The sequence below is a fragment of the Pseudopodoces humilis genome, chromosome 10, assembly GCF_049639895.1.
Source record: "Pseudopodoces humilis isolate 2021_Gansu_Grassland_sample_001 chromosome 10, ASM4963989v1, whole genome shotgun sequence".
Taxonomy (NCBI): domain Eukaryota; kingdom Metazoa; phylum Chordata; class Aves; order Passeriformes; family Paridae; genus Pseudopodoces; species Pseudopodoces humilis.
This window is the reverse complement of record NC_142209.1, coordinates 15,055,767-15,165,334: the sequence shown is the minus strand read 5'-3', so window position 1 is coordinate 15,165,334 and position 109,568 is coordinate 15,055,767. Positions and strand designations below refer to the sequence as shown.

General features: G+C 37.0%; 5 protein-coding genes across 11 annotated transcripts; 4 read left to right on the top strand and 1 right to left on the bottom strand.

The window, feature by feature from the left end:
* Positions 1–17,298: 17,298 nt before the first annotated feature.
* MTF2 (metal response element binding transcription factor 2) lies at positions 17,299–42,616 on the top strand. Of its 3 annotated transcripts, none has more exons than XM_005520971.3 (15): positions 17,299–17,524; positions 27,540–27,738; positions 27,886–27,967; positions 29,491–29,586; positions 29,963–30,063; positions 30,393–30,541; positions 31,793–31,888; positions 32,780–32,848; positions 33,677–33,800; positions 36,999–37,066; positions 37,520–37,690; positions 38,326–38,434; positions 38,608–38,666; positions 38,808–38,912; positions 39,730–42,616. In XM_005520971.3, exons 1-15 carry the CDS (start codon positions 17,520–17,522, stop codon positions 40,082–40,084), a joined length of 1,788 nt encoding a protein of 595 aa, XP_005521028.1. In that variant the 5' UTR covers positions 17,299–17,519; the 3' UTR covers positions 40,085–42,616. The 3 variants fall into 3 exon arrangements, with proteins under 3 accessions (XP_005521028.1, XP_014106324.1, XP_087916734.1); XM_014250849.2 differs by having other exon boundaries at positions 39,727–42,616; XM_088060608.1 differs by lacking the exons at positions 17,299–17,524; positions 27,540–27,738; positions 27,886–27,967 and adding an exon at positions 28,797–29,091 and having other exon boundaries at positions 39,727–42,616.
* Positions 42,617–46,484: 3,868 nt separating this feature from the next.
* On the bottom strand, positions 46,485–55,165 carry TMED5 (transmembrane p24 trafficking protein 5). The gene is made up of 4 exons (XM_005520970.3): positions 54,919–55,165; positions 52,570–52,667; positions 51,695–51,878; positions 46,485–49,394 (listed from the first exon to the last, which is right to left on the bottom strand). The coding sequence occupies exons 1-4, from the start codon at positions 55,096–55,098 to the stop codon at positions 49,176–49,178; spliced, it is 681 nt and encodes a 226-aa protein (XP_005521027.1). The 5' UTR covers positions 55,099–55,165; the 3' UTR covers positions 46,485–49,175.
* A 128-nt stretch (positions 55,166–55,293) lies between these two features.
* On the top strand, positions 55,294–78,753 carry CCDC18 (coiled-coil domain containing 18). Of its 5 annotated transcripts, XM_014250631.2 has the most exons (24): positions 55,294–56,040; positions 56,218–56,368; positions 56,927–57,094; positions 58,016–58,125; positions 58,913–59,041; positions 60,600–60,696; positions 61,454–61,575; positions 62,400–62,709; positions 62,910–63,010; positions 63,120–63,280; positions 63,785–64,005; positions 64,751–64,861; positions 65,489–65,620; positions 66,341–66,475; positions 67,082–67,159; positions 68,643–68,759; positions 70,077–70,244; positions 70,689–70,831; positions 71,262–71,425; positions 72,191–72,404; positions 72,982–73,081; positions 74,102–74,218; positions 74,649–74,793; positions 77,635–78,753. In XM_014250631.2, exons 1-23 carry the CDS (start codon positions 55,901–55,903, stop codon positions 74,757–74,759), a joined length of 3,300 nt encoding a protein of 1,099 aa, XP_014106106.2. In that variant the 5' UTR covers positions 55,294–55,900; the 3' UTR covers positions 74,760–74,793; positions 77,635–78,753. The 5 variants fall into 5 exon arrangements, 4 of the variants coding, with proteins under 4 accessions (XP_014106106.2, XP_087916372.1, XP_087916373.1 ...); XM_088060246.1 differs by lacking the exon at positions 67,082–67,159; XM_088060247.1 differs by lacking the exon at positions 68,643–68,759.
* A 1,638-nt stretch (positions 78,754–80,391) lies between these two features.
* LOC102106861 (retinol dehydrogenase 8-like) lies at positions 80,392–87,843 on the top strand. The gene is made up of 6 exons (XM_088060545.1): positions 80,392–80,684; positions 81,799–81,964; positions 83,218–83,393; positions 84,461–84,554; positions 86,241–86,424; positions 87,326–87,843. The coding sequence occupies exons 1-6, from the start codon at positions 80,498–80,500 to the stop codon at positions 87,557–87,559; spliced, it is 1,041 nt and encodes a 346-aa protein (XP_087916671.1). The 5' UTR covers positions 80,392–80,497; the 3' UTR covers positions 87,560–87,843.
* Positions 87,844–89,930: 2,087 nt separating this feature from the next.
* DR1 (down-regulator of transcription 1) lies at positions 89,931–101,111 on the top strand. Its single transcript, XM_005520969.3, has 3 exons — positions 89,931–90,250; positions 95,619–95,782; positions 98,957–101,111. Exons 1-3 carry the CDS (start codon positions 90,031–90,033, stop codon positions 99,101–99,103), a joined length of 531 nt encoding a protein of 176 aa, XP_005521026.1. The 5' UTR covers positions 89,931–90,030; the 3' UTR covers positions 99,104–101,111.
* Positions 101,112–109,568: the final 8,457 nt, after the last annotated feature.

Here is a 109,568-nt window from a genome sequence, read left to right as displayed (position 1 = left end):
CAGAGGATCTCTCAGCCCTTCATGCATTGTGGGAAGCCTCAGTCTAATTGAAATGTGTGGGAATACTATTAAGTTCAAGTAAAATCATCCTTTCTTACGCAAGGTTTGGTTTTTGTCCAGCCTTCTTGTGTTCATAACTTGATTGTGACTTCTTTTAATGCAGTGTATTAGCAGAATCAAAGCCAGAACCTGGGGGTCTCCAGTCCTGATCCTTTTTGTCTATGGGACTTCGAGCACAAAGATTCTGCCAAGGTGTTGGGACGAAAATGAGACAAACATAGCATGTTATGGCTTTGGGTGTTCAGTGCACTTACCAAAGAATGCTGCTTTGATGAAAGACGAGTCACAAAATACTACTGTAAGGATAAGCTGACACTTTTTGGCAGAGCTTACTCGCAAGGAAAGATGTATATGTAGAAACCAAATGCTAGGAGCTCACAAAGAGTTTAGAGACTTGTGCTTGAAGATTCAAGAACAGTCTGTGACTGTTTTTTTAATAATATAATCACTGCCAGAGTCACCCTGAAGTATAAATCTGAAAATTAATTAGAAAGATTTGGCACTCCTGTAAAAGCAATCCTGGCTTTAGTAACAGCCAGTGACTCTTGCAGGGTTTTCTCCTCTTCTTATTCAGCAGGCCCAGATGGCTGTGCTTTCTGCATCACCTCCCTCTACACTTCAGTGGTTTGCACAAGTTTAGCTGGGTTATGGGCATGCAATAGAACAGCAACACAAGAGGAGGCCACAGAGCAAAACGTTTTAACATTTTGCTGAATAATCTCAAGCCCTTACTTCATTCAGTGCTCTCTGCCAACCCTTGGAATGACAGGCTGGGAGTAATTGTGAAATGTCGGTGTCCCATATGGCTGGCAAGGATCTAAATGTTTCATTCCTCTTACATCTAGATCCAAACAGTTCCTGGCATATGTTCATTAGGAGATATATTTTTCACTTAGTACTTGAGATCTTCATCATCTGTGAGAGCAGGTGCTTTATTCCAGCACTGAAATGTTTAGTTCTTCTTCAAGTACTCTTTGTACCCAGGCTTTGCTAAATGCTAAAAAAATAAGGTTGTTTCAGCCTTTTTCAGTTACCTGTTAAATTCCCAGTTAAGCCTCAGTAGAGGCAACTTCTACGAAAAGCTAAGCCACTGTCTCGGTTTGGAAGACAGGTGTCTGCTAGGGAGGGTAGGAGCCTCACTTGGAATGAAAATGTAGAGCCCCTCCCTCCGAATTATTATAATTTTGAAATCAAGGGCTCTCAGGCAGAGATCTGGGGATAGGAATAACAGTTCTTTACTAATATGTATAACCAGGCAAACAAACAACAATAACTACAGCATTAACAAGAAAACAGAACCAGGGACCCCGGAACAGCTTTCTCGGCTGAGACGGGATGGAGGAGAGGTTTTGTTTTCACAAACCCCCTCGGGCAGTCAGTCCCGGTGCTCCAGCAGGGCTCTGAGGAACAGTCGGCTGGAACAGCAGGGATGAGCTGAGATCCTGGGCCGGTGGCTGAGGTGTATCAGCAGCTCCGCGGCGGTGCCTGGCACTGCCACACGTCCCGGCAGGACAGGGGGTACGAGGCCACCAACGAAGAGGGAAGGAGAAGAAGCGGCAGCAGCAGCTCCGTCTGGGTGTTGGTGAATTCCCTTCTCCCAGGAGCAACAGCTCCCAGCAGAGTTCTGCTCTGAAGCTGAAGAAAACAGCCAGCCTCCAGCTGCCCCCACCCTCCCTTTTTCCTGCCCCCCTTCCCCCCTAGGCCCAGCCGAACTCTTTGTGTTTCTCAAGCACCCACTAAATACCAGCCGCCAGATTTCCCCACCACCGATGGGTAAAAATCCTATAGGTGAGCCAGAACAAAAGGAAGGACACCTAACCCCCAACAGTCACATAAGCCAGAACAGTAACAGGAATCATGTAACTGACTTGGTATTCCCAGGATGTGGAAACCCAAAGGAATATTCTAAAGACTTGAGGGCAGATGCAGAAAACCCACAAAAATAGAACATAAGTCATATTGATGTATTATTTACTGTACAGCCTTTCCGTTCACACATTTCCATTCTGCAGTTCACACATCATCCATTTTTGCAGGCCCACACCAAAGCTTTGGTATATCTTAATGTCCGAGCAGTAGAAGTTACGCTGATTTATTGCTACCTATTAATTCTTAAGTTCCCTATCCAGCTATAACAACACTACATGTTGTTATTCTAGTGATGCAGGGTTTTGTATATAAGAGAATTCGATGACTAGTTGTACAATGCAGTGCTTGTCACTCACAGTGTCAAAAGGTAAATGTGGTTTTATAATACCTTCTTACATTCACCTACAGTTCCATGACAATTTGGAGCTTATTACATATTAAGCATAACTCAGAAAAAAGAAAAAATGATTGCAAAGAACGAAGCATCCAGGAATTCTGGACATATAAGGAACGAATATATGAGAGAAATGAAAATACTGAAAAACTACAGAGAAGAATTTGAATTCTTCAAGACAGTGAGTGTTATGTGCACCTTTAAAATATAATAAATAATTTTATCCAATTTCTTTTGAAGGCAAGTCTCTGTAACTTGAGCAGGTAATAAGGTTTTAACATCACATGAAAGCTAAATATTAACTTATTGCAGTGGTGCTGGACTTGCTTCTTTCAGTTATTTGAAGCAGCTGCACCCACTCAAATGCTGTCATAAGAGACTCCATGGGAAGTCCTCAGGGTTCACACACTCTCCCCACCATTATATTATTATATGTAGGGAGCCTCTGGCTAATGTTAATAATCACAAGACTTCTCTTTCTCACAGCAGCTTTACCAGCTTCCATTCTGCCTAGCATGGCTTCCTAGATTAAAGCTCCTCTTCTCTGGATATGCCAAAGAAATATTCCGTGATCCTGAGCAGCTACCACAGTCTAAAAGCACTACAGCACCAGTAGAATGTAATGCCCTAGCATTTGCCATTGCCCAGGTTTGTAGCTACATTTATTAAGTGTATTTACACAATATATAATACAGTAATGATTTAAAATAAAATTACCCACTTTTCCTAAAATAAAGTCTAGAAAAATTTAGAGGTTTCTCTTGTTTTGTGCTACTCAGCTATCTACTTGCTCACATATCTGTCTAGGAGTCTGTTTTTATACAAACTCTACTTTCTTAGGCCTGTCTTGGTGGACGAGAATGAAGATCTGGGGAATCATCTAATCTTTAGATATAAACTTTCCCTCATGTTCCCTTCAGAGAGAGATACTGTTTCCTTCCCTTTTGTGAATTTCTGTTAACTCTGACTTAATCAGTGTGTTAGCTTTAATTTTATCCTAATATATTATTTCCTATTCAGATTCTTAGAAATGCTAATGCTTCTATTGCATGAGGAGGTGGAGCCATCTCTTACCCAGAAAGCAGACACAGCCTGTTAAGGATTCCCTTGTGGTTTAACTTGGTATAAACAAATCATTAATCTATTTGAGGAAACAGACTCTTCCAGCCAACAGGTTTCATTTCTAAGGCTCTATTTACATGGTCACTTTAATCTCACATAAATCCACCCTGCTGCTGAAGCAGATGGTGTCACCTTCTCTTGCTGTTGGTGCCTACCTTCTCCCTTGGGTTGGCACAAATATTTCTGTTGTTGAATAAAGAACTAGATCAATGATCTGAAGTAAAAACTAATCTTGTCTCTTTTTTCCTCTGAGATAGGTTAGAGGCACTCTGATTCCTTTCATCAGTGGCTTGGACTTACACAGGAGCAAAGGGGCTGTTTGTAACCACCGAAACCTTTATCTTATTTAAACATATATCCTTGTGAAAGATCACATTTTACCGTCAGATAAATTATATGTACGTGACTCATTTGTAGCTCTTGACTGAGATTAGATACAAACACTATTATTAAACATTCAGAGATACTGATTAATTTGACATACAAGTCTTTGCTTTGAGAGACCCAATGTTTACTCTTTTATTCTGGTATATTTTTAAAAATTCCAAATGTGCTAAGAAACATTACAGTAAATAGGTCTTAATAATATAACATATTTAGAGTAAATAGGTCTTCAAAAATATAGAATAGAAAGCTTTACGTATTACAATCCTGTATACATTAGAGGAATAAGAAAACTCCAGAAATATTGTGCTCACAAGATTCAAAGGTGGTAAACAACAGTTTGCATTTACGTTTGCATTGTTTCTAAGTTTACAAAGACAACACAGTTCAGATTCAATCAACCAATAAAATTAGGTTTCCTTTGTACATATTTGTGCTTTCAAGTCTACTTCCTCTATTAATTGCTGGAGTTACCAGGTTCAAAATTTTACCCAAGAATAATTGAGGTTATATGTTAAAATGCATGGTCAGAGTGCACTTGCTAGCATTAATCTATTTCTGGTTTGGAAAGCCTTTTATAATTTTCAGATAACTTATTTTCTACATAGTTATTTTACTTAATTATCCAGGCTCTTTCCTTCTTTGAATTAGAGGCAAAATAAAGTTATAATCTACTTTGGACTTCTGTTTGCACTACTTGAAGTAAAAGACTTCTTTGTTTTGTTACTTTATGCTTGTGGTAGTCATCTGTTAAAAACCACAAGCCTCTATATAATTGAAATGCTAGTCTTAATTCCTATTTATGGACTTTACAATAAACAGCCTAGTTGGCATTTTCTTCATGCCCTACTCCCATTTCCCAAAATTTTTTCCCCTGAATTAACACTTGCACCTTCCTGCTTACTTCATAAGGTAGGCTCAGAGAGCTAGGAAGTATCCAAGTCCTAGCCCACATTCTTTAAAAAATCTTCTTAGGTTGTAAATAGTAGATTCCAGTACTGAATCTGGTACATACTGATATGAGAAGGTCAAGATAAAAGGAGATGAGCAGAATTCAATTCAGAAAGAAGATGCTAATTTTTACCTCCTAAGGAAGTATATTGGAACAAATCACCGAGCAGCACAGTACATTTTTCAACACGTGGTGCACTTAGGAGAGCTCTGAGCTAAGTGCAAAGCAGAGAACAGCTGCAGTGGTTGAATGCATTGCTACCCCCAGCTGTCCTGCCATCCCCTCTGCCCGAGGACATTTCCACAACAGAACTCTTTCAGCTCACAGTTGAGCACATTTGCTTTAATTGCCTGAGAAGTCAGTTCATGCTAAAATGTTAGACTGTGAATCTCAGCTAGTGAGGTACAGCTCTGCCCTGCCTTCTGCCAGCTACGGTATAGAGGAGAAAAATTGAAAGAAGAGCAACTACAGATAGCAGAGCTGCTGTGTGAAGCCCTTTCCTTGCTCACCCTTTACTACTTCTACCTACTCTCATGCTGTTCTCTCACTTCTGCCATGCAGCTCTTGGTGTAGCTGAATGGTGAACTGTCTGATGAACTCAAATTAAAAATAACACAGAAAAAGAAAAAAGCCATATCAGTTCTCCATTTTGATTCTGCATGCCACTGCAGAGTGCCACATTCAGAAATACAGGAATAGCATGACATTTGGAAGAAGAGGCAGAAACAGGAACTACTTAAAATGGGATACGATGAAAAACACTTCAAGTCTGCCCTAAAACTGATGTCTCCCTATAATACATACTCCAACCCAGTGATTTGTTGGGCAGAATGAATGAAACATTGTGTTATGTAGGAATTTGAACTACTAATCATTGTGTCAGGCCTTAATTCATACACATATAAATCTGCTTCAGTTCACAGGCTTTAGTGAAGCTGGAAATCTGGTCTCCTAAGCAAGAATTAGTACAGTGTAGTTGCATGCCTTATCAAACAGTCTTGATGATATTGATAAAAATTAATCAAAGCATAACAGTTTGTCTTACTTTTTTTGGCTACATTCAAAACCTCTATACATAAAATTCAGAAATTTTGAACTGAATTGTTAGAGGATTCTGGCAGCACCCTCAAAAAAGCAGTAATGATTTGAGGAAATCTCTAGGAAATAAATATTTCCTTTTAGTAAACCTCTAATTGTAAGGTCTATCGAGTTTTTAGGTAAAAAAAAAAAAAAAGTATTTTTAGTAGTAGCTTATTGAAGTTAGTAATTTTGAGGTAATTTGTAATAGATAAACTTTCTTAAAAAGCTTATCACCACTTAAGAAGGCAGCATCTATATCACTAAAATTCCAAGGTCTTAATAAATATATGTACAGTTAATCTAAGTATTTATCATTGTGTATTGTTTCTCTTCCCTTTAAATAAACAAAACAACAGACAGTCATGTATATTCCTGCAGAGTAGGAGCAGATGCCTTTTTCATCCCTAGAGTAAGCAATGTATTGATTATATATTAATTAATTCCTGGAGCCTACTTAATGGAAAGTGCTGTGGGATTGTTGATCGAAAATGCCAGTGGGCATTAGGTAGTAATTGAATTATTTTAAATTTGTCAACATCTAAATTTCTATAGTACTTAACAGGAATTCCCACTGTAAATATAATTGCTAGAATTAAGTAAAACCATTTTATTCTTAGACTGATTTTTTAGAAGGGAAAATGCTGTTTTAAGCAAAGTAGGGAGCTGCTTTCACACACAAATTTTCTTACATCATTAAAAATACCCAGGCAGAATAAATGTGGTAATCTAAAATACATTCGTTGGGTTATTTTCTGTGTAATAGTACATATTTCTAAACAACAGATTTTTTTATCCATCTATACAACATAGTAAAAGAATGACAGCACAATAAATACCAGGTTACAGCATTTCTAAAAGTGTTTTCTTTTTCCTAAATGAATGACAAAAGGCAATTTGGAGCAGTGACAGTTTAAAATGCTATAAAATAAAATAAACAACCAAGCTTATGCTAAGATAGTATGCAGTATTATTTTTAGCTCTTTGCTTCATTAAACTTTGAGGTATTTGATTGACTATGCCATACCGATATGCTAAAAAAAATACCTTTTCAAATTAGACTTATGCCCAGTTCTTAGAAGGCTCTACAAGTGTGGTGTTGCAGTTCTCATTGATCAGTTCTGCTACATACTTTTACAGCAACACTGAAGTTCACAACAGAAGTTATTTTTGTACTGCCCCCTCATTTTATATCTGTATCACAGACGCACCATTCCACCCCTCCACCCAACATTATTCAATGGTTTTAATTAAAGGTTATTTTTAACCCAGATTATATCTATTATGAAATTTGCAGCACAGCTGAACAAAGTTTTTGCCTGCACTCAGGGTGTGTGGAGAGCACCCAAGAAGCAGATTGTGGTCAGAACCTATTAAAGCAGCCCAACTGTTAAAGAAAATGCATCATGGAACTAAAGTACCTGCAACTAAAGTAACTTTGTTATTTGACAATGTGGTATCTGTAAGAATATGTAAAAATTAATATAAAGATGTATTTTAAGATTGCCCTGTATGAATCTACATCAGAAACCATGCTATCTGATTCCTTGCCTTTTGTTTAAAAGAAACCAGAGCTGCATTTTATATACAATCAAGTGTATTAAAAATTGCTATAATGTCAAAATATACTCTTGCAGTTAATGAAATCTTTTATTATCTCATAAAAAACACACTGAACACATATCTTTTGTGCTAAACTGAATATATTCAGTGTCATTGTGGTGAACAGTGCAACTGTTGTGCCTGCCCTGAGTTCTCATTGTATATAGGTTCAGATCCCTCTTTCCAAACAGCTTTCAAATGACACCACCATCACTTCTCAGACAGAAGCTCTAGCAGATAAAGCATTTTCTTCTGATCGAGCAGGCAATCAGACCCTTTCTAGATCTTTTATACTACAGTGTAGCTGAACAAAAGGAAACGATTCGCAAACCCACATTTGCAACACAAAACACCAATTTTGGTTTGGGATTTTGGGAGTATATCTAAAACAATAAGTAGTGGGTGAGGTAAACTGAACTGTTTGAAGACACAGAGAGTCTTTGTTACACCTTTACACCTCTAAGAAGGGTTAAGTGGTAGCTGGTCAATGCAGTCATTGTAGTTGACACAAATAGTGTGATTTCTATGAAAATATTTCAAATTTCTACAGTTACTTATTTTCTGTTTTATCGAGATATGTATTAAATAATTTGTTATAGTTTAGGCTGACCTTGTGAGATTTGCAGTGTTTTCAACCAAGTTACTTTGTGACTTCCTCTTTATACACAAACAAACACACTTACTGTGTATTGACATCCCAGCTTTTACCTGTTTTATCCCAGCTTCTTGTTCTCATTGTGCAATTGTCCACATAAAAAACCCTTCTGCACAGTATTGTTTGAACCTGGACTCATCTACACTACTGAGGATATAGGTTTATATCTAGTTCTACTTCCAGTCAAACTCTAACCACAAATAAAATTTTCCATCAGGAATCAATGGTTACAATTTGTTTAAATTTAAAACCAGAACAGAGTGGTAACTATACAACTTTTCCATCTCTTTTTTTTCCCCCATCCATCTTCTCAGCCATCACGTGAGATTCAAAGTGCATTTTAAACAGAAGAAAATTACATTTTCAAGAAATTTGCTGTTTCTGATTAAAAAAAGGTTTTAAAATAAGACCTGGATTTATAGGTCTAGCAAGTAAGGGTGCCCTTTTCACCACAGCTATCTGTTGGTAATTAAATCACACCAGTAATCTGATACAGCATCAGATCTTTAGTAGCATGATAGCACTGTCACAGGCATTTTACATCCTAGAAACTGCAGTAAATTAAAAAGTCCTTGGAGACCATCACTACTTGACCTCTTGGTCTGCTGGATTCCAAGCAAGGCAGAAAAAAATCAGTTCTACTTTTAGCAACCTCCTGCATATTAGTGCAGTGTCTTATCAATGCTTGCCTACATATCCTCCTATCTTTGGCAAGTACAGCTCTAGAATTGATCCTACCTGAGAAATTTGAGACAGCTGGTAAAGTTCCTGGGAGACGCAAGCTGACAATGGTCTGTTGTAATTTGAAGGAGAATTAATCTATAGCAAACTGACTTCTGACTTATATAATCCTCACACATGCTTACTAGGCCTTCCCTTTTGTGCAGTGTCTTCCTTAATTTGTCTCAGCCTTTTTTTTAGGGTGTTTTCATATTGACAAGCCCTTTGAATGTCGTCTCTAATCCTGAAGTCGTCTTCACATCTGCTCATGGCAGGTCTGGGTATTCTCTTTTGCATCTCTCATGGTCAGGTGGAGGGACCTTGATTGGGTGTAATGGGGCACAGCAAAGCCATCAGTACCCCTCTGTGGCCATAGGTGCTGCTCAGTGAGGGAGGCACATGGCCCTCGACTCCAGTCAGGCTGAGCCCATCATATGGCACTTCTCAGCAGCAGTGAATTCACAGGGCCAGTGTGCCTGCTTGGCAGTCCTGCCTCGCAAACTTCTGCTTTCCTGACTCAGGAAGTAGCTTGTTTGTCCCATAATCAGAAATATTTCAATTGTTCACTTTGTAAGTGGCCCATGACCACAGAACATACATTTGGTATCTGAAAGAGATGGCAGCCCATGGGATCAAACTGAAGGTCAGCTTATATTTCCCTTTTGGCTTGTTGTAGGTGTTTCATCCTGTAACTTAAACACAGGAGGAAATAAACCTTTTCTCTCTGCATTTCCATTTTGATGTGAATATTTGTATCACCTCTTCTGCTACCTCAGTTCTGTACTCCCTCTTCAATATGTACCTGCTCTCAGCTCCCGGGCCCCTGAAGTCTGTAAGCTGACCTGTCTGCAAACAAACCTATTTTTACACATACGTGTATGTGTTATATACACATACATACATTGATGTTTTTCAGCAGGAGCAGTTCACTGAGCTGCCACCTCTGCATGGCTTCTGGCATAGGGGAGAGCCAGCATGTCCCTGAGCAGAAGTGAGTGCAACCTTAGATGGCAGCAGCTGTTGGACAAGTGTGGCTGAGTCAGGTAACTGTACCCTCAGCTACAACTGCAGAGAACAGACAGAATTAAAGCCCCTTGCTGGTGTTCTGCTCCCTAACCCCTTCTTCAGCCCAGGCCTCTGCTGCCTCTGGGAGGAGTAAGCTCAGGGGACTGAACCAGCAGAAAACATTTTAACCACTGTTGTGGTCTTAGTTCGTACTTCTGAGGATATGGAGCAGGTCAGAGGAGCACCCACATGGACTCGGTGGGAGCCATGGCAGCACACTGGGAGGGAAGCAGCAGAACTGCCAGATCTTGATGTGCTGCTTTGTAAAATTCACATTTCCACCTTGCTACAAAAGTTGGCAGAGGGGACAACTGATATTTAACTAATATTTAGAAACTCATCACAAAAGAACATAGCACAAGAGGAAAAAAAAAAAAAAGAAAAAAAAAAGAAAAACCTGTCTGTTGCAGCAGCCCCAAATTTGAGGGATTGAGTCAGGACTGTATAGATAGGGATGTGCCTCCATATCTATATGGTATGAAACAAGCCAAATTAGAAAATAAGTGACCAATGTAGTAAGAACTGATTTTGATCCTGTTTCTGTATACATTTTTTTTTAGCTGAATGCAGATAAGCAATGCTCTATTAGAACAAAATCTGGGCTTTCAGGCTGAGAGAACATGACATCAATGTGATCAAAATACGTGTGTGACAATAGCTTACATTTGGATTAGCTAAAACAATGACACTTAAATTGCACCTTTCAAGTAAGCATATCAAAGTTAACAAGTGTAACAGTGTCATTATTTCATAAGCATTGCAAGAATGAAGAATGAAGCATGTAACTGGTGACTTGGCTGGTGTGTCAGCCTGGAACCTCTTACGGTTTTTTCTGTGCAGCCCCCTGGGGCTGGCAGCAGAAGGGGCTACTGCTTTATCTTCAGCTCCCACAGCTGAATTTGCTGGGCTGCAAACAGCTCTTCAGCCCCTGCTAAGTGTTAGCAGGGTCTTGTCATGCTGCACTGTTCAAAAGTATTTTGTCTCTGGCTTCATAAATAAAGAGATGCTATCAGGTAGGAAAAAAAATAAAAAAGAAAAGAAGAGAAATGAGGGATTTTCCATCTGAGTGGGACTTGGCAGACCTGCTGAAAGCTTGTTTGAAAGCTCATACTGCATTCCAGGTAGTGGGAGAGCAGAAGGAATGCTGTACTAATTCTCCCTCCAGCCAGACTGATATCCAGAACAGATTTTTCACTGCAGATGAAATGGTAATATTCTGCCATGTAACTGTGTCCTGAGGGGCCATTAAGCATTTTTTAACTTCAGTTTAGAGTTAAGAGGTAAGTCTGATCTGTACTGCTACAAAATTTAACCACAAAAGAGCTGGAAATTCTGCTCTGGGAGACATTTTTACAGTCCACAAAGGAGCACACACGCTGATAGACAAAACCTTACCATAAAACAGTATCATGCTCCAGTCCTCAAGAAGTCATGATACAGCCCATCTTGATGTAAAATATTTAAGACTGCAATTACTTTTGCAAATCTGCAGAGCAGCACTGAAGTGAAAGAATAAAATGCTTGCTTAGGCTTTAGCTCTGAAATGCTGACTCTGCATTTTAACTTAAGTCACTAGCTAGAGCTTCAGTAACTGCTTTCAAATCTGTGTGTAGAGAGGAGGGGAAGGAATGCATCACACTGCTGCATGACTCAATTCTCAGGGAGTTTGAGAACCGGAATCTCTTTCTGATCCAAGCAATTAACCAAAATTTCAAGCCTTGGCAGCTGTTTGTTTTCTGAAAGGAGGCAATTATATGACCACAGCAGCAGAATGACAGTGCAGGCAGAGAGTAAACCTTTCTTAAATTCCACCTCTGAATAATGACCTCAGATTTTTAGAAACTGGTCTCACAAGAAAAAGGAGGAAAATATTACTTAGGACCACACTTGCATACCCTCACAAAATTCCCACTAGCTGGAATAGTAGTAAGTTGCAGTTCTCTCACAGTGATTTTGTGAAGCTAAAATACTGCTACATTTGCTCATAAGTCTTCAACTCAGAAAAAACAGTATTAGCAGTAAAAACATAGTAACTCATACATAAGCACTCTCAGCAAGGCCAAAACTAGTCAAACACTTATATTTTTTTCCTTCAGACTCACTCACTGTCTTCAGGTACAAAAAAGTGCTAGTATAACCATGATAAATGTGAGACAAAATCTGTTACAATAAAAGCCTTTTGTGCTCTTAACTAGCACACCCAAAGATGTTGTAAATAATGTAGAAACACTGTCTCAAGCTCTTACTATTTCTGTCGTTGAGTAACTCAGTCTACAACAAGGTTTTTTTTCTGCACTGTTACACATATGAGAACTGAGAGATTGTTTCTTGTTCAGCCACTTCCAGCAAACAGAATTCAGCCATGGCAGGGTATGGACTAGAAAATAGGAATAACTAAGGGCTTATAGCAGAATGATGTGAGCATTTAATATCTTGTAAGTGCTTTGAATTATTAACTGTAGAGCACTTGAAGGAATATCTATCCACCTATCAAGGATTACTCAGTCATACAAAATCTTGGCTTATGTTTTACAAAGAATTTCAGCAAGGTTACACACTGGAATAAAATTTTAAATGAATGAAGCATTAAGGACCTTTTAAGCATCAGCTTGTTTGACATTTTTCAGACATCTGAAGTGTCTGCTATTAGATGAAGAGCTAATAGGCAGAGTTGGTTGTTTTGTTTTTTTCTTAAAGTGTCTGTGGTGCTTTGAGTAATCGTGACAGAGAAAGATTTAAAGAATAATTATAACATTGCTAAATGTTAATTTTTCAAAGGTGAACAACCATCTAATGATTTTCAAGTCTAAATGTAGCTTAGTTCAAAGTCTAATATAAATTGTGATACAAAGAGATCATATACTAACCCACAAAGGGCTTTAGGGACTCAATAATAAAAAATAGGACTGCCATACTCATAATATTCTATCTTCAAAAGTTAGCGGAGTTTAAATATGAAGAATAAAAAAAATAATTGCTTAGAATTAGTGGGACAAATATATTATTTTTCTATGCATTGAACTTAACAGAAAAAAACTAGTATTTGACTGGCTAAATTGGTTCAACAGTGACGCTGAACACATTTAAGAGGGTATTTATAGTTTAAGATCTATCAGGCAAGATCATGACATTCACAAGAAGATGATGGAATACAGGGCAGTTTTTTTCAGGATTTTGTGATCCTTGAGAGGAAGAAATGGTGAAGTGCTTGTACTAGGAAAAACATGGATTTGTGTGAAGACCAACATAAAGGTACCTTACCACAGTAATGTTAATTTACTTTCCTCTCTATTGATGTTATGTGAGGATGAAAAAATATTAGTATTTTAGTCTATCTAGAAAAATATTTAAAGATATTTATTTTTAAATATTTTCAGTGCTATTTTTATATCTTTAGCATAAAGAGAGGAAAAAAACTACAATTGTTAGCTAGTTGTAACACAGTTAATACAAAATTCTTCATATCTTACCAGTTGCCTATTTTTTAAATTTTGAAATAGAAAATTATTTTCCGAGTTGAGCTCTAATAAATGCAGCATATGTGCTTTGTCTTACTAATTAGTATGTTTATGTAAAAGTGGATGTACCATATTTATCTTGATTTAAGATAGGAAGATCCCAGATGAGCTTCCTTGCTGTTTCTGTGCTTAAACAATGCAGAGAAAATGTCCTGGGATCTAATTTTCCCTCCTTGCTGAATTGTGGTCATGACAACCATCTGTACAAGGATAAGCTTCACAGTATTGTCTTGTTCAAGGGTATCATTTTGATGTTATATTGTGTGATACAATAAGGTAATGGCAAATAATCCTGTGCAGCAGTTGGTGCTCTCATCGACATACACTGCTGGCTTACACTTCTGGTTTTTGTGTGGTTTGGTTTGCTTGTTTAATATTTATGTGGACATTGGGGCAATATAAGTATAAAAACACTAACTTGCAAAAAAAATACATTAATGTTTGAGAGAAGGTCTAAGGGAAATGCCATTGTTCTGACTCTTCAAATTTATCCATCTCTACTGGGTACCAGGGAATTTACATGTTGCATATGAAATTCAGTTTCTCTCTGCTGTGCCAGCAAGGCAAGACATAATTTTTAAAATCCAACACTTTCACATGTCTTTATGGCAAGAGATTGCCTAGCAGTATATGGACAAATATAAACAGAGGTAAAGACAGTGCTAGGTTGTTATTATTTAGCTTCTTTCTGAAACACAGCTATTTATAAGATGATGTGGAATAAAGCTGAACACACCTATTATTAAGCAGAGTACGACAGATAATAAAAGTCTTTTTTTCTCCAAAACTTCTACACAAGAAAGCCCTTACTGACATTGCAGGTAAAGTAATTTAATTTGGCTTTGGTCACTCTGTGCCTCAAAGTAAAAACATAATATATGTGGAATTGAAAACACAAAAGGAAAGATTGCTTAAGCTGTACTTTGAAATACTTTTGAGATATTAGCAGAAGACAAAAAAGAAAGTAAGTCAAGAGAGTTCCTTCTAAAGGCATGACATACAGTCTTGCCAAATATGAACAGAAGAAATAACAGGTTATTTTACTTACTACTAGCACTGAATACAAAACAAAGATTCTAACTTGCTCCAAATCAGATTAATTATACACATCTCATAGTATAGTAATGGGAATGCTAGAAAAAGTTGTTTAAACATTCTAAATTCCTAAACCCAGCATTGTCAATTTTTTTTGCCCCACATATATCAGTCATTGACAAAAGTCCTCCTGCAAACGTAGGTTTGCCAGCTTGACCATTTTAAATTGAAAACCATTTGTAAAGGAGCATTTGCACATTTCCAGTAAGATTTCCACCTCTGTAATAATCTGATCAGGTTGTGCAGAGGAATAATCAATGTTACACTTTCTGTGCATATTTCTTGTCCTGGAATACAAGTTACTGAACTTAAGTCATCTGTGTCTATGTACCCCTCAGCCATTTGATTTACCTGCTCTAGCAGATGGGTTGGAGTCACACACCTTCTGCTTTGGAAAGGTGTCAGATGGAAATTCAGTGACTTGCTAAAGTGATCAAAAAGGATGTTATGAATTACTAAATTAGGTTGCTGGGGGATGAGGTGTCTATGTGAGAGGTATAGAGCTTGGAATCTTTCTAGCTACCAGTAATAGCTGAGTTTAGAGGAAACAGAATTTAATGTTTTGTATTGTTGGTTTTTTTTTGTTTGTTTGTTGGTTTTTTGGGTTTTTTTGTGTGTTTGGCTATGAGCTCATATTGTTTTTGGATATTACAGGAGAATTACATGGAATTGAGGTTGTGGTAAAATATGCAGTCTACTTTTTAGTAATAAAGCTGAAGGTAACAAGCTTTGGGGCTACATTCTGGTTATACATTCTAGTTATTTTTTATTTTATATCTAGTTATTTTATTCTGCCCTAACTGTTGCAATCCATGTAATAGCAAACAAATCAATTTATCAAATCCTAATTATTCTTACATAATGTAGGGATTCCTAGCTTGTTTTCGTGCTGCCCTCACATAATGCTATTTGAGCAGCAACACCTAGCTTTGTGACAGGTGATGTTTTATGGGTAGGATGGGGCCATGCAGCTCTGCAAATCTACAATGAAGTTCTCTGCAAACTCCTGCTGGAAACAATATTTTAAGGATGAGGAGCGTAGAGAAGGCACATGTCTTCCTTGTCACAAGATTTTGTGTTGAGCTTGTGGGGGTTTTGGAGCTGGTGGTGAAACAACTCCAAATTTACATTCCAGGCAAGTCATTCTACTTTGACAAATTTCGATTAAATTAATTTTAAAGATACAGCAGGACAACAGACTGGTAAGACCTTTCAAGTATGACACTAAAAAAGGAAGCTGTGATGTAGCCAATTATTGATGTTCATTCTGTTGCTGACTGGAAAGTTTGCTTTTTAACTTAGCTGAACACTGGTTCTCACACAGCCATTGTGATTGAAAAACAAGAATTTGTATGTGGATATACTTCAGATTGAGTCTAATTTTTTTTTCTCCTGCTGGTGACCCTTTGTCTTCGGCATCAGCAGTACCTGACTGCTGTTCACTGTACATGAAAATCTGTGAAGAGCAAGCAGGGCCCTTTGTGCTGTCCATCACTGTTTTTAGCAGACCATCACAACTCCTGAACTGCGTCTAGTTAGTGCATCCAAGGGAGAACTATCACCTCAAACTTGTATTTAAAACAGCTCTGAACAAGGGATTTCGTTTATAAATACTACTTTATTCTGATGTAACTAGGAACTGGCCAGACTAAGCTATGCTCCAGTGCTCTGCCCGGGCTTCCCTCCCTGTGCCCCTTTCCACAGATGGCAAACTGCTCCAGTACCTTAGTTTCAATGGCTTCTACCAAGAAGGAAGATGTTTTTGAGAATTTGGGCAGTTTGAGCAGGAGTCAGATTGACATCCTAAATTCACTGCCCGGTCTTCTGAGTTCAGCCATTCCTGCGCGTGACACCAGTTGGTGAAATCTGATCCACGGAGCACTTGCACACCAGTGTTGCACAGGACAGAGCTGCACACAGCAAAGGTCAGGACACGCTTTATAGTGTTTATTACTACGGTACTGGGCAATTGCCGTACTTAACCATACGAACCACAAAGACCAGATCAGTACTGGAGTCTGGACAACTGCAAAACACAATGATGGAAAACAAAAATATATTCCCGGAATCACAGAATGGTTAGCGTTGGACGGGAGCTCTGGAGATCATCTAGTCCCACCCCCCCTGCCAAGGCACAGTCACCTAGACAGGTAACACAGAAATGCGTCCAGGTGGGTTTTGACAATGAATCCTGAGGGAGACTCCATGGCCTCCCTGTTCAGCCTGTTCCATGAGCTTAGCTAACACAGCTGCTGCTAAAAACTGGAACTGAGATTCAGCTCATCTCCTAAAATGGCAGCATCCCGATGTCAGTGCAGAGGAGCACATTTTCCAGCCCGCTGCCCACGGGCCGGCTGCGGCAGCCTCCGGTACCTGGGCCGGGCCTCGCCTCGCCTCGTCTCGTCTCGTCTCACCAATCACCTGGGCAAGAAAGCAGACCCCCAGTCATTCCACATGGCAGGGCCGAGCCCACCAAGGCGGGGAGCTTCCCCCTGAGCTCGGGCAGGGGTCCCGCGGAGCAGCACAACCCGCGCCCTCCCGCATCCCCTCAGGTGCGGCGGGAACAATGAGCGCCACAGCCAAAACGAGCCCCGGCGGCGCGCACAGATCCGCGCTAGGCGCGCACGCCTAAAATAGTCCCCCTTTGTTCAGTAGCGGCGAAGGCTCCCCTTGGCCCGTGTCCCTCCGCCGCGGCGCCCCCGCGCCCGCCCCCGGCGCTGCCGGCGCAGGCGGGGCCGCCGGGGCGGGGCCGCGGCCCTTTGTGCTCCCAGAATGCACCAGCGCCTCCTCCGCGGGAAACAAAAATGGCGAGGGGCTGCGCCGGGGCCGGACTGCCCGTGAGGCGGGTCTGACCGTCCCCCGCCGCCTTCCGCCGCGGGTCCGCGTCTGGGGGGCCCGCTGCGCACCGAGCGCCCGGCCGCACCGCATCGTGCCGCGCCGCCGGGGGAGGCTCCCGAGCTCGCCGATTTCCCTGTATGAGGCGGTTGGCACCACTGGAGAGACCGAATGAGGTGAGGGGTGGGGGGAGGGAGGGGCGGCTGGGCCCGCGCGGTGGGGGGAGCGCGATCCCCGCAGCCCGGGCCGCCGGTGCCGCATCCCAGCGCCGCGGCGGGGAGCGCTGCGAGGGGCCCGCTCCGGAGCGGGGGCCCGAGGCCTTTGGGGGAGGGGGAGGGAGCTCCCTCCGAGCGGCCGCTGCCGGGCGAATGTGAGGGGTCAGTGGTGCTCCTCGGTGACCAAAACAAAGGGAGGGAGGCAGCGGGCCGGTCGGCTGGGCCGGGGGCTGCAGCGGTGAGGTGCCATCAGCCTCGCGCCAGCTGTATTTTCATCTTCTCCTTTAAGGATATTGTCCGAGTAGGCTGCGTTTGCTCGAGTGCGAAGAGAGCAGCACAAAGAGGTAGTGGTGCTCGTTGGTAACTTTGTTTTTGGGATTTTAAATTTTTTTTTATTTTTATTTGAATTTTTTTTGTGTGGCTTTGTTTTTTTTTGTTTTTTCTTTGTTTGTTTGTTTGTTTGCGATGCTTCACCTCTTAATTTCTGTCAGGCTTGACGATTTGAATGTGCACAGCAGGTTTTTAGTCCACTTAAATATGGGAACTGTTGCTGGGTGAAAGGATATTCTGTAATGCATTTTCTTTTTTTTTTTGTATTGAATTCTGTGGAAAGAATGGGCTGATACCTCTTTTACTGAAGAGAACAATATGGTTCTGTGCTGGATGCTCTGGACACTGATATTAGTGTTGAAATACGAGGGGTTGTTCATACATGAAGGATGAGGGTGCTATTAGAAGTAGAGGGTTTGCATAATTAAATGAAACAGGAAAGCAGTGTAGCATTGTGGTTGTTTCTGGAGTTTGTGATAGGCCCATCTTATCATAACTTTAAAAGGCCAAACGTAGTAATGGGTTACACCATTACATGGTTTTCTCCTGACTTAGTCTAAGGGAATGTGATCAATGATATAAACTCAAACTGCCAGAAGTGTGGGATAGTAACAAGAGAGTTTCCCTCTTGTTTTTTTTTCTTTTGATTTGCAGTCAGGTTGGTAAAAGTTAACCTGGTAATATTTGTCCCTTTTTTTGAGAGCTCAAATTACATTTAATTGAAAGCATTTGAGATTAAAAAAGGGGGCGAAAATGTTTCATTTCTGCATTATTAGAATACAGGTAATGAGTTCATAGCTTTTCATTTAAAGGAGAATAAGGGAAAACAAAGATTGAACGTATGAAAGGAAGTGCATAATATAGTGAAAATGAGAAGGGTCTTTGCAAGGAGCTACAAGCTGTGAAATGTGGATCTGTACTGAAAGTATAATGAAGTAATGTTTTCCACAGTTAACCCTTTTTTTTGTCAAGTACAGGTGTGTGGCTTCTTAACAAGTTGCCTTTTCTGTTTTGGAAAGAATTTAAAATCAGATGTAGATGATTCTCATATGACTTAAGATGGCTAGTCAGCAGGGTATATATATTTTTTTTAGTAGGTGAAAGAGACATATATTGGTAGTTAGTATGAAGTTATGTTTGTCCTTCCCTGCACCAGGAGATCAGGTAAAATTTATGAGAAGAGCAGCTGTCACAAATAAGTTCCAGTTAATTTCATAGTAGACAGTGGACTTTTGTATTCCCTGGAGACGGATGTGAATTAATGTAGAGGCACTAAAGCATATTTTGTGTTCCTCATGTGAGTTGTGGAGGAGGAAGCTTGGAGATGTGACTAGAAGCACATGTGACTAGAAGCCAGCATGAATCTTCTCTTAGTTTGAATTGACTGCATTTTTGATCCAACTGGCCACTGGCCTAGCTGCAGAGTTGGTTTCACCTTCTTCACAGGCCTTCCTTGCCGGAAATGGAGAGGAAGTGTGTCTTTGAGCAAAACACAACAGGAGAAGAATTATAAAGCCACAGTTATTGCTGGACAGATAATTTCCATGGAGGAGCGAAATCAAGATGCATCAGTTTCTTTGAGAGAAGGGGAGCTAATGATGAGAGCATTCCTAATGAGTCTGGACATACTTCATTCACTAAATATCTTCTAGGATAATACTACTTTACTTATGTTTCAGATCTATTTATTTTTTTAATTCTGTGGAATGCTTGTGGAGGTTGCTGTTCTTGCAGACTAACCTTAAGGAAGAAAAGTTAGCATTATGGGATTTTGGTCAGCACTGAAACCGTTTTTCTTCCCCTCTTCTCCTAGAGCAAGGTAGCACGTTGTCTGTTACTTTTTTCATTGCTGGGTTGTGTGCTCACACTCCCTTGGGTGTGTTGCTACATGTACTGGATTTGGATACTGTAGAAACCCAAAAGGCAGTTGGTGTGTTCACAGAGGTGCTGAAGATACAATTAAGGGGAATTTTGGTCTGAAAAGGTGTCTTGTGAAGCGGTACCATTGTTTTCTCCCTGTACCTTCTGCCTTTCACATGCAAACACATGATTGATCCCAAACAAATGGCTCTTGCAGTACATGACTGCCCTGTCCTACTTCCCTACATACTAAATATGTTATTCTGGAATGATTTTTTAAACTCTAATACTTTACCTATTCATATAAAATAGATTTAAGACACTTCTAGTTAGTTAAGATTCCTTGAGGGAGAATGTGAGCAAAAATAAAATTACAAGTGATTGTAGTATCATGAACATGGGAGTACACTTACCCTGGTGACCACCTCTTTTTAACAGTATGCATCAATCTTTGTAAGGACAGTCATATTTCACAGGGGCAGAGAGCAAAACCCCACAGTATTCTATCTAGATGCTATCTAACAAGTTTTTTGTTACAAACAGTTACTTCCCCTCAGTTCTCTGGCTAAGCTTCTTTCTGATATGCAGCAGATTCATAGACCTAACTGATAATCAGATTAATAGGTTGCAGGGCCTCAGTTTTCATTACCAGTTTCTTATTTCTGAGAAGCAGAATTTATTACTTTTGTCAGATAATGTGATGTATATACTTTTGAAAGCATGAATCTACTTAAAAACTCACTAATGAAAATATACTTTGTGATAACTAAACAGTTGCCTAAAGAGTCTAACCAGACAGAAAAAATCAGAGAAAAAAAATCATAGCCAAAATATAAGGTCCTTTGAAAGAACTAAAATCCTCACCAAAGCCAGTCACCCTACTGGGATCGTAATGTGTTATGCGAAATCACATTTGATCATCATGGGTACTATTAGGGTTGACTGAGTAAAGCTGAGAATAAGCAAGTTACAATTTCTCATCTTACTGACAAGGAGTGGTTTATACAGAATGGTTACCCTGAAATCATTGGTAGGACAAAGCTGTTCTGCCTTAAATGATATTTTAACTTCAATACATGGTGGATTTGTTAAGCTTTGCTTGAGTGGCCCATGAATTGGCTTGCTGCATGTTTGAACAAATGTGAACTTGACTCATGTAGGCCCATGGGACCAGACTGCTTTCAAGAGCACTAAGGAAATTTTGTAGGTATGTATGATGTTCTTGTAGGGCTCTTCCTCACTGTTACAGGTTGTGAAGAACAGGGCTAATCCATAATGATTAGAGAATTGCACGTGTTACACCCAACTTTGGAATGGGCTGTGAGCTAAACCCAGGGAACCACAGGCTGCTTAGATTCCATTGGTCATTAGGGAAATCATGAAGTCTTCCTGGAGGATGTTTCTGAATACATGGAAAGGTGATGGCTGGTCTTCCTGGAGGATATTTCTGAATACATGGAAAGGTGATGGCTGGTAACAGTCTTTAAAGATACAAATCATGGCCTGAACAACCTGACTGTCTCCGGTTAAAACCTGAACACTTTCTGTGTTAAAAATGGCAGAGTTTTTGAACATGGGGAGAACCTCATCCAACCTCAGTTTCAGCAAGGCTGAAGGAAGAGATTGAGCATGAACATCATGAAATTCAAGAGATAAGAAAGCAAAGTCCTGCATCTGAAGAAGGAACCCCAGGCAAAGATTTGCAAGATTGGCTGGGGATCTGACAGATAGAAAGCAGAATATGAGCCAGCACTGTGTCCTGTGAGCTAAGACAAGTGGTATCCTGTGCTGTAATGACAGTAGTAGAAGACTGAAGGGAGGTGGTTATTTCCTTCTACACAAAACTCATTAGACAGTATCTCAATAGAATGCTGTGTTTTGGTGCTACCACTGCAAGAGACTTCAAACTAGGAGAGTTTGGTGTAGGGCCACCAGGACAGCTAGGGATTGGAGCACTTGCTCTATGAGAGGAGCCTTAGGGAACCAGGTTCATTCAGCTTCAGGGAGACATAACTGCAGCCTTCCAGCTCCTATGAGAAAATTAGGGTGATGCAATTAGTCTCTTCACAACAGTGCATGGCAGGAGGAAAATAGCTAACATGCCTGTTTTGGAATAAGAGAGATTCTGATGGGAGAGGGAACATTCCCCCTCCTCAGGGTGGCAGCTCAGCAGTGAAACAGGGTCCCAGTGTGCTTGTGGGCCACCTGGTTTGGCCTCATGTTGAGCATGGCTAGAGAATTCCTGAGAACCTTTCTACCCTGAATTATTGTATTATCCTAAACAACACTTAAAAACTGAAAGTAATTTTGATAATGTATTTCTTATCCCCCACTCATTACTCTCTACTTTTGTAGACTTGAGGGATGCCTAGGTTAGAGTCCAGTTGCCCTTCTTTGGTACAGTTGGCCTTTGGTTGTACCAGCATACAAAATAGTGTAAAGATGAGGAGTTTCAAGTGTGTTTTGTAGATGTTGTTTGATTGGAAAAGCAATATTCATTTCAGTCTATGAAGTAGTGTAGAGGATAGACTATAATCTGGATTTGTATTTGATCCTTTGCTTGATAGAAGTAAATGGCAGTGTACTAATATAATAGCCAGTTAGTGTGTAATTGAAAAGTGACTATTGCAATAATGTTGGTATTATGGAAAGCAAAGTGTTTTTTTTCTTTTCTATTACCAGTTTTATCAACCTGAAGTTTGGACCTGGATTGGGGTGGAGGAAGTTAACTTAAGTTTGACTTGTCATCCTGTTAATTTTGACTGTCTTCTTGGCCCAGTGGAATCTTTTTTTTTGGGGGGAGGAAAGTATGTTTGCCACAGTGAACAGATAATGGTTGGTATGAGATCTCATAAATAGTGGAGAAGCTGAAAGGAAGAAATGTGGCCAGGATCCAACATCTCTTCAGCTGTTAACGTAGATACCAGATCCAAATCACAGGCAATGTTGGAAACATGGTTTTAGCTTGGTTATGTGGAGCTGGGTAAACAAAGTATGATTATTACTCTCAGAAAAGATCAATTTCCCTTTTCTGCTGTCTTCTAGCTGTGAGCACTTGTTGTTTACCTGGCTTGTTTAGTCACCAGATCTCTCTGTGAGGTACATTGTTTTAAATACCAGCCAGTAATTCCATATTAAGGGAAAGAAAACTGAATAGGAAGCTAATGGAGAAGCCAGCTTGTCATTCCAGAGCTGCTGGGAGGGGAGCAAGCGGCTGTATTGGATAAGCCATGTGTGAAACTGCCATGGTTTTTGTGTGTTCTGAGCCCTTGCTAGACCTCCACTCCCCTCATTCCATGTGAATGTTAACTCTCCTGTTTTAAGGAGAGAAGAACAGACTGCTAGTATTTGCAGTATCTTACAACTTCTTCATAGTTCAGCTTTCTCTAATAAAGTTTGCAACTTCAGACCAAAAAAAATTGTGATTAATCACCAGTAACATCATACTTCCAGAATCTGAAATTATTATCTCTAGTTATCCTAAGCTCTTTCACTATATTTTCCTTTCCTGTGGGATACCACACTTCAGGTTTTGAGATAGATCCTAAACCTCTGTGGGCTGTCTTCCTATAATGCTCTGTGTGTGATTGCTATCTGAATTCCCTTCTGATAAATCTTTAGAGTAAATATCCCTTCACTGTGATTTGTATTTACTAGGATTAAATGAGCTATTTGTCCCATTTTGGGTTTTCTCAGTGGATTAAAATTTTCTTTTCGTGTTTTTGGGCACTTTGTTGTTAAAACTTAGTATCTTTAATGCTTCCAAAAACTATCTGTGCTCATAGGGTAGCTATAATCTGTTTCTGGTGCAGCATTTGTGAATCAGGCAGCTCTTCTCGAAATTTCCTGAAATTGTGTGGATTGTCAGTGAACCTGACTAGTTCAGTCATGCAGTCTGGCAGTGCTAGCTGAGGTAGTTTGTGCCCCAAGTTGTTTGTTTGCATTTATTCAGTTGTGCTTACAAGCCATTCTGTGAAACAGATCAGTGAATTGAGATGGCTGGGCAAAAAAACAAAACAAAACAAAAAACAACCCATCAAGGGAGTTTTTCTTGACAGAAGTTTTTTCACAACAGTTGTTGAGACTGAAGTAGTACAGGAGTATAAATGATCTTAAGAAAAAGACACTTGTAAACAAGAATGCTCAGTCTTTTTAATCCTCAAGCCTCTTCATATCTTTTTCCCCAGCTGTCCCTTTTGTAGGATAGCTGTAGAGGAGTAGAGGCACCGAATGAACACCAAAAATTTCTGACTGCTGATTAAGAGGTTAGAGTTACTAGTGAGTCAAAACTAGCAAATGTAATTTTGGTATATGCAATGCTAGGCGTAGTAACTGCTTATGGTTCATAAATGAGACTGATTTAGGCAGTTGACTTTGTGAGGCAGTTTGCCATTCCTGTTGACAGTCTCCTGCTTTTCCAACATATAAACTAATTCATTAAGTAGATGAATAGAAGGTATCCTTCTGCTTGGCTTGCTTGAGAACCTGTGACTACGATCTAGACTCCAAGGTGAAAATCAGTGAGCATTTTCAGTACTTCATGACATCAACTTCTCAAGAAAAGGTGGAAGTGCATTTCTATTTTCAAAAGTGTATCAGTGTGCAGACACATTTTACTGACTGCCACCATGAACTTCTGAAAGATTGTATGGGTATATAAGTACTTTTTTTTTTTTTTTTTTTTTTTTTGCATTTTAAGTGCTAGAGTAAGAATTCAGCACAACATACTTAGCATTGAGTAATAGATGTAAAGCCATACATGCTTTATGACAAACAGTGTAGTTTGGTTATGGAAGTTAAATGATATAATGAAGATATTTATGTTGTATAGGATTTTTTGAAAAACAGTGCATTTGATGGCTATTGTGCAATTATAAGTTCTTGGAGAGAAATGTTTAAGATGGTGGGGAAATTGTTATTTGGAGGTGACTAGTTTTGTTGGTAACCATATTATTAAATGTTAGAAATGTGCTGTGAAGCTAAGGAAGACTGGAAAGCTAGTTGCTGGAAAATGTGGGACCTTTATTTTCTTGCCAATTTTGAAATTCAGTTTGCATTTTAACTTCTAACAAAAGTATTATTTTAATGGTAGGTGTGACTTTTTGGCATTCCACTACAACAGTTAGAGCTGTGACAAGACAGAAGGCAAACTAGTAATGTTTTATGCAGTGTAGCTTTTACACTGGTATTTACTGCATTTCTTGTGCAGAGGTTCCAGAAGATACTTCAGAGACACCTACTTTAAGTAACTTATGTCCTGTTCATTAAAGTCAACTTGTTAAAACAGTTGACTTCCTACTTAGTCGCAGTCAAAAACATTGAGGGAGTGTGTTTCCGTGGAGAGAAATTTCCTATCCATGTGGAAAGCAACTGTTAAGTTACTGTCAGCCTATTGTAATAAGTAACCCTATTTTCAGTCTCTGAGACAAACCATAAAGTGCCACAGCAGGAGATGCTTCATGAGCTGTTTAGTTGTCACTTCACCACTGCCATCACTCACAAAGAGAACAGTGTGGACAATGGAGAAGTATCTGGTTTATTGGCTCACATCTTCACTGTGTATCAAGCTTCTTCAGGGTCTGAAGCTGCTGTTGTGTATTTATGTTGTTGTTCAAGTGAATGTATGGGTTCATGTAAGTGTTTTGTGTCAGAAAATTATGCTCACTTGTTTTTGTTATGATTTCAGTGGTCTTGTGAGACAAAGTTTTGTACTTAAGAGAAAGCTTTTGAAGGCATTTTTTAAATAAAAAGTTCACAGTTGTTTCTTAAGTGACAATCTGTACTGTTTATGACCAATGAATTTGTCTTTGGTACAAGATCTTTCACACATTTTTTCAAGTACTGGAAAAGAAGAGCAAACATTCTTGCCTTGTAGCAGGAATAAGCTACCTATTTCTAGGCTAGCCTAGCTAGGCTAACCTATCTTTTTCTAGGGTCTTAAACTCCAGAAAAAAATTGGTAAGAAAATGTTTGAACCTCTGAGAGTAGTTCTGTCAAACCAGTTGTAAACCAGATGTTAGTGCCAAGAAAGTAAAAAATAAGTGTCCCGGACTACCATGCTTTTACTCTGTTATTGTAAACCTCTTTTGAATGCTGCATGTATCCTGTCTCATTTATCTGAGATTAGAGTAGAGCTGAGGAAGAGAAGCAGTAACTTGAATTAGCTTTTGTGTCAGAAGCAGCAGAATTGGTTAGTCCTTATGTGAGAAATCTGGTTGGGTGGTGGGTCTGAACATTGTTACTTGCATCATGAAGAGAGAAGATGGAAAATGACAGTTTAATTTTCTGATGCAGTAATGAAGGTTGTCAGATGAAGTGACAAGGTGTCAGCTGTGAAACAAGCCATAGGATTTTTTGTTCCTCTGGTCTTCCCTAGTCACCCATTTCAATATTTTTGTCTTTGGGATCAAGCAGGACTTAAATTGGTGACCCAGTTGTGCATGAGGATGCCAGAGGCTCATTATAGCTGCTCTTACTGTCATGTCATTGTTAAATGTCACATTAATTATAAATATGCTTACAGCAGCTGATTTTCTTGTACCTAACCTTCTTGGTTTAAACTGTTTAATATGATATTTTAAGCCATTACCTTTCCAGTTTTATTGTCATAATAAATGTGAGTAGTAAATTCAGAGAGAAGATTCCTTTCTCTTTGAAGCTGTAGAGCAACTTCTCAAATAACTGTATAGCAATTCTCAAACTGTATGGGACATTGATTAATTTACTGCTTTTGTTGGTGCTTTGAGATTAATTCAAATGTTTCTGGTGCTGGTAATGTACCTAAGATAATCTTGAGTGAGGTGAAACTGCTCTTCATTTGACTGTATCCTATTTAATTCCCTGATCACTACTTGTGTTTGCATCCTAGTTGCACATACATATATATTTTCTAGGGAAAAATACATTTGGATATACAAATGGTAGCTTTATTACATACTCTCAAATTCTGAGTATTACTTATGAAGTTCTTACTTGTGCAGTCTCTGTTCCTGTTTTATAATTTTCTGTATTTTACTGCTTTAATTGAAGTCTATTGTTTGACAGCTAGTCTGGCATAAAGGCATATCCACACTTAAATATGATTACACTATATATTGAGGAATATATGAGGAAAAATGCTTACTCATACAAATAACTTATAATTTTGGGTTTCACATGTGAAGAAAGGTTGCAAGATCTGTTGTTTTTTCTTCCTTATCATTTTCCACCCTTACTCTTAACAGAGAGGAAAAATTATTTTACATAAGAAATTCAACATGTAGATATTCTTCCTGTGCTGCAAAGCTCTACATTTATGCTTAGTGGCATTGCATTGGTTCTGTGTTGGAGGTATGTCAGTATTTACAGCCAGCATAATTCTCAACCTGTACTGTTCCAGCCAAGGTACTACAGTTAGAATTGGCTTAGGACCTTTTTAGCTTCCTTGGAGTTTTAGAAAACTGGCAGTGATTTGAGTTTTGCGTAAGTAATCCTGTATTGAATGTTTCTGGTGTGTTTTTCAATGGTTCTGGTGATTTTATGAAGAGTCTCTGAGCTGGGATGTTTGTGCATCCCCATCCTCATTTACATTAGTTGATTTCCTAGGACATTTTTATAAACTTGTCCCTTTCAGATTTTGTACACTTGTATAGTAGCAGAGGCACCACTACTAAAGATGTGTAAAGTCAGTAAAGATGAGCAGGTCTTTTGTTACCTGAAGTTCTGGAGTTGGTCGTGTTGGTATTTCCAGTCCATGTTTCCTTTAACCCAGTTCTGGTTCCCTGTTCTCTTCCTTGCCTTCCCACAGAGACTCCACAGCGGTGGGTAATTCACTGGTCCATAAGCGGTCTCCTTTACGTCGCAGCCATAAGAGCTCAGCATCTCTGGCCAAGCTGTCGTTACGTGATGGACAGAAAGCCAAAAAGCCAATTTGTAAATTTGAGGAAGGTCAGGATGTCCTAGCTAGATGGTCAGATGGCTTGTTTTATCTTGGAACTATCAAAAAGGTAATCACGTCTTTTAACTTCACTGGAATCTTAAAGTGTCGCATACTGTTGAAAATTGCAGCATTATTGTCTCACTTTTATGGTATTAAATACATTCTTCTGTTTGGTGCTTTTACTCATGGCTTCTGCTATATTTCTGTCTTTCAGATAAACAAACTGAAACAGAACTGCTTCATTATATTTGAAGACAGTTCCAAATCCTGGGTTCTCTGGAAGGACATACAAACAGGCAAGAACTTTCATGAAGTAGTCATTGTTTGGTATCTTGTATAGATTACTGTTATCTGTTAAAAAAGATGATTATAATATACTCTTTTTATACTAAAGAGTAATATTATTTAATGTGATCCAGGAATAAAAATTACACAAATAAGAAAAAAAATATTTTCAAACAACTGTCATTGAAGTAACTGTTTTGTTTTGGGCTTTTTTTTTTTGTTTTCCCATGTGTGAGGTGGAGAAGCCTTCTAAAAATAATTGTATTTGAGTTTGGGTGGGGGTAGATTATGTTCTCTGCTTCAACAGAAAATTCCAGGCCCTAATTTACACCAAGTTTATATTCTTGAACTGTTTTCAGTTGAAATGACATAACATAGGAGGAAACTAAAGCTTGGTGAATCTTATGTTCAAACATGAGTTTTGACATTTAAAAGCAACACCGTAACTGTTGCACATAAGAAACTGTTACAGATTTTGGAGTATTCATGTAATATAAAGAAATGTGTAGTTATCAAGTGAGGCACATATTGTGTAATACCTTTTTGGTTTTCAGACATTTTGATAGTAGTTTATATTTTTCTAACCTAATGCTAATGAAGCACGGATGGTAATTTCTTTTGAAAACAAGTTTCAATTTCCTCATTGTACAAAAGCAATGGAAATCTGCTCTCGCTCTTGTTGATTCTTGATGTTTAAGCTAAACACTGTCTACTTAAAGGAGAAGCTTTGTATTTATAATAGCAAAGAATCAACTGCTTAATTTCTTGAAGCTTATAAAAATGCCCTTCTGCTTCTGTATGCTACTAGTTTATGATCTCTGATTAATTTATGCAAATTATCAAAATTTAGTAAATGAGTATGAGAATTTCAAGTTGATGATCCTTATGGGTCCCTTCAAACTCAGAATATTCTGTAATTAAGAAACTTGTGTTTTAATCACCTGTTATATTGGTATGTGATATAAATGGAGCAAGATGTAGTTTTGTTTCCAGTTTGCAAACTTATTTTTTCTCCTTCCTCTACCGTAACTGTGTGCTTTTGTATGCTTGCAGATATGTATAAATAGTAATAACAGTGCTGATGTTGGAGTTTAAGGCAGCTTTGGCAGATCTGTCAAAAAGACATGCAAAGTGTGTATGTATTTACATGGAAAGAAACATTAAGTGATATAAATGCAAAAGATCTATTGGTTGCCCAGATAGTATTAATTTATAGGTATTTTTAACCTAAGTTTACGTTCTTTATTCAATTACTGAATTTTTATTTTTGATGTTGAGGAACCATGGACTGCATAGTCAGTAGGCAATATAAAGCCTGTAAATATCTGATAGCTTATCATAAGTGATATAAATATTTATAATACAGTCTATATAAAATGTCTGAATATGTTCTTATTAAGAAGTTTGGCACGTAACAATGTGTTTCTACAATGCATGCATCTGTAAGTGAAATTATGAAGAAGGCTATACATGTGGTAACTGTTCCAACTGCAGATTTAATCTGAAAAAAAATCACAATCTCATCTTTGTCTAGGAGCCACTGAGAGTGGGGAAATGGTCTGTACAATATGTCAGGAAGAGTATTCAGAAGCACCAAATGAAATGGTTATATGTGATAAATGTGGGCAAGGTAACTAGATTTTTTTTTTTCTATTTACTGCATTTTAAAAGTTGTTTTGATTTGTTTCACAAAGGAGGATATTTGCCCGGCTATGACTGACTGCTCAACTGATCTTAAATTTTGTAGCCCTTAGTGGCTATTAACAGCTCAGTGAAAGATGATAATCCATGTTAAAGTGACTAACACCTGTTCTGTAAGTCAAGATTATTTTTTTCTACTAAGAAAATTTAAAAGGCCATTTTGAATGTGTTACCAGTCTTTTTGTTCAGGTCATTGGCACTTAATGATGGGTAATGCCTTATAGTTGCATTAAAATTATGTATAGTTAATTCTGTGTAAGTTTTTGTCATTTAAATAACAGTTTGGCTGATCATTTTTCATACAGGTTACCATCAGCTGTGTCACACACCAAATATTGATTCCAGCGTGATTGATTCAGATGATAAATGGCTCTGTCGACAGTGTGTCTTTGCAACAACAACAAAGGTGTGTTTCTAGAAAAATAATGTTAATGCATTTCATATTGCATATGTCTTTATCTTTGAAATTGAAACAATAAAAATATGGCTTTTTTTTAGTGATTTCTTTTTTATCTTTGATCTGAATGCAAATTTTGTATGTTGAGAAGTAATGCTGTTTTTAGAAATAGATGATGTTTCACTTCTAAACAAACATGCTAGTATTAAAACATAAATGAACCTAAAAATATTTGACTTGAAAGTTATGAATAGTTTTCTACAATTAAATGAAAAGCTTTGAAAGTTTCAGAAATATGTTACTGTTTTTTGTAAAGTTATGTATCTGTTTTGGCTCAGAGAGGTGGTGCGCTTAAGAAAGGACCAAATGCCAAAGCACTGCAAGTCATGAAACAAACGTTACCATATAATGCAACAGACCTTGAGTGGGATGCAGGTCATAAAACCAATGTACAGCAGTGTTACTGCTATTGTGGAGGACCTGGAGAGTAAGTAATGGATAATATGTAAGAACTTTTCTACTGCAGCTATAAACTTGGACTCTTTTCTTGTAGAATTCCTTGTGAACTTGTTAGTTTCTGTTGTGTGTACATATCAGAGACTGGATGCAAAGTGGGATTTTGAATTCTCTATACGTTTTTGAAGTGTCTCACAGTAGGAAATACATTATTAATTTATTTTCTTCTCCCATGAAATATTTTGGTTTGCTTTAATTTTATCATGTGACCATCACAGATATCATCACAGTACATTTTGTAAAGAATGAGAAATCTTTTTTGTGTTGTTTTGTGTTTTTACTGTTGATGTGTTGAGTTTGGATGGAGTTGTTTGTTAATAATCTTGCAGTTCTAGGCAGAATTTTTCTGATGTTAACTCAGCTCTGTCATAAGTCACGAAAATAAATATACCTAGAGATTAATTTATTAAATTTTGTTGGGAATAGATAGCTGTCTGATTCTACCATAATGTCATATCCTGATTTTCAGTCACTGTGAGGGGAAAGATTTTTTTTTTTCCCCTCTTATGACATTTGAGTCCTCTGCTGGTTATTTTTTACAAGAAAGGCAAGAAGAGGACTTCTTAAGCAAGTAGAGATGAGTACTCTGGTGTCTACATGAATGAGTGAATGAATAAGATAGTGTTGAAGATCTGAGGTCAAGGCAAGTAGAGAGTCACACAAAAAAGCAAAGTTTTTGAGTGTATACACACAGGACAGCGCTCTGGTTTGAGACTTTTGAGACTTGAACAAACATGGTGTCAGTTTTGCATGGTTCCTTTTCTCAAGGGAGAAGCTGAAAAGGAAAAGGTGTAAACTGTGAGGTTTCTTTTGAGGATTCAAGTAGTTGGATCCTCAGAACAAATGTTTGTGACTTAATGCAGTTGGGTTGTGCTTTAGAAAATAACAAAGAAACTAATCTAGTATGTCAGAAGGAGCTTGTATGGAGTTCCTGAATTCTTACTGAGAATTAAAAGGTGGATGTTAGAGTAAATTAATTAGGTTTTTACCTTAATTTAGTAGCTTTATTCTTTTACTAGGCCATCTTTTTATTATTACTAGTCTGTCTTTTCTAGTAATTCATTATGGAGCTAAGTGTTACTGAAATATCTGTAGAGATGACTTTTATAAACTGAAAATCAGTTTGGGTCAAAAGATCTCTTCCTATTTAATTTAAACATAATGAAGAAACAATTTTCAGTAACTTTTTAAACACATCTTGTGTCTCTTTCTGTTGTTGAAGCTGGTATCTAAAGATGTTGCAGTGCTGCAAATGTAAACAGTGGTTTCACGAGGCTTGTGTGCAGTGCCTCCAAAAGCCAATGCTTTTTGGTGACAGGTAAGAAAATTAAGCTGTACTTTATGGTTGTATTTATTTTAAATGTGGAGGAAGTCTCACATATGAGCTTTTATTAAGGCATCCATAACACAGTGGTATTTTTCAAAAAGGAGTTGAGTTTTGGAGTAAAGTCTATACACAAGACAGTCTGTGTTTGGATGCCAGGAAAATGTAGCTCTTCATCTCAGTTGAATGGGGGATGCAGTGGTGGATGGTGGAGAGGTGACTAATGAAGAGTTGGATTCCACCTGTTACTGCCTTTACTTTGTGTGGAAATCCTTTATAAGATAGGTGCAACTCTACATCCTCTGTTCATGTGTGAGGAGTTAGGACAAAAAGAATCAAAAAAGAGTGCTGATCTGTGCTTTTATTTTAAGAGGAACTTGGAGTGCTTCCAGCAGATGAAAGGAAAACTAGATAAAAGGATCAAAGAGCATTTTATTCACTATTTATTATAATTTTATGTGGGAATTTTTCTGGAATGTATGTATGGAGGAACTGAGTTAGGACCCAGAAATGTATGGGTTCTTAAAATGCATATCTACATTGGTGCATGGGTTTTTGCATTTGAGAGATTATGCTGGGGACATTACTGAGCACCGTCACTGATACAGTCACAGGTTGAGGGACTTTCTCAGGCATAAAGAAACAGTGGTAGCAGGATGAAATTGAAGAAGTACCTTGTATCTGGCCCAGTAGGTATCAGCAGAGATTACAGAAGTTGCTAAAGTAAGATAAAGAATAAAGGGACTCACAAATACAATTTGGCCAAGTTTCTAGCTTGCTTAATTTCCTTTTTTTTTTATAATCAGGGTGTTAAAACACTGTGTGTGTGTGTATGGACACCCACAACCCAGACGTGTGTACATATACATATGTATATATTTTTAGGTTTTATACGTTCATTTGCTCAGTTTGCAGTTCTGGACCAGAATACCTCAAACGTTTACCCTTGAGATGGTAAGTATGATTTTTTTAAAAAAGGGCGAGTTGAATACATGCTCTACTTTTCTTTTTGGTGTTTTGGCTCTCCTTCCTAAAAAGGAAATCTACTTGTTACCTTGAGCTGTTTCCTGAGTCATTCTTGCTGTGTGTATGATCAGGGATAAATCTCTTTCAAAGCTTATCTTTGGGGTAGAGATATATTGTGATACCCTTATCAAAGGGTAGAGATATATTGTGATAGCATGCTCTTGGGATTCAATCCTGGGATCATTCAGTAAAGTAACAAGCAACTACTCACTTGTTGTGTATGTGAAGATTGAGATATCTAAGTTAAGTGGTTTTTGCAAGTTTAGGATCCTGCTGTATTATGTAAGCCAAACGTAGTGAGTACTAGAGCACACATCCTGATACATTTTATAATAGTTTCCTTGAATAGTTTTAATGGAACTAGTCTGTAATAGAAATTATATCCAGTTTAGTGGATATATTATGTAGTGCTAACAAATACATGGTGGCAATTGTCTTGTTAAATGTTAATTCACCAAAATACTTGCATGAATTCAGACTTGCTTACATATCCCATGGTCCAGACCAGTTTGGAGTTTAAAAAAATATCATGACAATGAGATGAGGCAGAAATAAGTGAGATGCAAAACAGAAGGAATCACTTGAAGAGAAATTGCAGGAGGCTTCATAGTGTTGTCTGGATTGAGTGTCTTAAGTTGGGCTTTGTGTTCCTCTACCTGTATAATGCTAATATCTTTTCTACTAAATTGTTTCAAAGGAAAGCAATTGGAAGAAAAATACTTGTTTTCTCTGTTTTTTTTTATTCAAATATTCTAGGGTAGATATAGCACATCTTTGCCTTTACAACCTAAGTGTTATTCATAAAAAGAAATATTTTGATTCGGAGCTTGAACTTATGGCCTACATTAATGAAAACTGGGATAGATTGCATCCTGGTGAGGTAAGTAAGTAGAATACCCTTTCTTGTTTTTAAATCACAGTGCATACGTATGTCCTGAAAGTTGACAACCTGTGAACTTTTCTACTCTGGATGTTAAATCCTTTAGTACCTTAAAATCTCATAATCCCAAATAGTTCTTGATTTCCTTGCAGAAATTAAATGCCTTTTAAATGGTGCATATTTTTCCAAACTGTAAAATTTCTTCAAGTTACCTAATTACTTGCATGGCAAATTTTCATTACTTAACTGTTTATTCTGTTGTGTATCTACGTTCTCTTTTAGTTTCATAATTCTTTTATTACTTTGATATTTTCATGTGCTGTGACCCGAAAATCTTAAGTGTAGAATTGAAGGCAGAGTGTACTGCATGTGAAGACCACATTCAGTGTCTCTAAGGTGTAACACATCCTTTATGTGTTAAATATTTTACTCAAAATTTTCTTCTTTTCATCCTAATACTTACAGTGGGGGTGGTCAGTTTGTGTCCAGTTTGTTTTTGATCCTTTTCCAGTCAGATTCAACTACTTGTCAAGACATTTCGATTTTAGCTCATTACTATACTAGTTATTTTCCCAGCTATTTGATTACTGAGCATTTATCATAGCATTAAAGGAAATCCATTTACTCAAGCAGATTGACTTCATATTTAGTGAAGAGGACCAGTGTTGACCAGGATCTTTGTTTCTGCATGTGAGGTTAGGTGCAAAAATTTATGACATAAGTTCAAAGTGGCATACTGTTAGTAGTATGCATGAAAATTCTTTAGGGTTTAGAAGGTTTTTTAATACATGGTATGTAATGGGTTGAAATTTTCTAACTGTCTGTATATCCTACTTTTATACTTCTCTTGAGTAAATTCATACAACTCTAGTCCATTTTTACTAGCACACACTATTTGAGAACCAACTGTATGTTCTTGGTTTAAATGAGTAACTGTTTTTCATAAATAATGGAAAATAGTCTAAACATATATATTTTAAACTATCAGTGTCAATAGTGTTTTAGAAAGTCAAGCAAACACTAAAGCATTACTAAAAGTTAGAGTAATGAATACAGATCTGGTTTACTTTGATACATATAGCATCTTTTACCTAAGTTACATAAAATAAATGTCTGTCATAACAAGTCTTGAGGTTTGATTGAAAAAAAAAAGGCTGTACAAAATGTAATTCTCACACCATTTTTTCAAAAGAATGAATCTTTTTTGCTGTTGTACTGTATAGCTTAACAAGTGTGTAAGCTGTATTTAATTTTGAATTTTGTTTTTCTTAGTCTTGAGGGAAATATGGAAGAAATTATGTTCATTTAACATAATATTCCTTATATTTAATGGAATTTCATGTCAGACTGGCTGGTCAGAGCAGTGGAAGAGGAGAGTGGAGCTGTCATTGATTAGGAGTACATAAGCCATTTTGAAGAAGTTGAAAAGCTACCGTCGTCTTTGTGCTCTTCCCCTTTCTGCTTCTAATCCATCCATGCTCAATCTGAGAAAAACACGTAACTAAAGGGGATGAAGGAAAGGGCAGATCCAAAATAAGTAAACTCACTTCTTTAATTAGTATTTTCAATTCTTCAATATTGCTACACCTTCAAGGAAACTACTAATTTGAAGTCTGAATGCTACTTTTTAAAGGGCTAGACTTTGAATAAATTCATACAAGCTTCATTGAGGATATTTCAATACTTATTCTAAAAAGATTTTAAATGTCTTTCATGAAATTGGCAAAAATTGGCTTGAAAAATCTGATTAACTTTAGTTAATTAGGGAGATGAGAGAAACAGAAATTAGTCACAGAAATAATCGATATGTACAATATAATGATTTTAGGGGTTTTATGGTCTACTTAAATTGCCACTGTTAAAAATGACACTTTCGTTTCCTTCTCTACCTATTTATATTTGAGTAAGAGGAAAAGGGTTTTAGCTGTAGGTGAGACAGTGGTAGTAAATGGTGGAGTTCCTAATCCAGTAATTTTTAACATGTTGTTATTTAGAAAGCAATAAATATGTGGCGGTTTTCTGTAGTTTAGTGTTGCAGAGTTGCAAGACCTCTAGATAGCAATGGATTGTATGGCATGTGTAGAGTGAAGATGGAAAACAAGTTGTTAATTTCTTTGGCTAAAACCACTTGAACACCTCCCTTAGCTTTGGTGGTCAGGTAGACGGTCAATCTTGCCCAAAATCATGTTAAAATGTTGGGGTTTATGAGTATATTTATTCACTTATTTTTAGGTGTTAGCACATATTCTTTGACCTTTTTTTTCTGTCTTGTTTGGTGAGAATTGTATTCTTTAGAAATTATCTGATCTTGAGTATTTTGTTGAGTTTCTTTGAGCTGCAAATGTTGTACAGTTTGCTCTTTAGTATTCATATTAATAGTGAAATTTATAAAGTGCTGTCAGCTGTATAGTTAAACATACAAATTTTGGTATGGCAACTGGAAAAAATGGTAGTTTTGCTAGAATTGAAAAGTAGATATATAAATATAAATGTAAATCATCTTATTTTGCATTGTGGTACATAAACGTTGTGTCCACATGGTGGTCACCACCATACTTTTTCTGCTTTTCTCTGTAATTCTTTATGCAATATTTCAGAGAGAAGATTTCATGCTTTGAAAGCTTCATAGGGACTAGTTATTTCAGGCTTTGGTGAAAGGAGGGAGGTTAGACTGGGACTTAGCTAAGGGGGCATGAAAATAGATCTACTGCTTTGGGGTTTTTTTTAATTCAAATAATTTTTTTTTTTTTTATCAAGTTGAGTAGTGTTAAAAAAATGTGAATTGTGTCCTATGGCAGGATTTTGCCATAATTATCATAAATAATTAGTTTTTTCTTTTGTCTATATAGTTATCCTCTGTTTGCAATCTCAATTAATTTGGGAGTACATACAGAAGATTTTTTGTTAAGTCTCAGGAGAGCAATCTAGTGTTCTTGTTCCCTCATTATACTAAATGTTTTTGAGATTTTTCTTGTACTTCTTAAAAGTGAAACTCATTCTATGGCCTGGGCTTGATCCTGGCATTAATTCTGTGGATTTAAATAACAAAATATGTGGGATTATGGTTAACATGTAACCACAGCTAATATTTTGTTAATGTAGTTCACATTTAAATCTGTAGTTATGATGACTCAGTAACTGGAATCTTTCTATTATTAAAGAATTTGAGAGGTTAAATGATTTCTTAATACTTTACAGCTGGCAGACACACCAAAATCTGAAAGATATGAGCATGTCCTGGAGGCATTAAATGATTACAAGACTATGTAAGTTATTGGTACTTTTTGTTTTAAATGTTTGCCTATTTAATTTGACTTAGGTTACAGTCTTCAGTCTATGTAATAACCTCTCTGGCTGTAGATAACATTTTAAAATTTAAATAATATTCCTAGTTATAATATATAATTTTATATATATAAAAATATATATATTATGTAATTTTTATATAATGTTCCTAGTGTTTAGTTTTTCAAACTATAACATGACATAAATATTTTGATTGTAGCCTATACCAGGAAGGAGAATTGTTTTAACTTCCATCCTCCTTCCACTTCACATTCTGTTTTTGAGAAGGAGGATTGTGATGGGGTAATGAGGGGAGTAAAGTAGCATTTGAATGAATATTCCCTTTGGCTAATTTTGTTCTGCATGTACCCTGCTATTTTAAAAGTTGTGTTCCCTGGGATCAGAATTTTAACAATTAGTTTAACATTATCTAGGTTTATGTCTGGAAAAGAAATAAAGAAAAAGAAGCATTTGTTTGGCTTGAGAATTCGAGTTCCTCCGGTGCCACCGAATGCTGCTTTAAAAGCTGATAAAGAACCAGAAGGAACTTCACATGAGTTCAAAATTAAAGGCAGAAAGTCATCTAAACCAATCCCTGATGTGAGGTAAAATAACCCAGTCCTTCTAGCAGTGTTGTGGTTAATTTGGGCTACTTTGGGTATTTTTTGGTGCCATCAAAAAAGGCCTTTTCTTTGTAGATTTTTTTAAAAAATAATTATAAAAGCAGATTATTTGTGAGAACAAGGTCTTAGAACAAATGTAGTTAACTGTCCATTAGGATTCTTCTAAAAAATCAACATGAAATACAGCAGTAAGAACAACAGAAAATATACCAACTTTGCTGTCATTTGGGAAACAAAACCTTTTTCCTTACTGGATCTCTTAGGCAATAATCTAACTAGAATCCTCAATAGGAAATATGTTGTGAAACAGTAACTTGTATTGGTTATGTGCCATCTTTTTCATTATGAGTGATCATATGAATAAATGATATTTAACACTTGTTCATTCCTCTTCAACATTTGGTAATCAGTAATGTCTCTAGAAATACATTGAATCTGTTCTGTTATTATAAAGACAAAACCGTGTAGTTTCATAAATTTTGATTTGACAGAATCACCTCATTTAATACAATGCTTTAGAGATAATGATCTAGTTGTATATTCATTGCCAAAGGAAAACATGTATTCAATGAAAATGATCATCAGTAATACAGAATAAAATACAAATTTTCTTCTAGGGAATTAAGTAATGGTATAGAAAGAAAGGGGAAAAAAAAATCAGTAGGTCGTCCACCTGGTCCCTATACAAGAAAAATGATTCACAAAACTCCAGAGTCATCTCCTCTGGTAAGGATATTTCTTCCCCCTTCCTCCCTTCCTTCCTTCCTTCTAATTGCATCATAAGTGTTGAAGGAAAACATAACAAGTTAATATGAATTTATATTCCCCCTCTTGCTCTCAAATAAAATCAAAAAAAGAATAAAGTTGACGTACTTTTTTTTTTTTTTTTTTCCCCTTAGGATAATGAACCAGTTCCAGTGATAGAGAACCCAGCCTTGGAATTACCCTGCACTGTTGGGTAAATTATAAAAAACCAAACAAACCCTCCCATAAAACATTGCAATGCCATGTAATTTATCTGTTTGCTTCTGAAATGTCAACTCAGTTTTCAGTATAAGATTATTTTTTTACATGGCAAACTTGTTATCTTGCAAAACAGGAAATCTGATGGAACTGCACATTCATCCAATACCTCAGATGTGGAATCCACAGGTGCTGCCAGTATGAAAGAAACTACCTCATCTAACATTTCCAGACATTATAGGTAACTACTCAGTTACTCTATCTGCTATAAAAATCAAGATTTGCAGTGTATTAATTTTTAACAATTTTTTATCAGAGTAGAGCTATAAATAGCATGGGGAAATACAAAGAAGTATGATAAGTGAAAATTTCTCTGTAGTAATTCTGCTTGCAACTCAGAGGGATTTTTTGGTGCTCATTAACCATTGTTTTTGATGTAAAATATGTGGCTAAGTGACATTTACTGAAAAGGATTAAACTGTGTAAACATTTGCTGAGCTTAGTTTTCTGCTAGTTGTCACAAAAGAACTGATGCACTCTGAATTAATTTTAGCAGCTTTTGTTTTTGTAGGTTTATGTATTCATGTTATGAAATACTAAGTATGCTGTGATTTTCTAAAGTCAATAGAGCATGAAAAGATTTTGGCACAGAGTTTATAAATAAATTATTAACTGCAGTCAACCTTCCTGCAAGCAAATTGTTACTTGAATGTTTCCTTCTTTCAAGTGCAGCAAAGAGAAATTTCTCTTTTACTAACACACGTGGATTCTACTGTTTTGTCTCCCCTTTCTGGCTCATGCTATTGAGTGCTTTCATGAGTCATTTTTGTATGCATTATTGATATAAATAGTCAGTTTTTAAAAAGCTTATGTTTAATTTAGAGTTCTGAAATTGTTACCTAAATGTCATACGTAGAGTTACCTATCTGTAGGCAAAAAGTATTTTTTGAGTGAAAACCAGCAAAAGTTATTACATGAGTGGCATGGAAAAAACTGATGATGCAGCATACATTATGAATTCCCTTGGAGTTAATGCTGTGGGGTTTTATTTTCAGTAGTTTATCTGACTCGAGAAAAAGGACTCGTACAGGAAGAACTTGGCCTGCTGCAATACCACATTTGAGGAGGAGAGGCCGCTTTCCACGAAAAGCACTCCAGACTCAAAATTCAGAAATTGTAAAAGATGATGAGAGCAAGGAAGATTACCAGTATGATGAACTCAATACAGAGATCCTTAACAACTTAGCAGATCAGGAGTTACAGCTCAATCATCTGAAGAACTCCATCACTAGTTATTTTGGTGCAGCAGGTAGAATAGCTTGTGGGGAAAAATACCGTGTGTTGGCTCGTCGGGTGACACTTGATGGAAAGGTGCAGTATCTGGTGGAGTGGGAAGGAGCAACTGCATCCTGACTGTAGGACTGAACATTATGTTCACTGCACTGTCATCTGTAAGTACAGTTCATAATGCAGAGCCACGAGAGAAATGGTCTTTAAATGTGTTTCTAAAAACAAAAAACAAAACCAATTTAGCCTTAACATGTAATTGTTATCATTACAGCTCTTGTGATAAAGACTTATCTTTTTAAAATCTGATCTGAGACTTAAATTTTTTAATCTGAACATTGTTAGATTGTTTTAGGTTGGGATACTTTGGGTTACAATTGCTTAAAAATGTGCATGGTGTTTAAAAAAAGATGACATTTTCTAGAGAACATTCCATGGATACAGTTATTGTGATTTAGAGAAAATATTATGTAGATAGCACAAATATTTGAAAAATCTTGGTTTGTTTTCTTACCCAAATGTTTGCAGAAATGTATTTCTATTTCAATACTTTCTAGATTTCATAAGTGCAGTGTATATAATGCCTACTGAAGACTGTAAAATACTGAAGTTTTCTTTCAAACAAAGTGTAAAAAAAAAAAAAGAAAAAAAAAAGAAAAAAAATATATTGAGCCTGTAAATTGCTCTGTGACCAGACTTCATTGTCTTCTTAATATATTCTCTGTGTGCGTGCGTGTGCGCGTGTGTGCGTATATACAGAGGTGTATATGCACACACAGACCTGGGCGTGTATATAGATGTGTGATTGTGACCTATGCAATACAAATTATGGGATCGGTCAGCTTCTGAGAATACATCCCATAATTCTTTTTTCAGGAATAGTTGCCAGTATTTACACAGCAGCATTTCTTCTCAGGCTTATTGGGTGCTGTTGCTTTTTATGTACTAAGGAAAAGTGTCCAACCAGTGCAGCGTGTTCTGGCAATGGGTGCAGTCATTGATGTTCATGTGCTCTACATTCCATTATTTTCCATTTGAATTAACCGTTAAAAAATAATGCAGGATCTGAAGATTTTGAAATTAATTCTACCAGAAAGAACAATTTGAAAGCTCTTGTGGCACTCTGACTGTAAATTTCATGTCCCAGTTATAAAGTAAGTTGACAGGAGTCATGCAGGATCTCTACATATCTGTAGAAACAGTCATATTTTGATAAATGTAGTATGAATTAAGTGTATTATTGCACAGGGTCAACAAATGTTGCCATTTGAAGTAAAATTACTGATTTTATTACAACATTACCTCTTTGTGTTTATAAAATGTACCAAGTTTTAAATTGATAAGATTATTTTACTTTTTAAAAAAAAAAGTCAAAAAGTCTCTTGCCAGTATTAGATGTTTTTTCTTCGTCTGCTACTTTTGAGGGGGTTTTAGCCAAAGAGTAAACAGAAGAATATTTTTACTTTGGTGGTTATTCACTGTACTCTGTATAAGGTTAGTTTTCTTACGTGCTTACAGTTTGCCACCAAAATAAAATTATATAACATTAACAAATGACAGAGTGGTTTAAAGTGTACTGCCTGACTTAGTACTTATTTATTCCATTACTTGGTTATTTGACTTTTTCTGCTCATCTTGAACATCTTGAAAAGGTGATTTTTTTTTCTGAATTTTATTTGGTCACCTTATAGCCAAAGGAAGCAGAGAAAGCTTTTTATCCTGTGCTTGGCTTATGGCTGGCTGGGTTATATTAGCTTTATAAAAATGCTAATTCAAAACTCCCACTTCTGTTTACCTTCACTAAAATGTGTGGGTTTTTTTTTCTCACACCCTCAGCTATTAATTTAATGTTGCCTTGCCTATAGCTGCAATATTTTGATAACACAGCAACTTCATGTTAATTTTTGAATGTTTATATCTTGAGATAATGCAAAATGTAAAGCCTTTGTAACCTTACTCACATCATCTGTATTCGTCTTTGTTTCACTTTATTCAAGTCCTTTAATTCTAACTGAACACCAGCAGTATTTTTCATATTCATTTAATGATAAATATTGGAATGTACTTGGGGACTTTAGTGGGGGAGGTGTGGGGAGAAAATACTTGTCAAACTTCAGCTGTCCATTGACCTAAGTATTGTGAATGTCGTTTCATTTTTTTTATGGTGGTTGACTTAACTCTGATGTTCAGTTTGTATTTTTGGAATTGCTTTTCTCTTAGAATTAAAAGACCAACATTAAATGTGTGTATTTTTTGATAGAGAAGAATGAGTTTTGATTCTGTACTCTTGTGAAGCACATACTTGGTTGGTGGCATCTTCCCATCCATCGTTTCCTAATCTCTAGCTTTCCTGTTCCTGTCCTGGAGACACTTGCCCTGCACATAGACACTAACTGGTGTTCCAGCTATGGTTGAGGGATGCTTTGTTACAAGGTGTCATGTACTGGAAAATGCTGCAATAGTGCTGCTGAAGATAGAACTAGGGTAGTAATTAAAGCACACCTACAAATGCCTTTCTCATTTTATGTGAATTTCATTGTATGTAGTGGTGGTGTGTCTAAAGGAAAAAGAAAAATGTTGCTGTATGTAATGATTTCATTTTGGTATAACTCGATCATTGTATGTATGCATGTGTGTAAATATATGTAATTCAACTTTGTTGTGGTCACTGATTTAGAACCATTTCTAAGTGTGTATTTAATATTTTTCCATTATGTTTTATTTGTATTACAGTAGTATTTAGGTAGGAAAAGTCTATTATGAGCGTTCTAAAAATATAGGTATTGCATGAACAAGACAGCAAAGAAATAGTGGCACAACACTGGTCAGAATTGTAAAACATGCATCATAGCAAACTATTTGTCAACTCGTTCTCAACAAAAACATCAGCAGGAATTTTGAATAAAACTATGGATTTTCTATGCATAACAGACATTTTGAGTGAGATTATGGAGGAATTTTGAAAACTATCTAAGCATGATACATGAAATGAAGGTCAATGTTTTGATTTAACGTGAAGACAAATAAATTTAAAAAGGCCTTTAAGGTGAAGACAAGCACTTTATTGTCTGGAGGGGGGGAAAAATAATTTAATAAACAGAAAAATGGTTTGTCTTTGAAACATCCTACTAAAGTGATCTTTAGTGTTATATTTTAAAAGGAAATTGGTGAATTGAGATGGAACATACCAAGGCTGACGATGGAGCAATAGTCAGAACAGAGTGATAAGAATAAACTGGACAGAAGCATCAGTTCTGAGCACAGAGGGAAGAGGATGAATCTTGCAAATGCTACGCAGGTAATATGTTCAGGCATGTCTCTAGTTGACTCGTGTCTGAATGCAAAATAACCCTCCAGTTAAGGGCATGATGGAAGAAAATTACGTACTGTAGAAATGGAGAAAAGGGTTTAGGATGCTGAGTTTTGTTCAGTCAATGTTGAACTTAAACTGATGGTTAAACACCCATATGGATATGTCAGATCTACTGATATCCTAGTTTAGTTAGAAAAACATATTAATGCATGAGTTAAACTCTGGAGTTGTTTATGTTTGTAGAAAAGTTTGCTGGTTTTTTTGGGGGGGCTTTTTTTTTTTCTGTAAATTGGATCATCTGTCGGTAAGGTGTGATGAAGAGAAAAACATGGGAAAAGTCTTTTAGAGTCTCTGAAGGGAGCTGGAGGGGGAACAGCTGTCTCTTAGCAGAGGTAGTGCAGGACAATAGAAAGAAAAGCAAAAGACAAATACCAGTACAAGCTGTACAGAGTGAGAATGAGCTTGAAATTTGATACTTTTGCTGTCTTTCAATTTTATCATTCACCAACAATGAAACAAGATTTTTGTATTGTCTTGGTGTTTTACTGTTTTGCATTTTTGAATCCCTTGATGTTCTCAGCTAGCTCATCTCTGTTGTTTTTTAAATCAGGTTTGAACATATTTCAGCATTGAGATCCATATACCACAATATGAACAGTTGTTCTGGTTTTCATTAGTACCAAAATATTTTTCCTGCATATACTAGTTTTTCAAACACAGCTGTAGTTCATACCATTCTTTTCATATAGCCTTTCTTCTAATCTGTTTATTGATACTATTTCATCAGTGTGTGTTTTTCTTGTTCTAATTTATGTTTCCAGCTTCTCAATTTGACAATACCCAGTTTACTTCCCATTCTTAGCTACTTAGTATTTGGCACTGATTGACTTCCATGTGGTTTTGGTTTCCTAGTCTTCTGCTTATTTCATGTTCAACCCAGGAACTTCCAATCTTGACATCTGCAGTTTTACTCTTAACAAGCTCATTTACTTCAAAACCTGCTTTAAAGCAGGAAGCTCATTAATAATTCTATCTTGCTCTAAATAAAGTTTTTCTGTAAGCACCATTTCCAAGTCCTTCATTTGTGTTTTGCCATTGTCTAATGAACACTCACAAAACTTGGCTATTGTTGCATTCACTTGTGTCACCACCCAGTGGGATAGTTATTGCTTTGCTATGTACCTGTGTTTCTCATTCATGAACATTACTAAGGTTGCCTGCTTTGTGTTACTTGGTTGCTCTAATTTAGTCTTCATAACTTCACAAATTGGTTGCATGATAGCAGAAACCAGAAATCACTAAGGGTAAAATTCTAAAGATCATCAACAATAGTTGGAAATTGTGGGAAGGGGAATGAATGAGCAACTGGAAAGGTTTTAACTCCATTAAATCCTTAAACATAAAAGAATATATGTTTCATTTCAGGTCCCTTAATATAAGGTTGAAATGTATAGATACATACTTCTAGAACTTTTCTTTTGGCAACTTTATGCCTTCATTATACACCTGTGTTCCAATTTAGCAGGTAGTAGATGGGGAGTGAGGATGGATATAGTTTCCAGAAACTTGGTATTCACCAAGTGAAGAAAGGAGTTTGTGAGCAGTACAAATTCCAAATCCCATTAACTGCTGTCAACTATAGCACTAGATAGCACAAGAGATGTAATTCAGATGCTTCTGGTGAAACTTCAGCAGTATAGGTGGTCTTACTACTCCTACTTCTAAGTTGTTTTTCATAATTTTATTACTATTTTATTATCCTTGCCTTTGATAAAAGGTTAGATGAATTGTTGGTTTTGAAAACAAAATTATACAGTAAGTTATGCAGGTTTTGATTGCATTAATTTCTATAGTGATTTGTATAAATTGTGCTTACTCATCTCTGTACCTCACTATTTATATGGCATTCCTCCTGTATGAAGAGTGAATTTCTGTGGGACTACTGCTGGAGCCAGGGGGAAAGCATGGAATAGGAAAGGCTTAACAGAAGCAATTTCTTAGCAGTAACCAAGAATTGTATGTTTCCTGTCTACACCACAGGTTGCTAAGTTCTCAAATGAAAGACTTGAGGAGAATTGTTCTTTGAAGCACAGGAAAGGAACTGTTAGTTTTTAAAGACATCAGATATAGCTCAGTTGTCTTAGTTTCAGACTGAATTAAGTTTTGGGGATAATGAGTCTTTAGAACAGATTGCTATATAAGTATTAAAAAACCCAAAAGAAAAGAAGAAAAAAGAAAGAAGAAAAAAACCTAATTACTGTGCCTAATGGAGTAAAATCTTTAAAAATGTGTTCTTAACACTGTACCATGTGGTCATGGAATGAGGATGATGCTGCAACCTGGCAAAGAAGTGGAGTTAAAGGATGCCGTGCTGCACTGCTGAGCATGAGAAACAATGTACCAGTCTGAGGCACAAGGCTTGTGTTGTACAGAAGTGAAGGCAGAAGGTGTCATTTCTCATGGAGCACACTTGGAGAGATCAGGAAAGGGAACTTTTGCAAGTATTTCTCACGTCTGTGTCCAAAAATAGCTCCTGAAAGTTTTTACTGCTCATGTACTATTTCAAGTCAAATCACTGTTCCTTCTACCACTAATTGCCCAATCTGACAACGTAACATTGTACCTTAGATCAAAATGCTATTTCACTGATTCAAAACACAGCATAAAGGAAGTTCCCGTTTCATTTCTTGAACAATGTGGTTTGCAGGCTTCCGGACAGGGCCGGGTGTCTCAGGAGTCTTATGAAATGGCAAACAAGCTTGGATTTGTTTTGTCAATTACCCAAAAAATGCTCCAATATTTTCAAAATATTCCAATATTTTGAGCTTTATTCTCTGGATCTTGAGTATTATTTTATGAATAATGCAAAAATATTACATAAGAATAACTAGTAGTAATTTATATTACGAGATTCTTAGTTGTAAGCTTGAGATTGTGATACTACTTCCTCCTGATGTTTGCTGCTGAAATAAATAGTTAAATATGTTACTTTCTTTTAGAAAAACCAGAGGTTGGTATCTTTCTGATCTGATGCCTGTGTAAATCTGAAATTATTTGCACTGATAAAGTTGATATTTACAGTGAATAAGAACAGAATTTGAACACTGCATGAGGAAGAAATGAAAAAGCTGCATTACTAAAACTGAATTTCCTGTTAGCTTAGCATCCATAGGTATTCACTGCATTCTTCCTTCATGACAAAACAACAAGAGCACAGGTTTAAACTTGATTTATTGAAAATCTCAGTTTTGCATAATTATTCAACATTTGCAAGTCTTAAAACATTTAATTCTGAATAAAAAGTCCATTAAGAAAAAAAAATGTAATTTATATTCTCCTTTGTAAATTTTATACAGTCAAAAGCAATCTACTCTTCAAAATCCATGTACAGTGTTACTTAACTGCAACTTTGAATGCCAAATCCTTCACCCATCATAAACATATTCCAGCTGCCAAAGTCAATGAACCTTTCTAGTTATTTCCTCTTCCATTTTCTATAGTGGACCTTGAGTGAAGAACAAATACAGTCAGAGCTCTTAGTTGCAAATCAATAATTTCTTCCAGATGAACTCTGCTGCTGATTGTTGCATTTTCCTTCTCCCAGTGATGGCTGTTTGTGATAGGAAACACTGAACTGCAGCAGTCCTGTGTCTTTGATCAGGCTGCATCCAGGAGCAGGTTTAACTGGGACACCAAATGCCTTTGCCACCGATGTAACTACAGAGAGGCACAGCAGAGCAGCTGGGGAACCCAATCTCTTAAGGTGCCCTTGGAAAACTTGGCAGAGCTTATCTGTTGGAGTTGTAAGGTGAAATCTTGACTCTAGTAGCTTGGAGAGCAGAGGTAGATGTCAGTCACAGCTTCCCAGAGCTAGGTCAGCATTTTGCAGATGATTTAGAGCATCACACGTGGTGATGTAAGAATATAACGTAGTATAGTGCTACTGGGAGAGGGAAAGAAAACATTTGCTACTCTAACTGAAAGAATTATTTTTCCTAGACTTTGTTCTTATCACAGAAGTAAGCTTTCTACTTCCAGGCAGTTTAGACTAGAAAGCATCATATTAGAATTAAGATACACAAAACCTTAAAGGGGTAGTCTTATTTTGGACGTAGCTCTGCAGAAAGCTGAAGTGGCTCAACAGCCTTTGGAGCCCTCTATAACAAGTTCTGTAATAATAATGATAATAATAATTTTGCTTATAAAAACTATTTAGAAATATTATTGCTAGGTCCTCTTGTCTGAAGTTGAAGCTGAAGTGCTGTTTCTATATTCTGTAGCCCTTGCTAGCATCTGTTTCATTTGAACAATGTATTTCTTCAATGCAGCTATTGACCCTGTTTTTATTCATAAAACAATATTTAATCACAGAAAGTCTCAAAGTTGCAACTCTGCCATTCACACAGATGACCCCACAACAGGCACAACACTACTACATACACTTTTTTTAAAACACTTTTTTAAAAAGTGTTTTTAATAAAGTTTTTTTAAAACTCTTACGATGAAATGTAGTTAACGCATTTATACAAGAAATTCCAATGACTTGGCACATTGTAAAAATTACTAACTTGAAACTACTGAAAAAAAAGTTAATTCTCACGCACCAGGGGTTTTGGCAAAAACTATGCCCTCACTACACTGTTAAAAGCCACTTAATCAATTCAGATATTACACATTTCTGATTTGGTATTAGCTTTGCCTTAGTGATACTACATATTCAGCTGATCATAAAACTTGAAGCCTGTACTTACAGCTCCTGTGATTTCTGCCTTATTCAGATGAACAGCTAGGTACAGAAACATGGGTTATATGAAGAATATGCTTACACAGCTGAAAGATTTGTGAGGGTGAACAAAAAGGGAAAGTTTAGGTGAACAGCTTTGGTTTTACATGCCTATGTAAGTCATCTGACTGTTGATTAGTCATAGTTGTAATAAAAATGAAATGGACAGTAAGAGAAATTTTGGAACTACAACAATCAGCGTTTGTTTTGGCAAACAATGACAGGCCCTAACTTTAATAAAGGGAAAAAAAAGAAATTACTTTTTAAAAAATTATCTATTACATGAGGTTACAATAACTAAGAATTTGCAAGTCATACTTCAAAGTGTGCCTGTATTGTCTGTATACAACGTAGTCACTTGTCTCATGTAACAGCCAAAAAGGAAAATAGGATTGTACAACTACAGGACAGGAGGATTTATGAACAGAAATTATACCTATTTTTTCCAATTGCTTTTCAAGACTGCCTCAACTTCACATTGATGGTGCTTTTTTTAAAGTGCTGATATTAGTCATCTGTTATAAAAGGAGATCTCATGTTCTTACATAGTTAGCCCAGTGTTTCTCCATGATGCCAAAGAACAAAAACTGAGGATTTTAAAAAACATGTAACTTTGAAGAAAAATTATACTAACTACCAATCCTGTAAACTTAGGCACATGTAAATTCATTCAGTATTTAACAGCAACTAAACCAATGTCTGTTACTACTTAAACTTTTTTGTGAAAATGAAGAAAATTACAGTTATATTAACATTACTTTGCATATGCACCAAGTATGCTATGCATAAGGTAGGCATTAACAATCATTAACAAATCCTACAAATACAAAAAAATAGTTAGTAGCATTTGGAAAAACGGGAGAGCTTGGGAGGAGGCATCATGTTCGTGTTTAAAAAAAACCCAAACAACAAACCACCACAAAAAACAACAGAAAACCCCCAAACACAAACAAGACCAGCACTGTCACATCCAAAAAGCCCAACATGAATCGAAAACCTGATTTTTACTGTCTGTTCAAAAGAATCTGGAAGTTCTTTATTTCCTTTACTGTAGTTTATTGCTCCCCTTCTCCCCCGTACCTGTTATATTGTTATGATCATAATATGAACATTAATGAATATTAAGTTCTACTTTTCCTCTTATCTTCAAAGAGACTTTTCAACATGTAAACCTGAACAGCTGATACCACCACCATTACTCCCAAGTTGACCATGGACCAGAAATTCACTCTGTCAAAGTTGCTTTCTTGTATGTTTCGGTCACGAGCCTCAAATGCTCTGAGCAGGGTCTGAATCTGGACACTTTTGCTCAATCTGGCTTTGACACTGTTGATGGATTCCTGGTAAGTAACAAAAGAGTATTTTTAGAAAAAAACCACACCTGAATTAAGTATATAGCTCGCAGCACATACAAAATTATTAACACTGTATTACCACCTGTAATTTAATTTCTTGACAAGTGAGTTAAATTAATTTTAAAATATACACATCATGAGAGTTTTTATTAATTTGCCTAGTCTGTGTATCATATAAAAAGACTTAATGTGGCATTAGTTTTTTGTAGTAATTTTGTTTTTTCTCTTTATAGGTAGGGAGGTAAGAGAGAAATCAAACCTATTTGGACAGAATTACTGTCAGAAAAAATTATGTAGTGGTAAGCAAATGCAGAGTTTTTTTCTGCTGCATAATAAAATTAAGGAGTTACTTAATGGAAACTACTATCAGGGCTATATCTGTAGCAAAAGAAAAGTAAAATAATGTTACATTCCTCTCTGCTTCTGGTGTTTCCACTGTAGTGGCTATAAACTGCTGCTTCAGCCCAGATACAAAAGCAGAATTTTGACACTAAATCTTGAATAGGCCAACTGGAGGTCCTAGAAAGGACACAGAGTGTGACCCTGGAACTAGAGGAAAGTACATGAACACTCCAGCCATGACCACAGCAGCTCAAGATTTGCACCCTTATTCTGCACTTACTAAGTAAACATCTGGTCCTATGGAAGTTTCATCCACCACACAACAGATACAACATAAAAGCTGGCCTCATGAAGTGCTGAATTATGTTCTTGATATAATTATGGATCCTGAAGTAACTTTTAGTGAGAAGAGTAACATTTGCAGTAAGAGGAGGCTAATAATTTTTAAAAAAAGCAACCCAAAACTATAAGGTTAAACCCAGTAGTAACGTTTTTTCTGTTTTGTATTGAACAAAAATATTTCAAAATAGCTATTCTGGGGAGCCAAATAATTTTATCATGATAAAGTTCATTGTTACACAATAAGGAAAATTAACACCACACAAGAGCTTTAAACATAAGATACAATTCTCTATTTTTGCCAGAAAATATGCTCTCATTAAGGAATTAAACTACTAAGTGCTTATGTTGGTCCTCATAGATCTTACAGGGAAAGTAATCAATAGGATCAAATACTAATCTTAACTTTACAAAAATTACCTATGTTGTAAGATTTTCAAGGCTCTCAAAGGTAACTTCTGCATTTCTTTTTCTTTTGGAAGATACACCAGTATGTAAACAAGCATCTATCAAATCCATTCAAGTATTTTTTGTGATTAGTGTGAGTGGGATTTTCTTCCCAACTTCACATACAAATTTTTCTTTTTTCTAAGTGTCTTGAATGCCAATTTTAAAGATCCGGTCAGATTTTCAGATTCTGTATTTGGTTTTATTATTATTTAAAAGTGTATCATACACTTCTAAAATATTTTAAACATTGTTTTGTTATTTAAAAATCTGCATTGTGTTTATGGCAATAAATAATGCACTTTATTTTCTACATGATGTATTCAGTAAGTGTGTGCAGATGTTGGGGTTTTGGGTTGGTTTTTTAAGATACCTATTGTCTTTAGCTATGATCAAATAAACAGCAGCTCATGGCATCCTACCAAGCATTAATAACAGTGGTACTGGAGCACCAAGCAATCCTTTGCTTCTAGATTAATCTCAATATTTAATGATCATAAAGAGAGTAAGAGCTTTGATTCAGCAATAGCCTGAATCCTATACCAAACAGGCTCAGCATACAGTTTAAGAAAATATAACCACTCAATGTCTGCAAATATGAACCTGTAGTTTATGCAGATTAACTCGCGTTCTGTTTATTAGTTTGAAAAGATATAATAAAATTTGGGGGCATAAAACTTACTATAGTAGTATCTAATTTATTGAAGATAGCAACAGATATCTGTACTTCTGCAAAGATGTGATGAAGAGGCTAACACAGTACTTTATCTTTAAACATTGATAAAAATTATGCAGTAATTCCAACTACATCATTGGCACTAAATAATACTTTAATGCTTAAAGTATTCATTTAATTGCTGCTAGGGAAAAATGTCCCATTTTAGCAGTAGGAAGAAAGGAAGCAGAATTGGAAACCAAGTGACTGAAAGCTAGGCAGTTTCTTCTTGCTGATGAAGGGCTTATTCTGAAGAGATCTTCAAGTTTCTGTGTGTAAACAAGAGATCCATGGTGCTAGGCTTCCTGTATTAGTAAAAGCAATATATGGAACTGGAATACATTCCAGTATGGTACAAGAGACCAAAGCAGAATGGCTACATGATGTTGAGATTTTTTCCAAAAGCTCTTACAATTAATAGAATCGAAGATCAAATACTAACCAGAATATCTTCCAGTTTCATGTCTAGGAGATCTGTGCCTGTAACATACTTCTTCCAATCTTCCTCATCTTGACCATCTTCTCCCATATTGTCCAGGATCAATTCAAAGAAAATAACCTTTTCAGAAATGGTACTGAATGTGTTGTCAAAACAGAACATGTAATCCCCATCTTCTGTTTCCACCCTGTGTATATAAGCAAAGCATGATTAACTAAACTTTCTGTGCTGGTTCTCAAAAAGTCAGTTTTTGCAAGCATACCTTCTCCTTTAAGACTGACAACTGTGCACTTAGAAATAACCAAATTGTCTTCTAAATAAAAATAAGAACTCTAAAGACACCTTACAAATTACACAGTTGTAGCAAAACAATCCCACTAACTCCAAAAGGTTCAGAATGATGAAGACAGCAGCTTGCTTTCATTAATTTTTGGGAATTTTGAATCATTGCTAATCATTACAACAAACTAAAGAATTAGTGGAATTCTTATGCTGTACAGTAAAATTACAGCAAATATTACATATTTTGACGAAAGGACTGGAAAAATAGGGGATTTTAGCTTCTTATTTGCATGACTCACATGATCTTTTGATATTAGATATGGAGACCTTTTTCAGCTCCATAATAATTATTTTTATCTACTGAACATTAACAGCTGTCATTTAAACAAAAATACCCTTCACTTCATGGTACAATTAATGTAAAAACCATTCAGTATTTATAAAAAGAAAATTGGTATTCTCAAACTGTCCTATTATAAAGTCTTTTGTAATATTAAGGAATAAAAAGTACTCAACCTTCATTTTAGTTATATTTGCTAAAGAAACCAGAAAAGTTCTTTATTTAACACTTCTGAGTTTGAAGATTTTAAACTTACGTGTGAACTCCATCTGATTTTCTTTCATCAAAAACTAGAGTTTCACCTTTTGGGGACAGCAGATGAAAATCAACATCTAATCCTGCTCCATCTAGAACCTGTGGAACAAACAAAAATAACCAGCCTCTGTCCAATGGAATTCCTGTTTGCATTGCTGACAGCAACATTTTTAGAGAAACCAAATGTTTTTTAGGTAAGGGAACAGAAAGAATCTGAAAGAGTAATCTGTCTGGATGAGCTGACACCAAATTAACTAGAAACAGATTAAAAAATGGCTCAACCTAGAAGTATTTTAGCAATTTCATAAACTAAATGTAATCTAAACCTGCCAGGCTGGGCTTATATTGAACCATTCCCTGATTAATAAAAACTTTTAAGTTTTATCAGGAGGAAGGGTTAGACAACCTGTAAAAATACCAGCAACAGATGGCTAAATCTGGTATTTCTATAGTGGCTATCTTTGATTGGTAAGTACCCGCACTACTCCCACTTCAGTGGTAGAAATGTTCCAACAAATCACTTGTACGCTACATGGTGTCACCTCTTTGTTGGGTGAATTAACAGTATTGAACACAAGACCAAAGCTCTTAGGCCAATCAAAGCTGTACCACAAGACCTTCTCACAATTTGATGCACATTTGAGGTCGGAATTCTGACAGGACATTCTCTTTTCCCAAAGGTAGGAGGAATTGAAGGCATTTAGCTTCCTAAGTTCTCAGGGAGTGTCTACAGCATTACAAAGCTGTGCTGCTTTAACTGTGTAACACAGCTACAGTTGCATCAACACACCTATCATGTTGAAGAACTTCTTTATAGGCAAGGTAGGGACTGCATAAGGGGGTGGAGAGGGATCATTTTTATGACATTACTTAAGGGGGAATTTTTGGTTTACTTGTTTTCCAGTGAACTTTTTGAATATAGTTGTCTGCTCCTGCTGAAAAGGAGGGCAAAGTCAACACTGACTCAAATTGACACTGAAGTCTTACCAAAACAAAACAAAAAAGATAAAGGACAAAGAAAATTATTGGATAACAGCTGATCAAATTAAAAACCATACATAGTGACATATTTTCAGGCCTATGCTCCAGTCTGGACACCTAGAAAAGAACCATTGTATTAGAATAGTGTTTACTTTCTGTCTTTGGAGAATGACCTGCATTGTATGTTAAATATTCCTATGCTTTAACCACTAAAATTAAGTACAAAATAAATCTATTTGCAATAATATACAGAGATCCTTTTCTACACATTCAAATAAAAGGATGAATCATTACTGTTAACAGTAGTGCTAAGAAATTTATGCCTGAGTAGAAATAAGTTACACATATAATGTTATACACATTAGTCCTTTCTAAAATAATGTCTTTATTTAGCCTCTGATCAAACTAACATCCTACTTTGTGAAAAATAAACTTCTGTTTGGCTTAGACAGGGCCTTAAAAAAAGCCTAAACATCTCTCTTTTATTCTTGTTCAGTTCTGCATGTAACAGTATTAGAAATTAGAAAAAACCCACAAATTTCAGCTTTCTCTTTCAGTTGGGAAACAGAGGGGAAATAGAGGGAGGGGAAGAGAGACATCCTGGCCCACTTCGAGGCATAGTAATAGGGTGGGAGAATATTCAGTGCAGCTTCCCTCACTGTACCTCTTTTACTGAGAAAAAGGTTTTGTTTTAAGGAGGAAAAACAGTCTGAGATCGAGATCTATCCCAGGCATCACTGGAAAACTCGAGTTTTCTCAAAAAGGACATAAAAATCTTAATGATAGACTGTTAAATTGGGCTGCTCCTGTAAAACTTTCATCATTGAGAAGAAGGGTGTTTAATATCAGCACAAAGATAGGCAAGTACGGGCTCTGTGCATCAGCACAAGGTTCCTTATGCTTTAGAGCTAAAACACAAGGTCACAACCGTGAACTTTCTACACGCTGCCCTTTTAAAGGATGGCGACTTATGCTCTTTTAAAGTAGAAACAAAAAACTCCCCCCAAACCACCAAAAGAACTGAATTATTCTAATTTAATTAGAATAATTGAAAAGGCCGGTAAGTTAATTTTTAACTCCCGAAGGCAGAACTTGTAACAGTGTACAATTCCAACGTGGCTTTGCGGGCGCTGCCGAGGCCGGCAAAGTCCCGGGCAGGGCTGAGCTCGCTCGGGGCAGGGCACCGCGGCCCTCGGCAGCGCTGCCCCTCAGGGCCGAGCTGCGGCCTCAGGAAGGCAGGACAGAGCCGCTGTACAAGGGGACGGGCAGACGGCCCAGGGACGGCAAGGCCGCCGCCAGGGCGGGGTGCTGGACCCCAGCTCCCCTCGGGACGCCCCGCGGGGAGACGCCCCCTCCCGCCCTGCCCGACCTGGTACTCGAGCTCCAGCGAGGCCTCCTTGCGCATGGGCTGGTAGAAGCACTCCTTGCGGCCGGCGGGCAGCGTGAACGTGAAGTCGCTGTCCAGGGAGGGGCTGAAATCGGCGGCGCCGGGCGGCGGCAGCAGCAGCGCGAGACACCCGAGCGGCACCAGGAGCAGCCGCGGCCCCATCGCGGCACCGCCTCGGAGCGCGGAGCCCCCGCGAACGCACGCACCGAGCGGCGGGGAGCCCCGGGGGGGCGGGGCTGACATCGCCCCGCCCCCTCCGCCCCGCCGCGCCAATCGCCGCTCCGGCAGCGCCGCGCCCCGCTCGCCCACACTGCACCGCGGCGCCGCGCTCTGCTCCCGCCCCAGCGCGCCGGCGGCGCGGCCGCGTCTGCGCCGTGAGGGCCCCGCGCGGTTCGAGCGCGGTTGGAGCGGCGCCAGCCTCCGCCACCGGCACCCACTCGCTCGCAGCTGAGGGACGGCCGCGAGCGCGCCGTACAGCAGCTCTCCGCTAGCCCGGGCCCCTGGGTCGGGGTCCTGCGGCGTCCCCCGCCCTGCCTGTGGTGCTGCCCGTCCGCCCGGGGCCGGTTCGCTTTCGTGTCGCGTTGCGCCGGTCGCGGGCAGCGAGGCAAGTTCTGCGCGTTCGTGTGTGCGCCGTTCGCTTCTCGGGCTCCTCGCCAGCTGCACGGGACTGCCAGATCTCTGAGAATTTTTTGGCAAATAATGTATAGCAGGTTTTTCCAGTTTTCATATATGGCAAGTCATGAAGCTTTTTGTACCTCATGAATGCATACAGAATTCCTTACAAAAGGGACAATTTGTTACATTTATCTAGTGAACGTAGGAAGGAATAGTGTGTGAAATGAATGTCTACATTTGGAAATTCAGTTTTTTTCTTTATTGTATTTTTTCTCCTTTTTGTTTTTAGAAATAGTTTTCATGCCCATTTAACAGTGTTTTAATATTAACTATTACTTTAGCCTTATCCATGTTACCAATGGAATGTAGTATGTGGACTTGCTCTAAAAGTGGTTCTCATGACGACCTGCTCGCAAATGTAGAGTCATTACAGAATCAGCTGAGGAGAACTGAAAAAAATCTACAAACTGTAGAAAAAGAGCTATCCAGGTATGAGCGTGTCTGGAAATGAGGACCTCCTGTCTCTTGTAGTGAGAGTCTGTTGTATTTTGTGTGGTGGATCAGTGCAATTAGCTCCTTTTGTGCTTTTCATTTCAATAGTTTTTATGAGCAACCTAATAAAAAAAAAAAGGAGTAGTGACTTTTTGCTCTTCCTCCAACCACTAGTACAAGTGAACATTACAGCCACTGCTTCGATGAGGTGATAGACGTCCCTCTGAAAGACTTTGTACAGCCGAATTACGATTGTCAAGGATTTTCCAGCTTGAAGAAGAATTGTGGTAGAACATCTCGCCAGGATTTTCAAAGAAAATCCAAAGTAAATATTTCAGTTCATTACTTCCTTTTACTACTTTTGCTTTCTATTCTTTGCTATGTTTTTCAACATTTTTGGTTGCTGGGCTTGCAGCATCAGACAGTGGTGTCAGATGAACACTCTTAAGTAGTATCACTCGAGTACATTTCTTTGGAGAAGTTTCCACTCCCACCTTTCAGTACTTGAGGTGTGTAAGAAAGATAGGGACAAAGTTTTTAGCAGGTCCTGTTGCGACAGGACAACTGATTTAGATTAGATGCAACAAGATGTAACAACTGTTTTACTCATGAGGGTGGTGCAACGCAGGAGCAGATTGCCCGGAAATGTGGTAGATACCCCATCCAAGGAAACATTCAAGGTCAGGTTGGTCAGGGCTCTGAGCAAGTTGATCTACTTCAGATTGTCCTTGGTCATTCCAAGGTGGTTGGAGTAAATAACCTTTAAAGTTCCCTTTCAACCCAAATTGGTTTTGATTCTATGATATATTTTAATGTATATATATTTATATATAATAAAATAATGTATATATATATATATTTATAAATGTATTTTTATGTCTAGTCTTACTCAGTATCCACAACTTTGGATAAAACTGTGGAAGAAAATGAACATCTTCAGGAGAAGTTGGATGCCCTTCATGACCAAAATGCATCTTTGACTTCTCAGAACTACTACCTAAAGAACAGAGTGGAAACAATGAACTTTGAATTGATGCAATCAAAAACAAAAGTATGTATCTCTATTGTGTTCATCAAAGAGAAACACAAGCCCCAAAACGCCCAGTGAGCATGATTTTGAGTTTAGAATTCCAAGAATCTGCTGGGTTTTGTCTTATGTTAATCTGTGTAAGTTTAATATTTAGTATATATTTAATAATCAGTATTAATCTTGGACAGGATAATTTGGAGTCTATTTCTCCGTGAGCAAAATAACTATATTAATTACGAATTCTATATACTTATGTTCCAAAGTTTAGTCTAAAGACAGTAAGCCACAGAATGAAAAATACACTATAAAAGAAAATAGTGCAGTAATGCATTTAATGCTGTACATTCACATGTCTGAAACATTAATGGGAATAATAATGGCACAGTAGTCATTTGTCTAGGAAATTAAAATAGTTGATCTCTCAGGTTGGATTAATATTGCTGTTTTGAAAAAAGTGAAGATGAGTTGGAAGGGAATATTGTATGTAATAAACCATTACTGATTTAATGTACACTTGTCTGTACAGGTTTGTTTCAGGACAACTATGTTCTTTTATGTGGTTTATATATAATATTAATATAATATAGCTATCCTTAGTGGCTTTTGTTTGAAAAACGTTATCTCAAAAATAGTATAAATAAATAGATTAGCAAAATGTTGGACTGCGTGACAGTGAAAGAAGAAGTAGTTGGATATAAATTTCTGGGGAAAAGCAAGAGACAAGATCAAACTAAAAAGAATATATTATGCTAGACAGAATATCACACTGGAACGGGAAGGAATGTTAAATGAGCAGAAAATTGGAGTTAAGGTGGTGTAGATGAATAAACATAATTTACAGTGGGGTTAAGAGCACTTTCTTTCAGTAAGCAGATTTTTCTTCTGTTTCTCACCTGTATATATGCAAATGTTAATGAAACCCCAAATATGTTTGTATTTCAGATTTCATATCTTGAGGCTGCTTTAGCTACACATTTAGTCAGCATTCCAAAGTTGAAAGAACAGATTGTAAATTTGGAAGCAGAAGTTTCAGCTCAAGATAAAATTCTGAAGTAACGTGTACTTTTAAATCAATATTTTATTGTTGTCTTCCTGCTAGTCCAATCTCTTTTTAGGGGTAATTTCTGGTGCTGTGTGGGTCATGTAATCTGGGGTCTGGGAAACTTGAATTTCAGAGCCATTGATAGGAGGAGGGAGGTGGTTTAGTTTGTGCTGAATGTACTTCAAGAAACTGAGAAAAAATAATAAAGACTGGTAAAAGAAACCAGTTTGTAATGTGTGCTGAATAGGAATGTGCCCTTACAACTGGATAGGGTGATTGTTTGCTCCATGACCACATATATTCTCTTGTAACAAGCATATATATTTCTGAACATGACCATATTCTTTGTAACATAAAGAATTCTTTCTCCATGAATACATTAATCAAGGCAAATGGCCAGATAAAGCTGATGTAAGCACTGTTCAGAGGTGTCAGGAAGATGTAAAAAAAAAAGGTAAAAATATTTATGTTAAATTTATATTTTAGTGTTCTTTCCCAGTCACACCTCTTGGCAGACAAAATATGATTTCTATGATCAGAGCTCGTGACACAAAGTCAGCTTTCTGGGTCCTTGACAATTGTGACACTTGGTGCCTGCTGATAAGTCTTAGACACCATTCCAGTCTGCAGACATACTCCTGGGGAGTCTGGAGACTATGGGTGTTTCTAACCTAGTTTTGACAGTTACAGCATATTTGTCTAGCAGTTCTGGAACAATGTGTGCACTAAAGAACAACAGCAATCTATTTTTTTTACAAACAGTTCTTATTTTTTATTATGCTTTGTCTATTTGCTAGAGATGCAGAAGATAGACTAGATCAAAATCAGAAAACAGCAATGGAAAGAGAACACATGTTGCAAAGATATCAAAAGGGCTATAAAAATCTGCAAATTGAATTAATTGAACAAAGCAAGCAAGAAAGGAGGTAATTGACTAATTTTAATAAATTAGCATAGAATAATAGAGCAATAAGTGTTTATTTCCATTGGAAGTTGTTTGCTTTGTGGAATCAAATTACTTTTCTTTTTTAAGGATGTTATTTTGAAAAAAAGGGGAAATTATGTGGGAAGGTACTGATTATTTAAATGTGCATGTTTAAAATTTTGAAATCAGTTGGTAGCTGCAGGCTGATATCACACACTAGTATCCAGTTTATCAGCTGTTTTTTTTTTCCCTTCAGAATAGATGTACTGCACTGGAAAACTTCAGTGTGCAGAATATATTTTTCCTGAATTATTTTTGTCTTTGTCTTGCAAGAACCCGCAGTGTATGCTCAGTAGTTGGTATTGAGCAATATTCCTTGGTGTGAGGAAAATGACAAAAGAACAACTTAAATCAAGAAAACATTTTAATGTTACCCTTAATCTTACCTGCCTTTATGATAGCTGTTGAAAAGGGTGCTGTGAGTCCATCTCAATCCCCATTTCCAATTCCTATTTCCTCCTTTAGCCTAGTGGCTCTGTCACTACTTGGGAGGATTAGGGAATCTGACTGTTGGAAGTTGCTATGAACACTCCTATCACCTCCAAAATGTAATTTAAAGAAGTGAGTAGAACAAATTAAAAGATCCATACATTCCTTATTAATTAAACGGCATTACCTGGGGCAAAAAATTACCTGAATTCATGGCTTGGAAAAGCATTTCTTGAACCTTTTAAATGCAAACTATTTGTTTGACTTGTGGCTCTACCCATGAAATTACTTCTGACCTTCTTATGGCAAGAAAACCTGAAATACTGTGGGGCTTGCAATGATGGTTGAAGAAATGTTTTGTTTTGTGATTGCTGTTCCTTCAGAGCATGTGGGGTTGGAACTAGCTGTACTTAGTTACTAGTTGTAAATGTAAATATTTTTGTACTTCAGAAAAGCTGAGCTTCTACCAGGTGTTAAGTGTGATGTTATGGTTAGTATCAACAGTTATTGTGGTTTACTTTTAATCAGTAATTGCAACAGCTTACTCTTCTTTACCCAGGCAAACTGAAGTGCTTTAGCTTAATAATTTTTTTATTCTGAAATGCTTTTAGCCTCTTCTCTGAATACTTTTGCCATCTCCAAATGGGCACTGGTCCTCAGTGAGACACCGATTGGAGGGTTGGCTGTACTTAGATGAGGCACTGCCCCATCCCCAGCCCCCTTCATGGAAGAAAGAAATGTTACTGAGCAGCAGCAATTCTTGTGTGCCTGTATTGGCTGTCCTGGACAGACTGCACGCCTGAGCTGTGCTGAGGTTACTCTGCCAACTTCTTCCCTAATGAGTAATGACAGGGGAAGGGGCAGTGGAGTGATAGAGGGGAGCAGTGGGGAGCCTGGGTTGTTTCTTGGAACAGAGTCTCATGTGATATCTGGGGCTTGGAAAGTTGGAAGAAGAAAGGAGGTACCTGGAGCAATTACAGTAGTAATTGTTTTATTAACTGGAGAAGATAGTTACACTAATGTCTGGAGTTTGTGGGTTTTAAAATTGGTTTGCATCTTTTGCTTGGCAGAGCACATCAGCAAAGAAATGAAGCTTTGTTGAATGTGGAGGAGCTGACAAGAGCTTTCACAAAGTGTAAAGCAGAAATAACTGAAAAACTAGAAAGGGTGAGAGTTTTTTCTTCACTTGTATTTGCCAGTTTTGGTGTTATTTGTTGTAATTTGGTGTAATTTGGTGTTAAGATGTTTCTTCCAATAGGCCCAGCAGTTCATCAGTGAGTCAGTTGTTTCCACTTGTTGGTGACAAAGTCCTAAAAGAGGTGGGACAGGATAAGCAACTGTTTGTGGTGATAAATTCAGTTGTATAATTTTATACTGTCTTTGCACAGTCTGGATCTTTGGAGTCTGCATCTTTGGAGTATCCTAATACTGCTGCTGTTTCTTACTGTCTCCTGCTTGCCAGCTGGAAATTTTAGATTTTAAAAATACAAGATCCTTTTAAAAGCTCTTTTTCCTCCATATGTATAAGCTGTTTGATGAAACATGTGCTGAAGAAGAGCTAAGATGAAAATGAAGTAATCTCCCTAAGTTCTGATAATCAGAATTGTTAATCATTCCTGCCTTGTGGGAGGAAAAAAATACAGTTAGTTCTTACAGAGAGTTTTTTTTTGTTGTTAGACTGCTTTCCTTGTAGAGCAAGGTTGCCAGCCTCAAATGTGCCCTAAAATATTAAGTTAATTTTTTCCTAAATGACAGGAAAAAAGAACTTCTTTGCCTCTTCTTCACTTCACAATAGTGAGCAATAGTGTTATCTACTGACTTACAGAAAGAGCATAGTGTTCATAACATTATTTTAAAAATAGCCTCTTGACCATGGAAGCTTAGTTTATTGCTATACAGTAATGAAAAAAAATTGCTTTTTAAGGCTAAAGCTGAAGAAGTAGTTTTGGGAGAACGTTTAATTAATTGTGAAAAAGAAAAAGAGAAGTTGAATGAAAAGTGTATCAGCTACCAAAAGGATCTACACATCCTAGAAGAGCAACTAAGGTAACACAAAGGCTTTAAAAAATTCTCTGCACATTTATTTACAAGAAATTGGATGTTGCAGTTGTCACTGTGAATGTTCTGCTCAATTCATACAGTTCAAACCAATGCATTTCTACTTATTTTCTGTAACTAATTTTTAAACATTTTAATCCCACATGCTGCCCCCCACTCTCAGGAAGAAGCTCCCCCCCCAAGCCTTCTGGGGTAGTGGTTCTTTGGCTCAGTGGCTGCTCCTGAGGGCAGAGGGCTGCCTGGTTTGCTGGGTACCTGTGCTCTGCCCCTGGGCTGCTCCCCCTGGGGGTCCCCTTGCACTGCCAGCTGTGGGTCCCTGCCTGTTGTATACCACGTTGTCAGTCCCTAGCTGGAATGAGGGATACTCTTGGCATCTGATGGGGAGGCTGCACTCAGGCCTCAGTGGTGGTTGTGATGCTGCCTGCAGCTTATGGAACAGTCAAACCTGGTTTTGACTGCTTTCCATCCCAACTCCAACTGTTACAAGTTTTTATATTCCTGTATGTTTCATTTCAAGCTGAAACCCCCTTTTTTTCAGAAGTTCCTTGGTAGTTCCCTCATTGCTTTAATAAGGGAAGGCAACCATCAGCTGGTTGTCTTTAGAATTGTTAGGTTTGGACAAACACCTGCACAGACATTTTTGAGTTACTCAATTTACATGCTTTGTCCACACTCACATTCCTGTCTTAATTGTCATTCTTTAGGCCATTTTGGCAAGAGTGGGCAGTGTATAAACACCCTTACATTAGCTTCAGTCTCCTGAGTAAGTCTCTGCTTCTAGTAATAAAAATACCTTTTAAATGTCTTTTTAGACAATTAAAGAAAGAGAATCACAACACAAAAGAAGAAATTAAAGCTCTAGAGGCAAAGAACACTGAAATGACAGTAATGCTGAGTCAGTCTGATCAGAAGATCATCAAGCTTCAGAGTGAACTTTCTGAAAAAGAAATAGTACTTAAAGAGAAAGATGGTCTAATAAGTGAAAATGAAGAGCTGACAGCACTTACTGCACAGCAACATAACCACTTGAAATTATGTCATCAAGAAATAGAGGTTTCAAGGGAAGAGCTCAATATACTAGAAACCATTATTTCTCAGTTGTCTTTAAGTCCATCTGAAGAGGTAGAGTAACTGATATAGTCTTAACAGTGCATTATGTTTTGAATAATTTTAAGGATTGAGTTATCCAAACTTTTAATATCCTGATACATGTATCTTAAAATTTATATGTCAGTATAACACATGAATTAAGGATGCAATAAAAGGTGTGAAGCAATAAAATGTTGATTTTTCATTGACCTTTATATTGTGTTAACTTTTAGGTTAAATGGCACCCTTTCAAACAGCAGCTACTGAGTTCCTCAACAGAAGCTACCTCTGAATCTTGTGGTGAATCAAGTAAACCTTTGATTGCAGATCTAAGGTATAGCTTTCTGGTTACTGAACTATGGCAAGAATAGGCAGATAATAAGGTGCTATTAGAACTAGAATGTAGAAAGAATGTTAAATAGCTGTTTCCTCCTTCATAATAGCATTAAACTGCCAATGAAAGGAGCAGAAATTCAAAAGCCTGGTGAAAACTTAACTGTCTGTACTGGAGCTGATCATCTTGCGAATGGTAATGAAGGACAAGAAAACAGCAGGTTGTGTGACCTGGAAACAGAACCTGTCAAATTGATCAGAAATCCAGGAGGTAAGCTTGCTGAAATAGCTGTGCAGTTCTATCCAATTAATCCACAGAACAGAAATGTTCTGCAGAGGTTCAAGTTGGTTTTACAGCAAGTGTGCTTTGGTTGAACGGAGAATATTTTGCCACCTTAGAAATTGTCATGTTCTCCAGAGAATATATTTCTTTGTTTTGCTGCTTAAGTTACTTGTTCAGCAATAGCTGAGCTAGGAGTTGTGTTGAAAGGGAACTGTGTATTTTTTACTTTGCGCAGGTTGTGCTAAAGTCTATGTTTCTGTTGATTATTTTCTCTGTATCCTGCTGTTACAGTGTTTCTCTGATTGCTTTTGTCATTACTGTTTGGATTGATCCATGAAATTACATCAGGGCACTTGTCTTTATTCTGTTTTTTGGTTTCTTGGTTTTTGTTGGGGTTTTTGTTTGTTTTCATGAGTCACTGCTTTCAGTTAAATTATGGGTTTGCATGTGCTTTTATAAATTAATCTTAAATTTATTTTTTTCTCCTTTGAGAGAGGAGAAAATATCAACAGTTGGAACTTATAAGCAAACAATTTGAAAAGGTGAGGCAAAAATTCCAGAAAGAGGTAGAGGAGCTACGCACTAAACTGATAAAAGCAGATGAAGAGAATTCTGCCTTGAGGACCAGCATGGCTCAAAGAACCAGTCAGTTTCAAATCATACAAGAAGACCTATTGAAGAAGGCTTCAAAAACTAATAGCTTAGAGAGAGAAGTAAGTTTTTAATAGCACTGTTTTCTTCAGTTCAGTAATCAAAGGTAGTGAAGGAAATAGTTGCAGAAAAACTGCAACTGCCATATAATTTTGAAATCTGATTAATTGGAGAAAAATTCAAACTAAACTTTCCAGCAGCCAGAAAGAATTAGCAGCCCTAATTTGTTAGTTTTCAGAAATACTGTTTTAAAGCTGGTGTATTTAGTAGGCTTTTCTGTTACTGCTTTGATTTGTTATGTGAAAAATACACACAGCCTTGTTGCTCTGGTGTGGTTGAATTGATGGGTAATCCTAGGAAACAGGCTGAAGGAACAGTTGTATTTTACCTCATTAAATGTTACTGTAGTTGCTAGAGATGAACATCATTACCAGAGAGTCACCAAAGAAAAAATTTAAGCTTCAGCTTTTCTCAGGGTAAATAAATTAAATTGTAATGTTTCCATTCTGGTGCTAATGTGTTGTAGAGTTTAGCAAAATGAGCTTTGCAGTTATTTCCTAATAATGAATGTAAATGTTATAAATATGTAAAACTATGTCATTGATAATTAATTGGATAAATTGTAAGTAAATTGTCCTGAATAATTTTCTGTAAGTAATACATGGTTCAACAAAATCAACCAAACTACTTACTAAAAGTACTATAGTAGTAGCTAAAATGGAATTGGTGATAAGAAAGTGCATACAAATATTTGAATAAAACTAAAACAGTTGTCTATGGGCTGTTTTGTGCCATATTTAATTTCAGATAAGAAAGAAGTCTTCTCAGCTTTCTGCACTTGAGAAACAGTTGGAAGAAAAGACTATTGCTTATTCCACTGCTGCAGAAAGAAATGCTAAGCTGGAACAGGAACTCATGGTAAAATGTTCTCAGTGGGAATCCACATTTATTTAGAAAGACATAAAAGTTTAACTTGACGCTAGTATTCCCTGTATTCAAAATGTGTGGACTTTCAAATTTTCTGAATAATCAGTGCAGATTTTAGGAATGCAGGTTTTAAAAACTGAGTCATGTTTGAAATAAAACATCCTTTTTTGCCTGCCCTTGCATGTGGTAAGTTATTAATGAACATGTTATATTCTCCTTGTGGCCACACGTGCAGTGAAGGTCTGGCCCTGTTGAATTCCCATTTGTTTCAGTGAAATACATGTAGATTTGTAAACAAAAAAGTCTTCAAAAGTGTATTTTAAAGATTCCATCTATCCATATGAAGATTGAATTTCTTTTTGTCTTTGTCAGGAGTTGTTACCTGTGCCATAATCCACCTAGGCAGGTGCTTCTCTGTAGTGGCTGCATTTACTGACATTCTATTCTGTACCTGTGGTATAGGTGTGACATCCTTTGAGATGACACATGCTCTGTGTAACTTCAGAATTTTGTTTGCTATTCCTTTATGAAATCTAGAAACCAGATGATCAAATAAAACACTGTTTAATATCACAACTAAATGTTTTTATTGAGTCCTTCTATTTTGGCAATTCCCAGGGAAAAAACAGATGCATTCATGAGCTGGAAACGACTATCAGTGAAGAACATGAGAAAATAACTTCTGCTTTTGAAAACGAAAAGTTGCTTCACCTTGAGCAGCACAAAGAAATGGAGAGACAGATTGACCTAGTAAGACCTTTATCTTGTAGTAGTGTGTATGACTGTTATATTTGGTATCTTTTCCCTATATTAATTTGTCTTGTAATTTTCATACACATCCATTTGAAGTTATGTTAAAAAGCTCCTTCTTTTCCTTACTTTCCCTGATGTTAGTGCATTTTCCACCTAACTAGCTATACAACTTTCCCTCTGAAATATTCATATCCTGCTCAGCTGAAGAGAAATAAGGACTTAGGAAGAGTAGTGTTGTTCTTTGCTCCAAACACACACACACACACAAAAAAAGTATAGCTCTAGTTTTTTGGGTTTAAAGCATGACAGCTTCTAAAAATGTTCTTATTGGCTGAACCTCTGCCAATCTGAGCCTTATGGGCATCTGTTGTTCTGGGAGACCCGTTGGGGGGTTTTCAGTCTCTAGAGAAGTCTGTTTCTCCATGTGACTAGAAATATAACTGATTATTTCGAGCTGTTTCAAAGCTTCTCATCTTTTAGTAAAGAATGTATTTATGTCTTATTGTCTTGGCTGGTGACAGACAATTACACTCTGCCGTCATTCTTATCTGGATTTAAGATATTAAGTGCTTGGGATTTCTTGATAATTTTAAGACTGCAATACTGTCAATGGCAGTAATGTATTTAATTTTCATTATAATAATGATGGGCGAATAGAATCACATATTTAGGTGAACAAATTCTTATTAAAATAAATTACGATTTACTTACGGACAGCTTCGGACACAGCTGGAGACAATACATCAACAATACATTGAACAAGAGAAAATAATATCTATGTTACAACAAGAGGTTATACAGAAACAGCATCACATTGAATCATTGGATGAGCTGCTAATAGGAAATAGAGAGGTAAGGTTGGCTCTTGACTTTGTTTAAATGCAAATCAAACAAGTGACTAAAAATAATGAAAAGTGTATCCATAAATACATGGAAAGATTGAGAAAAATGAAAGATGTTTATGTTTTTGCTTCTAAATTCTTGTTTGAGTGATTGACTGAATCTAGTGTAGTCACCAATTACTGCTGCTACTACTATATTGTACAAATTTTAATGACCTTTCAGTATTTTCTGTCTTAGCATTCTCTTTATGCCTCTGGATTGCCCCTTGGGCGACTCTCTCTAATGAATGGAAAGATATCTGGATCAAGAATGATTGCATCAATCCTGCACTAGGTGGAAAAACAATAATGTTCTAGTATGATAATGTTTTGTTTCTTTTAATAATGCCTGCTGCTGCAGAATATGAAGAGACATCTCTCAGCAACCAAATTCAGTTCAGAGTATTATGTACATATATATTGTAAAAGCAATTGTGTTTTAGATACACTGATCTGCACTTCTTTTCCTGATTCTGATTCTGAGTTTTTATTAAATATTTATAACATTATAACATTAGATTAATGTTATGTAATATTTATATTTGGTTCTCTTGAATAAAAATATGTGTAAAAACAGGAAATGGAAAATCAAAATATCAAGAAAGATCAAGGATTGAAGATGCTGGAAAGTCAATTAACAGAAGAAAAAATCAAAGTTAGTAAGCTCTCTATAATGTTCAAGTAATAGTTTTAAAGGTTGCATTAACTGTATTTCCTTTAATCTTTTATAGAAAAACTGTTCTATATAAATGTCTTAAGTTCATATTCTAGAAGTCATTTATCAGAAATATTTCTTTCTTTTCTGTTTAATTTTGTTTTATTTTCTTTTTTTTAAAATTAAAAGTAGTATGATGAAACCTAAAGTAAGAGATTATGCAATGCATAATTGCTTAATGCGATTACTGTAGTTACAAATAGGGCAAACTTGTACTTATGGTACTCTTAAAGTCCAACATTGTCTCATAGACCTAATGTTATACGTGCTTTTGGTCTAAATATGGAATTTATTTTAGATATATGTGATCCTACAATGTTGGTCATGTTTTTTAGCCATCTCTAGCTCTTCCTAGTATTTGACTGATAAACATTTTCCATGCAGCACTTGTAAAAGGATTTTAATAAACCAGTGCAGATTTACCCCAGTCAGGTTTCAAAGTATTAAATCTTCAGGATATCAGTGGGAGAAGATACCAGGGACTTTGCTATTTTCATGCTCTTTCTGAGCTTGTGTTGGACCAATTCTCTATTCTAGTGGCTTTGTAGTATTTGGGATGTTTTCCAGAGACTTAAAATTAAGACATGTAGTAATTTCTCTTCAAAAAGCTCTTGAATCAGCTGGGGATAGATACACAAAGTCCAGTATGGTTTAGAAAACTGGCAGTCTGATTGCAAAATTGAAAGAATTAGACATTCTGCAGCTAAATTCAGGACAATTCTCATTGATGAGGAATCCTAGCATTGAAACCAAATGGTTAAGAAAAGCTTAATTACTATGCCTTAAGATCTCTGGGGGTTTGTTTGTTATAATTTTTATCAGTTCAAGGTTATAAGGTGTTAGAGATTACTCAAACCCAAATGAGCGTGTTGACACTGATCAAAGCTCTTCCCTTCTCATCTGGTGAAACTCAGGCACTGTCTCCCAGAGCAGAAAGGGAAATCGTGCTGCTTGGTAGCTTTTTGAAAATAACTGTTTTAAGATCTGAGGTTTTTTTTTAAAAAACATGTGTGTCAACTCACTTATGATGATAATTCCAAATTTATTTATGCAGTTCTATATGTAATAACACATGATGGATTAATGATTTGGTATTGACCCTATGTTTGCTTTTAAATTCTAGTAACTGACTGGCATTTCTCCTCATAACTGAAAGTCTCATCTGATATAAACACAGTCTAAAGTATTATAGTTTTGAATTTCGCAAATAATTTTAATTTTTGAAGACTGTTTCAGTTTAAAGTTTACTATAATCTTCCATTACTATTTTAATACTCTTACGATAAAAATGTAGCTTTTCTGATGTTTCACACAAAGCTGTCTTTTAATACAATTTTTAGACCAGTTAATACAAAACTTTTAAATTTTAAATAATTTAAAATAATTAAATAAGTAATTTAAAATAATTATTGCATTCACCTAGGTACGACAGCTTGAGTCAGCACTAAATGTTTGTAAGGAAGAAGTTGCGCTGTATTTGAGCCAGTCACAAGAAAATAAACAGATGTTTGAAAATCATCTGAAAGAAAGGTCTGAAGAGGTAACAGGTTGTTTTACAGCTCTTGCAGAGAACACTTGTTACGATTGATTTAATCTAAAAGTTTGTGAAATAACAGCCAAAATTTGCAACAGGACCTGTGAATGGGAAGTAAACTGGGAAAAAATTATAGATTTTGTGAGGGCAAAGGGGAAAATCGTAACTCAGAAACTCGGGGTAAGTTAGGGAAAAGGAGCACTAAGATAAATGAATTGTTGAAAGAAGTAACAAAATAAGAATAATGTGAAACAAAGCATTATCTTGGAAAAAATAGAGAGAGCACTATTGCAATATAAATTTAAGTGCACAGAATTGATCTGTTTTTCAGCTATCTTAATGGGGAAGAAGTCCTGGGCATAAAAAAATGTTTACTTCTAGACCCTGAGTTTTATCATGTTTTCCACTATTACTTGAAAGAGTTAACTTTAAGTATTAGAATTAATTTTTTTTTTCTGGGTGAACTAATTAATAGTAGGCTGATAATGTCAGTGCTGGCCTACCTGCTGAGAGCTTTAGTCAAGTGGAGATTGCTGGACCCTGTACAGGATTAGCTTGATGGAAGTTGTGTGGTCATTGTCAGACACAAGCCTGTGATATTTACTGCTGCTTCCTAAGCCCTAAACCCTGTTGTTCTTATACTGCACATGAAGGGACTGGATGCTGTGTGAAACATCAAGTGTGGCAAGTGAGGCTTTATAATTGTGACCACTTTCTCATAAATAAAGTCCAGTTACTACTTCTCCTCTGAGTGAGCAGTTAGTGATTTCTTTTTGATTTTTTTTTTTCCAAGAACACTGCCCCTTTTTTTATTTTTATTTTTTCCCCCACCCAGAACAGTTCCCTCTTGTATTTACCACTGAGAAACCAGACTATTCAATATAAAACAAGTTAGGCACTCAAAATTCTCTTTTTTATTGGAATGACTATTGTCATGCAGGCAAAGAGAAATAAAGGGGAGGACTGAGAAGAAAATCTCAAGGGGAAAACAAGGACTTGAGAAATAAAGAAGACTGGTAGAAAAAAAAGTGGTTCTAACTAAAAATCTGCTATGTATGTTTTTAAAATACTGAGAAGTTATATTTAGAAAGCAAGAATCAAAACCTGTGACTGACTGAGAAGTTACTACTTTCCTCACTTTAGAGCATAACTCAATGATGAATTATGAAGTCTGTTATGTACTGTTGAAACTGTAATGCAGCTAAATTCAGAACCAAAAGTTTTATTGAATCACAAGTGTGATTCTGTGTTCATTATGAGAGAATAGCTGATGCAACTGCAAATAAAATGTTTTATTGTAATGGAGAATAAATGTCTTTTCAGCTTCATTATTTACAGAGAGAAATAAAAATAAAAGGTCAGAATATTCAGGACATGAGTGAACAAAACATTCTCTTGCAACAAACTTTGCATCATCAGCAGCAAATGTTACAGCAAGAAACTATTAGAAATGGGGAGCTGGAAGATAATCAAATTAAACTTGAAAAACAGGTATGGTGAGAAGTGTCTGCATATATAGAGGAAATTAAATGCCTTGTATATGTTTTCATAATACCTATAAAATTGAATATTTTTTGATAACTGAGTTGATAATTATTATTTAGATATATCTAAAATAAAGAGTTTAGTAGCTTGTTTTATCTTAATGCAGGTTCTGAGCTATCAAAAATTCTAGTTAGCATTAGAGTGGCTAGGTACTTGGAAAATCAAACCCTAGACTGCAGTTAAGGAGAGGTGCATTAATTCAGAAAGTTGCATCTTGTATTTGCCAGAAACTATTTGTCTTTCAAATGTGCAGACTTTTAGTTCTAAATTGTATACAGACTATAAAGAAATCTGTTGTGTAAAAACTCTCCCTATGTGAGTTGCAAGACAAGAATGTGTATTTCTTTTGTATGCAATTTGAAAGTACTCTTTAACTGCCATTTTAAATAGGTATCCAATTTGGAAAAAGAGCTTCAGAAACAGAAAGCATGTGCAGAAGATACGTTGAGAAATGTGGAGGAGAAACTGCGCCTAGCTGCTCACGAAGCAGATTTAAACAGAAAGAAGGTGGATGAACTTAATTCTACAATCAGGTAGGTTTAGTGTAGGTGAGAGGTGTATTCTGAACACAGGCATATGGATCAGGGTGTTTTCTGTCTGAAGTGGTGATCAGCTGTGGGCTTTCACTTCAGTCTCTTTAAGCACAGACTGGAAATCAGAAGGGAAGCTTCTGACTAGCAAAGGCATGACTTTCTGGAACACTTTTCCAATGGAATTAATGCATATCCTGGCAACCTATTTAGCCTTAAGATAGCGCTTCATAAAGCAGCTCAAATCATAACTGTATCAGCTTGCTTGTAATTGTAGATAGTACATTCTACAGGAGCTTGCCAGTCTTAAAGAATATAGCTTTGATTACAAGAAAAGCCTACTTAACTTGACTTTTATTTCTGTTTTAGTCACAAGCACTTGTCTTAGAGTGTGTTATTCCATGGTTCATTTTGCTCTGGTTACTTCTATTAGACAGATGAAATTGGAGATGGCTCAGTGCAAGAATGAACTTACTGGCATGGAAAAAGCAGCAGTCAAATTAAAACAAGATGGTGCAAACAAAGCACTGCAGATAAATCAGTTGGATATCACTCTGGAAGAAGCAAGATCAGAGCTCAATAAAAAGGCAAACGAGGGTAATTTGGCTATTTTGTTTCTCAGGCTTCCATTCATTGAACTATTCCTCTGTATGTATTAGACATTTTTCCTCCCCCTCCTTTCATAATCAAGTACATAAGAGTCAAAAAATAATAATCTCTTTAAGCCCAAACAAAACCAAACCCAAATGAACAACACCCCCACAACCCAAAAGAATCACAAACATTTTTCACATGCTTTTGCAAATTCTCGCTTTTGTGGTATATACCTTCACCCCAGGTGAAATGTATAAGTAATTTCCCTGTAAACTGATAATGCAGATTCTTAATGTAATAGTCAAATTATACACTTAGCTTTAATAAAGGTATATGCTATTCAAAAAATGCATCCCTTTGAAACATACAGAACATCTCTATGGAAATAAACTTTCCAATCCATCTTCTTCCATTTAGTTTAATTGTATCATTGTTTTAAGCCAGAGAAATACCAGCAATTCTGATTGCACTTTCCTACCACTGTATGTTCAGTTACTATACTGTGTCTGTACTGTCTCCTTTAGATGTCTTTAGATGTATCCTTACGTTTCAGGTCAATTGTTGATTATGAACTGAATAAAACTAGCAAATACTTAGGCCCCATAATTTTTTTTTTTTTTAAAGTGGTCACTGTTTTTCTAGATTGTCTTAAAAAATAGTGATACTGAAAATTTATTAAGACCACAAGTGCTACTAGGCAGTGATGTTGCATGAAGACTGATGTACTGGTGATTAAGCATTCTTTTTTGTGGTGTGTATGTAAAATAGTGAATGATTTTGAAGATAAGCTGCTTCAAACTGAGACTTGCCACAGGAAAGCCTTACAGAAAATAGCAGAACTGGAATCTGCATTACAGAATGCTTGTGGAGAATTAAAGATCACTTTAACACAGCTTCGGGAGTTGCAAGATGCATTACAGAATGCACAGTCCTCCCTGGAGGAGAAGAACATTGCTATCATGGATCTAACAACTGAGCTTAGGTGAGCTGGTATCTTTTCCATCAAGAGAACTTAGTTATGTTGGTTATTCCTGAAGAATAGCAAGTAGTTTGAATGGGGTTTTTTAATGTTCTTCTGTTCTTATTCTTTATTCTTATAGAGACCAGCTCTCTGTAATTTTTAGATGGTTTGTGTCCATGAGGTAACTTGATACTTGAGATCCTCGGCTCATTTTTAATTATTAAAAGTGGTGCTGAATTCTTTTTGGGGAATTCTGTTTTAAAATCTGCTGAAATTATTTTCTGAATCCTAAAGCTATGAAGTAATCATAAGAATAGACAAATTGTCCAGTTTACTTTCTGTCACAAATTAATGATACTTTCTTTTTTAAAGAATCCTGATATAGCCAACTAAATAATTTGAATAATGAAATTATTAGGAATTGCCCACCTGGAGTATAATCAACAGAATTATTCTATTTGGCTTTGTTTCCTTGCTATCAATTCACCTTTAGGGTAATATGCTTTAAGTAGGTAATAGATCTTGTGATTTTCAAGCTGAGTATTTGAAGCCAAGCAACTGAATGTTGATTAAGCAATTAAATGTATGAGAATTTCAGGTATTGCAAGGATGAAATTGAAGACAAAAAGCAGGAACTCCTTGTCATGGACCAAGCACTGAAAGAAAGGAATTGGGAGCTGAAACAAAGAGTAGCTCAGGTCAGATAATTTTCAAGCATGTTACTGACAATTATGCCTGTTATATAGTAGATAATTTATAAAAAGCCTGCTAGGATTGGTTGCTTTGATGTATTGTCTCAAACAGTACTGGTTACTACAGCCACAGTGCCAAACTCAAACCAGCTGTATGTTGCTGAAGCATTATGTACCAGGAAAATCAGAAGCCTTATTCCGTAACCTGCCCCAAGATTCATTAGTGCTAAAGTTATGGGACAACTGTTCACATCTTGATGTTTGCTAAGAGGAAGGAAAGTTCTGTGCTGAAGGGTGCTTGGAGATGATAGATTCCTTTCCTTGTTTGCACTGAAGTGTATTTGATTCACATTAAAGCAACCCCTAAATAAGAAATTATATCTTTGTTGTGAATAAATTTTTGTAGCTCACTTGAAATATTTTCAGTCTTCTGGTCTGGCTTCAGGATTTGATGCCCATCATGGGAAAATTCTGCTTCTGTCATTTTATTATAAGCCTCTTCCTGAAGGAGTTACCAGCCTTTGTATTCAAGAATATTTGAGGTTCAGAGAAAAGAAGTGGGGATTTGAATAAATCTGTTTAAAAAACTGACACTGTAAGGAGGCCAGATCTTGCCATGTATTTTTGCCACAGTACCCTGTGAACTGCCCCAGGAAGTCATCAAAGCATTTGATGGATTGAATTTTTTTGGTTTGGCAAAATTTGGCACTTCCTAACAAGGTGGATTGGTGTAATAAACTACACATGTTTCTTTGAAAAGGAGAACTAGGTTTGCATTATGTATATATGAGGACCTAATATATTCATTTATGGATTTTTCCCAATTTCCCCTTTTCTTTTTATGTTTGGCCACTATTTAAATGAAATAGTAGGGGGTAGCTTTATATTGACTACTCGAGAGAATATGCTTGAGGCTACAAAGGATTAATTTCATTGATTTTGCTCTCATAGTTTGTAATATGGCATAATATTATCTGCATATTAGTTCAAAATAAAAGATTTCCTTTTCTTCCATTTTACCTCTAGATTACACAATTGGATATGACAGTTCATGAGCATAAGGGAGAAATGGAGCAACAAATAATTCAATTACAGTGCAATTTAGAGAAGTCAGAGTTGGAAATTAAGGAATGCAATAAACAGGTAATTGTTCTTCATCAAAAACATGGTTTCCCTAACAAAGAGCAGCTAATTCTGTAGAAAGTCTGGTCCTGGGACACAATAGCTGGCCAAATTTAATCTAGAAGACAAAAACTCTTCTATATTGTAGGGAGAGGGAAGGAATGTACCAGTAAAAATAAATGTTCGTCAATTAAAACTATAGATTTTGCAAGGCTATAGCAGTCCAAAAATGAAAACCCATTTTTCACTTGATATGATACAGATCCCAAACTGCTCTTTTAGTAAAGGAAAATTTAGACAAAATCAAAAAACTGACAGAGGAATCCAAAGTCAGGGTTAATACTGACAATAGTTGTGAGTTTTGTTTGTTTTGTGTGTGTTTGTTTTTTTCATAAAATTGTTCTGACTTAGGTAAAATATTGGTTCTGATTTAATTGTATTTTCTGTTCAGATTGAGAGCTTAGAGAAGAAACTCCAGCATTCTAAAGATGAGCTTCGTGAAAAAGAGTTTGAATTGCTCCAGAGAAATCAGGAAATAAATCAGCTGAAGAAAAAAAAATGAAAGAAAACAACATTGCCTAGAAGCTCTTGGAAAGGTAAAACATACCTTGGATAGACAACATATTATCAATTTTTAATGCCACTACTGTACAGCCTAGAAGAAATTATAGGTTGTCTCTTTAGTGTAAATGTCATTACTTCTCCCAGAATCCTTGTATTTTATAGCCTGGTGTTTGCTGAATCTTAATCCCCTAAAATGAAACTAGTTGAATTATTTAAAAATTGCAAATTTAATGGTACACTCTTAATTGTCTGCTTTCTGTGGAGAAATTTGATTACTGATTATCTTTAGGGACCTGATTTTCTGGCTATGATATGATGTGGTCTTTGAAATTAAACAAAGCAATATATGATTATAGCTTCTTATGGCTTAGGTACCTATCTTGTGAAAATTAATTGCATCAAAGACCTGTGCTCTATCATGCTTGTGGGAATGAGAAGTGAGAATTTTTTGGCATAATGAATAGGAGTGTATGGAAGTACTTGAGAAGACAGCTAACTCTGTGATCAAATCTTTGGTTTGGTGCATGAATCAATCTCTACAGGTACAAAGGGGATCTGAGATAAACAGGCTTCCTTGCAGAAATAAGTTCAGTGAAGGATGATTCCAAGCTACAGCTAAACACCAAAGCCAAGATGGCCTCTGCCACTTTAGTTATGCTGCATTTGTGTGTTTGTTTTCCCTAGGGTGAGATATCAGAGAAGCCTCATTTCTGTGTGAACACCAAAGGGGTTTGGTCTGTATTCTAGATCATGAGGGTTGGCTCTGTCACAGCTGAATATGAAGGTTGTTTCACTGCAAATTGAAGCAATGCTAGCTCTTCCATCTTGAATTCTGTTAGGTTATTGATGATGCTTAAGAACAGGACAGTGACTGCTGCTACCTTTCACACATATCATTAATAATTTCCAACTTGTCCTGAGGGATGATTCTGAAAGAAAGAATTTCCTAGCTAGCCCCTGTACAATTGCTTACTAGACTCTTTCCTTCCAGACAAATTGTCTTCTTTTTGCAAAGGAATACCGGGTAGGAAGAGGCCTAAGAATATATAAGAAAGGCTTTGAAAACAGACCTACTTGGTCATGTTCCTACCAAGACTTGGGATAAGGAAATGAAATTTTATTTTAATTGTAGTGAAGTAGATAAAAAGTATTTTGGAAGCATTCTGTGTAAAACATGAAATATGTTGCAGAGGGCTTCTGGCTCCACATAGAATATTATATGGTTCCTTCTTTGTTTAAAAATTGAGTATATTAACATAATGTAAGAAAATACTTTCTCCATTAGTAACACATTGCAGATTGATTGACCAGTCTTCCACAGAAATTTTCTGTCCTAGTTCTAAAAAATAAATTACCTAATCTATCTAGGGAAAAGGGGTGGAGAGGCAGTGTGTATGTCTTGCCCAGGGGTACAGTCTGTCTCATTCTTTTTTTCTTAATACATTGCCTTTCTTGTTTATTACAGAAAATATATTAGTTCAGGGAAGGAATTGCTAGGAGGGTTGATTTGTGTTCTGGTCCACACTGTCCCTTTGGGACTCATAAAATAACCAGGTCACAGAGTTTTCTTTGTTCTTACTCTGCTTCAATCTGCAGTGAAGATTTTGTAACAATACAGCACTTGGCTACCCTTATAAGTTATAAATATTCCAAATAAAGGAACTGAAAATATCTTGCTGAACATTAAGGATGGCTTTTTCATTTTCTGGGAAATTGAAGTAATTTTCTGTATTAAAAATGATAATTTTAGAAAGGCAAATTTGATTTAAAGCAAACTAATATTTTGTGACTATAGTTCTTTCTGAAATGAGAAGTAAAATTGTATTAAAATGGTAAGTAAGAAAAAAATTAGTGCTTGCAATGATTGACTTTTTAAAAAAGTGATTTTTATAATGTTTTTGAAAAATTGTGCATGGCATAAAAAGATTAGGAATTACTGTAATAATCTTTCATATGTTAACTGTAAGCTGCTTATATGCTACTTACAAGTGTTTGTGTACAGTATGTATAGCATGCCTCAAAGAATAAGCACTTAGCTAAGCATGGGTAGATAAACAGTGATCCAATATAACCTCTTTAAATTTATAGCAGGAACCTTAGTATAATATGATGTGAAATAGTAGTGGCTGATAGAGTCTCTTGTGCTCCAGCACTAGCTAATGTAAACATGACTGCTGTGTATCATGTTCTAAAGACATCTAAAACTCTGTTTTTGTCTATAAATGAACCCTTGAATAATTAGATCCAGCATATACAGTTGTTTTTAAAAGGAGGGGTAGGGGTAGTAAAGCTCTAGAAACTAAATAAAACCCCTAACCTCAAACATGCTTTGACAGCATTTACTTCTATATACAGCTTACATTCACACTGCTGTTTTTCTTGCTGTGTGTTGGTGGACATTATAGGATTTTTCCACTTGATACCTTGATACTGTTGATGGGGTTTTTACAGACACTTCCCGAACTGTTAGCAACCTAAGAACAAAAATGCAATCCAACATGAAAACTTAAGCCTCATGCAGAGGAGTTATTTTAAAAGACAGTGCTCATTTAAACTGTACAAAGTTTTTATAGAGATTTGCATATGAAGATTTCTTCTCAAAAACGTTCTGCATAACATTTTCCTTATCTGCTAGAACTTAATATGGTATCAGAAAATTTGTAAATTGTGCTTTTTGAGACAGCAAATGCACTTTAGTTACAAAAATAGTGAACAAAATGCATTAATAACATAAATCAGAATTTGAGATGGCAGCTATGGACTTGTGACCTGCCGTTAGTTTTTCTGAATTTGTAAGATAAGGTTTAATAATGAAAAGTAACATCTTGGTAAAAATTGATTTCGATATGGTAATTACAGATATTTTGTTTCAGGTGCAAGAACTGTGAAGAAATGACAGCTGCTGCCTATTGGACAAGCAGTAACCCAGAAATGCTGTTACTGGCATCATAACTGTGCACCCAAAGAGGACATTTTAAAGTTGTATTTCTAAATAAGGAATGTAGTTATTTGTACTGAAGCAGATGACAACATTTCTATTTTTCCAACTGTTAGTGAGATTATTGCCTTCATATAATAACATATTAATTTATCTTTTATACTTCAGAATAAAATTTATTTATTTTAAGTTGTAGGGTTGAATTTCAGCTGTCATCTTTTTCCAAGGTTTTTAAATTATGTACTTGTTTAGTATCTCACTTCTAAACAAAAGTACAATGGTAGTACCTTATTAGCAATTCTTGTTTGGGAATATTTTATCTTTTTTTGTATGCATGCAGAGTTGCAGACACAACATCTTATTAAAATGGACGTGTTTGTAAGATGTTTCGGGTCACTGATTTGATCATAGACACTGGTAAAACCTGCTTGCTTTACTTCATACCAGTATCTTTGAGATGCAGAGTTGTTGGACAGGACCATAAAGCTTGCGCTTGTTTCTTTTGATATTTTTGATCAAATGAAAATCCGTACAAAAATTCCCATAGATTAAATTCACATCATAACTATGCATTGTAAAACATACTTATTTCCAGGTTTTCAAAAGTACTACACAATTTAGCTGGTATAGATGGCTAGTGGCCCCACTTTTATATTTACATAAGCATCAGGAACTGCAAATACACTTTTGAGGCCTCAGTCTAAGTCTGATTAATGCACACATGACTTATGTGCATTAAGACATGTGACTCATACTTCAGAAATTAAGTTACTAAAGTTATTTGATGTAAAGAAGAGGAAAATAATCAAATGTATTTCAGTTTAAATACCAGGCCTCAGTTAAGTGTTTTGCATATTAAAAGTGTATCTTGGCCAGTTAACTTACCTGAGATAGTCCAGAAACTTTGCAAGTGGCAGTTTGCTAGACTCCTTGGGCAGTACTGGCTCTTTCACTTTATGTAAACACGTTCCACAAATGTCACATGTTCTACATTAAGTGGTTCTACAAAACCAGCCACACATTCTGCTACCATTGACAAGTCAAGATACACTCATCTATAGTATTTCTGCAGTTTCAGATTATTTTTTCTGCTATTATGAAAATTATGATGTGACAAAAACCACTGTTACTTACATATAATTAAAATAAATATATTCTGTGTTTTAAATCAAGGTATTTCTTTCTCTACCTGACTGTAAAGTGAAAACCTTAGAAATAGGTTGACCAGTGCAATAATTGCAAATTAAACTACTTTTATTTTTTAACTCTCTTTATGTGCATCACTTTGCCTTCAGCCTAGAAGTGTATGCATCAAATTTTAGACAGATTTTTTTTAAAGCAGTGGAATATATAAGTCCTTCAAACCAGGATTTCAAGTGGAAAATATAACCAGTCTTTAATTACAGCTGCATCACAACACTAGTGGAATTCCACTAACTAGCATTGTATAAAGCCTCATTTGCTCCTCCTACATGCACTAAATATAAATGTGCAAGAGCAGCAAAAGTAATTTGCTTAATCTCTGAATCAGCTAAATAGCATTTGCACTAAAATTTTGTCTGTAAACTAACTTATCTCGTTAAACTCTAGGTTAAACCTGATAAATAAGTAGAATCATAATTGTATTTTATCTTTAGATGTTTTGCTATTTTGTTGCTTGCCTGAGAAGTTAATAATTCCACTTATACTGTTCAAGCCAATTCATTACTTTTGGAAAGGATGGACTTTTTAAAAATATAATCTCAGTTAAATATTTCTGTAGTGTCCTACTTCTTCTTGAGTTACTAACCAATTTACATCTATGCAAGTCCTGGAACACTAAGTTCATTCTTCTGAAGTGTGCTGCATTTACACAGGGTTGTTGAGTTTTGGAAAACATTTTACTGTACATAATGTTGTTGCAATTAGCTGAATGCTGTTCATAAGGCTAATTGCTTATTAAGGTCTTTTTTTCCTGTCACTCAGGACAGAAACAAGGGACTGATTTTCTTCCTGAATGTTGTATGCCTACAGTTACTGTATGTTAAACATGAATTGCACTGAAATGCCAGCCCAAATGCCCCTCTCTTTAATCCATAATTTATATGCAAAATATTTTCTCCAAAACCTAGACATCAGGCTGGCTGTTATTTTTTTAAATGTGTCAACTGCAGAATCGAAAGTGTTGAAAGAGATTTCAGTCTCAGCAAGAATGCAGTAAAGCTGGTCTGTTCAACATTTCCTGTCAGCTCTCCGCTGCAGCATACTTGGTTACTTTCTCTGTTCTTGGTTGGGAGCACTGCAAAAAGGAAATGTGAGGAGTCTGTCCAACAACTTGTCTCTTTCAGAATCCACATACCATTTTGCAATTTGGGTTTCTTTTTCTGTAATGCCTATTAGAACTCCTACAATAGCAAGGCATCAGGGAAGAAATCCATTCCTCAATCTGTTGCAGAAGAACCAGGAGCGTGCTGTAGGTGTAGGAATTCTAAACAGCTTTAGCAGAGGGATCCCACTCTGGGTGCAGTTTACTTTCCACAGATGTGAGTGGAGGACTTAGTGCTACAGACCAATTGTAATTGTGGCAAGGCTTTTCCTGACAGTACTGTGCAAGCTGGCTATTCTATTAAAAAAAACCCAAACAAGTAGTTTACAAGTGCCTCAGTTTATAGATTAATCAAATTTTGTATTAATCAGTTTTGATAATGCAGATTATAGGCACATGTAGAAGCATCTGCTTCTATTTTGTTTAGTCGGAGATTATCCCTTAATCATGCAAGGTCCAGGTGTGCATTTTCAGATTTGTTGACTCAGGGAAGATGGAGATAGTATTAAAGGCCAGTCACATTATGCTGTCATTACATTTATGTTGTTGCTTCTCTGAAGAATTGAACCACTCAGTGAAGAGAATGGCAAGAAGAAATGTCCTCATTACAGGTTGCTCCTCAGGAATTGGACTGGCATTAGCTGTAAAAATGGCAAAAGATGAACAGAAAAGATTTAAAGGTAACAATCTATCTGTTCTTTATTAAAACATAGTATTTGAGATAGTGCTGTTTTTTTCTCTGTGATCTAACAGGTATTCAGTTTGGTGAGTCGTTTCTGGCTTGTTTTCCTCTTTTACTGTCAAGAAGATACAGTGAAAATATACTGTTTTCTATAAGCAAATGATATTTCTATGCCTTTGTTGAAATGGAACAACTATTGGAACTGAATAGTGTACACCCACACACACAATGAGAAAAGACAGTAGTATAAAAAGAATAGCTGAAAATACCTGTAGTATTATGCTGCTCTGGGTGTATATTCACAGCTGTGGTTAGCTCTGCTTCTGGCTACTAAAATCTGTACATGTAAAGGCCCGTGCCCCTTTGAAGACCAAAGTGATGATTTCAAGTAAACAGTTTCTAAATTTGCAATTTTTTCCGTCAAGCACATTTCATTATTCCAAGCCTGTGTAGGCAGGTGAACAAAGGGGCTGGGATTTGTCTTACTGCTGCAAAGCAGGGTATTTGCTATGACTGAAAATGGATGGCAAGGTGAACGCAGCAATCTGTGGCAATTCAGTCTCTCAGGGTATTTTATTGCTAACTGACTGGATGCAGCTCTACAGCTTTCTGAGGAATTAGGCTACAATAATAACTCATTTCAATTTTGAGGTGTAGCTTACAAAAACAGGTATTTTTTTCAACCTAAGGAAGTATGTCTTCCACTTTTTAATGAAATTATGGTTATCCTGCTAAATATTGTGGTGGTGATTTATTTAAAAAAAAGGGAATTCTGGAATCTAGAATCAGGTTTTGGGTACCTAAAAACAATTTTGTGGCATGATTTGATATGCATTTTTGAATATTTTGGTGATAGTATTAAGTTTATATACTGCACGTTCTTCATTATGCATAGCTGTTTAATTCTTTTGAGTTTCTTGAAGATTTCAGAACTGGACTGCGAAATTGGCGACAATATATGTTGAAAATAGAATCCTTTAACTTTCAGTTTTTATCTGGTTTCTGTCACTGATATTTAAGATCTGGATGTAAAAGCATTGCTCTTTAATACTTCTCAGTGTATCAGCCACAGTAAAGATTTTATTTCTGGTGTTGTTTCTGGTGTTTTGCAGTGTATGCCACAATGCGGAACCTGGCTAAGAAAGAGCCACTGGAGGAAGCTGCAGGTCACAGGCTGGGCAAAACCCTTGAAATTAAACAGCTGGATGTCTGTGATGAGCAGTCTATTAAAACTTGTGTGAATAGTATCCCTGACAGAAGGATTGATATCCTAGGCAAGTACAGGATATGTGTGTTATCAACAGATACCAGATTTCTATTAAACATTGTTTCAAATACCCTGGAGAAGTTTCATTAGCATATTTTTTAAATTATCAAAGTAATAATGATTATAGAGTGTATTTGGTTTAAGATTTTTAAGACTTCATGCAGACATAAGTGGATTGAATCTCACCCTGCTTCCATGAAGTAGGCAAGTTTGTTTTCCCTGTTTACAAAGGAGAAACTTGATCACAGGGAGGTGTTTTGGATAAAACAATACCATTTTAGTAAATGTGAGAAATTTTGCCTAAACTGGCATCTTCATGTGCAAGACTTTCCACCCTATTGATGAACCACAGCCCTTCCTCTAATGAAGGTAACACCTGTCTGTACTAAGAAAGCAACAGCATTCAGAATTCACCAGAAAAAGAACAAATGCAAAAAAATAAGGATATTTCCATTTTGTATTGAGAATTGAAACTGTACTTTACAAATCATTCAGCAACCAGTATTTTCCTATTGTTTTGCTAAAAATAAATATTAGTATCTTAGTGGAAATGCTTATACCATCAACTATTAAATCTTACCTACTAGAAAATTATGGACCTGCCTTTTTTCTTTCTGATTAATTATTAAAGCAGTGCTTAACAACTATTTCTGTAAAATTTATTATACTCTAATTTGATGTCTTACTTCTAGAGCAGAATGCCAGTCCTATCATCATTCCCCACTTTCAAATATCTAGGAGGCAAATAAAAATCAATGGAATTGTGTGTTTTGGTTTGTTTGTTTATTTTGTTGGGGGTTACTTCCAATTGAAGATATATGAATGTTAATAAAACAAAAAACAGACCAAAATATGGCTTGGTCCATCAATTTCTGAAGATTTCTATTCATTCCTATGGGTATTGACTGTAGCTTCCAATTCTTAATACTGAATTATAAAAAAATACAAGTAATTCTTGATTTATTTTCCTGTAATCCCTTTATATATTTTTTGAAAGGACTAATCAGAAATAAATTAGTTAAAATGCAAAATAGCAGATAATTTAAATTGATTAAAAGCACAATTAAAAATAAAGACATATGGAAATGTCAAATGTGTTTTGAAAGCTCTAGTGACTAATATCTTTTAATTCTTTCTTTAAGGATTATTTAGGATAATTTAACCCTTAATCCTCACATTCCTTGCAAATGCTTTCCAGTAGCGATTACAAATTTATGTTTATGGAGGTTTTTGCTTGCTGTTGTCTCCCATTTTGTGCAGTGAGCAATGCTGGAATGGGGCTCATTGGTCCTATTGAATGTCAGACCATCGAGGAAATGAAAACTGTGATGGACACCAACTTCTTTGGTCTGGTTCGACTCCTGAAGGAGATCTTGCCTGACATGAAGAGGAGAAAGAGTGGGCATATAGTTATAATAAGCAGTGTTATGGGAATACAAGGTAAAGCTGGTTTTTCTTTTTGCTTGAACTAATAGATCAGTGTTCAAAATCCAGAACTTGCCTCTTTTTAGGGAAGAAAAAAAAAGAAAATAGGTAGGAGCTAGCATATCTGACTCTTGTGCTTTGTAATGCTGAAGTTCCAACTATAAAAAGCACCTGGTGGGTTTTATGCTTTCAGCTAGTTAATTACTACACAGCTACTCTCACAGCATTTTAATAACAAAACCTGCAGGGAAAATTTTTTAGGAGTTTTAACTTAAACTCTATCATTTTTTAAAAATTTATTGTTGTATTTTTATTATCTGGAAAATAGGACTTAGCATTACTTTTTTCTTTCCTCTTGGAAAAAATTATGGGAACAGACAAACATGCTTACACTACACTCTGCACAATAATAATAAAATAAACTCTAATCCTGGACAACTGTACTACCTTTTTATAAAGTTTCTCATCTCACAACACTTGAGAGTCAAATTTTACTGACAGACAATGATACTCTCATGTCCCATCCTCTCTAGCTGTTTTTGGGGTTTTTTTTTATTACAACCGTGACATTGATCTTACCTGGATTATTCTGGTGAGCAAGGGTCCTCTATCTAACTCCAAGAATTGTTATTTTAATACAACACATACCCTCCACTTCAATGGATTGAATGTAGTACTTTCTCTAAATCACTCAGATGCAAGCTGGATCTCTTCCATAATTTTATCTCCTGCATTTCACTCAGCCTCTGTGTTCATCTAGAGCCTATTAAAGACTTGCTGATAAATAATGCAGATGGTATTATATGTGCAGACACTTTCATATCTAAGACTACAAAATAATATCATCCAAGGAGACCACAGCATCAGCTAGGGGGAGGAAAAGCATTAGTCAAGCATCTTTGCTAGACTAAGCAATTTTGAGAACACAGGCAAAAATAACTATTGAGATTCAGTGCACACAAGGATTTTTCTAATGTTTTCCCATCAAGACTGTAGAGGGAAAGCACATGAGTTTTTATAATTACAACTATTAGTAGGTTGGATAAAATCACATTCTCAGGATGTTTTGTTTGTACCATCAGGCATCTTATTTAATGATGTTTATGCCGCATCTAAGTTTGCTGTGGAAGGATTCTGCGAAAGTTTAGCTATACAAGCACTCAAGTTCAAACTGCAGTAAGTATTGATCCACTGGTGTAAATGGCATTGATTCACTGGTGTCAGTTGTCTTTTAGATAGTTTAAAATATTTTCAGGGGTAGGAAAAAAATCTTTAAAGCTTGCTGCTAAACAGACTGAGAAGCCCTTGAAAACTGTACAAAAGGCATAAAGATGCCCACACTCTTCACATTATATAAGCAAATAAAAAGATCTAAATGTTAAAACAAACACATTCTCTTGAACAGTTAAAGACTATTTAACTTTGGATAAAATACAGTTCACGTAACACTTCTGAAAACAAGTTCTTACATATGATATCACAGGCATAAAATTATAACATTAACCTGTGATCTTTCCCCTTAGAAAAGATGATGGCCTTCTTAGGCAATTCACAGATAAAAAAGTATCAGAGAGACTGAGCAAGTGCAAATCAATCTATCAGACTGTTACACATTCTGTGGTGTACTATTCCTAACATTTTAGACAGTATTTAAGAAACTGGTCTGTTCATCATCTTCAGGTTTGATTTGTCACATGTTTACTCACCCATATAATTCTGCTATTATTCTTTGTGTAAACTCCAATAACTGGTTAATGTCCATTGCATCTCTGTGTGTCTAAGCCTTTAGACCTTGTGGGAAAAAAGACAGCTGCTGTTGTGGAATTTCAGAGACAGAACTATGATTCTGCATCATGCTCTGCAAAGTTTGGAGGGATTTAAAATAAATGTAATGATACACAGGACATACCACAATTCATGGTGTGAATTCATTACCTCATATAATGAGATTTCAAGAGTATAAGACACAGCAAAAAGGAGGTTATAAAGGGAAGTATAATTGGAAAAATTCAAGGTCTAATGGGAAGAATCATGCAAGAGAAAAGCTTTAATTCCAGCAGTAACTGGAATTCTGCCGTGAAGGTCAATAGCTTGATTTAGTTCTAAAGAAGAGTTTTTAGAACATCCCCTGAAGAACTCAAGTCTAATAAGAGGCCCAAAGATTGGGTGTTTTTGATAAACACAGTGGCTGGGAGTTATTACTCTGCCTGAGAATAGAAGAATAAAGTTATTTGCCTGAGAAAAGAACCAGGAAAAATCTTACCAGTAACTGTATTTCAGTAATTTGCTATAATACACCAAATTTGGCAGCACCCAGAATCTGTCCACCCACAGTAAAAATCTCTATATTGTATTTTATTATTATATAGTGATGGGATCTTAAATCATGTAACACTAACAGCTTGACAAAGAAAATCCATGTTTGGACAATTCCCCCATCTTTTTCAGCTACTTCTAGTGTTATCATGTGAAACAAAGAAACCTACACAGGATTTGGTCCAGAAAGAAATGAATTTTGTTACCATCCATTAATTATTTTTCTTAATATCTGGTAAGTCCCTGTGAATAAATCACCCTTAGATTCCACAGCTGTGAGAGAGCAGGTAACAACTGTGCTCACTTATGTCATGAATTAAATTACAGCACTTCTCTGAAAGTTAAACTATGCAGATTTCTACTGCTGTCTGGGGATGGGTGGGAGGAGCAGGACAGCAGTACTGCAGAATGGATTGCCTTTACAGAAGGTAGTTATATACTGTTTGCTAGTGCAACTTTTCAATGTTTCTTTTGGAGAAGGATTGAGGGGTGTATTTTCCATGGAGGATAGTCAACAACCAGTTAACTTTTTTTTTTTTTTAACAGGTTAAGCTTGATTGAACCAGGGCCAGTCGTTACGGAGTTTGAAAGAAAAGTGTTTGAAGATGGAATGAAAATGGATCTTTCAGCTGCAGATGAAGAAACAGCTGAAATGTTTACTAATATTTACCTTAAAAATTACAAACAAATTTTCCAGAGCCTAGGACAAAGTGCTGAAGATGTTGCAGAGGTAACTCATTAAAAAATCTTTTTTTTTTCTTCTTTTTCTTTGTAATTTACAAATGCAGTGGTTGGTTGGTGGGTGTTTCTAGTAGAAGCATTCCATTTAATTAAATGTAATATACACAATTAAAAAGTTTTTTTAAAAATTCAAAACAATTTTCAGAGTTTTAAACAAAAGTCTACAGAATACTAAAAGAATGTTCAATTTGAAGTATTGAAGACAACTATGAATTGTAATCTAGGTATCACTGAGATATTAGCTGCCCTTTACATCTTCTGATGAAGTCTGAATATTCTGCATTGTTACCATACATCCACCCAGGGTTCCCAACACTGGTAAAGCTCTGTCCTTTCCATCTCACTCATAATCTGTCCACTAAGGGAAGTTCACTCAGCCACCCCAGGCCACTGAGGCACAGTAAAAGAAACATGGATGTTTCTGGTGCTTGGAGCTTCCTGCAGGAAGACAAGTTTAGGCAAGCTGTGGGAGAGGATGATGATTTCAGGTGTTTGCTGGTAAGGAATAGCTTCAGTGTCAACTGAAGATTCCCAGATCTTGCTGCAAAAGGCACTGTCCTGAACGTTTCCCAGTGAACTGCAAAAGAGGATCTACCTACTGTACACATATAAGCCCATAATAATTTGGAAGACCACTCAGGATACTTAGGTGTCAGGTGCTATCAGCATGGTACAGAGAAGCAGAAATAGAACTAAGAATAAATACTTCTTATGGGCTTTAAATATTTCAAGAAGAATTTCTAATGATATTCTAATAAAACTACATACAGGGTTTTACATAATTCTAGCACTTTATTTGTCTACTTTTCCACAGTTTAACTGAAAATTGGGTTTTTACTTTAGTGTCTCGGTAAAGGTTATTTCAAAATTCCATTTCTCCTTCTCTACAGCACACAGTAAAGATAATTCTTGCAGAAAATCCACCTTTTCGCCATCAGACCAACACCTTGTATACTCCAATGACAACTCTGAAGTATGCAGATCCAAATGGAGATCTACCCATTGATATATTCTACAAAATGGTTTTTCAGCATGACAAAATCTTCAGTGCAAGTCTCAACTTCATCAAATTGCTACGGTGGAGAAGCAGAAAGAGCTTTGACCTGGGAAAGCCCTCACAATAATTATGAGATTATACTGTGCAAATTGGAATTACTTCTTGTAGCTACTGATGACACAGTATGTTGTTATTCAAATGTCTTTGGTCTGCAGTTATGAAAAGGCATGCAAGATGTTTGAGCTCAGCTAAGATATTAATTTCAATGTGTATCTCTTGAATGTTACAGTTTGCAGAACCTTGGAACTAAAATTCTCTAACTATAGTTTTATTCTGTTTAGTGTTTGCTTTTTCCAGAGATGTATTCTTAGGAACATGAACACTGACTGATACTTGTGTATTCAATATTAACCTGACCTCCTTTACTTACTTGGATATAATTCACACTGAGAGGTGTACAGTATGCAAACTATTTAGATTCTTAATATAATAAAAATATGTTTTTACTTATTAGGATAGAATCAGTATAGTAATCCCTCAATCACACACTGGCATTCTCATTTCCAGAAGTCAGATCTAGTTATCAGCAACGTAAGAGAAAGTCTCATCAATCTTAAAATATAACAAGTAGAATATTTATTATTCATATATACTTATTATAATATTCTGAATGCTTCCTTTATATGCAGTGGTTACTAGCATATTGCACTTAGTGAACAATAAAATATTTTTTTTAAGCATCTTAAAATACCTTCTTACTGTCTGGGTACTACTTTTTGAAAACAAAATATTGTCAGTAATAAGTAATCTCAGTCCACTTAATGCTTTCGGTACCTTCAGTGTCTGACACAAAACCCTCTTGTTCCAAGCTATCCTAATATGCATGTGTTAAACCGAACTTCTACCATGTAGAGCAGGTCTTTTCCCTAGTTTTTTCTCAGCCCTAGTCCTCCAAGTGGGCTGAGGCCGAGCGGGGTGACTGGGCTGCAGTGCTGTTCCTGCCCGGCATTCCTGTTCCTGCCCGGCATTCCAGCTCCCTGACCTCCGGCCCTGCCGGCTGCCCCGCACTGAGGCAAAGGCCGGGTGTCCCTCGGGCCTCCAGGCTGCAGTTTCTCAGCACATTCCAGCAGCTGCCCTTGTTTCACCCACAGAGCCCAGCTGGAGCTCACTCGCCAGGCAGGAACTGTCTTTCTCTTTCCTTCAATACCGTCTCAGTAAACCAAAATCTTAATTCCGTGCTGGGACTTGCAGCGGCCCTGCCGCGCCCTGCCTCTCCCCAGAGCAGCTCAAAGCTCCTGCGCGTAACAACACTGCAGGGCTAACACAGCTAATGCAGGGCTTGCTCTGCTCTTGTGACCCTTTTGTTGGGTCCAAGGTGTAGGGACATGCAGGGCAAGCCTGGGCCAGCAAGCAAGGGACTGAGGGGACGAGAGCATCTGCAGCAGCCCTTGTGCACTGCTGGAGACCCCAAACACGTTCCTAGCTCACACCTCCTGCAAAACACCGGGTGTCTGGAGCCCAGCATCAACGTATGGATGGCAGAGAGGTGGGAAGAGCAGAGAGGCTTGAAAGGAGAAAGCGGGAATTAAATGGCAGCAGTGCTGCCGGGGCTGAAGGGAGCCCGGCAAATCGCCCCTCTGCAGCCCGAGATCTCACTGCCACCTGCTGCGGGTCAGTGCTGGACAGAGACACCCACAGAAGGGCTGGGCCTGTCAGCAGCCCCTCAGTGTCGCTCAGCCGTGGTTGTCTCTGCCCTGCAGCTCGCCCTGGCCTGCATTCCCTACAAGTTTTTTTCCTTTGCAGTACAGAGCAAGACAAGACCAGGACTATGGGTCTAATGGGCCTTACACAAACACTATTGTGGTCTGGTTATTTCTCCCTCACACTACTGGTTATGGAGTGAGCGAAAGAAGAAAATACACTGTAATAGATGGCTGCCGAGGAAAACCAGCCCTGCCTGCAAGTCGTAAATAAACAGCGGATGAAGCGCCGAGCCCGTCCTGCTTCAGGGACAAGCTTGGCGGGGCTGTCAGATCCCCTGCTACTGCCGGAAGCGAGGGGAAGGGCGTGTGGGGCCCGAGCGCAGCTCCTGGCGGAGGAGGGCGGCTGACGGACCCCTCGCCGCCGCCGTTGCAGCCGCCGCCCGCACGTGGCGCCGCGGCCTTTCCGGCGCTGCCGGCGGCGGAAGCTGTTCCGGCTTCCGGCGGAAGCGCCGTCCCTCGCAGGTTGAGCCGGAGTCGGAGCGTTTCCGCCTCGCGGCCGCCGCACGGCCGGGGCCAGCCGAGCCGAGCCGCGCCGCTCGCGGGGCGTTCCGCCGCTCGCCTCCCCTCGGGCTGGTCATAAGGCAGCGGCGCCGGCGGCCGAAGGATGTGGCGGAGGCGGCAGTGGCAGGCACCGCGACCGGGGGGGCCCTGGGCTCCGGCCGCGCTTCCCGCCCCCGCGACCCCCCGGCCCGGCAGCGACCCCCGGCCCGGCCCCCACCGTCCCCCGCCCCTCCTCGACGTCGCCCCCCGCGGCCCCGCCCGCCCCTGCCGGGTCCCCGCGCCCTGGAGCCCCGCGCGGGTGCTGAGCGCAGCCCGTGAGCCGAGCGCAGCCAGGATGGCCTCGTCGTCCGGCAACGACGACGACCTTACCATCCCCAGGGCTGCCATCAACAAGATGATCAAAGAGACGCTGCCCAACGTCCGCGTGGCGAACGACGCCCGGGAGCTGGTGGTCAACTGCTGCACTGAATTCATCCACCTCATCTCCTCCGAGGCCAACGAAATCTGCAACAAATCGGAGAAGAAAACTATATCCCCGGAGCATGTCATACAAGGTGAGCTTCCGCGGGCGCTGTGCCGCTGCCGGGTCAGACACCTGTGTGCCGCTCCTGTCCCGCTGCCCCTTTTTCCTCTCCGGTTGCTTGTAGCTACGTGGAACACAAAAGGCAGGGTCTCGTAAGAGAGAGAGAGAAGCGTGTGTTGTCCGGCTTGCCAGTCGCACTGCAACCGAGGTTGTCTTTGTGTGGTTAGAGCGGCTGCTGGGTGTGCTCAGGACCAGCTCTGATTTTGTGCTTCACAGAAGCCTGTGATGCTCTGAGTGAAGTCACCAGATCTCTTCCTCGTACCTGTGAAACAAGGTCTGCTTTTTCGAATGGATATGCAACGTGTTTTAAGATTCTGAATGTAGTAAATGTCTTTCTGGTTGGAGATTGATTATGTGGGGCCCAGGCTTTATTCCATGCTAGTCTTGTCTGGAATCTCTAAAGAGTATATTTCTTTAGGGCTGTCCTTACAGTCTCCTTGTTTAATGTTGGATCTTCGTATCTGTTGCAGAAAGCATTTAAACGTGACCTATGTCCTTGTATCTTTCTGTGCTGTTGACTTGCACTTCTGCTTGCTTGAATAAAAGGCGAGTTCTCTCTCTGTCTCGTTTGTTTTTCTTTAAATTCTGTCACAACCTGAAGTCTGCATTAGGCATCGTTTGTCAGAGCTCATTTGCTTTGTTTCTTTTGCCAGGCTTGTTGATACCAGTGTCTGCTGCAAACAAATTTATAGCAGCAGTAGTGAAAGAGTACTTTACTCGGCTGCCTAGGAGAGATATTAACAGCAGCATTTGTAGCAGAGCTATTTTCAGGGCTGTGATGGTATCAAGTTAGTTTTAAAAATGTTGTCGTTGTATGATTTTTTTTTAGGCAATATTTTCTGTTTGAAACAACAGAAAAAAATGGGCTTGCTTGAAAATTGTTACCTTGCTCACCAGAAGATATTCAAGTACTTGACTGGGTCATGAACAGCAAAAGAAAATATGTAGCATGCGTGAACTTTAATGTTAAATTAAATACATGTAAGCTTGAAAGTTTAGCAAAGTAGTTCCATCACAGAAGCCTAGGATGTAAAGTAAAACCTGTGCTTGCCCATGGAAGCATACTTTAGGTGTGGTGCTCTTTAATACATGGATTTCTTCAAGTCACCACAAAAAATGTTTGAGGTTAGTTCTTAACACAGGAATAGACATGACCTTTAAGGCTGAGGGCAATAAAGGGTTTACGTGTGAGAGTGTTTTGTGCTCAGTACTGGTGGTCCATAGAAAAGATTTAACCTATCGCTGTCCTAGACTTGGTCTGCGTTTTTTGGAAGAGAAATTGAAACTAAAGTGATTGTGCATAATGTCAGCAGATGGTCCCATGCCAAGTATTTTGCTGGGTTCTATGTCCTTGTGTTATCGCATCTTAGAGTTAGGAAAAGTTATTTTCAAATTAAATCTATACTTTTTGGTAAAATTTTGCAGTGTATCCATTTTTGTAATGTTCTAGAGATGGAAAGGATTTTCTGATGTCCTTATGTTTAAGGAAGCTCTAACTGCTATTAGCTCCTTTCACATGCCTGTCAGTTGGCAGAAGATCCCTCTGTGAGGTTTGAGGGTTTTGGTTACCAGTTTTGGAAACAGTGATTGTGTGTATAGGTAGAGTATTTCAGCATTTTCATCCATCTTCATACATTCTAGATACTTGCTATTTTGAATGCCTCCTAATGCAGCTTCATGACACCGGTGCTAACAAATGAGGCAGTTTGAATCTGTTTGCTGTGGCCATCTATGTATCTTTTTCTTTCTGAATGCTTCGAAGTCAGATAAGGCTGACAGCCATCACCTGGTCCACATAAGCACAGGGTGCTGCCAAGAGGAGTTTTTTGTACCCTCCAAGGGCTGCATCTGGCACCCGCAGATACCACTGACCCTGAGGCTTTTGAGAATTTAGGGCAGAGCAGGGTTTCCTCTCAGGTGAGTTGCTGGCTGACTGGAGCTGTAAACAAGAAGTTACTAGACGGGGAACAAGAAGTAGGAAGAATATTTTGCTGGGCCAGAAGAAGGGGAAGAGGCACTCTGCAGCTGGTGACACTCTGCTGCTGGACTGTATTAGAAGTGAGGTGAAACCGCACTTTGTCACTGTGCTGCCTGAGACACCCCTTCCTTTGCTGCACTGTTAAAGTGGTTGTGTGGCCATCTGCTGATGAAGAACTCTCTCTCTACCCTTGGGTTATACTTCAGATAGATGAGGTCGTTGCTGTGTTTTATTGTGTGGTAGCACTGGCACAGTGCTGTCAACAGCATAGGGAAGGGAAAGCAGAGGCTTCTTGCATCCCATTAGAGGTCTGATTTGATAGATGTTCTCAGACTATGCCAACACTTGCTATTGGTAACAAAATGCAAGACAGCTTTCTTGGAGAGTAGTCAAAAGCATCAAGGCTCTGTAATAGTTGTAAGTGGAGAGCTCCACGTTTATTGTTGAATTCCACCATCAGGAACCCAGCTGTGAATCTGCAGCTCTAGTAAGCAAATTAATGTTCTTCCATCCTGGAACAGAAAATAGAATTGTTTGAGTGTTATATGACCTGTGACGAAGCAGACTTTCTATGAGAAATCAAATTTTCATTGAATTCTGAAAATGATGACTTGTAAAATCACGTTTTTTGTGAAGTTGGTTACTTTGATTACTTGGTCTATATGGAACTGTTGTAGAGTAAGGTAGGCTGTGGACTGATGCCAAGTCTTGTCGCTTCTTTTAATCAACTGTTAGGATACTGACAGTATGTATATTATCACTTAATTTAAAAAAAATCCCACACAGCTGTTGATGTTTGGGATTTTATTTTGGAAGTTCTTTTTTTCTTTGAAAGGAGCATAAAAATTTAAAAGTCTCAGATATTAACGACTTGATTTTATAAAATAAAAGTAGTACTAACTATGTGTCACTGATTACTCAGAGACCTGCACCTTTATGAAGTCATTAAGAGTAGGAGGAAACCAGGGAAAGGATAATTGTGATTTGGTGTTTGTAAATACGAGTTGTGTTATCCCCCCAAATGCTATGCTTTGGAATTCAGCTGTTTACATTTGGTGGGATAATTCTAGCCTCAGGCAGATACTTAATTTTCAGCAATCTGGGTAGGATGGCATGTTTAAAGGCTCAAAAAATAGGAAGCCTTTGAGTTTTGATGAAGTAGCAGCTCTGATAGAGGAGTAATCGCTTGTCCTACATTTTAGCACCATGGTGGTATAAAGAGATTCATATTCCTTCCATTCATGTGTTCTGTAAGCCTTCATGTGCTCCAAGAAGGTGGTAAACTTTGTCAGTTTTTTCACTGGCGGTAGAATTTTGATGCAATAGATTTATGATGCATATATGGTTCTTCATAGCTTTGTAATATTGAATAATTGTAAAAATCTGTCTTGGTTGTATCACATGGGGGTTTTGAAATTTATTTTTGTGTGTGTCTGTTATATATAATACACAACTGTAAGTTCTTTCTATTAATTTATTTTCTTTTAGAGACCATGTAAAATTTCTGTAAAAACCCATCTTGCTGGTAACTTCAGACTCAGCAGCTGTTCATACTCTGCATCAGATTGCCAGCCCTGGTTGACCTCTGGTTTTGCCATGATGGTTTTCTTTAGTGACATTCAACTTGTAGATTTCTTCAGTTTGGTTAAAAAAGTATGGCTTACAAAAGTTTACTGTATATACTGTTTGCATTTTAAAATTGAATGAGTTCTTAAATATCTGTAGAGTATTAAGATAACCAGTTCTGGACTATGAGACATGGATTTGCCTCCTCTCTGCTGAGGCTGGATGAAACAAGTTTCTGAAGTTTTTTGTTAATTCTCCTAGAAACTGTGGGTTAATTGGAAGAAGTGTTTCCAGTGTCTGTGTGTGGGCTGAGGCTGAACTGGCATACTGTCTCTGAAGTAATTTGATTATCTCTAAATCAGTTTGTCTTTTAACTTCCTTTTTTTTTTTAAGAAATAAGTATTACGTGAATTCCTTTGCCAGGTGTTCTCTGTTAAAGGGAAGGTAGTGCTGTATGACTAGAGAGCAGCACCCACAGCCCTGTTGAAGACAGTGTGAGTTGTCTTCCTTAGAACAAATTGGAAGCTGAAAACTTAGGGAATACCTTTGGGCTATTGTTTAGATTATGATACAATGACATGCTGCTGTAATTATGGCTGGGAAAATGTTGCTTCCAGAACTAGTGTTAGAATATTGTCTGAGTTTCTGTAAGATCTTGTTTGTAACAAGCTGTTGATTTCTATTGTGCAGTTTAGTGCTATTTCTTAAATAGCTTATCACAAAAGTTTGAAGTGAGAATAAAGGTTAAAACAACTCTTGTACTGTACACTCTGAATTGTGTAAATGCTAGAAAATTAACCATGCTTTTTATTAAACTGATGCTTGTTTCTAGTATAACTGGTGTTTGTGTAATGTTTCCAGTATATTCTGCAGTAAGTTCACTTTGGGTGTGTGTGTAGAGTCATGTCATAGTAAATGGTGCATGAGGAAACTGTCTTTTGTCACATGTGCTACCTGGCTTTTTATCATCCTTTCTGCTACCTTAGCATTCTTTAAAAAAAGTGTTGTTGCAGGATATAGCTGCCTTAACAATTTCTTTGGGCAGATAAAAGTGCAAGATTTTAGCTTCATAATACATTTTAATGTGGAGATAAATAGAAGGGATTCTGTTCAGAAATAATAAATATTATAAATAAATTATAAATAAATAATAATGAAGACCTTATACATAACTTTATATAGCTTTATATGTGTGAACTATGCATTTTATATATAGCAATTTAGATACTAAAAGACAAAAGTTAAAATTCGGCAACCCAACATAATATTATTTATTTCTGCCTTTTTGAAGGATTTGTGATCATTTTACATGTGTCACTTTAGCTGTTATAGGTTGCTAATTTACCTTCTACTGAAGATTTGCAAAAACTGGAAAGGTAGAATCTCTGAGAGAAAATTCAGATAGGAAGGACTTCTTAGCTGTATAAATTATGTCAATTCTGATACAGAAAGGATGGAAAAAAGAGGTCTTTTGGAGAATAATGACTGTCTCTAACAAAGTGTATCTGAAAGCCCTGAATCCTTTGCAAGTGCAAGCTTCTTTGGTTGTACTTGATGACCCTTAATTTTTTTAGCCTAAAACCACGAATTTCTAAAGGACATAGCAGAAGAGAGAGGGGAAAATAGCTGTCAGGTCTTTTTAAGAATAGAGATTTTTGTCACCAGATGATAGGAAAGTTACCAAATATTTTGCTTTTAAGTAAAAGAATCAGTATCTATTATCAGAAGCTTTGTAAAAGGTAAACAATGCCTTTTCTTTTCTTTTTTTTCCTTTTTTTTTTTTGTTTCTTTCTAGCACTAGAAAGTTTGGGGTTTGGCTCCTATATCAGTGAAGTAAAAGAGGTCTTACAAGAATGCAAAACAGTAGCACTAAAGAGAAGAAAGGCCAGTTCACGCTTGGAGAACCTCGGCATTCCGGAAGAAGAGCTACTAAGGCAGCAACAGGAATTATTTGCACAAGTAAGTGAAGCAGTACTTGTCCTGATGAGGTTGGAATAATTAATCCTGCAGGTCTAGGGCCACACAAACATGTGCACACTTCAAGAAGTATCCCCTTCCTTGTGAACTGATTTGGCATGTGGAATGCTATTGACCTTGGCCTGTTTGAATTGGGGAATGTGAAGTCAACAAATAAGAAGTTGCTACTTGTTACTTCTGTGATTTGACATAAAGGACTTTGTATGTGAACATATTTCATATGCTAGCTTTAAAAAGTATGGGGTTTTGCTGCTACTTGGGTATTTCCAGTCTATCATGGAGAATACATTAAGAATTAGTTGAGGAAGTAAAAGAAGAACAGGTGTTTTCTAGGAATTTACCCATTTTGAAGCATTAAAAAGTGAAAATTGCTTTTCTGTTTATGACCATCAGTGCACAAATGTTATTTCTGATACTTGGAAAGAAACTTTATTCTTGGCAAGATTATAATTGAGTGAATTCATGCATAAATTTTTCAAGAGACCATTGAGGCACGGAAAAAGCATTTGCCTGCAAATAGTGTATTAACACAGACACACACATACACATTTTCCTTCACCCCAGCTTTATCCTCTTCCAACTTTCCCAGATAGTTGCACATCTCCCAGTTTGACTAAAACCTGATTTTATTTGTCTTTCTACACCATCTTTCTCTTGACTACTCTCTTAGTTTGGCAAGACCATTCTCTAAACTAAGAGATGAGAAAGTTATCTGGTATTGCTTTTTTCTCTTAACCAAGGCCACAGTCTTATTTTCTCACTTTGCTTGCTTTGGTTTCCTCTGATGAAAATGCTTATTTGGTTAATGTCTGATTACTGTGACCTCTCTCCCCTTTGCAATACTTGTATCTTGCTGAAACTGTTGTTTTTCATCTTATGACACGCCGACTGCTTTAATCTCTATTGCATGATGAATTTTAAGGCATTTAAAATTTCAGCATACCATGTGGCTATTGCAGTGAACTAGTTATGATCAAGTCACATGTGCCTAACTCTTGTTTGATTGTACTAAATTAGAAAGACCAATGTGGCTGCTTCTGGATTTTAGGTAAGATTTACAAATAGGAAGTTTGATACCTGTTTTTTACTTACCATTTTGTGTAAGTAACTCAGCATGATACACAAAATAAAAAAGCAGCAAAACCAAGGCTTATTAAGGGAATACTAGTTTCACAGTATCACTGAAAAAAACACATAAAAATAATTGCTGAAACCTCCTTATGCAAGCCACACTTTGTCTAAGGAATGACAATTTTAAGAATATTCTTTTAAAATTCTGTTACTGTGCCTTAACTTCTAATTTAAGACAAAGCATGCCAGTTTGACAAGATTGTATGAATGTTTTTTAAAAATAGCATTTGGTAATATGGAAAATGTTTGCTTAGATTCAAGGATGACAGTCTCATTTTTCAAAAATAGTAGCTGTGATGTGCTGTTGGAGGTACTGTAATTAGTCTTAAAAATAGTTACAGAAGTGCATGCTTATTTATTTGTGTTAATCTTTTTAATATTCTAGAGCATGATACTAATGCTGGCTTCTTGTTCTATTTTTAAAATGCCTGCCTGTTAATGTTATGAATATTTGACACTTCTGGCTTGAATGATTGTAAATATTTGAAGTTAGGGGAATGTCTAAGTTTTTGTGCAACACAATGGTCTTCATAAATTCGGGGGTTTTTTGAGTTTTCCTAACTGGAGTTGTTTAGTAAATTAGTTAAGTTTACCAGACACTTGTAGAGCTTCTTGGTCAGTCCAATTCAATGGAATTCTTCAGTATGTGGGGTTTTTTTCTCTTCCCATTTCTGAAATGGTGAAGTGTTATCATTACAGATGTGGCAGGGTGGGCACTGACAAAGTGATGCCTCCAGTGTGAAGTGCTGAGCCTCTGTTTCCTGGAGCATCAGCTCTCTGTGTGTACAGTAAACTTCACTGGACAGGGTCACTAGGGAGCCCTGTTGTTATCTCCTGTCTGATAAATATTGGTGCCTTCCTATGTGGACAGATGCTGCTGCCTTTCCTTTAAAACTCTCTGATGTCTTAAATTGTTTTCTAGCCCTTGCAGCTGTGCTACCACTTGAGGTTTGAAATACTGAAAAGTTTTCATTGAGAAGAGGTTTCTACTTCTGTAATTTTTTTCAGTGCTAGAACAGAGGAAAATGTGACACTTTGTAATAATACAAGAGTAGTCTGCTTTTTTTTTTACATTGCTAAGTTGAACAACAGGGTTTGATTCTTTTCCAACATTATCTTTTGGCATCTTACAGTTTGCAGAACTGAAAGAAAATTTGATACTTTGGAAAAAAAATAAGAATATTCAGTGGGTGCAGTAGGATTATAAAGGAAGTTATAATAGTCTTAGTGACGACTTCTAAAAATAGAAGAGTGTAAAAGATTGAAAACTATACATTTTGAGACCTTTTTCTTAATGTTCACTCCAAATAGAAATTTAAGTTGTAACTTTAACACAATCAATTAGTATATTGCTGAAATCAACAAGAGTTAACAAAAAACAAGTGCAAACTCTGGGCTATTTGAAATGTTGTGGTAGAATCTCTTCTACTTTTCAGTAGAAGTCTGTACCTTTCTGTAGCAAAGCCATCCTCAGTTATCATACCTGAATTTGAGAAGACTTGCTCTGCTCTGTTTGGCAAAGATTGCTTAGCAAAGTAAGATAATGGCTTGCTTTGTTTTTGTGATAATGTGTGCCTCTGTGGTTCAGTTGGATGATTTCATAATTGGAAGTTTTGTTATTTGTAATCAACAAAGCAGTGCTGTTCTCATCTCTGAACTGTGATTAAATGTTAAGATCCCTTGAAACTGATGTCTAAAGTTTCCTTTGCTTTGTCTCAGTTAAATTTTTCATTAGTTAGTGGTTCAGCACAGTCCTTATAGTGGAACTTAAGTGCGCTAGTTTCTGTCTGTTGTTTTTGTTAGTGTAAGGCCTCCAAACAGTGGTGTCTTCAGAGGAAGAGAGGATATAGCTAAACTTGTTGGTACAAATAATTAAGGTACTTCTCAATGTGGTTTTGCATATGAAATTAATAAAAAAAATAAAAAAGGAATCTACAGGTACAGATAAAAATGTGTTTGAAGAGAATGTTCTAGAGTTTCTTCACAAGCTATTTATGGCCTTAACAATTAAATTCATGTCTCTAGGCTAGACAACAGCAAGCAGAACTGGCACAGCAGGAATGGCTACAGATGCAACAAGCAGCTCAACAGGCACAGCTCGCTGCTGCCTCAGCCAGTGCATCCAATCAGGCAGGATCTTCTCAGGATGAAGATGATGAAGATGATATCTGAAAATCACCAGCTGAGTTGTCTTACTAAGAAATACTTTTCCTGCACAACGAAAACAGTGAAATGAATGCTTACCTGTAAGTTTGTATGCATCGTGGACTGGCAGTTGGTATTCTAGGGGTGTCTGCTGTTGTGTGCTGTACATGTATAAACTGTCTTTTTTGAACTCTTGAAGATTTAAGGTTCAGTATCATATCAACTTTGGATTTTTAATGGTGTATATGGAAATTTTAGATAGCAGTGCGTCATTTATTTGATCAATAAACAGTGTTACAATAAACAACGTTTATAAAATATAGTGAGATTTATACAAAAAGCTCTAAATCCACATTTGCATTTCTTCCCTTTTAACTAAACTATAAAATCTTACTTAGAATTTTTAATTGTTTTTTGGGGGACTGGTACAGTAGACATAATCTGTTAATGGGAAAAAAGTAGAGTTCAGCATAGAAGAGTCTGAATTCTTAGTTCTTTTTAAAATGAGGGTGTATATGGCAATAAATATTATATATGCTCAAACACCACACTTGTTAAAATTTGAAAATGATACATTTTCACCAAGCTAGGAAAAGGTATGTTTAATAGGAGTTGTACAAATTCAGTAATTTTTTTTGTATAGGGGTGAAAAAAAATAAACCCATGGTTTTATTATGACATCCTTTTGACAGTCCTGAGTATTTCACTTCAAAGACTGCCTGGTTTGAAGAACTAACTCTTCTATTACTTCACTCCAGTTTAATGTTAACTGTTGTTGATGATATTTTGTAGTCCAGATTTATGCATATTGTTGAAATATAAAGCTGGAACTTAAAGAAACAAAATTGTTTGTTCTGCTGATGTGACAGGGAGTGATTAAGTATTCAAGCCCAAGAAGGCAAAAACTGACCCTAACAGTGTGTTTGTCATAAAAGAGAGAATTTATTTAACCTTGATTAGTCATTGTCAGCATAATGCTAGCGTTCTCCAGACTAGATTGCCGCTGGATTACTAAGATACCTTGTTGAAAGATAACATTTTCTTCACTCAAATTGGTTTGTAGGTAAGTCTAGATTTCTGATAAACTGTTCCCCAAGAGTGATCAGCAGCAATACATGAAACAGAAATTATGTACTTGTCCTTTTGATAGTTCTGTTGATTTAATGGATGAGCAGCTGTCCTTTGTGTTGAAATAAAGCACAGTAGTGTCCATTGCTGAGTTTTAATGTGTTACTTGAAGTAATACTGGCATATCTTCTGGTACACTAATCTGAGCAGACTAGAAAAGCCACTTGCATGCTGCTGTAGATGACCCCATAACTCTCTAACAGTGTGGATGGTTTTATCAACTTCCGTCCTCAGCGAGTTGCTCTACTTAGAATTCTTGAGGAGGGCTGCAGCAGTCTGTTTACATAAGAATGCAAACAGCAAATGGTGGGCCCATTTTTACATAAATATCTGAACAAGATCCAATTGGCATGTGTTCAGATCTCAGTCACATAGTGACTTTTGATTTAAATTTGAGATGTTAAGTTGCATATTGAATAAATGTGAACATGTCTTTAAAAGCAGTAATGCAGTGAAAACACAGAAGAGTATTTGTTTGAATGTTTAAGTTTTAAAGAGAAAAAAAAACTAAAAAACATCTTTCCTGGATATTACATAAAATATGTTAGGCAAGGTTTGACTGAGGAAGTGGTTTTCTGTAAAGGTTTAAGTACCAAAGGTAGAAAATCTAGTCTAGTGATACAATGTTAATGTGCAGTGTTGGCTTTTCTAATTTGTACTGTAACACCTTCACACTTTGTATTTTAAATGAGTCTTTTCCTTCTAAATAATACTAGGTATATTTTCACACCTTTCTTTTCTGATGCAGAAATCAGGTTAACATTTTACTGCATCTGGTATGTATGGTGTAATGTTTGAATTTTTGTGACCTTTCTTTTTGGACATTCTTGTGCTTTTTCATATGCTGTATTCTTCAAGCAATAAAATTCTGATGTGTTTTTATAAAATTGCTTTTATATTTAATGAACAGTCTGTCTTCTTCATTTTCTTTATAAACAAAAAACACTTCTTAAACCCTGTTTTTATTTTGCCTTACTGAACACTTTTTATGACCTGAAGTCTTTACAGCCGGAGTGCTCTTGGATGGCATTGCTGTGCACTAGGGTTGTTATTGCTTGCAAACAGTATTTCTGGGCTTGATCTGCTCTCTTTCCTGTTGGGAATTGCTTTTAGAATGTATGTATTTTTATAAACGGACATTCAGCACCTGAGAAGTTGCACAAAAGCCCTGTAGATTGTATACCAGCTGCTGGAATACTTTCATAAAGTGAAAGGCCACAGGCAGAGGCTGAGATAGTAGGAATATAATTTCATGTAGACAGTCATGATTAGAGGTTACTTATTCAGCCATTCTTCCCCAAGTATGAAAATAAACTCTGGCACTTTCAGGGAGAATCTTCACTGATCTTTCAACAAACATATTTTGTACTACTTGGCTGTTGTGCTTCCATGCAGGAGCTGCTCAGTGAAGACAGATTTTTGAATTTATGGTACCCCTGATGTTTTTGGTACACCAGGTACATAAAGTTTGGTTAGTGAACTGTATTGTTGCTTTGTCTCACAAGAAACATGTTTAAGGATGTGCCTGTTAAATATTGAGTCAATGAGATTATCTGTGGGTTTTCCATAATTACTCTGACAGTCTGTTTCAGAGTGCTCAAGTGACTTACGAAATCTTTCTATTCTATTACTTTTATAAAGTGCATGTGTGCATGACATTGTGGATAATGAATATAGTTGTATTTACTACACTGAGGTATTTTAAAAGGAGTATCTTAGGGGTTCTAAACATCAAATTGGTATTTGAATTTCAGTATTTGCATGTGGCTAATTGAGCTACATTTTGAAACACTGCAATCTCTGCCACAATGGAAAATGTCCCTGAAAACCAAAAGTATAAATTATGTTCCTTAGATTTTTTTAAAAGTACCTCCACAAAGGAGGACTATGTGTAATAGTGCTTGGTTGATCATTTTGTATGGGAAGATTGTTTTCATTTGAAACAAAGCCAAGTAAAGGTGACTTGGCATTTGAAACAATGCCAAGTAAAGTGACTTTATGATGACTGTGGAACAGCCAAACCCTTACTCTGAAATGTGTACCTCATTTTAGTTTCCTAGGGTTGGATTGTGATTTTGTGTAAACCATGCACAAAATATTGTGGAAGGAGGAGGAGGGGAAGTGTAACATGAAAGATAAAGCATGCTATGGTAAAATTTACTTTTTGGTATTATACTGTTTACCTGTCTAACATGGAAAAGTTTTACTCTGCAGCTTTACAGTGAGAGCATATCAGTGGGATGCTGGCTAGTGTTCAGATGGATTTTGCTTACAGTCAGTATTAGCTCTTTGACCCCTCAGATTTGTTAAAAGGACACTCAATAAATATGCCATCTGGGATTAAATGATGCTGTATTGGTGCAGCTCAGTGATGAAAAGAAGTGTCTGTGAGCTTTGCTTTCGGCCCATTAAGGTTTGCTGGCAATCAGGACCAATAGGTTCCTTTTCAAAATATTTTTGTACTTAATTTGATTTTTTTCCTGATTTAAATGAGTGCTTTTTGTTTTGATTCCATGCCACCATTGCTATAGAAATCAAAACCTCTGAGAATTTAGTAGTGGCTTTGGAAGTAATTATCATTTCTTGGGTATGTGGGGCAACAAATGTGCTAGAGCTTTGCATTTCTGGAAAGAAACAGATTGAGTAAAAATGTTGTGTGGTACTGTGCTGTAATACAACTGAAGCCAATACCTGGGGAGTGGAGGTTTTGCAACAAAATAATTAGACAGTGAATCCAGTTGGATACACCTAATCCCATACATCAGTCATGGATAAATCCAATAAACAGGTTTTGCTGTGTGGATAAGCCTAGCAGAAACTTCGGTAATCTGGAAATCTGTAATAGATGATGCTCCTGCATATGTTGGGGAAAGAGACATTTGATTTTAATTCTTCATGGCCATGATTTCTTGTTGCATCAGCTGCAGGAATACATGAAGAGTTCTGTCTCGCAGCTTGAACCAAAAGTTCAGGTAAGGATGGACCATAGTTGTTATAACTGGTTTGGGTGTTTTTTCCCTGCATTTTAAATGGGCACAGCTACTATGCTTTACATATCTGGGGTGAAGATTGATAGGAGACGTGTCAAACTATGTAAAGACTGCACTTACTTTTAAGGCTGAATGTGCATGTGGTTCATTTTCATAATACTTCAGAGATTTTTTTTGGTCTTGTTTCAAAGGAAATAATTGATTTCTCCCTCAGCCCCCACCCAGGGTGACTGACGTTGGAGCAGTAATATTGCATGGTGTAACTTTGATTTCCACACTAATTTCAGTAGTAATTAGCCAAGTTTTGGTATTAGTTCAAAACATACTAGTCAGTAATTGTAAACTTTTACATCTTCAAAGCATGATACAAGTATTAATTAGGTGTAGGCAATGTTACACTATGCTTTGAAGTTAACACTTTCACATGCTACAGAACTAAGGTGGTGCACTATGTAGAGGAAAAAGATGTTATCTTCATGGTAGGGTGAATCATCTAGACAGCAAATAATTGGGAAAACAACAGACTTGTAAAAGTCATTGTCAGAGATGAAAGCATTTATTTGTAAGAGCCTAGCGCTTGGGATTCCTGGTTATGGACCAGGACTTGGTTTCATTAATGTTGTGTTCAAGTTTCATTCTGTCAGCTCAGTGAAAAACCACAGCTGAATTAGAAATCAAATTCAATGTTGTTTTAGTTTCAGGTAGTTTTTTTTTCTCAGTTAGGCAGCAGTGTAATCCACAGAAGAGAAGTAAATTTGTCAGGGCAGTGGCAGTGTTAGTAAAACAAAATCCGACAGTCTTCACCATCCCAGCCTGCAATAAAGGAGATGTCGCTCTGTAAAAATGTTAGAAAATGTGTGAAGGAGTAATGTGACTAATAAATATTTTTTTATTCTACTATAATGTAAATACCTAACTGGTGCCATTTTCACACAGAGATAATTAATATGCAAGCAGGTAAAAAATCAGAATTTAAATACAATTGCTTCTTAAGTATGTACTTACTTGTTATATATCTTCCATATTATCTGATGAATTAGCTATTCTATGCCTGTGGTAATTTATTTGTGTGGGATTGTTGGGCAAGTTGTATGCAGCTAAACTCATTACCTTTAAACCATTAATAACTTGGTTTTGTTTTTAATATGTTTTAATGTTGGAGATAATCATATTTTCATTTCTACAAAAATTTTACAGTATTTTACAGCTGTTGTTTAAAAAAAAATACAGTTATAGAAATGTAAGCAAAGTAAAATGTTATGGACAAAAAATTAGTTTATCTTGATACGTTGTATCATTAAAATGAAGGGACAGTTTTTGAGTGAATAGGAAAAGGTAGTTACCCTGTCTGCAGGATGTGAAAATGGGTCTAAACTCAATGTCACTTCTGTTAGTGACTTAGCTTTCCCAAAATGTGTAAAAAAGTATTATTTGATCTTTCTTTAAAAGCACTAGTGGATGTTCTGAGGCAAAAATCACCTTTCAAGCTTTGCTCTCAGGAAGACGATTGGCTGGCAGGCATCCCTTCCAAATATGAAGGATCTGGGGCATGAATCATGCAGTCCTGTGGGAAGAACTACAGAAGCAGGCAAGCCTGGAGGGAGGACATTTTCACTGATTACTTCAACTGTGGTTTTGGTTTACTCGTATGCAAAATGGATTGAGAATTGCCCATTTTTCTAAAATGAAATATCTGGTATTGACTGTTTCATTAGCATAATTAAAAGTTTCTCCTTTTTGGACACAGGATAAAGCTTCTAATGCTTAGAGTTTTCAGACATGTCTGTGTTGGGATATATTTTTGTAACATGCCTCAGTAGCCTCTATATTCCAAGGCAGAGGGGCAATTTATTCCTCAAATTGAGTAATTTTTTATTTGGTGCTGAAAATAGTTCATTCTTTAATGTGAAAAAAAGAACATAGGAAATAGTGACATGGTAACTTCTTTTTGTGGATGAAGTATTAAGGACACAAAGTAGCAACACAACCCTTACATTCTGTGTATTTAATTTTTGGAAATTTATCAGCTGATGAGATCTGAACATAAGGAGAGTTCTCAAGATAGTGGGAAATCCAAAGGGAAAAACCTTGGCTACCAGAAGATGAGTGCGTTAGGAGGGAAAAGAACAGTTTTAATACGTTGTGTATATTCTTCCCTTTGCATGTAACCTTGTCTCAAAGGGAGAAATGTACAAAGACAAAGGGATGTGGAGGAAAAGTCTCTTACTGGATGCAATGGGCTACCTGTTGGATTTGATCTGCCTTTGAAATCCAAAGAGCAAGCATTGTGCTTGGAATTTAGTTAAATAAAGCTTCAAAAGTGTAATGTCACAAAACCAAAATTCTTTCATAATTAAGTGATTTCTTTATTTTTGGTTTTGTTCCTCTGGTATTTGAAAGCTTCAGAATCTCACTTGGAAGAAATAAAAAATGATAAACTGATTTGTAGCTATCTTTAATAATGTGAGATTGAGACATAGAAAGGTAAATGACTTGCTTAGTGGGGTATCTATTCTATGCACAGCACTCTGTTCTCATTCCCATTGTTGATTTATTTCCTGATTCCTATTCTTTTAATGTGATTAATAGTGGGAAGAAAAGAGTTTTCTTTGACATGCGAATAACTTTTGAGTTTCCCTACAGATTGTGATACTTTGCAATTTTTTCCATGCATCAGTTAAATGTGGTATTATGCAATGGACATCAGCTTTCTCGTGAAAGAAGGAGGAACCACCCCAGAGGTAAAATAAGGGAAGGACACGTGAAATTAAACCCACTGAAATGAAATCCTTTAAAGAGAAGTGATGACCTGCAGTTGCATGGAAGGTAGGACAATCAAGGGGTTGTTGGCCCTCTCGGTTTCCCATTAATGTAACTCATGCGATGTTCAGTGGGACAGGATGGGCTGGTTGCTGGATGCAGCAGCAGCAGGAACGGCAGGAGCTGCAGGAACAGCAGCAGCAGGAACAGCAGCAGAGGAACAGCAGCAGGAGCAGCAGCAGAGCAGCAGCAGCAGGAACAGCAGCAGCAGCAGGAACAGCAGCAGAGCAGCAGGAGCAGCAGCAGGAACAGCAGCAGAGCAGGGAACAGCAGGCGGCGGTGCCGTGGCTGTGCCGCTGCTGGGGCTGGCCCTGCCGGCAGGCGGCTGTCGAGCTCGGAAAATGGTTTGAGCCTCAGAACCCAAACTCTAGTGAGGGTGACCTGAGCAGCTCCGTGCTGATAATGCGTGAACCAGTTCTAAATTATAACTCGTTAGGGAGATTAAACAGTAACCTAGGATACTGAGCGTGTTCAAATGCTACAGCAGATTTTGCACAACTGCACATACATTTGTTTCTGATTGTAGTTCAAAGTCAGATGATAGTAAAATATTGTTTAGCAAATCTTAAAATGGGTGATGCTGATCCTTTGCTACACATTCATCCACTATTAATTTTTCTACAGCTTGAATTAGTAGCATGACAGTCTCCATCTTTCAATATTGAGATGTATGTCAATCCATACACTGCTTGAAAGCTGCTATTGATGCCAAGAGCAGTGACTGTTGAAGTTTTTGGTTATTATCTAAAAGCTAATAATCTTTATGCCTGTAGATAATATGATAAGGAAAAAAAATGAATCTCAGAATTCACCATGGCCAGACTTAACTCTGCACATTAGATACAGCTTGATATTCTTTTAATTTAAAGTAACATGCGTGGAAGAGTTTATGGGAGAATGGAGAAGATATGGGTTAAGTGAACTGGAGGTACAGAAATTAAGGTAGCAAAGCCATTTATGGTTATGTTTTGATATAATTTTGAAGGGATGCACAGTGGAAGCAAATGGTTTTATAGTGTTCAAGAAGGCAATGCAAACATTAGAGAGTTTAAAATCATATTTTAAAGTAATGGTTTTTGGCTGTTTCCTGATATTTTCTAATTGTCCAGCCTCCAGGTTGGGATACAGTTCATATTATCAAAAGGAAATGCTGAGTTATCATGTGATAGTCTTGTTTCACTGGGAAAAAAAGTAAATTCCTGTGAAATATGGCTGTTCATACTTATAATATTGCTGGTTGATGCTGATTGACAACACATTTTCTCTACTACATATGGCATGGAAAGATGTGCTCTTGGCTATAGTGCAGGCAAAACAAAGTGAGCACAGGATATTTCGTAAAAGCAGATGGAAGTTCTCATTTTACTCCTATTTATAGCTGGTATTTGTAGTGTCCTTTCAGTTCTGTTATCCAATCACTATTGATGTATTTCTGTTTACTGAGATGAGAGGGAATAAAAGAAAAAAGCCTTTCTTTTGCTATGTAAAATTCATTTCAGTACAAGAACTGGACTGGAAAAGATGGAAGGGATGGATGGTTCTTCCCACAAAAATTCAGAGATAGGAGAAAAATTAGAATTAGGTCATTCCAAGCAGTGGCTGAGTTTGCACTAATAAATGAAGTTTTCCTTCTGTCTTGAAGCAGGAGTGGTGTGGTCTAACTCATATAGTTTCCTGGTAATTTTCTGCTTTAAATAAAAAATAAATCAGTACTCAGAGTAAAACCATAAGTTTATTTTGCCTAATAGTTGAAATAGGAACCGAGTGGAAGTAAGTATCTGGGCAGATGCAGAGCTCCCAAGGCTTTGCATACTGCTGGTTATGGTTAACCAGCCTCTGGGAGACACAGGAAGTCTGTGGGGAGCTGGGCACAAGCTGAAGTGTCAGGACACCTATTCTTTTGTTTCAAAGTATTTCCTGAGCTGTGAAGTAATGATTACCCACTCACCACATGGAAGTGTTATTAACATCAATATTTTTTAAAATTAGAGCACTTAGAGTGCTGGTGATGGGGGAAATACATGTGTAAAGGAAGGAGGGAGCTAAATTCTTTTGGTTTTAAAGCCAAAAGAGATAATACTGTTTATGCAAACCTTTTTTTTTGTGGAGTAAGAATCTAATTTTAATATGCCAAAGAGACTGCTGGCTAGCAGAGAAAAGAATTAATGGCACCTCACACTGAGACAGAGATATTTGGAAGTAATTTGTTTGGTCCTGCTGAGTTTTGTGGCAGTGGAAAGCTAAGCTGCTTCTGTCTTTAGAAAGTGTGCCCACAGGGAGTGCCAGACAGCTTTTCTGCCACTCCAAATTAATGATTCCAATTGTTTTTCTGCCAAGATAATATCCTTAGGTACACTTGGAAACTCAAGTAGATTCTGTTGAAAAGTGAACAGAATTAACAAAATATACAACTGCTGTAATAATTAGAATTATGTGGATTCAGTCCAAAAGCAGAATTGGGCTGTTTTCTTTTAAAGCCTGCATTAATGAGTCAATGATGGGGGAAACAGCTAAATTTAAAAGTAAATTTTCTAAAGCTAAAAATAAGTTGTCATCATCTGCCAGGAGAAGCTAGTGGTTTACAAGAATACTAGAACAATGCAATCTATCATGAAGCCTTTGTTGCATGTAAAATTACTTGAATATGTCTTTAATATGTTCTTGAGTCTCTTTAGTTGCATTTCCTCTTCCAACTGATGATTTTAAGGATGTGACTAGAAAAATAAAAATCTTTTGGGTAATATTTGTTTAATTATTTCTAACCTTAGGGCCAGTTACATTCCCTGATAATGGAAACAATGTCAAAATTCTATGTGATTAATTTTAGCATTTCCAGCAATATCCCGCAGAGATGTGGTAGACTCTTCCCCTTGTCTTACAGCTTGGTCATTTCACATCCTCAACTGCTAAACTGGAGGAGAGCATGGCTCAGGATTTATATGGGACTCTCCTAAAGCAAGAGTATGCTTCAGCAGGAAAAGGGGGTAACAGTGACTGATGTCAGATTTCTCACTAAGCTGAAGTGGTAAGTATTATGCTGCTAAGACTTCTGCTTTATTTTTAATGAATTAAAATTTGTTTCAGTCACATGGTCTTAATATACTGTTCATGAATTCCAAATTTTGCAATAATTTGTCTAAATGCTTTTTGTCTCAACTTCAAATCAATTACCTGTGTAGCTTATTGTGATCTATGATCTTTACTGATTGACTTTTAGTTAAGTAAAGGTGAAATGCACATCTCTGTGTATGTACCTGACACATATATGTGCTTCTGTTTTTGGAAGAAGTATGAGTTAAAAGCAAACTAAAAATCAGAAAGCAGTCTTGAAAACAGCTGTGCCCATATTTAAATTCAAACACTAATAAAACAACTGAAATATATTGGGAAGAAATAGGCTTTGCATTTGACTTTTTGGAATCTCCTTCATCCTTTGAGGCAGATTTTGTGTTAATTCTCTACAAAATGAGAATCACAATGCCTGCAGAAACACTACGTTGGGTCCCAGAAACAGTATGTTACTGTGGACAATTTCTAATCAGCCTGACTTCCCA

Coding starts and splice junctions, on each gene's coding strand:
- DR1 (XM_005520969.3), top strand. CDS start 90,031: ATGGCCTCGTCGTCCGGCAACGACGACGACCTTACCATCCCCAGGGCT. Junction 90,251..95,618: donor CCCGGAGCATGTCATACAAG/GTGAGCTTCCGC, acceptor GTTTCTTTCTAG/CACTAGAAAGTTTGGGGTTT. Junction 95,783..98,956: donor AACAGGAATTATTTGCACAA/GTAAGTGAAGCA, acceptor TCATGTCTCTAG/GCTAGACAACAGCAAGCAGA.
- TMED5 (XM_005520970.3), bottom strand. CDS start 55,098: ATGGGGCCGCGGCTGCTCCTGGTGCCGCTCGGGTGTCTCGCGCTGCTG. Junction 52,668..54,918: donor CGCTGGAGCTCGAGTACCAG/GTCGGGCAGGGC, acceptor TTTGTTCCACAG/GTTCTAGATGGAGCAGGATT. Junction 49,395..51,694: donor TGAAACTGGAAGATATTCTG/GTTAGTATTTGA, acceptor GTTACTTACCAG/GAATCCATCAACAGTGTCAA.
- CCDC18 (XM_014250631.2), top strand. CDS start 55,901: ATGTTACCAATGGAATGTAGTATGTGGACTTGCTCTAAAAGTGGTTCT. Junction 61,576..62,399: donor ATCCTAGAAGAGCAACTAAG/GTAACACAAAGG, acceptor ATGTCTTTTTAG/ACAATTAAAGAAAGAGAATC. Junction 66,476..67,081: donor TGCTAATAGGAAATAGAGAG/GTAAGGTTGGCT, acceptor GTGTAAAAACAG/GAAATGGAAAATCAAAATAT.
- LOC102106861 (XM_088060545.1), top strand. CDS start 80,498: ATGGAGATAGTATTAAAGGCCAGTCACATTATGCTGTCATTACATTTA. Junction 84,555..86,240: donor GCACTCAAGTTCAAACTGCA/GTAAGTATTGAT, acceptor TTTTTTTAACAG/GTTAAGCTTGATTGAACCAG. Junction 86,425..87,325: donor GTGCTGAAGATGTTGCAGAG/GTAACTCATTAA, acceptor CCTTCTCTACAG/CACACAGTAAAGATAATTCT.
- MTF2 (XM_014250849.2), top strand. Junction 31,889..32,779: donor CCAATGCTTTTTGGTGACAG/GTAAGAAAATTA, acceptor ATATATTTTTAG/GTTTTATACGTTCATTTGCT. Junction 33,801..36,998: donor ATAGATTGCATCCTGGTGAG/GTAAGTAAGTAG, acceptor AATACTTTACAG/CTGGCAGACACACCAAAATC.